Below are 114,244 nucleotides of genomic sequence, written 5' to 3' on the forward strand. Positions count from 1 at the left end.
GGAGAACCCCGTGAGCAGAATTTTGTCTTTTTTTCCACAGTCATGAACAGTCTCCAAGGGAATCGGTGGCATTATAGCCAGGGAACCTGAACAAAAGACCTCAGGATGCAATCAAAAGGGAGGATGAGGAATTTGAGTGAGGTCATGGTTGAGCTGAGCAGTTTTGATGCTGTTCAGACCCAGCTCACCTGCCCTGACACCAAATATTCCTGTGGCTTTGAGACAGGTGGGTGAAACTCTCTTACATAATTTATTCCATCAGATTTCCCCCTCACATCTCCAAAGAACCTCTCCAGTTTTCCAGGAACAGCTGTGTCCCAGCATGGAACAGCTCCAGACTAAAATCCTGAACCCAGATCCCTCCCCAGAGCAGAGCCTGCTGCTCACACCTGGTTTTGCTACTCAGCAGCCCCAAAAAACCCGAGCTCTAAGGAAAGGTCTCTCAATCTGAGTTCAGAAAGAGAAGAGAGAACCTCAAAAAAGCTCTTGACCAATCAATAAGTCAATGGAATCAGTCAGCTCCATAAGGAATTCCTGACTCAAGCCTGAAGCCACAGTGGGAGGCTGGGACACCAGCCCTGAACTGAACTGGGCACAGATGGGGGAAAAATGGGAGATCCCAAAGATTTTTAGCTGGATGTGGTTTAGGTTTGGTCCAGCTTCACAACAAAGGATGAACTTGCTGAGGTTGTCTGCATAATTTAGCAGGATTTCACTGAGTTAGGAAGTCCTCCCTCCACAGAAGCTGTGGGCAGATCCCATTTCATTTTTAATGCTGAACCCTCCTCAGGAACTAACAGCCAACTCTGCCTATGGGATCCATATGGGATGGGGGGACAATCCCAAGGGAGAAGCCAAGAAAGCCCCCAGTTTCCATGGAGAAGGGGAGAATAGAGATGAGGGTAAATTCCAGCCGAGTCTTGGAGCACGGAGTCTCCCTTTTCCAGAGGAGCTGGTCACTTCCCCGACAGCTGTGCTCAGAAATCTGCTCTTGCCAATGGCTGAATGTGCTCAGGGCAGCATTTAAATGCCTCACATCGGTGTCCCTGTCCCCTGCAGCATGTCACCAGGTCACCTCCTGCACATGTTAATGACCCCCAGGGTGAGGGGCTGCTTTCTGCTGCCTCACCCACACTCCTCTTTATTCAGTCCCTGTGCTTGCCCCAGGTTTGCGCCCTTGTCACTTATTTTATTCTGAATCCAAACACTGCCACACAATGCACTTGACCTTTGCCCTGGAGGGAACACTCTTGGGACGGAGGAAGAATTCACTCTTTATTCCTTTCTAATTCCAGTTGTTCCTCCACCATCCTGGACAAATCCCCACCTACACAATAGGAATCCAGGCGTCTGTTCTCCCCAGGCTTTGGACAGGGTTCCTCCTCCAGCCACGGACGCTCCTGCCTTTGCCCACGCCCGGTTTTCGTGTGCTGCATCTGCCCTGGGTAATCCCTGTCCTGACAGGCTCCAGGAGGGGTGGCTGGGATGGGCTTGGTGCCCCTGCCAGACTGGCTGGGCACGACAAGGATCCGCCACGGGTGGGGGAATCCCAGAGCCATGGAATGGTTTGGGTTGGAAGGACCTTAAATCCCATCCAGGAGTAGGGCAGGGGCAGCTCCCACTGTCCCAGGCTGCTCCAAACCCCATCCAGCCTGGCCTGGAACATTCCAGGGATCCAGGGGCAGCCCCAGCTGCTCTGGGCACCTGTGCCAGGGCCTGCCCACCCTGCCAGGGAACAATTCCTGCCCCATATCCCATCCATCCCTGCCCTCTGGCACTGGGAGCCATTCCCTGGCTCCTGTCCCTCCATCCTTGTACAAAATCCCTCTCCATCCTTCTTGGAGCCCCTTCAGGTCCTGGAAGGCCACGATAAGGTCACCCCAAAGCTTTCTGTCTGCCAGGGGTCAAGCACCGAGGTGCTGCTGAGGATGTTCACGGGATGAACACAGGATGTTCTCATGTGCTGGGACTGCCCTGGCTCCACACCAGGTGGGTGGGAATGTCCCAAACACACCTTGGGCCATTCTGCTGAAGAGCTTCATCTTCCCTGACTCCTGACTGCCCATCCTCTGCGTGGGACACCCCGTGGGAGACTCACCCAGAGCCAAAACACTTAACCCCTGAAAGACCAGGCCCCTTTTCCCAGAGAACCCAGGAGCAGCCTTCAGCTCCGAGCATTTATTCATCCCCTTTCCTTTTTTTTCCCTCCTTCCTGTTGTGTTAACAGAGCATCTAATGTGACTAAATAGGACAACCTGCTCTCCCATCGCCATGAAAAATAAATTATGTGCTTTCCCTCCACTCCCTTCCCCCTCCTCCCGGTGCTTTTCCCACCAGGCAGCTCTGGGATCCCTTGGGCAGAGCTCATGGAGGGGCCGGGGAAGCTCCCCCAGCCAGGGTGGGAGCCACCAGCTGGAGCCAGGGAAGTGGTGGAGGCAGAGTTTGGGGGAGCTGGAGGAGGGTGAGGAGGAGGAGGAGGAGGAAGGTGTGTGTGTGCATGTGGGGGTGGAATCTGTGTGCAGAAAGCAGCCAAGTGGCAGCTTACCCTGTGAAATATTAATCATCTCTGCTTCTGCAATTTCGGCAATGCGTTCAGGCCCACCACTGCTGAATATTTCATTAACACCACTCACTTCCCACTGCACTTCTCCCACTTTTCTCTCTCCCATAGACCCCTCTCCACCGCTGCCCCCAGTCTGGCTCCACCAGCAGCAGCCATGGCCAGGAGCTCCACGCTCCATCCCCATCCTGGACATCCCAGAGGTGTCACCAGCCCTGGCCACAGTCCCCCAGCGCTGGGGAGACAGCAGAGAGGCCCTTCTGAGGAAGGAAGATCATCAACCCCACTGGGAGCAGAATATAAGTGCGCATCAACAAGTCCCATGCTGAATAATCCATGAGGCAGGGCAGGGCAGAAATGCTGACTCTGGGCTGGGAGCCTTTTAAACCACGGAGTCTCTGTTTCTTCATCCCTGACTGGCTCAGCGGGAGCACTTTGGGACTGCAATCAAACGTGCCAGGGTGAGCTTTGTTGGGGCTGAGCGATTTCCACCTGGGGTTCCCAACTGCAGCTTTCCCTGCCTGCTTCCAGCCAGGATCCACCAGGAGTGGGGTGGGAGCAGCCAGTCCTCTGCTCCTTCCAGGTGCTGAACCAAATCCAACTGGATTTGCAGGGTTCAGCTCTTCCCAAGACCCTCACCCACTGTTGGTAGTGCTGGGAGTGCTGGTTCATGGCTCTGGGAAAGCAAACAGGAATTAGAATATCTTCCATGGTTTCCATATGCTTTGTGCCAAATTATTCACACCTTGTTCTTCCTTTTTACAACACCAGGAAAAAAAAAAAAATCCAATAAATTAGCTCTAAATTCTCCTTTTCTTCCAGGGCTGGGGAGAAGAGAGAATTCCTCTGCACAACACCTGAGAGGATACAGAGACGTTTTTCCTGTGGTTGAGTCCTAGGGCCAAACACATAAAGTCACTTTTACAGACTGTCATTTTCTAGCAATTATAATTTCACACACATTTACTCCAGGACAGGAGCTGCAGGAACACCGTGGAGGACGTGAGGATCTGCCAGGAGAGCAAAGCAAGGCGTGGTGTTGGTGCTCTGACCCACACCTGGGCAGGTTTAACCCTCAGCAGATGTTGCTGCCTCTGTTAACCCCGCTGTGAATCTCCACCTCTCCATCCCAAACCCTCCTTTTCCAGCCATTCCTTCTGCTCCACTCCTCCTCTCTCCTCCATCCCCAGCCTCGCTCTTCCTCCCATCCACACAAACCAAACCAATCACTAAGCTCAGGCTGCATTTTAGATCCACGAGTTGGGAGTTGATAAAATCACATTTCCACCGCTCCTTGGTCACTGTTTGTCACATGGAGATGAGATTTTTAAGGGACTTCTGGCAAAACAGGAGAAGGGCAATGCTTGATCCCCCTCATGGCATTTCCAGGAGGGCCTGGGACGTTCCATGGGATTTGGTTTGGGTTGGGAGGGACCTTAAAGCCTATCAGAGTCTTCAGAATATTTCACTTCCCAAAAATATCCCAAATGTCTGTGTGATCCCAATGGACTGCGAGGAGCTGGAGGAACCAAACCTGCTCTGGGATCAGCTCCTCTCTCCTCATGGTGCATTATTCCTTGTGCTGGTGGGGACACCTGAGGAGGGCTCACAGCCGCTTTATCCAAGAGGAGATGGACGTGGTGGGAAAGAATCCTGTGGGAAAGGTGGAGCCTGTGAGGCCAAACATCATCTCTGGTTCTCTGGAGAAAGACACCCAGGCTCCCAAAGTGAAAAATCCCAGCCAGGCTTCGGTGCCGTTATCCCAGAAGGAAAAATTGGGATTTGCATCAGTAACAGAGGGAACGCCTCCAGCCAAGGGCCCCTTTGGAGCAAGGCAGGGTTTGCTCTGCAAATCTCACTGGAGGACCAAGACCTTCCTTTTGAGCAAGATATGAAATAAAACACGGGCTGGAGAAGCCACTTGAAAATATTGAATGAGATAACTTGGTCTGATTAATGTAGCGTGCTTCCTTCCCCCTTTTTTATTAAAAATTCACAAGGCTTCCCAGCCCTTCTCTCAATTAAGCAACTTGTTTGTCAGGATTATTTGTTACGCATTTTCATAAACATTTGATGAATTATATGCAAACATCTCACTAATGTATTAACAAGGCTGAGGTTTTAATTACACAACACTCAAGGAAAGTGGGCTTAAGGCTCCTCCAGTGGAGTTAATTGTGCTTTCTGCTCTGTCTGGGCATTGCAGGGGGAATTTTCCTCTGGGGGAAATCCCATTAGAATGGCAACACCCCAGCCCAGGCTCCCTGCGAGCCCCAGCCCTGTGGAACTCAGAGCTGCCCTTCCCTCTGCTGAAAGGCTGTGGCTTCACCCAGCCTTTGCTGATGAGGAGTTGGGAGTTGATAAAATCACTTTTCCACCACTCCTTGGGCGCTGTTTGTCACATGGAGATGAGATTTCTAAGGGACTCCTGGAAAAACAGGAGAAGGGCAGTGCTTGATCCCCCTCATGGCATTTCCAGGAGGGCCTGGGACATTCCATGGGATTTGATTTGGGTTGGGAGGGACCTTAAAGCCTATCAGAGTCTTTAGAATATTTCACCTCCCAAAAATAAGTTAGAAATCCCTGGAAGTCCACCTTGTTGTTAATTAAATACAAGCTGTGGTCTAATATTCGTGATGGAATCATTTATTTGATAGAATTTCTTTCTGTTTTGCTCAGAGCTGTACACACTGCCTGTGACCCCTGATGAAACGTCCTGACACATCCTGATATGACAGAACCGACAACTACATGAAATATTCTTCTTTTCTAACTTTATTTTCAATCATCTGATTTCACTTTCTGTTCTTTTCATTCCCAAATTGGGAGATTTGCAGCCTCTGATACCCTCATTTTAGCCAAGCAATAATTTAAGATGTTCCCTCTAAAATCAGCTTCTCCTCTAATTAGTCCTGAGCCCTTTTCTTTATTTCCCTTTTTTCAGAAATATTAAAACATCAAACTCTTTCATTAGGCCAGTGAATGGCACGGCCTTTGATTAATAAAATAGAGTGAATTGCTAATTAGCCATTCATCACTGGGCCATTTCCTTTGTGACACAGGAGCAATAATGGCTCTTGCAGGACTCGTAGATGTCACTTGTCCCTCGCCCAGATTTATCCCCAGTGCACAGGTGCTCTGTTCAGTGGCAACTGGAGGAGCTCTTTAGATGAAATTAAAAAGAAATTAAATGTTTCCAAAATAAATTAATTCCTTTCCCATGGAAAAGGAATTCAGGGGATTGTGGAATCATGGAATGGTTTGGCTTGGAAGTGATGTTGAATCCCACCCAGTGCCACCCCTGCCATGGCAGGGACACCTTCCCCTGTCCCCAGCTCCAGTGTCCAGCCTGGCCTGGGACATTCCAGGGATCCCACCCTGCCAGAGAGCAATTCCTGCCCAAAATCCCATCTAACCCCCTCTTAAACTCCTAACTACCCCCTAATCCAACCCTGGCCTCCAGCTCCCCTTGAATGAACCCAAAATGCTGTTTCGAAATGCCTGAATTTCCCTGGGAAAGGACACTGCTGGTGGTGGCAGCAGCAGTGTCACCAGCCTGGGGACAGCTCTGGAGGTGCCCATCCCAAACCATCCCACCCTGAGAGGGGCAGCAGCAGCAGTGTCACCAACACGGGGACAGCTCTGGAGGTGTCCATCGGGGCAGCAGCAGTGTCACCAACATGGGGACAGTTCTGGAGGTGCCCATTGGGGCAGCAGCAGTGTCACCAGCACAGGGACAGCTCTGGAGGTGCCCATCGGGGCAGCAGCAGTGTCACCAACATGGGGACAGCTCTGGAGGTGTCCATCCCAAACCATCCCACCCTGAGAGGGGCAGCAGCAGCAGTGTCACCAACACGGGGACAGCTCTGGAGGTGTCCATCCCACCCTGAGAGGGGCAGCAGCAGCAGTGTCACCAGCCTGGGGACAGCTCTGGAGGTGTCCATCCCAAACCATCCCACCCTGAGAGGGGCAGCAGCAGCAGTGTCACCAACACGGGGACAGCTCTGGAGGTGCCCATTGGGGCAGCAGCAGTGTCACCAACACAGGGACAGCTCTGGAGGTGCCCATCCCACCCTGAGAGGGGCAGCAGCAGCAGTGTCACCAACACAGGGACAGCTCTGGAGGTGCCCATCGGGGCAGCAGCAGTGTCACCAGCATGGGGACAGCTCTGGAGGTGCCCATCCCACCCTGAGAGGGGCAGGGCTGGTCCCCCCATCTCCCACCTCCCTGCCCAGGGCAGCAGCTCCAGCCAGGAGCGAGCTGTGCCTCCCTTCCCCACTCCCCAGCCTGCCTGGGCTGGCCAGTGAATACAAATCAAGGCAGCAGCGTTAATATTCTCATTACATTGAAAATCCAACCGCCTTTTTTAATATTCAGAATCAAAGACACTTCACCACCAGTAGGATTCTTTTATATATATTTTTTAATGGACCCCTGCATCTCATTCCCCACTTCCTCCTCCTCCTCTAATATATATATATATATATTTAATTTTATTTTATTGGGTTTTTTTTATTATTTTAAGCCAGGCTAAACCACCAGGGAAGGGCCATGGCTATAAACAGATGCCACTCACAGAGGGGCTGGGAGGCCTCCCCATCATTAGATGATGCTGAACTTTGAACTTGTGATTTGGAGGCTGCTTTTTCCAGAGAGGAGGAGGAGGAGGAGGAGGAGGAGGAGGCAGCCGGGATGAGGCCGGGGTGGAGGGAGCTTGACGGGGCCTCTCTGGTGAATTGCTGCTCTGCCCAGCCCAGGAACGCTCAGCACTTCAAATCCTCTCCAGTCACTTTGAAGCTCCTCTCTCTTAATCTCTCTCTCTCTCTCTCTCTTTCTCTCCCTCTCTCCGCCTTTTCCCCCCTCACATCGATGAATCATTCATGCCTTTTTTTTTCCCCCCTCTCCCCCCCTGCTCCCACCTCAGAGGTTCCTTGAGGAAAAAAAAAAGGGAAAAGAAGGGGAAAAAAATCGAAAAAAAAAAAAAGGAGGGAAAAAAAAACTTCTCCACACAAAGCCCTGCCTGTGTTTATGTTCTTATTTCTTATTATCACCAATGTAGAACAAATTACTGACATGAGGCTCCTGATGGAGCTTCCCGGCTCGTCTGGAATGGAAATGCTCCGTGGGGCTCTGCATTCCATGGAAATGTGCTGGGAAGAGTTTGCAGGAGTGGGGAAGGAGCCCGGGCTCGATGCTGGAGCTGTGGGATCTGCAGGCGTGGCTGGAGGAGCCAGGGTGACCAGGGACGGGTGGGAAATGGCATTATTGACCTCCAAAACCATCCAAGAACGGTCCAGCTGTTCTGCCAACGCTGCCAAAGCCACCACTGACCATGTCCCACCACGTCCCACCACGTCCCACCACGATGTCCCACCACATCCCACCACATCCCATCACATCCCACCACGTCCCACCACGATGTCCCACCACGTCCCACCACATCTCACCACGTCCCACATCCCACCACATCCCACCACGTCCCACCACGTCCCACCACGTCCCACCAGGTCCCACCAGGTCCCCATGCCACATCCCCAGGTCCTGTGTTCCCCAGGGATGGGGAATCCGCTCTGCCCGGGTCAGCTGTGCCATGGCTGGTTGTGAAAACCTTTCCATGCTCTCCACAGCTCTTCCCATGAAAATCTCATCCCTAAATCTCATCCCTAAATCTCATCCCTAAACGCAACCTAAACCTCCTCTGGCCCAACTTGAGGCTGTTTTGTCTCACGGGGAGGGCTGGACAGGCTTTAGGAAAGCTCTTGAGTTTCTCCAACGATGCAATGCCTCGTCCTGAAAATGGGATATTTGGCCTTTAGGAACACATTTCTGCTCCCAAACCGAGCCAGGAACGGGCTGATCCCATCCTTGATCCCACATTCACTCCTGGTCTTTGCTCCAGAGGATGTCCTGACCTGCTGTCCCTGGCCTGGGCCACCCCAGGTGCTCCTTGGAGCCCTCCCGGGCAGGAATTCCTTCCCAACCTGGGGAAGGGCAGAGGCTGGAGCTGGATCCCACACCCAGCCCAGGGATTGAGGGCTACGTTGCACTTGGAAGGAAATTCCATGGGGATTCCCAGCTTTCCCCAGCTCCTGGGAGGCCTGGGGGGTTGATGTGGGGTTAATGCCATGGGAAGGGGGTTGGAATGATGGGGGGTGGTGCAACACTCGTTTCCCCCCCCGACACCTGGACTTGGCAGCAATTAAGTCCTGATGCACTTAAGCATCCAGCAAACTTCAGGAATTCAGGCTCTGGAGCTCGGGAAGCTGCGTAGATATTTGCTTAATGATGTCTCAGAAGGGGGGAAGAGCTTTTGCTGTCACCATGTTCCTCCCAGTCACTCCGAGGATCCCAAGGGGCTGCTCGGCACAATCCCATTTCCAGAGCCCGGCCCAGTCTGGGCTTTAATGCTTTATCCATCCTGACACTGGGAATCCCTGGATGGGCTGAGGCTGGACCTGCATCCCCAGCCCTGGCTCCCATTTCTGGAGCACGTCCTGGGAGATTCCAGAAGCATCCGTGCACCTGCCCAGGACTGAAGGGATCTCCCAGCCCTCCTGAAAATCCAAAGGCTGCAACTCTGGATATGATCCCAGCTCGCCCAGCCCAAGCAGGAACTCCTGCATTCCCTCTTCCTGCTCGCACCACAGCAGCAAAATCTTCCTCCTGGCAGGCAGAGCCAGCCCTGAGGTTTTATTAGATGAGATATGACCTATTTAATATGTAAAAAATAAACAGCTTTGCTATTAATAATAAATATTTAGGGCTCATTCCAGCTGTTCTGGTGGAGCTCTGTGATAGAGTGTTTACCATGGATTTGGGTTCCCAGGAAAATGTTTTTACTGATGCAATGCTCTGTAAACCCCCTGGGTCTCTATTATTATTAATAATATTATTAATATCGTTGTTATTACGATTGATGCTGCTGTTGTTATTGCAGTTATTTTTTTTTACATATAACCTAATCTTTTTCCCAATAAATTTGGGGCAAAAAGGGTTATCAGGAGGGACATGAAGGGCACCCACCTCCCCTTCCAAGTGTGCTGGGTCCTTTCTCTCCATCCCTGGCTGGTTTTAACCCCAAATTCCAAGTACAAGCTCCAAGTTCACCACCCAGGGAAGCCAATATGGGATGGAAGGGGAAGTTTAATTAAACCTGCCTTAATTAGACACACCACAAAGGTGCTGTCTGGGGGACGTGAGGGTCACAGGGGAAGGACCCACACTTGGAGCAGAGATCCGGAATTCCCAGTGCTGGAGCTGTAAAAACCATGGAAGCATTTTCTCCAAGCACTTTTCTTTCACTCCTCTCTCCATGGCTGAGAGAAGGTGGGATCCCAGCGGGAAGGGGATTCCTCTGTGTCCATCAGGGACATCCACCAAGGAAAAAGGGAAAAGGGGAGAGCCCCGAGGGAGAGAGGGATGTGTTGGAGTCTGAGACCCAGACTGTGTGCCCTTGTTTCTAATACTTAGTTCTAGGATTCAAAGAAACACTGAATTTCATATAAAATGAAATTCATGAGCGTGTTTTCATGGTGATACATGAGAACAAATGCTAAAGTTAGATAGGAAAAGTGTAAGTGTGTAGATTAGAAAGTTTTTTAAATCACTGGGTGAAAAAGTAGTTTAGAGAACAGGAGACAAGATGGAGGATTTAGGGTGTTGTCTCTTGTCCTTCTTTCTTCTTCATGTTCTTCTCCTGGGGGTTTTTGGGTGGTAGTAAGAGATTGGATAGAAAATCCCATAGTGCAGGACACAGGTGTTGGGTCATTGGGTCACTAAGAAAAATAATTTAGTTGGCATCTGTTAATTGGGTAAATGGACATATAAAAGACCTTGAAGAGGATCTTTGTGAGCCATTTTACCCTTTTCTATCATAGTGCACACAGCTCCTTGTACCTTGTAATGCTGATAAGGAAAGAATAAACAACTGAGTCCGAACAAGAGAAAACTGCCTCCCTCTGGTCAATCTTCAGTTCAAAGGGAAAAAAACCCAAATCCAAAAGTCCTTAATGAGACAGGATGGAGAGGCAGGAATGGCCAGACACCTCGAGGCCACCAGCCACTCCCAGAGCCACGTGGGGCTGAGGACAACAAAGTGCTGTTTGTCCTCACCCCAAAATCAGTAGGAGAGAGTTTTTCCCTGGAGTTTGCAAGGAAAAGTTTGGATATCAGGTCTGAACACCAGCACTGCCAGCATTAGGGAATTTTCACCTCTCCCAGCCCTTTGCCCTCCCAGACTCTTTAGCCTAGAAGTGAATTTTGGGACAATGGGATTAAGGAAAACTCATTTTTTTTAGAGTCCCCTCTCAACAAGAGAGCCAGGCACACACCTCCACCTCTTTTTTGGGGGGAAAATGTGGTGCTCTGGGAGGATGGTGCTGTGGGAATCCCACCCTGGGAGAGAAAACTGGGCTGGAGGGGGAAACACACAAGGGTTAAACAGCAGACTTTAGGGGAGGCTCTTAAAACTTCCCTGCTCTCTGCACAGAGCTGGGAAATACATGAAGGGCTCGTGGAAAAGCATCAGATCTTCCCAGGCTATTGATTCCTGACCTTCACGGCCTGGCTCGTTAGCCCCAGAGCAGGCAGCCTGATCTGAGCTGATTCTGTGATCTTCACTGACCAGGCCAAAGGAAAATTCCCCTTCCCAGCCCTAAAACCGAGCCTAAGGTGCCACCTGTCCCCCTTTGGGAGCTGCTGGGACCATTGGGAGCTCCTTAGGGCCAGGGAAGGACATCAGCACCCGAGGGCTCCCCAGCCTGGGGAGCAGCTTCCCCCGAGAATCTGCAGCCAGGAACGAGTTTGGGTCAAGCTTAAAGCTGGGCTTTGGAGCTTAAACCAAGCTCAGGTGCAGAAGGGGCTCTGGGAGGGTGCTCTGCCTTCCAGACCCCACAGATCACCCCTGGTGACCCCAGGCTCTGCCATCAGCTGGAAGGGGAGCAGCAGCCACAGCCCTGCAGTGGACAGGTGCATTTATTGCCAGGTAGAACCAGGCCAGACTGGTGGATTTTTTGGCAATTTGGTCAAAAAACAAATAAATAAAATAAAAAGGAGAAAAGCAATTAGGCCAGAAGGAGCTTTGGTGTGTGAAAGTGGAACAACATTGCTTTAGGTCACGTTTGAGCTCCCCATCCCAGCCTGAACTTCCAGGTGAATAACACGACCCCCCTGCCCTTTTCCCAGGAATTCCGTTTCCACCCTTCCTGCCTCAGTTTCCCCACCCACCCCACGGAGTTTCCCTGGGGTTTTCACGTGCTCTGAGGCCGTGACAGACACCGTGAGGCTCTCGCTGTGGGTTTGCAGCCGGTGGCTTTGGGCTCCGTCCTGCTCAGCTGAGGGGCATCACTGTGAGCTCCAGCCTTCCTCATCCTCACTGCCCGCTGATGGCCAGGCTGGAAAATCGCTTTTATTGCCTGGAGTGTGCCAGGGGCAGGGAGTGGGGAGGAGGAGGAGGAAGGAGGGGAGGGGAGCAGGTGGTCCACCAGGACATCGAGGGCAGAGGGTCCCCCCTGTTATAGATACATTTTATATTGTTGGCTTTTCACAAATATTAAAATGAATGTTATGTGTATCAGAATGAGAAATTTTGTTGTATTAATATAGTTTTCTTTATTTCTGTTATTGATGAAATTTAGACATAGTGGTATAGTACATAGATGTTAGGCTATGGCATAGTATTAAAATAAAAGCTGCTTTTGTTTGTATCACTCAAAGACTGAGAAAACAAAAAAAATAGCTGGAGGACTCCTGCATTTGTAAACTCTCTTATCCAGATGAAGACAGCAGTGACCAGAACTCTGGGGCAGGAATTTATTGCATTTCTGGTATCAGGGAATGTAAATCTCAATGGCGCCAAGAGGATTGATCTATTGGGAAGGGGGCAAGAGAAAACTGAACAGAAGAACACCAAAGATCCACAGAAGAATGTATGAGTATGTGTGAGAATTTATGGATATCTAGCAGGGTTCTGTTTTTAAGGGACAATCCTTTGTTAGTGAGGTGAATGCAGAGACACCCAGCTGTATTTGTACACTTTATTTTATTTTTTCTCCTAATTGTTTTTTTTTATTAAACTTTTAAATTCTATAAGAATTATGTGAACCTCGTTTTTCACACCCCTGTCCCACTCGGGTCCTTCGGCCAGCTGTGCCATCCCTGGAAAATCCCTGGGGTATCCCTCAATCCCTGGGCATCCCTCATTCCCTGGGGTATCCCTCAATCCCTGGAGCATCCCTCAATCCCTGGGGTATCCCTCAATCCCTGGGGCACCCCTCAATCCCTGGAGCATCCCTTCATCCCTGGGGCATCCCTCACTCCCTGGGGCATCCCTCACTCTCTGGGGTATCCCTCAATCCCTGGGGTATCCCTCAATCCCTGGGGTATCCCCTCAATCCCTGGGGCACCCCTCAATCCCTGGGGCATCCCTCAATCCCTGGGGTATCCCCTCAATCCCTGGGGCACCCCTCAATCCCTGGAGCATCCCTCAATCCCTGGGGTATCCCTTCATCCCTGGGGTATCCCTCAATCCCTGGGGCACCCCTCAATCCCTGGATCACGTTCTGACCCTGCAGGGACAAGAGGAATTTCCCCCTCAATCCTTTTAAACCTGAACCCACGCGAACCAAAACACTTCTGGATCGGGAAAAACTCTGGTCCTCTCCCTCCACCCAGGCCTCTCTCCTTCCCTTCCCCACAGCTTTCAATTATTTAATTTCCCCTCCCCCTGGCAGCATCTGAAAGCCGAGCGCCTTAAATACAAATCACCTCCGAATCATTACGAGCAGGACCTTTCAGCCCCGCTCAGAGCGCCGGGCCCGGAGTAATGAGCTCTGCTGAGAGTTTGCTGCATTTCACATCCTACAGATGGAGAGGATGGGCTTGGGGAAGGGGGAGGGAGGAGGGAAGGAGGCCAGATCCGGCTGGGGAGGTGAAATATTGGCCACTGACCTTTTCCTCCCTCTGCAGGGGCTGGAGGAAGTTCAGGTCCTGCTGAACCCCGGGCTCCTGGGATGGGATCAGCTGGACAAACAGGGAGGTTGCAGCTGGAAATTGAAGCCCTGAGGTGCTCAGACATCCTTCCAAGGCTGGGGTCCCACCAGAACCTGAGCAATCCCTCATTCCCAGGAGCTGTCCTCCCCTTCCTCAGCCAGTTCCACCCCAGGAAAGGAACCATCACTGACCCCAGGACCATCCTCAATCCCTCTGGTGCAGGTACCACTCAGCACATCCCATCCTGCCTTCCCCCTGTGCCCACCTTGGGATGCTCTCTGTGTCCCTCCCTGCAGGATCCCAGGACCTCGCACCCACATTCGGGATGCTCCAGGCTCAGGTCCTGCAGGTATCAAATGATTCCTGGAGTGCCCGGAAAGAGCAGCACAAGAAAACCAGCCAGGACCTCCCTGCCGTGAAAATGCTGCCCTCAGCCCCTGGGGGCTCCCAGGACACCAACAGGACCAGGTGAAGGCCTTCACCGCCCCTTCTCCTTCATCATCCACGTCCAGGCAGCTGCTGAGCTCTTCCCAAAGTCCCTCCTGGCCCCTGGAATCAGCACTCAGAGCTTTCCTCCTGCTCCAGCTGTGCCACCCAGCTCAGATCCCATCCCCTGGGACAGCCAGAGCCAGCCAGGGCTCCCCTGGCCTCCCTCCCTGCCTGGGAAAAGGTGTGGAAGCAGGGGATGGAGCAGGGAGGAAGCGAGAGCAAAGCCTTGCGCCGCAGACTTCAAAGTCCTCATCAGCAGGAGCCTTCGGAACAGTTTAAGTACAAAACGAATTGTTTTAATATTTAATCAGCCTATAATAGGCCCGGGGATCCCAGTGGAGATGGTTTGCAGCTGAAAGGATGTCCAGAGCCAGTAGCCCCCCTCCAGAGGGGACAGTGGTCCCTGAGACCCTGGGACACAGGGAGGGACAATCCCTGGATGTCACACAACAGCCAGGACCTGCTCACCTGCCGCTGCTGAGGGCTTGGAGAGCCACAGCCATCAATCCTCACCCTGCAGGAGGATGATTTCATGCTCTGACGAGCTCAGAATAAATTCCAGCCTGCTCAGACCCTCTCTGTATCCTCACTCATGCCAAGGGTCAGCGCCCCTCAGCCTCTGCTCTCCCCCTTCCCAGTGGGAGCGTGGGGGCAGCCAGCCATGGAAAGGGCACAGCCCCAAACTCTGGCACTGCCCAGGCTGGGGAGAAGCCCTTGGGAATTGGGGTTCTTGGATAAGCAGGGACACAGAGCAGATTTGGCTCAGCCCTTCCCCTCCAGCATCACTGCCTGGCTCCACAGCTGGGAGCTGGAGGCTCAGAGCCCAAATCCTCTTCCCCATGACCCTGGGGCACACCCCAGCCCCACTCACACCCCGGGGGTGGGGGATGATTTTAAACTGAAAGAGGGTCAGATCTAAACATGAGGAAAAAATATTTTTATATTGAGGGTGGGCAGGCCCTGGCACAGGTGCCCAGAGCAGCTGGGGCTGCCCCTGGATCCCTGGAATGTCCAAGGCCAGGCTGGATGGGGTTGGGAGCACCTGGGACAGTGGGAGGCCATGGAATGAGATCTTTAATTTAATTAATTAATCATTCCCAAACCATTCCACGGGTCTCTGCTGCCAGGCTCCTGCCAAGCCCAGAGCTGGGAGGAGGGAAGGAGCCTGCCCTGGGATGGTTGATGGCTTTGGTGATTTTTTCCTTGGCACAGGGGCAGGTTTTTCCCCTCCACTGGGATCCCTGTGGGATTGCCAGACACTGAGGGCAGGGGAATCAGGGAGCAGCCGAGGGCAGCAGCTCCAGAGGCACCAGAGATGCCTCTGGGGCTCCAGTGGGGATTCACCCCCAGAAGGACAGATGGTCCTGTAAAAGGGGGGAGTGGAGAAGGATTCTTTTGGAGCCATTTCTCGAACAGAAACAAAACACAAACACGACAATATTATATCTGAGAACTGTTTATTGATAAAAAAGGGTGAGCACTCCTACTGAAGAGGGAAAAAACGAGCAGAGAGGGGGGAAAAAGAGATAAGGAGGAAGAAACAGAAGGCAGGGACAGCGTTCCCACAAGGAGCCCGGCTGTCAGGCTGGCCTGGCAGATGGAACAGGCTGTGGAACCCAGGCTGGGATGGGCAATTTCCAAACAGCAGCAGGCTGTGTGCTCCTAAACACCAGAGGTTCATGTCCAAAAGGGACACAGGGATGTCCAAAAGGGAGAAAGGGATGTCCAAAAGGGAGACAGAGGAGTCCTTCAATTTTATTCAAATAAAGGGAGAGAGTCCATCAGGGCACAGCCTGCGGGGTTTTCTCTCTCTTGGGGTTTTGGAGGGTGCAGCCTCCTTTAATCCCAAACTCCCGGCTGCATGGTGCCCCCTTCCCTCCCTCACTGGCTGCGGTACCAGGAGGGTGCAGCCTTCCCAAACCCCCCTGAACCTGCTGTTTTAGGCACAGTTCAGCAGATGAGGCTTGTGCAGAGCCTTGGCTCTCTCAGACCGCCCGGGCCCTGCAGCAAACCTGCTGCCCCGCCTCAGCAGAGCCATCCAGACCCATTCCCAAGGCCTTCACACCCATCCCTTGGAATTCCCTGTGGAATTGTTTGTGAAGGCATCAGCGGGCAGGGAAGCAGGGCCGGGGGAGGAAAGAGCGGGGGCAGAGCGGGGGTGAGCCCGCAGCCCCTCCAAGGTAGCCAAGGATAAATTGGGGACACACTCCCGTTGTGTCCAGGCTGTTTTTGTGTGAGGCTGCTCCCACAGGCCGCCTTCGCAGGCTTTTTTGGCGGGCTTTTGTTTTGGCGGGCTTTTGTTTTGGCGGGAATTTTTGGCGGGAATTTTTGGTGGCCATCCGGGTGTTTTCATCACTAGCCCGTGTTCACAGCTCGATTTTCTCTGCCCTGCTTGGCTGCCAGGTGAAGCCTTCCCGGGGACAGGGCAGCCAGCACATCCACAGTCCCTGTAAGAGCATCACGTATGTCGAGGCGTAAATAAAAATAAGATTGGTCCATCCCAGAGCCCCAAACTGCAGCAGGATAAACCAACCCCTACATTTCACAGCCTTGGCCAGCAGGGCAAGCCCTTAAAAACCCCCAAAAAGCCCTTCCCCAGGGCGAGGTGTCCCCCTGTGCTGCTTCTGGGGGGAAATCCCCAGAGCTGTCCCGCTGTGGGGCAGCCTGGCTCGGCCCAGCCTGGCAGGAGGATGTTCTGAGAAGGATCCTGGGGAAAAATAAATCAGCTTAAAACCACCATCCATCAGGGTTGTGCTTCCATTAGAGAACCCTCTGGCCAGAAGCTGCCGGAGCCTCCCAGCTCTCGGGTTACTGCACTGAGCTCTCAGGACCCCGCTGGATGCAATAAATAACCCGGTGGGTGCTGCGGGCTCCCATTAAACGTGCCCGGTTGTTTTCACTGGGATCCTTCGAGGAGGAAGAAAAGGAAAGATCTGAGCTCTCCTCTGCTGGCAGGAGCAGAGTGGAGAGAGGATTTCATCACCTTCCTACCAGCACCATCTTCTGGCCAACACCAGCCCCTCGGCCACAGGCTGCAGGGTATTTTAGGCTGGGAAGGAACTTTAGGATCACTGAGTCCAACCATTCCCCCAGCACTGCCAAAGCCACCACTGATCCCTGTCCCCAAGTGCCACATCCATGCAGCTTTGAAATCCCACCAGGGGATGCCTCAGTTTACCCGTGGCAAGGGGCAGGGTTGGGATTGACTCTTCCCTTTGGAGCTCCTGGCCCTGCTCTGGGTTTGGGGCAGCACCTGCAGCATTTCTGTCTCTGCAGCCCTGGTCGTGCCTGGTTTGGGGAGCCTGAGGAGCTGTGGGGTCCCAGTCCAGCAGGAATGAGGGGAGGGATGTGATCCATCCCACCTGAGACAGGCTGGGAATGAGCTGCAGGTGGGATTGGATGTCTGACCCTGGCAAAAGGATAAAGAAAGGAAAGAATTCCTCCCTGTGAGGCTGGGGAGGCCCTGGCGCTGCCCCTCGAATCCTGGAAGTGTCCAAGGCCGGGTTGGACGAGGCTTGGAGCAGCCTGGGATGGTGGAATGGGGATGAGCTTGAAGGTCCCGTCCAATCCAAACCATTCCAAAAATCCCCAGTGCCTAAAGAAAGGAAATAAATGCACACAAACCCAAAAGGACACAAAATGATGGACAAACCCCTGCTGGTTTGGCAGTTTGGGATGGACCCTACACCCACCCCCAAAAGGCCACCCCAGATGTTTGTTAGAGCATCCTGCAGCCTCACTCCAGCCTGTGGCCACCACCCCAAGCAGTCAGCCCCATTTTCTCCTTGCCCACCACACCAATCCCAAAGTTCCCGAGGAGTGGGGAGAGGAGGAAGGCAGGAGGAGCTGGAGTTGCTGTCCCAGCTCCCCAGAGAGCCCGTGTGGGCTCAGTCCAGCACACACAGCGGCGCTGGGAGGGTCAGGCCGTGCCGATGGCCCCGTGGCTCTCCCAGGACGGCGCCTGGGACACGAGTTAAACGTCCTGGAGAGTGAATTCCACACGGGTCTTTCCTCTGCTCAGTTCAGTGACACATCAAAGCCCAGATAAGCCTTGCAGACCATTGCACTCTGCAGGGGGACTTGGGGCGCTGATTTATCTCACTCCAGCTCCGGCCTCTGCATTTCTGGCCCATGGAGACGCTCCTGCTCCTGCTCCTTTTCCTTCTGCTGCCCATCCTTTGCTCCAGGTCTTCTGTGGGTGCCCAGCTGCTCCTAGAAGAGAAGGAAGATGTTCAGCATTCCCACTGGACGCTGTGGCCACGCCATCCGTGCTCCTCATCCACTCTTGGCACTCACGGACTTGTTCCAGGCGGTGACGCCAAGAAATAAACTGCAATTCCTGCAATAAATTCCAGACCTGCACCAGCTGCTCTGGTGTTGGTGGCTCAGCTCTCGCAGGTGACAGAACTGTCCCCTCTCAGAGGCTGGGCCAGGTCCCACCAGGCAATGGCAGCTCCCACCGGCTCTGTTGGGAGTGAGGGTCATGGAATCATGGAAGGGTTTGGGTTGGAAGAGACCTCAAAGCCCATCCTGTGCCACCTCTGCCATGGGAGGGACACCTCCAACTGTCCCAGGTACTCCAAGCCCCATCCAGCCTGGCCTTGGGCATTCCAGGGATCCAGGGGCAGCCCCAGCTGCTCTGGGCACCTGTGCCAGGGCCTGCCCACCCTGCCAGGGAACAATTCCTGCCCCATATCCCATCCAGCCCTGTTCCCATTCAGCTTAAGGTATTCCCTGTGTCCTATCACTCCCTGCCCTCAGGGGAAATCCCCCTGGTGAAGTCAAAGGGCCAGTCCTTGATTTCACCTGGACCCGTGTTTGAGGTGAGAGGAGGAGCAGGAGCTGATCCAGCAAAGAGAACATGGAACAGTTTGTCCCCCACTGCCTGGGATAGATCCCTGCTCCACACAGGACAATCCCAAACATCTGGAGTGATATTCCAGATGCTGGCTCTGCTTGAGCAGGGGAGTTGGACCAGAGGATCCTCTGTGGTCCCTCCCAACCTGGCCCATTCCTTGATCCTGTAGTAGCTGCCAGGAGGGCACAGGGGCAGCTGTCCACCCCCCTGACCTCACAAACCCTGCAGCATCCTTTCCATGACCAGCTGGACTCTCCCCTGTCCCACTGGGTGCCAGCTCTGTCCCTGGGAGCCCCCCTGCTCCCATCCCATTGGGGTGATGGACAAACAGACTCCTGATGTCTGGGAGCTGGGATCCCAGTGCTGCTGTGTCCCAGGGATTAGCTGGGATCCAGGCAGGATTTGAGCCTGGCATTGCTGAAGATGTCTCCTTCAGCCCTGGGGGCTGCTGGCAGAGGGGGCTCCTGGGCAGGGAGCTCTTTCTCAGCCTCTCTGTGCTTCAGGGCAGGAGGTTAATTAGGTAGCAGGGTAATGAGGAGTCATTAAATCTGCCTGCACCGGGCTGTCAGCATAACAAGGGCAGCCCAGGAAGGTTAAAGCCAGGATTCTCCTTTTCCCTTTGCCTTCAATTAACCTCTCCATGTTTTTGCAACACTCTGGGCCCCAGAGATGGGGTCTGGGCGTTCTGGTAATTAGCAGAACACAGAAACAAACTTTTCTTTGAAGTCACCGCTGGAGCCTCTTGGCTTCCAGCTTTAAATAAACAGGAGGGCCCAGCTTTCCCTTTGAGCACTGCCACTGTCCCACCCGAGTTTGGCTGGAGGGGGGAACGGGATTTATCCAGAATTGTTATTCCACTTCTGCTCTCCCCTCCTGCAGAGGGAAGCGCGGGGGGCTCATCTCAGCCCCCCACCCCTGAGACATCTCCTCTCCCTTCCCTGGGGCTCCTTCCTTCCCTCCCTCCTGTGGAGCCTCTGGCAGATGGGTGGTGACTCTCCCAGGACATCCCAGCTCTCTGAAGGAGGTTCTTCCTTCCTTCCAGGGCTGTCCCAGGGGAGCTTCCAGGGTGCTTCCACTGCTGGAGAGACACCTCAGCCTGGAGGAGTCTCCCACATCTGCTGGGTGCTGTCCCATGGTGGGGGATGGATCGGGGTGACCCTCAAGGGCTCCTCCACCCCAAACCCTTCTGTGATGTGGTCAGCAGGTGACAGAGGCTCCTGTCCACGTGCTGCTTTCCCTTCCTGAATCCCAGAGATCCCTGGGTGACAGATTTGGAGTCTCCACAAGGATCTGCTTGTCTTCATCCTCTGGTATGCAGGAGCCCACAGAGCTCCCCAGAAACCAACATTTAATAAAATGGGACATTGGGAGCGTTTTTGTAATGAAACCCAAACCCAAACAACAAAACAACAAACCCATTTCCATTCCCTCTCCTGCTTAATTAACAGAGCCAGGAGGAGCTTCCCAAAATCCTGTCCTTAGCTCCCCATGCTGCTGGCCTGGCCATGCTGGGGTGGCAGTGTCCAGTCACATGTGGTGCTTGTGACCCAGCGGCTCTGTGGGGACGTGCAGCCCTCACAGAGGGCCCAGTGTCCCCTCACAGAGCCCCATTGAGGCTCCTCACATGGCCCAGTCAGCCCTGACACGCGTGACTGCTTCTGTCCCCAGGCCATCCTTCAGTTACGGGCAACTCCTCTTTTCCGTGTGTTTTCCTTCTCTCCGTCACTCCAGCAGGATGAAAATCCTCCCTGAGCCCCTCTGCCACCTGCCCCACCCTGGGGTGAGCTCCACACATCCCCTCCTGCAGAGAATCCTGGAATGTGCTGAGCTGGGAGAGACCCCAGGGATCATCCAGCCCAGCTCCTGCACATCCCAACAATCCCACCCAGGGCAGCCCTGTCCAAACACTCCTGGAGCTCTGGCAGTGTCACCGTTCCCTGGGGAGCCTGGGCAGTGCCAGCACCTCTGGGGAAGGACCTTTCCTGCTGTCCCACCTGACCCTGCCAGGCACAGCTGGAACCATCCCCAGTTCCTGTCCCTGCTCATGGGGAGCAGAGAGCGGAGCTGCCCCTCAGGAGGAGGTTCCTGACCCTGAGGAGGTCTGACCTCAGTCTCCTCCTCTCCAATCACCTCAGCCACCGCTCCCAGGCTTCCCCTCCATCCTTCACCACCTCTCCGGCCTCCTTTGGATGCTCTCCAACAGCTTTATGAAGGGAGGTTTTCCCACTCTGGTAGGAATCCCCCTCCCCAACAGGAGGCAGGATGGATTGGGAATCTGAGAGGTTCATGGCATTAAATCCTGCACTGGAACTGCTGAGGGCATGAAGATCTCCCTGGGGCACCGAGAAGGGACAATTCCTTTGCACAGATGGGTTTTCAGCTGATGGTTCCCTGCTAAAGCCAGCTCTGCACACCTGCACTGCGTGCTCTTCCCACCTCTCCTTTCAGGATTCCCTTGGAGCACCCTGGGAATTAAAGATGGGACAATCCTGGTCTTCCTCAGACGTTTCTGGGGACACCAATCTCAACAGGCAGTGCCTGAGCCAGAGGCAGCTCTCCCAGGCTGTGCTGGGGCTGCCAAACTTCAGGGCTGTCACCATCAGCCAGAGACATCCCCTGGCAGGATCCCAGTGCTCCTAAAGCCATTTCCATCCTTCCTGTCATTGTCTCTCCGGGGTGGCTCCAGTGGGCAGAGCTCTAAAACTCTGCTGGTCCATTCCAAGCCTCCTCCACATCCCTGCCACTGCAAAACTCATCAAAGAAAGCTCAGAACCTCTGCAGGCAGTGGGGACTCCCAGGGACAGGGATTCCTCAGTTTTCTTGGATGGAATCCGTGGTTTTCTCTTCCCTCAGGGTCCAGGCTCGGGGGTGAGTTTGAACTCAGCACAGCTCAGTTGTGATTCTGCCACCACCTGTATCAAGTTCTGGTTTTTCCTGGCTCATCCTGGCCACCAAGTCATGGAAAATGGCAAATGCCAGAGTGAGGGTGGCCCGGAATTCCTTTGACTTTCACCCTCCTTTCCTGGGATAACCAAAGCCCAGGCCATGGAAGGACAGGTCCCAGGTGCCAGGGATTTGATCCCCACTGCTCTTTTCCTCTGCTTTCTCTCATTCCCAAGACATTTTTTTCCGCTGCCAACGAGGCATTTTTCCCTTGCCTGTTCCCAGCTATCTCTGGTGGGCAGTGGGGGGGTTCCATGGGGTGAAAATGGGGAATCTCAGCCCTCCCCAGAACTCTGAAGACTCAAATTCCACACTGTTGATCCAAGCCTTCTCCCGCTGTCTTTCCTCATTCCCGTTTCCTGGAAAGGTCAGTGGTACTTGGAGCCGTCGCTGGCTCCTCCAGAAGAGGCCATTAATCTCTCTATAATTATCTGCAATCGTTTCAGGAGCAATAACCCGTTTGTCCAAGCTTTTCTCAGAAGCTGGTTAGGCAGAAGGAGGGGATGGAAGGTGGGAGACGCTGGGAAATAATCCAGGGAATGTCCCACGGAGCTTCTGGGCCCCGTGGCTGCGCGAGCTCTGGAGCTGGTGTGGTCCTGCCAAAGCCACCAGGGATCTGCCCCAGCCCATCAGGCACTGGGAAGGTCTGGAGATGTCCCCAGATCTCCGTGGCTTTCATGTGAAATGTCTGCATCCACTCCAATACTGACACTGCTTGGATTTACTCCAATCAATTTACTTCAATTCCAATTTTTATTTTTTTTTTAGGAAGTCTGGCCCGTTTTTAGGAGTACTCACAGTTCTGTGGCTGAACTACTTAAATGATTCATCAAATAAATAAAAACATTTAAATACAATAAATACATAAATTTAAATAAACACATAAACAAATATTTAAATAAAGAAACAAATAATAGAATTTACCAAAATGAATGAAGATAATAAACATTTAAGCATTCAGAAATTAAAAAGCCCCAATCCACTTCCATTTTCTATAAATAATTAACAATATTTTTTTACACACATAGGTGTGTAAAGGATTAATTAAAAGTTAGAACAATTACACAGGGCAGGGGGGTTTGCTCAGGTTTAAAGCCCACAATATTTAGGATTTAGTCAAAGATGTGCTAAAGATAAATTAATGTAACAATCACATCCCAGCTCTGCTGTGGGAACCCACCTTTAATTAAGCTCAATAGCAAATGGTGCTGGTGATTCCAGTGGAGGAAAGTTTGTGGAGAGCTTCCCAAAATAGCTCAGGGAGATGACACAGAAAGCTCTGGGCAGAAATCCCATTTCTGTGCTCACCCCCATGTCCAGCCTGGCACCAGATCAGCTCTGGAGGAACCTGGGGATGCTGAGGAACCCCAGCTCCACGTCCAGGAGAGCAGGGACCTCATGGGAGCGTGGCTGAGCTCTGGGTGAGGAGGGACAATTCCACCTGGGGGGATTCTCTGTCCCCTGAGAGCAGCGATCCCGACCCTGTGGCTGCAAACACCACCAGGGGCTTCCTCTCTGCCTCTGGAGAACCCCAAGGACCTGGGGGGTTCCTGCAGGAACCGAGGAGGGAGCAGCCAGTGGGGATGGGAGCAAGGGACAGGATGAGAGGGAACGGCCTCAGGCTGTGCCAGGGGAGGTTTTGATGGGAAATTGAGGAAAGATTCTTCACAGAAAGGGTTTTCCAGCCCTGGCACAGCTGCCCAGGGCAGCGGTGGAATTGCCCTCCCCGAAGCGATCAGAACCCACGTGGATGTGGCACTTGGGGACGAGGTTTAGCGGTGATCACGGTGGAGGTTGAGGGTTGGACTTGGCCAAAATGGTCTTTTCCACTTTAACAACTCTGTGATTCTGTGATTTTAAGCTCTCTTCCCGCCAAGGCCAGGATCAACATCCTCCCATCGCGCTGGTTTCGACATCTTTGGGACGCAGACGTGTCCTCAGTTCCTGCGGCTTCCTGAAGGCTCCCGCACCCCAAGGGACACGGCGGCCCCAGCCTCTGATGTTTTGCCATCTGAAGACAACAACGGGTTCATCAGAAGCCCAAATTTATCCAGAGTGGGGCAGGAACCCGAGGCACGGCCGCGGCCCGAGCCGTGACGCCGGGAGGGAACGCGCCACCTCCGTGAGCAGCAGCTGGCCCCTGTCCCTCCTGCTGGAGCTCCCTGCACCCAGCCGGGGCTGCAAACGCCCCGTGCCCCTCCAAACCACTCCAAACCACTCCAAACAACTCCAAAGAACTTGACTTGGCTCAGCCCCAGCTGATAAGAAAGTCATGAGCAAAAAAACTTCAAGTGCGGGGTCAGCGCGGGCTCGTGGGAACAGCCGGGATCCGGCTCCGCTTCCCGAGGCATCCCCTCCTCCAGGGAAGGGAAAATCCAATTGTGTGTCTCAGCAATCCCTGCACTCTCCCATCCCGGCTGGAGGCTGCAGACACTGAAACAATCCCGATTCCCCAGCTCTCTGCACAGGAGAATGTTCCTGGTTTGGTGGGATCCAGCCTGGAGCTGCTGGAGGCTCCATGGTGGAAAATCCAAGGAGCTCTGGCTGCAGCTCCTCTTGGGCTGATGCAGGGTGGGAAGGGGAGATGGGAGAAATGGGGATTTGCATCCCACTGCTTCCATGTGCTCCCAAGTTTCTGGGACATTTTTCCTGACTCTCCTGGAGGGCAGCTCTGAGGCTTCAGCTCTCCATAAGAGAGGAGAGGAAAGGAATAGAGGGCAGGAGATGAGCTGGCACCACCTCTCGCTCCCCTCACCCTTCATTGCTGCACTGCTGGGCTGCTCCAGGAGTTAAAACTGGGCAATATCAGCCTGGAGGGGGAAAGGAGAAGGGGAAATTCAGAGATCAGGGCTTGATGTGAATGAAAATACTTGCAGCAGAAAAGCACAGCTGGAAAGATGCCAGAGCTGTTCTCCAGCACTCCAGACCCCTCTGGCATAAGAGGCAGGGCAAAGGGAATGCTGGCAGCAGGATTTGAGGAATATGACCAGAAATGCAGGCACAGCCTTCTATTTATTTATTTAAAGTGCTGCCAGTGGAGGTGTCGGGCTGGGAGGCAGTTTCTGAGCGTTCCACATCAGCATTCCCAGTGCCCCAGAACTACACCCAAGCCTTCCCAGAGGATGCCTGAGCAGAAATACACCCAGCATTTCAGTCAGATGACACCAGGCCTCCCAAAAGCAGCAGGATTTGCCAGCTGAGAACCCTGGAGAAACATCTTCCCAAAGGATTTGTCCCTGCAAAGTTTTACCTGTTTGAATTCCTGAGGGATTGCCTCCGAGTTTTCCTGCTCAGGTCCCAGAGGAGAGGCTCTGCAGGAATATTCCCTCTTCCCAGGCATTCCCACATCCCCCTCCCTGTGTTTGGGACAGCACAGACTCACTCCTGGGCACTGGGACTCCTCCAGCTGAACTGAAATGGGGTCTGGGGCCTGGCTGGGGGTTAAAGAGCCATTAGTGCCATAATCAATGCCGTAATTAATGAGTGGGGGGTCTGGGAGGCAGCTCCACCCCGTCTTGGGGCACATCCTGGGGCACACAGCTGCATTCCTCTGCCATGGGCAGATGTTGGCAGGGGTCAGCAGAACCTCCCCAGTGCCTGTCCCAGGCATTTCTCTGCTCCACGGCCACCCCTGTGAATGGGATCCCTCTCAATCTCCACACCCCAAAGCAGGGCCCAGCTGAGCCTCTGTGGGGCAGCCCCACATTTCTCCACCTGCAGGTTAAACCCCTCATTCTGGCTGGAAGCAGCAGCGATTTTCCTTCCCCAACCCTTGTCTGGCAAAGCTGCTGCAGTGCCTTAGACTCGAGAGCCGTGGAGATGTTCCCACAGCTGGCAGAGCCCGAGGGAAGTGTGCCCTGAGCTGTGGCTCTCCAGGATCCCTGGATTTCCTGGGAAGCTGCTTTCCTGCTGGGACACAAAGCACAGCTCTCAGCGGCACTTTGGGGTTTTGTTCTCCTCACTGAAGGGACTCCACGGCAGCTGGGACCCCAGTGTGGGTCAGGAGCTCCCTGGCTGGGCAAGGATGGGTTTTCCTGGGGGTCTCTGAGGGGTTGGAGCCATCCTTTGTCTCCAGCAGAACAGAGAGGGCCATTGATGCCCCGTCCCGTGCAGGAACGTGACCGGCCCAGAATAGGCTGCAGGACCTCCCCAGGGCTCAGGGAGGGGGGCCCTGCTCGCCCCAAGCTCCTCTGTTTTGGGAAGAGAGCCCAGGAAAAGCTGCAGCCCCTCATAGAGGCCAAAGGGTTAAAAGGGTGGTTAAATCCAAGGTTATAAAGGGTGGTTAAATCCATGGATTCTGCCCTGGGCAGAGGAGCCCTTGGAGGGGCTCTTCCTGGGGATGGAGTGAGCGGAGGGACAGGGCCAGCTCACCCCAGCTGCCCTTCAAAGCCTCCAGCTGGCAATGGATGTGTTTGCTCCAAATCCAGCCCCAGGGTCCCAGGAATGCACCAAGGTGCAGGGATGAGCTCCAGAGTCAACTCTGGGACACAAATTTCAAAGTGGAAACATCTCTGGGTATCACTGGCCAAAAAGGGGCAGCAGCTGAGTGCTCCAGGCAAGGCCAGGGGTGGGTGGGCTGTGTCCACCAAACCTGGCTTTACCTCTGTGTCCTTCCCACCAAACCTGGCTTTTCTCTGTGTCCTTCCCACCAAACCTGGCTTTTCTCTGTGTCCTTCCCACCAAACCTGGCTGTTCTCTGTGTCCTTCCCACCAAACCTGGCTGTTCCCTGTGTCCTTCCCACCACACCTGGCTTTATCTCCATGTCCTTCCCACCAAACCTGGCTTTATCTCCATGTCCTTCCCACCAAACCTGGCTTTTCTCTGTGTCCTTCCCACCAAACCTGGCTTTTCTCCGTGTCCTTCCCACCAAACCTGGCTTTTCTCCGTGTCCTTCCCACCAAACCTGGCTGTTCTCTGTGTCCTTCCCACCAAACCTGGCTTTTCCTGCTGTCCTTCCCACCAAACCTGGCTTTTCTCTGTGTCCTTCCCACCAAACCTGGCTTTTCTCTGTGTCCTTCCCACCAAACCTGGCTTTTCTCTGTGTCCTTCCCACCAAACCTGGCTTTTCTCTGTGTCCTTCCCACCAAACCTGGCTTTTCTCCGTGTCCTTCCCACCAAACCTGGCTTTTCTCCGTGTCCTTCCCACCAAACCTGGCTTTTCTCTGTGTCCTTCCCACCAAACCTGGCTTTTCCCTGTATCCTTCCCACCAAACCTGGTTTTTCTCTGTGTCCTTCCCACCAAACCTGGCTTTTCTCTGTGTCCTTCCCACCAAACCTGGCTTTTCTCCGTGTCCTTCCCACCAAACCAGGCTTTCCCTGCACATACAGATGATTTCTGCCCTATTTACAAACCCTGACCACTGAGCAAAGCCGGGCTGGTCCAGTTCTCATCATCATCTTTGAACAAATCTCGAGAAGAGGATCCCGCCGCTCCTGGAGCAGACGGTGCCGCCCCTCGCCCGCCTTTATTTGTTTTTTATTTCACTCCTTCCCAGAGCTATCCCGTGCTTCTCCCGCTTTTCCCTCCTCCATCCCCATCCCACGCTCAGCCATTGGTGGCGGGGGCTGTGCTGGGGGAGCCCGGGGATGTTCTATAAAACCATCCCCCAGCACCAGCCCCTCCTGCACCCAGAGCGCTGCAGCTCTCCAGGACATGCCCAGCATCCCGGGAAAGGAGCCGTGACGGGGAAGAAACAGCTCCCAAATTCCCAAGGAGCACCCAAATTCCCAAGGAGCACCCAAATCCCACGGTCAGCAGGAAGGTAACGACTCCGGGGGAAAGGGAACTTTTTTTTGTTTTTCTTCTGCAAACAAAGCGCTTCCTTGTGCCGGGGTGGAATTTTGCAGGGTTTACAGGGAAGTCCCTCTTGAGCTGGTGAAGGGACCACGGCACCTGGAGAAGTCAGGGAGAGGAGAAATCCAGCAGATCTCTGGTGGAAGCTCCTGCTCCTGGAGCGGGCTGGGTTCAGGGTGGGGAGCCCCGGGATGTGCCTCTCCTCCATCCACAGAGCTTATACTGCAATATTTATTTATCCACAGAGCTTTTACTGCAATATTTATCCACAGAAAAGCTGTGCTTGGTGTCTGGAGAGATGGGTCTGGTGAGGTGGGGCTGCTCTGGGAGGGAGGGAGAGGAGGAGGAGGCTGCTGGAGGTGAGGAGGATGCTGCCCGGGATGTGCCGGGCTCTCCTGGGAAGAGGAATTCCAGTCCCACACACGGCACCTTTCGGGCAGAACCAGCCTCTGTAGGGTTCAGGTGACAGTTTTCCATTCAGGTGACAGTTTTCAGTTCAAGTGACAGTTTTTGGTTCAGGTGACAGTTTTCAGTTCAGGTGACAGTTTTCCATTCAGGTGACAGTTTTCAGTTCAGGTGAGTTTTCAGTTCAGGTGACAGTTTTTGGTTCAGGTGACAGTTTTTGGTTCAGGTGACAGTTTCCAGTTCAGGTGACAGTTTTCAGTTCAGGTGACAGTTTTCCGTTCAGGTGACAGTTTTCAGTCCGGTTTTCTCTCTGGGAATCTCTCCCTGGTGTCCACTTCAGGATTCCAGTGGGTTCAGCTGCCATTTGGGCTTGGCACAATTAAAATTCCCACTGGATGGGTGAAAGTTCTGGATCTGGGGTTTAACCATGCTGGTGTTGCTTTCCCATCTGAAGAAGCTTCTTGGTGCTCCTGTGCCTCAGTTTCCCTCAGCTGAGGAAGAGCTGCGTTTCCAGGCACCCTGAGATGGGAAGTACAAGGAGTAAAGGGGCAGCTGGACAGGAGAAAACAGTTTCTCTTTGCCCAGAATTTGGATTTAGTAACAGATTTGATTCAGTGGAAGGTGAGATGGGGAGAAAGCGCTTTTCTCCTGCAGCGCTTTGCAGCTGTGCCCTGGAGCCGTGTCCTGTGATCCTCCCTCACATGAGCTCCTCTGCCAGGGTTTTTATGCTCTTACATTTCTCTTGACCAGAGCTCTGAGGCCGGGCTGGGCACATTGAACAGCCCAGGGCTGTGGGGGGCTCTGGGCACCACTTCCAGAGGTGCTGTGGCCTCCTCTGCCAGTGCCACGAGTCCCTGTGAGCCCTGGGGACCTGAGGCAGGAATTCTGAGCTGGCTCTGCCCTCTCCTGAGAGCTGCAGTCCTGTGGGCACGGTGGGACAGGAGGAGAGGTTTGGACATCCCTCCTGCCCTGGCATGGCCCAGAGGGGAACAAGAGCTGGGGAGTTCAGCAAGGCTGAAATCCCTGAACAGCTCAGAGCAGGGATTTGTGTCCAGGCTTGTGATCCTTTGGGGTGTTTGTGCATTCTGTCCCTTCCTTTCTTCCCCCTTCCCAGCCCAGCCCAGGTCCTGTGCTCCATCCTGGGGGCTCCTGCCTGTCCTGGCCGCCTCTGCCTGGGCTGGGAGCAGTGCTGGGCCTGGCATTCCCCTTGCCAAGGGCAGGGACAGCCCTGCCACAGCCTGGGAGTGCCTTGGCTCTCCCAGGGGAGCAATGCTGGGGTACAGCGGGTTTGGGGTGAGACCCCAGCTCTGCCTGGGGGAGTCAGAGCAGAGCTGGAGTCCCCACTGTGATCCCAGCCAGGCTCCCTGAGCCTTGTCCCGCTTGTTTCCTGGAGCAGGGAAATCCCAGGGATTCTCAGAAAGGCTCCAGTTCCCAGCCACAGCAATTCCCTCTTCCTTCAGAGCCGGGGAGTTTCTCAGTTTGACAATTATTCACTCCAAGCAGGAGCCCCCATATTTCTCCCTGTTTGAGGAGCAGACCGGAGTTTGCTGCTCTCTCCCACTCCTTCTCTGGGCTCATTTCCGAGCCTGGGTCCCCCAGAAGCCCCTTCCTCACACCCACACCCCCAGGATGGTGCCACCACCACGCTCAGCTCTCTCCTGGGCTTGTGGAGCGGCCGCTTGGCTCTTCCAGCCTGGAAGATTTTGCAAAGCAGAATCCTCTCTGGGAATATTTCCTGGTGTTCCCACAGCGTCAGCAGCCAGGGCTGGAGAGAGCCCGGGGGGATTTGTACCCCTGAGCTGGGGGGTTTGGGGAGGAGGAGGAGGAGGAGGTTCAGCTGGTGGTGGTGAGGATGGGGAAGGAGGGGCTGTGCTCTGAGCACAAGCCGGGAGGAGATGGCAGCTGGAAAGAGCAGCAGGGCTGTGCTGGATTCTCCCTTGGCAGGGCCAGCCCGAGGTATTGGAGTGTAAAAAACTCTCGCTCGCGGTGAGAGACTTCTCCAGGGTCAAGCTGTTCAAATATAAGCAATTTATTGTAAGGGTAAAAGGAGGGGAGACCCGTGTCCACCACCAGCCTCGGAGAACACGGGGTCCAGGGGAGGGGAGAGAGAACAGGTAGAGCAGGGGAGGAGAGGTTGGATGGGGGAGGGAGGGAGTAAGAGAGCAGAGGGAAAGAGGGAAAAAGCAGAGGGAGAGAGCAGGGAAGATGAGACGGGTAGGAGCAGGGAGAGGGGGCTGAGAGTTAAGAGTGGGGGAGAGGGGTAAAGGGGTAAGAGGTAAAGGAGAGGGGTTCAGAAGTAAGAGGGAAAAACTAAGAGTGCTAAGAGCTAAGAGAGCGAAGTTCTGGTTACAATCCATTATATGCTTTCCTATAGTGAATATTCTAATTCTTAGTAACCAATCACCACGAGACACACCCACTAAACAATTTACATCCAGCCTATGTGCTTCCCTATATTAACATATAGTGTTGCTTTTTAGATTCTACAAAACCTTACAAGTTCTTCCCTTGCTTCTTTACCTTTGGACTTTTCGATCAGCAGAAGGGCATTGTTTTATCAACAGGGATTCTCCTCTAGCTGGCTGGGCTATTGTTCTTTGGTTAAGCAGTACTCAGTATCCTAGGACTCAGAGCAGGATTTCATTGCTACTTCGTTTCCAGCCTTCATATTTTCAGAATCTTCTGCCAAACAATCGCATTCATAAGGTTTCCCTGTTTCACCCTCCCCAGCCCCAGGGATCAGCTGGGGAGGGGGTGTTGGTGAGGCTCCAGCTCATGGAATGAACGGGAGCAGTTCTGCTGGCTCTGTGCACCCTGAGCTGCAGAACTGCCCAGGTGTGCAGCCATTGACAGAGCTGCCCCAAAACTGCAGCCTCAACCTGCCAGGGACAAAATGACCCAAAAACAAACCCTGCAGCTCCCTGACAGGAGGGACAGCCGGGGAGGCTGGGATTTCTCCAGGAACAGGGACAGGAGGAGAGGGAACAGCCTCAGGCTGGGCCAGGGGAGGCTCAGGGGGGACAGCAGCAGGAATTTCCCCATGGGAAGGGTGGCCAGGGCTTGGAAAGGGCTGCTCAGGGAGGTTTGGAGTGCCCATCCCTGGAGGTGTCCCAGGAACAACTGGACTCAGAGCTCTGGGCTGGTGACGAGTTGGGGACTGGGCACAGCTTGGAGTCGATGACACTGGAGGGATTTTCCATGTTGATGATCCTGGGATTCAGAGTGAGGAGTGGGATGGGCACAGAGGGAAATTGGGACGGGCGATGCCGAGTGCAGGAGGTGCAGCCACCCTTACTGAGCTCAGGCAGGTGTCCCCAGCCCAGCAGGGCTGTGCCAGAGGCACAAGGGATGGTTTGTTCTCCCTCCAGTTTGTTCCACTGAGCTGTTGGAATTCAGCAGCACAAACCCCACCCTCAGGGCCAGCAGCTCCGGCCTGCTGGGATCCGATCTGGCGTCTTTTCTCTTTGCTGGGATGGTGGAGCTCTCCAGCAACTCATAAACAGAATTGAATCATGAAACAGAATGTCCTGAGCTGGAAGGGACCCACAGGATCATCCAGCCCAGCTCCTGGCACTGCACAGACCCCAAAACCCCACCCTGGGCATCCCTGGAGCACTGTCCAAACCCTCCTGGAGCTCTGGCAGCCTCGGGACCATTCCCTGGGCAGTGCCAGCACCGTCTGGGGAAGAACCTTTCCTGATGTCCCACCTAACCCTGCCCTGGCCCAGCTCCAGCCCTGCCCTGGGTGCTGTCACTGTCACTGGGAGCAGAGGTCAGAGCTGCCTCTTGTGAGGAGCTCTCAGTGAGGTCTGACCTCAGCCTCCTCCTCTCCAGTACCTGGAGAAATCCCCTGTCCCTTTCTCCACTGGCAGATCCCAGCAAGACCCCGAGGACATTCTAGAAGCATCATGAGGCCTCCTGCCCTGGGCTTTGCTGCCCGCTCCTCAGCAGGATCCATCCCAGCTCCCACCGCTCTGGCCATGCTCCTGAGCTGCCTCTTCTCGGGGACACACAGCCAGACCCCAGTGCCCTTCCAGGAGAGCTCTGTGCCCCTGGAGGGGCTCAGCCAGGACCAGCACAGCCTGCTCCAGCCCGGGCTGCTCCGGGCAGCGCCCTCCAACCTCTCTGCGGGCCCCTCGGAGCCGCCGCTGCTGCCCGTGTGCGCCAGGCCCGCCGACATCCGCCACGTCTTCAAGTACATCAACACCATCGTGTCCTGCAGCATCTTCGTGGTGGGCATCATCGGCAACTCCACCCTGCTGCGCATCATCTACAAGAACAAGTGCATGAGGAACGGGCCCAACGTGCTCATCGCCAGCCTGGCCCTGGGGGACCTGCTCTACATCCTCATCGCGCTGCCCGTCAACGTCTACAAGGTGGGATCCAGGGGATGGGATGGGATGGGATGGGATGGGATGGGATGGGATGGGATGGGATGGGATGGGATGGGATGGGATGGGATGGGATGGGATGGGATGGGATGGGGCTGGGATGGGGCTGGGGTGGGATGGGATGGGGCTGGGATGGGGCTGGGATGGGGCTGGGCTGGGGCTGCTCCCACCTCAGGATGAGCTGGGGCTGCCCCTGGATCCCTGGAAGACTCCAAGGCCAGCTTGGATGGGTCTTGGAGCAGCCTGGGGTAGTGGAAGGTGGCCCTGCCCGTGCTGGGGGGTGGGACTGGATGGGCTTTGGGGTCTCTCTGAAGCCCTCCTGGGGTTCTGTGTCGCTGCTGAGGCCAAAGGGAAGAGCTGGAATGGGAGGTTGGTTCTGGGGTAGCCTCAGGAAGGGCTCCAGGGCTCAGGGGGACAGAGGGGATTCATTCTCCTCCTTGTGAATGAGTGGCCTGGATCTCTCCAGCCTTCAGGACACATTTTCCCCACCTCTGTTCCAGCTGAGCAGGGGTTCTGCCAGGAAAGGGAGTGTGCTCAGGGGCCAGAGTCTGGAAAAGGCTGAGGACACACGGCTTTGAAGCTGTCCAGGCTGGATTTTGGCCGTGTCAGAGCAGGACTTTCATTCTCCCTTTGAAAACAACACAAAGCAGCCTAGTGTGGAGTTTAAGACTCAGATCCTAAAACCCCCCAGGGTCTGGAGTCAGGACCTGGTGTCTGGACCATCCTTTATCTCTGTCAGGGGAATGAAAGTTCCCAGTGCCAGCAGGCCACGGGGAAGCGCCCACGGCACATTCCCAGTGGTGGGAAGCTCAGAGAGCTCTCCCTGCTCTCTGTGGGCTCCCCACAGCTCTGGGTGAGGTGGATCCTCATTCCCAAAGCAGCCTGCTGACCTGTGGATCCTCCCCAGCTCCTGGCCAAGGACTGGCCCTTCGGAGTGCAGGTCTGCAAGCTGGTGCCCTTCATCCAGAAAGCCTCGGTGGGCATCACGGTGCTCAGCCTCTGCGCCCTCAGCATCGACAGGTGAGACACAGCAGCCCTGCCCAGCCCGGCCCTGTCCCTTTGCTGGGACCAGGGGCAGAACCAGGAGCTCCTTCCCAAGCCAAGGTGGGGACAGGGGATGTGGGGCTGGAATCCAGCAGGAGCTCCCTGGTGACAGAGCTGAAATCCTGCTGGCAAAGGCTGAGGGGAGGATGATGGTGTGGGTGGGGTGTGAGGAAGGGTGGCCAAGCCCCCATCCATCCATCCATAATCCATCCATCCATCATCCATCCATCCATCATCCATCCATCCATCATCCATCCATCCATCATCCATCCATCCATCCATCATCCATCATCCATCCATCATCCATCCATCATCCATCCATCATCCATCCATCCATCACCCATCCATCCATCCATCATCCATCCATCCATCATCCATCCATCATCCATCATCCATCCATCATCCATCCATCACCCATCCATCATCCATCCATCCATCCATCCATCCATCCATCATCCATCCATCCATCCATCCATCCATCCATCCATCCATCATCCATCCATCCATCATCCATCATCCATCCATCCATCATCCATCATCCATCATCCATCCATCATCCATCCATCCATCATCCATCATCCATCCATCCATCATCCATCCATCATCCATCCATCCATCATCCATCATCCATCATCCATCATCCATCCATCCATCCATCCATCCATCCATCCATCATCCATCCATCCATCCATCATCCATCCATCCATCCATCCATTCATCCATCCATCCATCATCCATCCATCATCCATCATCCATCCATCCATCCATCATCCATCCATCATCCATCATCCATCCATCCATCCATCCATCATCCATCCATCCATCCATCCATCCATCCATCATCCATCCATCCATCATCCATCATCCATCCATCATCCATCCATCATCCATCCATCCATCCATCATCCATCCATCCATCATCCATCCATCCATCCATCATCCATCCATCCATCATCCATCCATCATCCATCCATCCATCCATCCATCCATCCATCCATCCATCCATCCATCATCCATCCATCCATCCATCATCCATCATCCATCCATCATCCATCCATCATCCATCCATCCATCCATCCATCCATCCATCCATCCATCCATCCATCATCCATCCATCCATCCATCCATCCATCATCCATCCATCCATCATCCATCATCCATCCATCCATCCATCATCCATCCATCCATCCATCCATCATCCATCATCCATCCATCATCCATCCATCCATCCATCCATCCATCCATCATCCATCACCCATCCATCCATCCATCCATCCATCCATCCATCCATCCATCCATCATCCAGCATCCATCCATCCATCCATCCATCCATCATCCATCCATCCATCCATCCATCCATCCATCCATCATCCATCCATCCATCCAGGAAGGTGTGAGGGAAAGGAACTTTGGGGAGCACCTTCTCCTCCCGTCCCTGGCTGCTTTTCTCACTCCCTTCTGCTCCTGTCACATTCCCACGGCCGGGCAGGTACCGAGCAGTGGCGTCCTGGAGCCGGATCCAGGGCATTGGGATTCCCATGTGGAAGGCCGTGGAGGTGCTGCTGATCTGGGCTGTGGCCATCGTGCTGGCAGTGCCCGAGGCCATCGCCTTCGACATGGTGGAGCTGAGCTACTGGGAGCAGCACCTGTGGGTGTGCATGCTGGCCTCGGAGCAGAAATCCCGCTTCATGAGGGTGTGTGTGCATCCCCATCCCAATCCCCATCCCAATCCCAATCCCCATCCCAATCCCAATCCCCATCCCAATCCCAATCCCCATCCCCATCCCAATCCCCATCCCAATCCCCATCCCAATCCCCATCCCAATCCCAATCCCAATCCCCATCCCAATCCCAATCCCAATCCCCATCCCAATCCCAATCCTAATCCCAATCCTGCTTCATGAGGGCGTGTATGCATCCCCATCCCCATCCCCATCCCAATCCCCATCCCAATCCTGCTTCATGAGGGCGTGTGTGCATCCCCATCCCAATCCCCATCCCAATCCCCATCCCAATCCTGCTTCATGAGGGTGTGTGTGCATCCCCATCCCAATCCCCATCCCAATCCCCATCCCAATCCCCATCCCAATCCTGCTTCATGAGGGTGTGTGTGCATCCCAAATTCCTCCTCCCATTTCCAATCTCCCCATTTCCAGCTGCTCCCTCTCCCTTTCCCCCGCAGTTCTACCGGGATGTGAAGGACTGGTGGCTTTTTGGCTTCTATTTCTGCCTGCCCTTGGTGTGCACGGGCATCTTCTACACCCTCATGTCCTGCGAGATGCTGAGCAAGAGGAACGGGATGAGGATCGCTCTGAATGACCACATGAAACGGGTGAGAGATCCAGGGAGTGATCCTGGGATTCCCAGGGAGGAGGGAGTGATCCTGGAGGGGGGACCATCCTGTCCTGTGTCCTGTGAAGGACAGGATGAGCTGGCCAAGCCTCACAGCAGACCTTGGCACGTTGGTACAGGGATTACACCAGGGAAAAGGGCCTCCAGCTCATAATCTGCAGCCTCAGGGATGACCCCAAACCTTTCTGGCCACAGCCCAGCTTCACTAAAGCTCTCCTGGTCCTTTATCCACTCCGGACCAAAGGCTGGATGTGCCAAATCCCTGACAAGGGTTCACTGTCCCCTCCCACGCTTTGGGAATGATTCCCTGAGGAGCTCCAGCTGCCTGTCACCCTAACAGTGTGAGGGCTGGATGGAGGAGGCCCCAAGTCCCCGGGAACACCATCCCAGCAGAGCCAGCAGGAGCAGGGCTGGGGAGGGGCTGCTGCTGCCCTGCCCCTTTCTGCAGCCTGGACCTGCAGGGTTCCAGGAGCAGCCTGTGTGGAAGATGTCCCTGCCCATGGCGGGATGAATGAGCCTTAAAGTCCCTTCCAATCCAAACCATTCCACGATTCCACACCTTGGGCCCTGCTCCCCAGTGCTCACCCTCCTCCTGCCCCTGTCTGGCAGCGCCGGGAGGTGGCCAAGACCGTCTTCTGCCTGGTGGTGATCTTCGCGCTCTGCTGGCTGCCCCTGCACCTCAGCCGCATCCTCAAGAAGACCATCTACGACCAGACGGACCCCAACCGCTGTGAGCTGCTCAGGTAGAGCCCCCAGCAGGTGACACCGGCCTGGGAGCCCCGGTGGGACCAGCACGAGCCCTCTGGGGCTTGGACCACACTGGGGGAGTTGCTTTCCACCTCCTGATCTCAGTAATTCCTTGTCCAGACGGCACCGCCCTCCTGATGGGCACAGAGAGGGCTGGGGGGACATGAGAAGGGTTAAATTAAATTTGGGGATGTCTCGGTGAAGCTGAGGTCTCCTGGGCATGAGAACATTCCCAGCAGGGCCCAGGGCTCCTCACTTTCTGCCAGGTGTGAGCTGCCTGTCTCCCTCCCCTTCCATCCATCAGCCAAAATCCAGGCCCTGCTGTGCTGGGGTTTGGGAACATCAGGAGCACCAGGAGAAATCAGAGCTCGTGTTCTTGACTTCCTCAGGGAATGCTCCTCACAAGAAAAGTGGTTCTTCTTTGGGAAGGATGGATTTGTGCCCAGCTCTGTTACCAGTCACTGCTCCTCCATGGAAGCAGGATCCCAGGCCAGGCAGTTTGGAAATTGCCACTGTTCTCCACCAGCTTCTGACACATCTGTTCTCTCCCTTCCCACCTCAGTTTCCTCCTGGTGATGGATTATTTCGGGATCAACATGGCCTCCCTCAACTCCTGCATCAACCCCGTGGCTCTGTACTTTGTCAGCCGGAAATTCAAGAACTGCTTCCAGGTAGGAACGAGCCCTCCAGAGCTCCTGCCCACCAGCCACAGGAGCACAAACTGATCTCATTCCTCATCCCAAATTCCCCCTGTTTGGTACCTCTCTTCTCCAAATACACCAGAGCTCAGTGCCCTGCTGGGGGGAGGCTTTTGCCAGAGCAGGATTTAGGACAAGCCAAAAATTCTCTGTTGTTCTGGGGCTGGAACATCCCCATGAGCAATCAGGGGCTGGGGCTGCTCCAGACTCTGAACCCAAGATGCTCGGAGAGAATTTTCAGGAGCAGTGAAGCTCTGAGGAAGAAAGAGGAGATGGGATGAGATGGGCTGGGATGGGAAGGGAGTTGAGCCCAGCTAAACATCACCTGTATTTTCTGTCCCCTAATGATGAGAACGCAGAATTACAAACAATGCCCCGAATTTCAGTATCCTCATTTCCCACCCTCACCAGCCCTATCCTGGAAAACCTGTTCCCAGCAGAGCTGCAGGACAGCAAGGCTCAGCAATTCCCAGCCTGGTGCTGTGCAGGGATGCCTGCTGGCACAAATATGGGAATATTTCCTCCTCTTTTCCCATATCCCACACGTGTGACCTCCCCACCTTGTGTCTCCCCAGTCCTGCCTGTGCTGCTGGTGCCAGAGGCCGGCCCTGAGCATCACCCCCACGGATGAGAAGGGATCTGTTGGCAAGTGGAAAGCCACGGGCCAGGAGCTGGGGCTGGACCGGAGCAGCTCCCGCCTGAGCAACAAGTACAGCTCTTCCTAAATCCCTGCCACCATCAAGGACAAGGCACAAGGACAGCGGGGCCCCTCCCATCCTCTCCCAGGCTCTTCCTGGCTGGGCCTGAATCAGCTTTGCCTCCGTGTCCTACCCCAGCTGGAAGGAGCTGGAGCAGCTCCAAAGCCAGCCCCTGACCCCAGCGCTGCAGGACAGGGAAGGGAATTCACATCCTCACGGGATCTTTCACTTCCTCGCAGGAAAAACAAGGGAATTCTGGCCATTTCGGAAGGTGGGGCGGGGGGAAGCGTGGGGAAGGGAAGGAAGGTTGGGGTGGCCACTCTGAGATGGATGTGGGGTGAGGAGGAGAGGGAGAGCGACAATTCCCAGCTGGAAAAGCCAACCAAAGCTTGGATAAATCCCTGTGAGGGACAGAGATGTCCTGGTGGTCACCTGGAGGTGGGAAAGGCACTGGAGAAGGTCCAATCTCAGCTGGAAGAGCCACCAGAACCAACTCAAATATGGGAAAGGGCTCTCTCCAATTTATTATTGGCAATAATCCATCCCCACACTACATGCCAATAATTCATCCCTAAAAAAAAAGTGATTTTCCAGCAATTTTCAAGGCCAGGTTGGACAGGGCTTGGAGCACCCTGGGACAGTGGAAGGAGACCCTGCCCATGGCAGGGGTGGGAGGAGAGGGAGTGAAGGTCCCTCCCAACCCAAACCAGTCTGTGATTGCAATCCATGTGATTCCATGTGACTGTGAATCCATGTGATTCCATCTTAACGTTCTTGCCAAATTTTTCAGGAAAACCACATGAAAAAGTTGTATTTACCAGGTTTGTGATGATTTTTTTGTTGCTTTTCCCACATCTCTCCTTTCCCTTTCTCTCCTTTCCCTCCTTCCCCCTTCTTCCTTGTCATGGAAAAAAATGGAGAGAGGAAAAGGAGAGATGAGACCTGTAATTAAAATGTTTTCCAGGTGTTGGGGTGGATTTTTAGCTTAACTTTCACTGAAATGTAAATATTTTACAAATAAATCATAAAGACAAATGTGTTTCAAGGAAAACAGAGACTGAGGAGTATCAAGACCAGCCCATTTTCCATAAATTTCCCAATCTGTGGAGCAATCTGTGTCCACATTCTTTGACCTTCCACCCCTGTGCTGAGCGGGACACAGCATCCTCTGCAGCAACTAAATTAATAAACTTTATTATTAAAAAAAATACATTTATTAATAAAGAAAATACTCGTTTGGACACAGGGAGTTCAACACACAGAGGTTGCACATCCATGCCATTCCCAAAGGCTACTGCATCTCCTCCTCCTTCTGTGCTCTGAACTCCTTCATGCTCCTCTGGAACAAGAGCAAAGCACAGATGTCACCAGAATGTCCCTGGGGTAGCACAGAGCCACCACCCTGCTGTGCTGGACTCCTCTGCCTGGAGCCTGGAAAGGCTGGGAAGCTCTGCCACAGCTCCAGGTGCTTCTGGAAGTGACTGAAGCTTTACAATCACTCCAAGGGAAAGGGAGCCAGGCCATGCCATGGGTCAGGCAGAGCCTGTCCAAAAAAACTCCCAGGTTTTCCTGCCAAAGGTGTCTCCAACCTCAGCCTCCTGCACTGGGACCAGGGGCCAGAACTGACCCTGAGTTCCCCAGGAATGGCCCAAGGGCCAGAACTGACCCTGAGCCCCCCAGGAATGACCCTGAGCCCCCCAGGAATGGCCCAAGGGCCAGAAGTGACCCTGAGCCCCCCAGGAATGTCTCACCTCAAAGGTGTTGAGCACATGCTGGCAAACACCCATCAGGTCATTCAGCCCTTTCCGGAACGGTTCCACAGCAGGAAGGGCCCCTTTGGGAAAAGATGGGAGAAGATGGATTAGGGAGATGGGAGGTGGCCTCCCAAGGGCTGTCCTCAGATCCCCAGGGGTGTGCCCCCTTCCCAGCCCCACAGCTCGGGCTGCCAGGGCTGCTCCCAGCCAGCCCAGGTGCCTGGAGCCAGGGATGCTGCTTCCCGCTGCAGAGAGCAGGCAAAAAGGGCTTTTCCTTATTTAACAGACTCCTGGTGGGAAGCTGGTACGAGCAGGGGGAATCCCACAAGGACAGGGACACAGCCCCAGCCTCACCTCTGGTCTGGATCCTGAAGTTGATCTTGCTTTCTGAGGGGTGTGTGATGCAGTAGCCACAGAACTCCACGTCAGGGCTGCAGGAGGGCAGAGAGGAGAGGGAGCAGTGAAACCCAGCCCAATCCACGGCAAATCCCAGGGGAGTCAGAGGCTCAGGGCACCCCAGGCCTGCTGGGGCTCTGGATGTTTCTAGAATGACTTAGGGGAGGGATGTGCTGAGGGCAAACTCCCTGTGTGACCTTGTTCCCTCACACCCATCTCTCTGTGAGCTGAGCTGGAGCTCTGCACGGCAAGGACAGGGCTGGCACCACAGCCAGAGCAGTGCCAGCTCTGCAGATCCAAACATGGGATCCTGCATGCCTGGAACTCTCCCTGTAACCAAACCTGCTGCTGCTCTGCTGGGTGGAACAGGCTGAGTGCTCCAGGGAACTGAAGAGTTCCCAAAATGTTGCAGGGCCTCTTCCTGCAGCTGAGGAACTCCACTGAGCTGAGTGCTGGAGCTTTGCCCCCAGCTTTGACTGGCAGTTTCTTTTGTGTCATCACAGTGATTTATCAGAGGGGCTTTAAAGCCCATCCAGTCCCACCCCTGCCATGGCAGGGACACCTCCCTCTGTCCCCAGGCTGCTCCAAGCCCCATCCAACCTGGCCTGGGACACTTCTAGGGATGGGAAATCCACAGCCTCTCTGGGCAGCCAATGGAGTCCAGGACTCAGCTACTCCTCCAGCAGCTCAGGAGGGACTGAAAGCCCTGGGCTGAGCTTAACTTGAGCTCCTGGAGAGGGGAAAGTGTGGGTGGAGGATCAGGAGAGGCTGGTCAGGCCCCTCAAGGGCTGTTGGTGCTCTCAGGGTCCTGCCACAGCACAAGGAAAAGGAGGAGCAGCAGGTGGGAGCTGACACAAAGCCTGGACACAGAGGGGATTTGGGACTATCCCAGTGAAAGCTGAGGTGTGGGTCAGGAAGGAGAAGTCCAGAGCAGGGCATGGATGTCACTCGGAGGCCCCACTCACTTCTTCATGACCATGTAGCGCAGGGAGTTGCCCAGGGTGTGATCCTCGTCGTGCAGCACAAATGTGACGCAGTTCCCGTCCGTCCCATCCGCCTGGATCTGCCAGCAGCAGGAAGAGAGGAGAAAATGTGAGCTCCCTCCAGCAGCAGGAACAGAGGAGATGCTGTGAGCTCCCTCCAGTAGTGGGAACACAGGAGATGCTGTGAGCTCCCCCCAGCAGTGGGAACACAGGAGATGCTGTGAGCTCCCCCCAGCAGTGGGAACACAGGAGATGCTGTGAGCTCCCCCCAGCAGTGGGAACACAGGAGATGCTGTGAGCTCCCCCCAGCAGTGGGAACACAGGAGATGCTGTGAGCTCCCCCCAGCAGTGGGAACACAGGAGATGCTGTGAGCTCCCTCCAGCAGTGGGAACACAGGAGATGCTGTGAGCTCCCTCCAGCAGCAGGAACACAGGAGATGCTGTGAGCTCCCTGAGGTCAGGGACACCTGAAGGGTGAGGATCAGCTCCTGCACTCAGCTCCCCACAGTAACTGGGAGGGTTGTAGATCTCGCTGGGCCACCTCTGGTGCTGCTGGGGGAGCAAAACACCTTCCGAGAGGAGGGAAAGCTCCAAAATTCCACCAGGTGTTAAAGCAGGTTTAAAACCTGCTGTTGTGTTCCCCACAGGATGATGGCAGGGTGTCCCTTGGAGCCATCCTGACAGGATTTGTCCTGGTCTCGATGCCACCCCACCACACATGAGGCTGCCCTACCCCTTAGCCAGCCTTGGGTGAAATAAACTGGGCAGGACTGGAGGTCCTTTTTAATGGGGATGACATTCATGGAAGCACGGGATGGTTTAGGATGGAAGAACCCTCCAAGAGCACCGAGCAGAGCCTGCCCAGCCCATGTCCCCGGGTGCCACATCCACACACGGCCTTTAAACCCCTCCACTGCCCAGGGCCAGGGCTGGACAGCCCTTCCCACCAAACCTTCTCCCCTAACATCCCCCCTAACCGTCCCCGGCACAATATCTGTGCTAGTTTAGGGTAAACTGGGGAGAAAACTTCCGAATGGAAGCAACCGAATGGTGGAAGAACCCGCTCCACCTCCCGTGAGGGAGCGAGCGCGGCCCCGCCGACCCCAGCCCCGAGCCCGGCCCCGGCCCCGACCCCGGTGCCGCTGCCCCACGTCCCCGTGCCCCTCACGGTTTCCAGCGCGGTGCCGGTGCCGGTGCCGGCCATGGCTGTTCCGGGCCCTCAGCCCCGGGCTCCCGGCGGCCCCGCGGCCGGAAACGCGTCGGGGCCGGGCCGGGCCGGGCGGGGCCGAGCGGGGCCGGCGGGGCCCGGAGCGCCGGTGAGCGCGGGGGGCTCGGGGCCGGGCCGGGGCTTTGTCTGCGGGGTTTGGTGCGGGGTTTGCGGGGTTTGGTGCGGGGTTTGGAGCGGGGTCCGGCCGGGCACAGCCCCAGCCCCAGCCCCGCGGGCGGCGGGCGCTGCCGGCGGCAGGAGGCCGCGCTCGGCAGCGGGGACAGCGCGGTTACTGCGCTGGTACCGGCGGGTCATGGGAGCGCTGCTGGGCTGGTACTGGGGTGATACTGGGGTGATACTGGGGTGTCATGGGAGCGCTGCTGGGCCATGGGAGCGCTGCTGGGCTGCTGCTGGGGTGATACTGGGGTGATACTGGGGTGTCATGGGAGCGCTGCTGGGCCATGGGACTGCTGCTGGGCTGGTACTGGGGTGATACTGGAGTGATACTGGGGTGATACTGGGGTGTCATGGGAGCGCTGCTGGGCCATGGGACTGCTGCTGGGCTGGTACTGGGGTGATACTGGAGTGATACTGGGGTGTCATGTGACTGCTGCTGGGCTGGTATTGGGGTGATACTGGAGTGATACTGGAGTGATACTGGGGTGATACTGGGGTGTCATGTGACTGCTGCTGGGCTGGTACTGGGCTGTTACATCGCGGTGTTACTGGGGCATTAGTGCCCTGTTACTGGGGTGTTACTGGGGTGTTACATCGCAGTGTTACTGGGGTGATGCTGGCCTCTTACTGGGGTGTTACATTGCGGTGTTACTGGGGTGTTACTGGCCTCTTACTGGGGTGTTACTGGCCTCTTACTGGGGTGTTATATCATGGTGTTACTGGGGTGATGCTGGCCTCTTACTGGGCTGTTATATCGTGGTGTTTCTGGGGCATTAGTGCCCTGTTACTGGAGTATTATTTCCGTGTTACTGGGGTGATACTGGAGTGTTATATTGCAGTGTTACTGGGGCATTGGTGCCCTGTTACTGGGGTGATACTGGGGTGTTATACCGTGGTGTTACTGGGGTATTACGGGCCTGTTACTGGGGTGTTATTTCCGTGTTACTGGGCTGTTACTGGGGTGTTACTGGTGGGTCATACAGTGCTGTTACTGCCGTGTTATCAGGATGTTATTGCCCTGTTACTGGTGTGTTACTGGGCTGTTACTGGTGTGTTACTGGCCTGTTACTGGTGTGTCATTGCCGTGTTACTGGGCTGTTATTAGTGTGTTACTGGTGTGTTACTGGTGTGTTACTGGGATGTTGTTTGTGTGTTACTGGGGTGTTACCCATGTATTACCAGCATGTTATTGAGGCGTTACTGGTGTGTTACTGGCCTGTTACTGGTGTGCCTGGGAGGGGACAGTGTCACGGATTTAGCACTGCGTGGCTTAATTAGTTAGTTAATTAATTAGTGAATCACTGGTGGGGTGCGGGGAGGCTGGAGGGGGTCGGGCTCTGCTCCCAGGGAAGAGTGACAGGATGGAGCTGTGCCAGGGAGGTTTAGCTGGGATATTGGGAACATTCCCACCTGGAAAGGGCTGCCCAGGGCAGTGGTGGAGTGCCCATCCCTGGAGGGATCTGAAAGCCACATGGATGTGGCACTTGGGGACGTGGGTTAGGGAATGGTTGGACTCGATGGTCCTGGAGGGCTTTTCCAGCCTAAACAATTCCCTGATCCGGTGCTGTGGGCTGCGTGTGTTCCCTTTTTAGAGAGCTGCTTACTCAATCACTGTTGTGTTGTGTGTCCTTACCCCTCTCCAAACCCTGCAATGCTGCTTCCAGGAACGGTGATGGGGCTGGAAGAGAGCGTGGAGTCATTTCCTTGGTGATTTGTTTCCGCAGGGATGCAGTGGGGGAACCTGAACTAAACTCTGTGTGCAGAAAGGAAGCCGAACCTGGGATAAGTTGGAGCACAAATGTGGCAATTCCCAGGCTCAAAATGAACAGGAGAGCGCCAGGGCTTCACGCTGGAGTATTCTGTAATGAAATAATGATTTTTCCAGCTGGCCAGCAGAGGTTAAAGGGAAGCCTGGGCTGCTTTCTGCTGAGCTCACCCTGCTCAAACGATCTCTTTATTGCAGCAGTTTGCAACTCGCTGGATTGCAACACCTCCCCTTGTTCCGTGCTTAAACAGCAGCGTGGTGCCCTTTGCTTTCTGTAAGAGGATTTCTGGAAGTGCAGGCAGGGACCTTCCATGGCTCACTGGCACTGAGCTGGGAATCTTCTGGGCCAGAAGAGTCGCTGGAAAACAGCAAATCATCCTTACAGGAGTTTAAAACATCGTGCTGGGGACTTGAGCCTGTGTGTCTGATGTTCCTTAAAAGGCTTTTCTTTGCCTTTTTTCCGTGTCCTTGTATTGGGCAGGAATTGTTCCTTGTGAGGGAGGTGAGGCCCTGGCACAGGTGCCCAGAGCAGCTGGGGCTGCCCCTGGATCCCTGGAAGTGCCCAGGGCAAGGCTGGACAGGGCTTGGAAAACCCTGGGATGGTGGGAGGGTGGCAGGGGTAGCACTGGGTGGGCTTTGAGGTCCCTCTTACCCAAACCCTTCTGTGTTTCTGGGATCCTTCAGTTAAATCCCAGAGGGGCCTCTGACAGCAGCTCGTGCATCTTGCAGTGTTTTTTGGAAGGTTTGGTCTTGGCTGCTTCCAGCTGTGTAAGATTGTAAGTTTAGATAGAAAAAAGCTCCTCAGAGGGGTTGATTGGAAGGGATTTCGTGGCTGTAGCTGCTGAGGAAGGATGTTCTGTAGCAGTTTAACAGATTTGTGTTGCTAGCAGGAGTAGCACATGGCTGGCACGGGGCTGCTCAGGGAGAAAAATGCTCCTTGTTAATCTCTTTTACTCCATTGAACCCATTCTGCCCAGAGCTGGGGCTGCTGTTACTGCAGAGCACGGGGCTCTGTGTCCTCAGTACAGGACCAGGAATTTGGGGAGTTGAGGAGTGAATTTGGGGAGGTGAGGGCTGTGGACTCAGGGAATTGGGGACTGTGAGATCCTACAATGCCAGCGAGTGTCACCTCAGGGCTGTGAGTTCCACCAATATCTGATAATAAAAGAACAGAGATTTGCCTCATCCACTTCCCAATCCTCAGTTTGGGGCTGCATTTGTTCTGCCAGGGGGCTGAGGTGTCAGTGTGGGCTCTGCACCCCGAGTTTCAGCTGGTCCTGGCAGGGCAGGGGATGGGTTTGGGGATGTGTTTTCTGGTACAGCTGCTCCTTTCTGTGGCTCCTGGGTGACTGCAGGGGCAGACAGTGGTTTCCTGGTGCTGGACACTCAGCTGATTGCTCAAGAGGTGTTTGTGATTCCAGGCTGTGCCCTGGTGTTGCTCCACGGGCCTGGGGCAGCCCTGGGCTGACCAAAGTGTCCAGTGGCTCTGGAGGGACAGGAGGGTGCAGTGAATTCCCTGGGCTTAATTAGCTCACAGGATTACTTAAGACAGGAGCATTTTGACCTTAAAATGAGCCAAAGTGGAGCTGAAACATAAAGGAATAAGCAATTCCTTGGAATCCAGGAGCCAGCACCTCCACCTGACGAGCAGCCAAGGCAGAAACCAGACCCAACAAGTTTATGAGGATGGAAGAAAACTAAACCTTGGATAAGTCCCATTAAATGCTGCCCACAGCAGAGGGAAGGGCAACCCCAACAGCCAGGGAAGCTGGGGCTGCCCCTGAATCCCTGGAAGTGTCCAAGGCCAGGTTGGATGGGGTTTGGAGCAGCCTGGGATGGTGGAAGGTGTCCCTGCCATGGGGATGGTCCCGAGGTCCCCTTCCAATCCCAGCCATTCCATGGTTCTGTTCCCCTTGGCAGTGCTCCCAGGTGGTTGTGTGGAGTTTGTCCTGTGAATAAATCCCTGACTTTCTCCTTTTCCCCTCCAATGCTGGGCTCAGGCCTGTGGGGGGTTTGGAGATGCCCTGGTTGCTGCTGGCCAAGCCTGGATCTGGGGAGCTCAGCCTGCCCTGATGAGCCCTGCTGGGTGGTGCTTGGATCTCCCTTCAGCACCTCCTTAATCCAGAAGAGATCCCTAATTGTCAGCAGGCAGGGGGAGTGAAAGTCTGTGTGCAGGAGCTCACAGCATTCCTGCTCTGGCTGTTCCAGAGAGGTCTCCCGGGGGTTTGAGATAGATCCTGCCACATCTCTCGAGGCACAGAACACAGCAGGGAATAAGAAGGGCCTAAGTGCAAAGTGAAAAATGAGATTTTTTGGGTTTTGCAGCGTTCTAAGTCCTTCCTAAGCAGAAAAGAGGCTTATGGATGTGCAGGATGAGCGGGGCAGCTGTGCCAGCTGGGCTCTGCCATGTGCTCCATGTGTCAGATCTGGCTCTGGCCCTACATTAATGTGCTGATGCCTGAGCTGATTAAGAGTGTCCCTTTCTGTGGCAGCAGGGGTGATTTTCCAGCTCTGGAGACTTAGGGAATCCCACAACGGTTTGGGTTGGAAGGGAGCTTAAAGCTCATCCAGTTCCAGCTCCCGACACCTTCTGCTACCCCAGGTGGCTCCGAGCTTCATCCAGCCTGGCCTTGGGCACTTCCAGGGATCCAGGGGCAGCCACAGCTTCCCTGGGCAGCCTCAGCTTTGCCACCCTCACAGGGCAGAGGTGATAAAATCCCATTTTTCTGGAGGGTTTTGTGTCGTCGTGAGCAGAACCTAAAAGGGGAAGTGAGAGAACTTTGTGGTGTCCTGGCTGAGTGCTGCTCCCTGTGCCAGGGGACACTGTGCAGGCTCCTGTGCCACCCTGCAGGTGCCTGTGGCCAGCTCCTGATGTCACCTGCTTTGTCCCCAAGCAGGAGAGCAGCCATGGCCATCCTGTTCGCTGTCGTGGCGAGGGGCACCACCATCCTGGCCAAACACGCCTGGTGTGGAGGGAACTTCCTGGAGGTGACCGAGCAGATCCTGGCCAAAATCCCATCTGAGAACAACAAACTGACCTATTCCCATGGCAAGTGAGTAACCCCTCTCCTTGGCTCTGGGGGGACTTGTGGGGCTGCATGAAGGCTGGGACAAACTAGCTGTGTTTGGGGGTATTTCTGTGATTCTGCAGTTTTTTTCCATCCAAATTCCCGTTTGGTGGAATGTGCCATCAGCTCAGTGGCTGCTTCTGTCCCCCACAACTCTGCAGCATAACCAGGATTTGAGTTCAGCTCCAGCAGCAGCACAAGGCAGTTGGTACAGAATCAAGTTTTTCACTTTTATACAATTCCAAAGTGAGCTGGAGGGTGCCCAGCTATGGAATCTTTGGAGTTTGGCTTCTGGAAGCTTCCCCTGGATTTTCTGAGCCTTGAAAGTGGCTTTAGGTAAAACTGTCACCCTTCTTGGGGTGCCTGTGGCTCCTGGGGGCTCTGAGATAAGCTGTGCTCACAGATGACGTGGAGTCATCCAGAGCTGCCCCAGATCCACCCTGCAGGACAGAGGGGCTTTCCCAGGATTTTTCCAGCTCTCTGACCCCTTGGTCAGTGTTGGAAGGACAGGGAGGAGATTCTCCATCACCCTGCACGTGGGAAGTGGGTGAGTCAATGGGAACAAACTAAAATTACCGTGGAAATCCCAAATTTAGAGGTGTTGGGGCCCATTCCAGCTCTTTTTTTTGGAATTGGCAGCGTGGCTGGATCCTCTCTGGTGCCCAAGCTGTTGTGTCAGAGCTGTTCTGGGGATGCAGGAGATGAGAGCTGGGCTGGGCTGCCCACACCCTGTGGGAGCTGTTTGGGAGGCACTGCCTGCTCTGGAGCCTGACACACCTTGGATGCTGCAGCTCCTGCTGGAATTCCAAGGATAAATTTCAATATTTTAAGTTACTCCTATAAAGTGAAAGGAAATAACTTTGCCTTGAGTGCTGTTCAGCCAAAAGTTGACTTTGAGGAGTGCTGCAGTGCATTTTTAGAGGTACCTGGGCAGAATGTGGGAGCTGTGAAGTTCGATGAGCACTTGGAGTTCCTCCTGTCTGGAGCCTCCCAGGGATCCTCTGCCTTGCCAGGGTCCCAGCCTATAGGCTGAAAAACTCCCTGGATTCTGTCCAAGATAGTTTCTCCTGTTCTGAAACAGGAAAAACTTGAGTTTCTTTGAACTTCTTAAATTCATTAAATGAGTTCTTCTTGTTTTTAAGAAGATCTACTGTGTCTTTTGTATAAATCCCCAAGGAAAAGCAGCCCTCTGGCATCAGGAATTCTTGGGTTACTCTCTCTCTGCTGTTGGGATCCTTCTTGGACTCTCTGAGGAGTCTACAGGGTGGAACCAGACAAGTTTCATCTCACTCCTTCCGGGGGAGTTGTGGATGTAGAAGGATTTTTGAACTCTATTGTGGGAGCAGACCCTCATGGCAGAGACCTCTGGCCCAGCCTCACTTCCCTGGACATGTTTATCTGTGCTGGGGTTTCCTCTTGCCAGCCCCCAAAGGCCCCACAGGCAGCAGTGGCTTGTGGAAAATTGAAATTCTGGAAATGTGGCAGCTTCCAATGATTCTTTGTTTCTTCCTTTCAATTCCCTGCAGTTACCTGTTCCATTACATCTGCCAGGACAGGATCATTTACCTGTGCATCACTGATGATGTGAGTACTGAGGACACAGCAGCAGCCCAGGCAGGCCCTGGGGGGTTTGGGAATTTTGGTTTCCATATGGCATTATTATTATTATTATTCAGGGCTGCTCTGAGGTGCCTTTTCTCCCACTGGAGCTACGGTGACCTCAGATACAGCTCTGAACTCAGCCTGCAGCTCAGAGCTGTGGAGTGGTTTGGGTTGGGAGTCACCTTCAAAATCATCCCATTCCCACCCCTGCCATGGGAGGCACCCTCCAGTGCTGTGCACTGTGAGTTTGGGGGTGCAGGTGTTGGCTTTGCCCCGTTTCTGGCTCGGTGCAGGGGCTGGTGCTGCTCCAGTTGCCGGTGGCGTTTTCCTGGTGCTCCTGAAGGAGCTCCTGGAGCTGGCCCAGCCCCGGTGTCACACCCAGCCAGGCCCTTCCAGCCCTGCCAGCTTGTTCCTGACCTTCTCTTCTCTCTGCTCACAGGACTTTGAGCGCTCCAGAGCCTTCACGTTCCTGAATGAGATCAAGAAGCGCTTCCAGACCACGTACGGCTCCCGGGCACAGACTGCCCTGCCCTATGCCATGAACAGCGAGTTCTCCTCTGTGCTGGCTGCACAGCTGGTGAGACCCCCAGCCCTTCCCTGCCCTGCCCAGCTCTGCCCAGCCCTGCCCAGCTCTGCCCAGCCCTGCCCAGCTCTGCCCAGCTCTGCCCAGCCCTGCCCAGCTCTGCCCAGCTCTGCCCAGCCCTGCCCAGCTCTGCCCAGCCCTGCCCAGCCCTTTCCTGCCCTGCCCAGCTCTGCCCAGCTCTGCCCAGCCCAGCCCTGCCCAGCTCTGCCCAGCTCTGCCCAGCCCTTTCCTGCCCTGCCCAGCTCTGCCCAGCTCTGCCCAGCCCAGCCCTGCCCAGCTCTGCCCAGCTCTGCCCTGCCCAGCTCTGCCCAGCCCAGCCCAGCCCTGCCAGCCCAGCCCATCCCTGCCCTGCCCTTCCCTGCCCTGCCCAGCCCAGCTCTGCCCAGCTCTGCCCAGCCCAGCCCTTCCCTGCCCAGCCCATCCCAGCCCTGCCCATCCCTGCCCAGCCCATCCCAGCCCTGCCCAGCCCATCCCAGCCCTGCCCAGCCCATCCCAGCCCTGCCCATCCCTGCCCAGCCCAGCCCTGCCCAGCCCAGCTCTGCCCAGCCCAGCCCAGCTCTGCCCAGCCCAGCCCAGCCCAGCCCAGCTCTGCCCAGCTCTGTGCAGCCCAGCCCAGCCCAGCTCTGCCCAGCCCTGCCCTGCCCTGCCCTTCCCAGCCCATCCCAGCCCTGCCCAGCCCAGCCCAGCCCTGCCCATGCCTGCCCAGCCCTGCCAGCTCAGCTCCCCCTGGAATCCTCCTCAGCTTTGGGGTGTCCCTTGGGTTAGACAAGGTGTCCTGGGAATGGTGGCTTTAGGGCTGTCCCCATGGTGCCTGAAGAGGCTCCTGGGGCAGAGGCTGGACAGAGTTAAAGGAATAAAATGGGGATTTATTAAAATCCCTTCAAAGGATGCACCTTGGGCAGTGCAAGAGCCTGGTCATGGTTCCACCCAAGATGGACTCTGAGTCAGGAGTTTTCACACATTTATAAGTTTTGGTCTATTTCCACATTGGGGTTAATTGTGCAATTCCAGCTCCAGGTGATGCAGTCCCATCCTCCCAGTTTGCTCTCCTCAATTCCCTGCTGTTCACACATTTTGGGGCTGAAGCTGCAGCAGTGTTCTGGGGCTGGAAAAGGATTGTTGTGTCTGCCTGGGCTGTGAGGAGAACTGGCTGATGCTTTATCTGAGGTTCAGAGTTATGAACCAATGCAGAACCTGGAAAATATGAAAGCCAAGACTTAAGGCATCCCTCTGCTGGGGCTGTTCTGCAGGGAGGGCTTGGCTCTTTGGAAGGGGCCAGGTCTGGGGGTGTCACAGCTGCAGGAGGAGGGGCCCTTTGTGGGACAGCAAAACTCTCCCCAGTGTGGGAATTGTGTGGGAATTGTGGAGCAGTCCCAGCTGTACCAGCTGTGTGCTGGGTGCAGGGTGAGGCCAGGGCTGAAGTTTGCTCTGGAGTTTGGGGCTGTGCAGGTGGTTTGGAGCAGGGAGTCAGGGGAGTTCACTCCAGGAGCTGCTCCTTGGCTTGCACAGCAGGGGGAGAGCCAGGAATAACAGTGCAGTGGGTAATGAATGGGATTAACTCCTGGTGTGTGAGGAGGGAGCCTTTCCTCTCCAGGCTTTGAAATGTGGGGACTGAAACTCCCCAAAGTGCTGACTCATCACTTGATAAGCTCTTCAGGGCTGGAATAAGCTGGAATTGCCTTATCAGAAAAGCCAGGCTGTCTTTGGAGCCTTGGGGCTGATATTCCTCTGAAATCCCAGCCTTTCCATCTCCCTCAGCACAGGAAGAGCTGCCTGTCTGAGCTTTCCCACATTGCTGGGATCCAGGGCTCAGCTGAGGGGAGTTCAGAGCTGACAGAGCCCTTCCCTCCCCTGATCCTGGGATGTGAGGGCTGACATTCCCTGGAGGGTTCTCCAGGAGGTTCCTGTGTGAGGCAGAGACCCAGCCCCAGCTCCAGTGCAGCACTTGTATAACCCTGGAGAGGGAGGCTGTGCTTCCAGTAAAACCAGTGAAAACCAGTGTCCAGCATGGACAGTGGCCAGTCTGAAACCTCCTGGGGATCTGTGTGATCCCAGAGCAGAGCAGTGAGTTAAAATCCATGCAGGAGTGGCAGAGCTCAGTTCCCTGGTGCTGGCTGGGCCTTGGGCTCTGCAGACAGTCAGGATCCTGTGAGCTGTGCTGGCTCGTGCTGCTCTCAGCCACCCTGAGCTCCTGAGCTGCAGCTCCTCTGCAGTCACCAGAGGATCCCTGGGATCCCAAACTGGGGGGAACAGGCTGAGACAAATCCCTGGCATTTGGGAAGGGAAGGGAGCGGGAGGGATGACAGGAATGGTGCTCAGGGTGACACACCAGAGGGGCTGGCAGCAGCAAAGCTGTCAGGGCACAGCTGCACCCAGGAGGTGACAGGGGACATCCTCTGGGATGGCTCCAGCCTGCTCCATTCCTTTGGGGAAAGCAGTCAGGCCCCTCAAACTGGCCACCTTCAACATCTGCTGTGGCATTCCCAAACTGGTGGCTTCTTGAGGCTCCTGTTTTCCCTGGATCCTGGTGGATCCTGGTTTTTGAGGCTCCTGTTTTTGCTGGATCCTGGTTTTTGAGGCTCCTGCTTTCCCTGGATCCTGGTTTTTGAGGCTCCTGTTTTTGCTGGATCCTGGTTTTTGAGGCTGCTGCTTTCCCTGGATCCTGGTTTTTGAGGCTCCTGTTTTTGCTGGATCCTGGTTTTTGAGGCTCCTGTTTCCTCTGTTGCAGAAATACCACTCGGAGAGCAAGGGCCCAGACCAGGTGGCAGAGACACAAGCCCAGATTGATGAACTCAAAGGGATCATGGTCCGGAACATAGGTACTGTTTCTCTTGGGAAATGCTCTCTGCAGCTGCTTTTCTTTTGGGTTTGGGTGCTGCCAGGTCTGACCATTCCAGGTAGAGGGTGAGATCTGGAATTGATCAGAATTCAGTCCCAGAATGCAGCCTGGGTGATGTGAGGCTGTTCCCTAAGTCCCTGCTCCTCCCAGGAGGGCTGGAAGCTGCAGCCAGGAGCTCCTGGTTTGGGGTTGGGTGTTGGGAGCAGCTTTTTGCCCTGGGATTTCACCTTCAGAGCTGGATTTTTGTCTCTTTCTCCAGACCTTGTGGCACAAAGAGGAGAGAAGCTGGAGCTGCTGATTGATAAAACAGAGAATCTCGTGGATTCGGTGAGTCTGGGGAAATCCCTGGGTTACTGCACCAGGGAGCAGCGACCTGGGAGCAGCACCTGGAGACACCTAAAGGGACACAGAAACACTGAGACCTGCAGGGAATCCTTCCCCCTCCTTCAGGCTCTTTCCCAGCTGCATCCCAGGCTGGGAAAGGTCCAGCTTCCCCCTGCTCCCTGTGCCAAACCAGCCAGAGGTGACACATCCCTGACCTCATCCCTTGTGCCCAAGGTGGGGAAAACCCTCTTGTTATCTGCAGTGATGGGAGAGACAAAAATCACAATTTACACTTCCCTGGCAGCCTGGGCTGAGGGCAGCTGGATGCAAACAAACTGGAAAATGTGCATCTGTGGAGTTGTTCTGATACCAGCAGGGAAAGTGCGGCTGATTTAAAATTAAAAAAAAGCTGAGTTGTTGCATCTAAATAATCCTTGAAGACTCTGGAGCTTCTTGGAGTGTTTCTGAGGAAGTGAAGACTTAAAAAAAACCCCAAATAATGTAATTATAAAGCACAGTTATCTAGCAAAGTGCTGTGCACTCTGGAAGCTTTTTGTCTTTCCTTTGGGAATCCCTGGCCCTGGCTCAGCATCCTCCTCTGCAGCATCCTGGCTTGGTGCCCAGCTCCTGTGGCATCCAATCCTCGGGCTGGGGCAGTGCCAGGAGCTCCTGTGGGGCAATCCAAACATCCCTGAGCTGGCCCAAAGCCCTCCTGCTTTGCAGGGGCAGCAGAGATGCCTGGAGCTGATCCAGCAGGGATGGAGTTTGGCCTGGAGCTCCCAGGTGTTCAAACCTGTCCTCAGGTGGTGAAAGCTCAGGTAAAGCTTTAGGGAAAGGGACTGGAATTCCTTTAGCAGCTCATGCAGGACCTGTCCCAGGGAGTGCTGGCTTTTGGAAAGCACGAGGAGATGAAGGGATGGAAAATCCTTCAGAGGGAATGTCCCATGAGGGAGCATCCCTGGAGATCCAGGGCTGGTGTTCCCCACTTTGGGATGGGCTCTGAGCAGAGCTGCAGCTCCAGGGATGTGGCTCCTGCCTGCTGCAGCCTCCTGGAGGGTGATTTGTAGGAAAAGCTGGCACAGCTGGGATGAGCTGTTGGAATGGCTGATTCCAGGGGCAGGGGCATCCTGCCTGAGCTGTGTGGGCCATGGCAGTGGGAATGGCTGTGCTGACCCAGCCTGGGGGTGTCTGGGGGCATTTGGTGCCCAACCCTGTTTTGAATGTGTGGAATTGCAGGGTAAGAGGGATAGGACAAGCACAAGCTTTCCATAACAGCTGTGGCTGTCCCTGGGTCCCTGGCAGTGCCCAAGGCCAGGCTGGAGCATCCTGGGACAGTGGAAGGTGTCCCTGCCATGGCAGGGGTGGCACTGGATGAGCTTTGGGTCCCTTCCAACCCAACCCATCCTGGGATTTTCCTTGTTCTCTCTTGCAGTCAGTCACTTTCAAAACCACCAGCAGGAACCTTGCCCGAGCCATGTGTATGAAGAACCTCAAGCTCACCATCGTCATCATCATCGTGTCCATTGTAAGTGTGGAGCCTGGAGCTGCTGGAAACCCCTGGAAACCCCAAACCCCTGTGGCTGTCCTGGGATCTGTGTGTGCCCAGCTCTGCCTGGAGGGCACTGGGTCTCCTGGTGGGCTGGTGTGAGGAGAGGGTGAAGGGTCTGGAAAATCAGAGCTGCAGGGAGCAGCTCAGCCTGGAGGAGGCTCAGGGGGGACCTCGTGGCTCTACAGGAGGTTGTGATGAGATGGGGAAATGGGCTCAGGTTGGGTATTTTAGGAAAAGTTCCTTCCCTGACAGAGAGATGAAGCCCAGGGCAGTGCTGGGGTCACCGTGGAGGTGTTCAGAAGAGGGGTGGATGTGGCACTTTGTGGATGGTTTAGTGGACATGGGGAGATTTGATGGACTCAATGCTCGTGCAGGTCTTTTCCAACCTTTGTGACCCTCTGAGAGGAGGTGGGAGCACCATGTCCAGGAGCTGCCCCTGCTGGAGCTGGGGTGGCTTTTTAGTCCCGGTGGGATCTCGTTCTGAGACTCTGAAATTGCTTTTTTTGGTTTTGATCTGTCAGGACTGCGGATGGAGCAGCTGCAGGGTCAGGGTGGGAAGCACTTTGTCACCTCCATGGGGACAGGTTTCAGCTGCAGGGGTGTGGAGGGACAGGAGGGTGTTAGGCAGGTTCTTCAAGGCTTTGACCATCTGGGGTTTCCAGGGAATCCCTAATTCCCTGTGGCATTCCCGTTTTCCCTCCCCAGGTGATCCTGTACATCATCCTGTCGGCCATCTGTGGCGGGCTGGCCTGGCCCAGCTGCGTGTAGAAGTAACTGGAGCTGGAGCTGCTCACCAGGAGATGAGGCAGAGTGTGGAGAAGGAACCTCCAGAGTGACTCCTGCCCGTCACCACTGCCACCTTCCACCTCCCATCCCTCCAGGACTTCAGACTGTTTGCCTTATCACCCAGACAGACCCAGCTGGTCCCGCAGCTGCGACCCCAAGAGTGGGCTGGGTTAATTACTTGAAAGGATTTTTGTGTTCCTTTTGCTGTCCCAATGCCACCCCTCTGGAGGGTTCTGAGCACGCTGGCCCCGTGTGGCCTCCCCTGGGTGGGGACAGGAGTGGCTGCAGCTGTCCCACCTGGGATGGAGCTGCCCCACAGAGGAGGTTCAGGGTGGGCTGAGCCAAACTAACGGGGACAGGTGAGTTTGGGGTCCCACAGAGCTTCTCCTGCACATCTGGCCACATCTGGTGGCTCCCAGTGCTGCAGCACGGGGAGGTCACGGTGTCACCCAGGTAGGAACGAGTGGGGCTGGGCTTTGTGCACTCACAGGTGGAGGTGCTGCTGCTGGGGACATCTCCCTGTCCCTGCAGTGACCCTGCAGGCAGGAGGGGGTGTGGGGTCACCTCTGTGTGCAATGGTTGCCTCTTCATCCTCACTTCTCCCTCATCTCCCCCTGGGCTGAACAGACACAGCACAGGGGATGGTCGCACACGGTTCAGAATCTGCTTTCTCACAGATGATTTCTCCTGCTCTTCTTTGGAGGGTGGACTGCAATGAATAGAATTCTGGCACTGGCTACGGTGAATTTGGGGCCAGTCTGGCTTGCTGAGGTGTCAGGGAGCTGCTGCTTGTGCTTCTCCTGGAAGGTGTGCACTGGAACTGGAGGGCAGAGGAGGGCTGGAGTTGGTGGCCAGTGACTTTCTCCAAGGTCTGAAGGAGAAAGGCTCTGCCAGAGGATAAACCTTCTCCTCTGGGAGGATTTCAGACCAAACCCGAGGCTGGTAACCAAATGCAGGCTCAGTTTCTGTGCCAGCTGCACATCTCCATCCCAGGCCAGGCCTGGGGACACTTCTGTCCTGGAGCTGATGGGCTCCTTTCCCAGGGAAAAAATGGAAACACCCTTCAGGGGGGAATGAATCTGCTTTTGGCTCAGGGGAGGAAGGGGAGGCTTCTTTTGGTGCCTGAGCTGGAGCACGAAATTGGTGCCAGGAGGTGACACTGGCGGGGTGGGGACGTGGCTCTGCTGCTCCTTCCTGTGTGGCACTGGCCATGGAGCTCCCCAGCAGGGCCAGGTAAAGAGTTCTCCTGCAAACAGTGACTCCTTTGGATTTGTCTTCTGCTGGGCTGAAGTTTCACCGAGGGTGATTGGATTTGATCTCCACCAAGTGCCAGTGGCCACTGGCAGCTGCTTCTTTCTGTTCTGAATGTAAAGCTTGGAGCCCCCTCCCTGCAGCTCCTGCAGCCCCAGGTCCAGCTGTGCATGTTTTAGGGATCCTGCTGTTACCATGTTCATTTGGATGATTTCTTGTCTTATGTACAAATAATTTTTAAAGAAAATCCTTCCTTTCCTTCTCGAGGATGCACTGAGGCATTAGGATAAAAAACCATTACCTTGATTTCAATAAAATTCCTGTACAGAAAAGCAGAGTTCTGTAGTTTTGTGGAAAACCTACCTTGGGAATGCTGTGTGCAGAGGGAGGTTTTGGAAACAGGCTTATGCTTCAGGATGAGGGAGATGGATTTCCTCTTGGACTTGCAGGAACTGTTGGAGTTGGTATCTCAGTTTGAGGCAAAGCTGCAGTTTAATAGCATCAGCCAGGGTTTGGGATGATGGAGAACATTGGGAGCTGAAGGGAGATCACTTGGTGTGAGAACAGCTCAGAAAAATGAAAGGATAAAATTAAATTAACAGCTGCTGAGTGTGATGGTTCTGACAGAGCTGTGCTGTGCTCCCTCCTGAGGGGGAACAGCCTCTCCCAAGTGCCTGCCAGCATCAGGTTTGTACTGGAAACGCCTGGGAATCCCAGCAGAATCCAACCTCAGCACCTTCCTGCTGCTCTGCTCAGCCTGGAAAACCACAGAAACAACCCCAGCTGCCCCAGAGGCTTTAACTGGGATGTTGCCTCCAACTCGCTCACATCTGACTCTTTCAGGCAGTTTGTGTTCTTTACCTACTGTTAAATATCCATGAAAGAGCAGCAGCTCTTGACTCAGGTGGGCAGAAAAAGGCAGAGCCTGGAAAATCCCCTTTGGAATACAGGAAAAGACAAGTGGAGAAGCCTCCAGTAACACAGAAATCAGATGTTGCTGCTCTTTCACCTTTCAGTGTCCTGGGAAGAGCAGGGTGAGGGTCCAGCTGTGCCTGCAGGGAGAGGGCTCAGAAAAGCAAGTTCTGCACCAGGGGAGAGCCTCAGCAGGGCAGTGCTGGGACCTCACTGAGCTCTGTCAGGGTGGGAGAAGCTTCTGAAGTCAATCGTGTCCCTCTGGGGAGGGGGTGACAGCCAGGGACGGAGTAGCAGCTCCAGCTGAGCCCCCTGGGCCCCTTCCCTGCCCTGTGGGTGCTGCTGGTGCCAGCCCTGGCCCAGGACACTCCTGGGCCCCTCACTGCAGGGCCAACTCTCTTCCTCTGTCCCTGGCTCACAAGAGATCTCTGCAGAGCAGGAACTGCCCCCGTGCTGCTTCCTGGCTTTGGCCACGGGTGGATGTTTCACACACACTGACTGCTGGGGATTTCTGACTTCCTAACACCCACCTTGTCCTTCTGACCTCCGAGGAATTAAAGGTGAATCTCACTCCTTGCTTCCTACCAGACTTTACTGGAGCCCTGCTTATCCTTGCAGAGCTTTTTTCTGTCAGGAGAGGCCCCCAAAACTCACTGTTGGAATAAAGCAGATATATTTCAGCACCATAACATTTTATTAAACTACACTATCAAAGTCACATTGATGGCAGGGAGAACATTGCTATCAGTGCATATTTCCTGGACTAAGACTGTATTTGTAGCATCCAGCACTTGCTGAGGAAAAGGACACTCGAACAGAATCCTTAAGAGACGGTAGAAAACTTCTACAAAAGTCAGGGCAGTTGGGAACCAGCTGAGAGCTCCAACACTTCAAGACAAAGTGTGAGGGAAGGTGATTTTTAAAAAGTTTACTCGTAAGTGTGTTGAACTCACTCAGCTGAGGTTAAGAAGGTGCTGGTGCCCAGCAGTTTTTAACTGGCATCCCTGTCCCTGCCTGTTCACACCCCACACAAATATTGTGTACTGCTCCTCGTGACCTGTGCTGACACCTGGATAAAACAGCTCAGAGTGTTCTACAGTTATAAAAACCTGCTGCAGCTCTAGACCAAACAATAAAAAGTAGCAGAAATACATTCTATACAGAATTAAAAAAAAACAAAAAAAACAAAAAAAAAAAACAAACCAAACCCGGTTGAATTCCAGACAAATATTAGAGTACATCAGGTTGGGTTTAGAAAGTCTCACCTCTAACACCTATGTCACTATTTCTACTCTCCACGAGCTCTGCCACAGCTCAGAGCTGCTTCTGGCACAGAGAGGACACCCCCAGCTCTGCAGCACCCCTGGGAGGGGATGGTGACACACCTTCCCCAGGGCTGCAGCTGGGCTGGGGATGAAATAAGGCTTTTCCAGTCTTCCTGGGAAGACTCAGGGTAGAGTGAAGGCCGGGAACTGTGTGTCCCAGCCCTGGCAGAGCAGAGCAGAGGGAGGTGGGTGGTGTGGAGAGCACGGAGTGAGGGATATGTACAGCAGTCTGCAGGGACAGGGGCACAGGGCCTTTCCCAGGGAGGTCATGCCCAGCCAGCTGGGATCTGCTCCACAAAGCTCTTCTGGGGAGTCAGTAGCACCCATCCTTCCAGGAGTCGTCCTCGGGGGTCTGTGCTGCCTGGAGGAACCTGGGGGGACAGAACAGCACCTCAGGGACAGCTCCAGCCAAAGCCCTGCAGTGCACACAGGTTCGGGTTAGCAACATCTCCCTGCCATGGCTGAAGAGCTGCTGTCACACCAGCAACACTGATTTGAGGCACTTTAAGGAAATTCAGTGGCTGTTACTGAATGCTTAAACAATGATATCTGCCAAAGTAACACTGTTGGGACTTCAGCCCATGACTGGGTTTAAGAGAAATATTTTTCCACGCAAACATAACTGAAGACATGAAAAATAATCACTGATATAAATTAGGAGATCAGAAATTCCCTTTTTCATGTTTTTAAAGTAAGTAGATGCATTTCAACGTATGGCTCCAATGGGAGATTAAAGATCATCATGCACTGGTTGCTTATTAGTCTGGTATCAGTCATATCATAATAACAAATGTGAATCAATTTCATCTCCCTCAATCAGGAAAGTCTGAACTGTAGCTGTTAAAAAACCATCAACAAGAATATAAACTGTGAGTGTTGTGACAGCAGTCCCTGTGCTCTGCTCTCACCCTGCTGCTGCATGCAGCTCCTGCAGTGGCCAGGTTTGAAGCCCCACTCACCTCCTGGATGGGGCCGTTGCCTTTCCCTTGGGCACGGCCACCCCTGCCACGGCCGGCCGCGCCTTCAGGGCAGAGCCTTTGCCCACGGTCACCATGCTGCTGCTTCTGGAAGTGCAACTGCTGCTGGGAGAGCCCGTGTGCAGCTGGGGCTTGCGGGCCGGGGCCACGGGAGCCGTGTAGCCGCAGGGCTTCCCCACCTGCCTGCCGGCCAGCAGGGAGCCGGCTCCCGAGGCCGCCTTGCCGGGCTGGCGCGCCGTGAGCGGGGACTGAGCCGGCCCCGAGGAATACCTGAGCTTGCTGGGAGTCAGACCTGCAGGGACAGCAGAGCACCTCTGAGGGCTGGCTAAAGAGAGAAGGGGATGGAGGCATGTGGGAGGTGTGGTACTGACCTGCTGACCGCTGCTGAGTCCTGGGAATGCGGCTGCTGGGCACCTGCAGGTCGGACTCCAGGCTGCGGCTGCTGCGCACGGCCTCGAGCGTGCGGAGGCTGCTGCGGGCCAGGTTGGGCATGCTGTGCCTCAGCTCCTCTGAAAGCAAACACAGCCTCAGCCCCCTGCTGCTGCCTTAAGGCTCTCTGCAAAAAGCCCTGCACTTAAAAGCAGCCTGCAGCTGGTTCTTAGCTTCCAGTGAACAGTGGTGATCCCGAAATCACGGGACAACGAGGTTGGAAGAGACCCCCGAGATCGTCCCATCACCCCAGCGGCACCACGATCACCCCTGAGCCACAGCCCCAAGAGCCACAGCCAGAGAGGGTGACCCCATCACCTCCCCACTGCACTCGTGTAGGGAAACAATTGTTTCTAACACATAACCTGCACCTCCCCTGGTGCAGCTTGAGGCATCTCCTCTTTCACTCGGGACATGGCAGAGCAGACTGGGACATGGCCGCAGCCTCCTGCCAGGAGCTGTGGGGAGCAGCCAGGGTCCCTCTGAGCCTGCTCTTCTCCAGACTGAACTGCAGCTCCCTCAGCCACTCCTGCTGCTCCAGCCCCATTCCCCCCTCTGGCCACACTCCAGCCCCTCAAATCATCCTTCCTGTAGGGAGGACTCAGAACTGCACAGCACTCAAGGTGTGCCCAGCACAGGGGACAATCCCTGCCCTGCTCCTGTGGCCACCCTGCTCCATCCAGCACCCTGCTCCATCCATCCAGCACCCTGCTCTCCATCCATCCAGCACCCTGCTCTCCCCATCCAGCACCCTGCTCTCCATCCATCCAGCACCCTGCTCTCTCCATCCAGCACCCTGCTCTCCATCCATCCAGCACCACCAGTTTGGGAATTCCAAGCACAGAAAGCTCTCAAAATCTTGTAAATGCGAGCTTAGACACAAAGTTTCACCTGAGCCCTTAGAGAAAGCTTCCACATTTAGAAGCATAAGCAAGAACGTAAGTTTAAATAGAAAAACATTAGGTTATAAAAAGTTTAAAAGTCAAAACATAGGAGTTCTAAAAATAATAAAAAGTTTAAAGTATAACAAGTAATTTTGTGTCATTAGATAATTAGTTAAAAATGTCTAAACTGCAACGTAATACATATAATATAACACATACATTATATATGCATATATAACAAATATATAATAACACATATATAATGTATATTATATACATTATATATGATATATAAGGTCATATACACAGGATAATATATTTAATATATAATATTAGATAATTATATATAATAAATATAATTGTATAATATATAAATTACATAATAGATAATTATATATAGTTACATAATATAGAATATGCATTATTAATGTATTATATGTATTATTATTGTTATTATTATTACATAAGTTTTGGCTAAATAATATTTTATATTTATTATAGTTTGTTGCCAAACTATCACATCATTATAGAAAATATATAATAATATATATATAATAATATATAATATTAATATAATAATAATATTAATATAGCCATAATATTAATATGGTTGTAATATTAATATAATTATAATATTATTATATGGTAATATATAATAATATAAAATATATAATAAACATAAGAATAAATATATAAATAATATATAATAAAAATTATATTATATATATATATAATAAATATATAACGAACTGTTAGCGTAAAAGTAAAACCATCCTTTTACAGCATTCATTTATTAACTAGTGAACCTTTAAAAACCCCTTGTCACCTACAGTCCTGTAACCACTAACACCTAGTAAACAGCGCAAAAACGCTCTCACTCCTCCATAAAGGTGTAAAAAACCCACAATAAGGGTCGCTTTCCAAGAAGCTTTCCCCACAAAGCCCAGCAGCCCTGTCGCGGTGTCCGGAGCTGCCTTACCTTCGCTGTTGGCGTACTTGAGGCGCTGCTGCCCGGGGCTCTGCAGCGCCCGGCGCGGGGCTCGCAGCCGCGCCCGGCCCAGCTCGGCTCCGGACGGGGACTGGCAGCGCGGAGAGCCCCGCGGGGAGGGCGAGTAGCGCTGGGCGCTGCGCAGCGACACGGAGCACTCGCAGTCATCCTCATCCTCCAGGCTGTAGGTGTCGAACTCCTGGTCGCTGTAGGTGCCGCGGCGCAGGGAGTGCAGCGAGGCGCTGGAGCTGCGCCGGGACACGGAGGCCGAGCTGGAGGCGCAGTCCTGCCGCAGGCCTGGGGACACGCGGGGGACACGGGCAGCGAGGCGACACCCCAGCACAAAGGGAGACGAGTGTGCACACCGGAGGGAGGGGCAGGGTAATGCCTGTCCCCTCCGAAATCCGGCAGCTGGGACAGCGTCACCTGCTCAGCGCTGGTTAATTACGGCACTGCTTAATTAACGCGTGCAGGGGACGCTCCCTAATCCCACTGAGACTGTGGACATTGCCATCAAGCTCCAGCGGGTTAAGCAGGTATAGCAGTCTAACTTACAGGTATGGGGGTCTCATTTGCAGGTTAAATCTTTTAGTTTAATTCCTTCTGCACCCAGCAGCATTTCAAAGTTGGAAACAAATATTTCAAGCCTGCCTTCCCTTGAAAGCACACCTGCCTGGGTGGCACCTGGGTTATCTACAGCTGCTCACCAGCCTATGCCTTTATTGAAGTTTTCCTGCTTGACAATATATAAACAACTTAAAAAACTGAATCAAATAAAGCCCCAACCCCCCTAAACAAACACACACAAAACTTACTCTCTTCCTGCAGCCGTGCCATGACCTGGACATCGGTGAGGTCCTGCAGTTTGTAGCCCATGGAGATGGAGTCATCCGAGGTGCTCAGCTCGCTGTCCACCGAGGACTGGGAGCTCAGGGCCGAGTGCATGCTCAGGTACCCTGGGGAGAGGGACACAAACCCCGTCAGACACTCACAAACCCACCAGGAACAGCAGGGATCTCTCCCAGGAGCTCTGCAGTGCAGCTGGCAGCTTCAGGTCCAGCTGTGAGAAGTGAGGATTTGGAAATTCCAACGCTCAGTTTTTAACCTGTGGTTCTCAGGTGCTTTGCAAACAAGGAATGTGAGGCTGACTGGCAAGAAGCAGCTTGGTCAGTGCCCATGTAACAAATACATTTTTCACCTGAACTTCACACCTGTGTTTTCCATGTCAACAGTTACTTCTCTCTTCCAAGCATTTCAATGAAGAAAGAATGTTGGGAACCTGCTGCTTTTCCCTGCCTGGCTGGGTTTGATCGCAGTTTGAAAGGGCTGCTCAATTTTGCTGGGAAATGGTTTATTTTAACATCACTGTTGAGTATTCAGGAGGTGCCCTGCCTTCAAATCTTCTCAGAACATGGCAGGAAAACTGCAGTGAGCTTCAGGATGCTTAAAAAATACAGTGAGAGAAGTGTGGCTGTACCTTAAAGGTGCATCTGGGTGTATGCTCCACAAATACACACTCCAAGTCAAGATATTCCACAATAAAATCCCATTTCTTTCCTCCTGGTGTCAGGAAAAGAGTGTAAGAGTTGAAATAAATCCGTCCTGAGCAGGGCTTGCACCTGTAGGATGTGGTGTCATGAACAAGCACAGGTTTCCTGCTCTAATTAACAGCACCCTCAACACTGATTAAAAATCCAGCTGGAGACCAGCTTTCTAAAAGGCAAAACTTTGTTTAGTTTGGCTGTTGCATTTCAAACTGCAGGTCTAGTTAAAAATAGCCAAGGAGGGGGAAAAACTGCTCCTTCTTCCATCAGTGAAGCTGAGCTGGTGATTGTTTTCAAACAGAAACCACACCTGGGTTTTGTCAGAGGGGTTGGTTTGGATTTCAAGGGAAGTCCCCGTTAAACATTTTCCATTTGAAGGGTAGGAAAGCTGTTTTTTCTTGAAAATAAAATAAGATTTGAGTCAGTCAGGTTGACAGGAAACTTTAAACTCAAGTTAGCACTTGCACAAGGCACAGGGGAGAGGCACCTGAGGTGAACTCGAACTCTTCATGCTCTGAAAGGACAGAGCCTGTCCTGGCCCTGACATTTCACCTTTTTAACATTTGCAGAGTGAACCTTCCAGAAGCCAGAGACACTTTGGCTTTACTCATCAGGAGCTGTTTCTGAGTGAAAAGGTGCTCAGACACCTGGATTGTCCCCCAGTCTCCTATGAAAAACAAGAAATTGCCTCAGAGATGTTTCCTTGCAGAGCTCAGCTGGCAAAAACCCTCAGTCCTAGGTGCATCCTTTTGTTTGCAAAACAGAGATAAGTGTTAATTTCTATTTATAGCAGAAAACCAGACCTCAAGAACAAACCTGCACCTGTGAAAACAGCCACAGGCAACACTTCTTCTTTTAGAGGGGGGAAAAAAGTTCATTTACCATCAAGTTTGGAGGCAGAGACTGTTAAACATGCTTTGTGTTTTGAAACATGCAAAGTAGGCTTTAGCAATTTCCACGCAGAACAAACAAATAAGGAAGAGTCCTTTGATAAGAGAGCCAAGAGGCAAAGCCTTTGTGCTGGGAACAGCAGGAGCTGCACCAAGGATAACAAATGCAGCTCCTGGAAGGCTGTTCCTGGCTCCTCAGGCACAGGGAGGCTCCAGGCCAAAGCATTTTGGAGCAGCTTCATTATCAGGCTGGAACAAGAGTTGTGGCTGAGCTGCCTCTAAGGTAGGAATCTTCCTCCACACACAATCAAGGCTGAAGGAAAACTTCTGGTATTTTGTTTTAGCTGCCCACTCAGGCAATTGAAGGCTTTATCCTGGAGACTTTGGCAGCTTTCTGTTCTCTGTGTTAATCAATATCCCCAAGAGAAACCTTCCCCAGAAAACCAAATCCATGTCACTCTGTAAAGACCACATCTACAGTTTACAACATTATTCAAGGGTAATATATTTTTGCCCCAACAGCTGTTTTCTATTTTCAGCCACTTAAAATGAGTACAATTCATAAATATATATATATATATATATATATATATAGAGAGAGAGAGAGAGAGAGAGAGAGAGAGAGAGAGAGAGAGAGAGAGAGAGAAAGTAGAGAAACCCAAACCAAGAAATAACTACAGGACATTTAGAATGCAAGGAGGCTTTCCCCCACACAAATGAAACCTGGGTGAGGAAGGGAGCAAACAAAAAGGGGAAAACACCACGAGTGGCCATGAGAACTTTTCCCTGTGCCAATTCCTAACCCTCCTTGCATTTTAAAGAGCCCAGTGCTGCAGTGCCATGCCATACCTGAGCTGCCACAGGTTAGTAGTGCTTTGTTAGTCGATTTGAGGTGCCCAGGAGAGTTTAGTGCATTGCTACAGGAGCCTGCCTCGGAATTCAGGTTATGTGCGCTGGGAGATGCCAGGGGGCTGCAATACAGGTTTTTCCATCTACTGGCTAGAAGGAAAAATACAAAAAAGCCACAAAGGTTAGCAAATTATTTTGGAAACAGAGAGCAAGATCAAGATACAGAGGTATCAAACAGGGTTAAATTCTGCAGCAGAGGTACTTGGTGGTACCAGTGCCCAGTCCCCCACTCGTGTCCTTTAACTGGCTTTGTCCCTTCTGGAGAATTCTAAGAGTAACTCCTGACAAGCCTGAGAAATCATACATTTCACAAAGTTCCAGTGCTGGCTTCCCAGGTGATTATTTCCATCAGTATCTGCCACTTCTACACCCCTTCATTTTAGAGAACTCACTGAACTTTGTTACGTGTGTGTTGTTCTGAGTTTTTATGATGGAACCAAGACAGTATTAAACCACAGAAATGATGCCAATCCAATATAAAAAACAACTCTTTCAATTAAATTTGTTCAGCTCACACACACTCACATGTTCATAAATGAACCAAAATAAGGCAGGTGGCAAAACCAAGTGCCCCATCCTCACTGGAGTGGAAATGAGACGCTACAACACTGAGGAAATTACTCACCATGATCTGGAAATTAATTACCATGATCTGGAGGTACTCGAGGGGCTGCTGAACTGCCCACAGAACTCAGTTCCCCCTACTGTGAGAAGATCAGCTAAGAAAATAATGAAGATTCACCGTATTCATGTTTTTTTTTTATTTCTCCCACAAATATTACCAGGTCAGACTAAGTACAACTGAAGCCCGACACATTTCAGAGAGAAGAGAGGTAATCAAAGAGATTTCATTCACATTTCTAAGCACAGATGGTTTATGAAAGCAAATGAAGTTTGTTCTCAAAGTCTATTCAGTTATCTCTAATCAGCAATGCCAAGGTTAAACTCAAGAGAAGCCTGAGATCTCAAGCAGTGCCAAACACTGTCAGAATGACAACCAAAACCACCCCAAAGCAGTGACCTCAGACTCCAAAGCACAGGGCTCAAACTGCTGGTTAAACTGAAATCAGAATTCTTGCATTCCCATGGAGACAAACCCAGGCACCACAAACCCTCAGACACCAGCGTGGGGACCCAGCTGGGGTTGGATTCCAGCAGCTCAGGGATATCCCTGAGCTTCCAAACATTGATTTTCTCAGAAATGGCACTTTTTCAAACACAGCTTTTGTGTCTGGAGCTTCCCAAATCCAGCTGGACAGAGGAGACTGCAGCACATCTCCAGGATCTAGGGAACACCCAGCACCAGGAGCTCTTCTCCACAAAGAAGCTGCAAGAACAGTTTTCCATGGTTCTCTCCCTGCTCCCCAGCAATCAAATTTTTTTCCTCTACACCTTTCTTACATTTAAAAATGTTTAAATATTAACAAAACTTAAAAATTCAAGAGCCTGACAACACTGAGCTGGCTTTTGCTGCTCAGAATGAGATTTGCCAGGGACCCCAGAGCAGCAGAGGCTGCAGCTGCCCTACCTTGGTCCAGCCTGTTGATGAGGGTTCTGCAGGCAGCCTCAATCTCAGGGCTGGGATTGTCCAGCACCTGCCGGCACCACTTCAGAGGAGAGGCTGTTTTCTCATCCACGGATTTCCTTGGAGACACATACAGCCTTTGCAAGGATTCAAAGGAGACAGGAAGAAATGCTTGTTAATTCAAAGCATACAGCTACCAAAGTGGAATTTGCTAGAGTGTAGCCATCAGGAACCGACAGTTACCCAAATTTAAAAATTCAAGTTTAAATTGTGTATTATGACTCAGGAAGAAAATTTACTGCCACAACAGGAAAATTCAGTGGATTCACAGAGAAACCCACAGCTCTGCAAGGCAAGGTGCCAGCCTGAGCTGGAAATGAAGTTGTTGGAATACTCACCTGTCTCTCTCCACTCCCCTCTTCCAAAAAAAGCCCCCTCAGAGGCAGTGAGGGTGTGAGGTGCCCCTAACTCGAGCTGCAGGGTGATCTCCTTCCAGGAGTTGTCACTTTTGTTTCAAACCCTCTGGATGTTCCACCTGTTCAGCACTGCTGTGTCCTCACAGCAGCTCTGAGACACCCAAAGGTGCACTCCCAGATTCCAGGGAATCTGTCCCATCACTGGAGGATTCAGACATTCCCAGACAGGCAGGAAGTCTGGCTGTGCCTTATCTTCCCTGTGATGTCAGAAAAATTCTCCTCCAGCCTAAGTGTCTGCCACATCTCTGACACCTCCATTGCTTTGCATGGACACCCAGGATTAGCCTTATGGATAGACAGATTTAATCATCTTAAACTCCTGGATTATTTACAAGGGATTGGGTGTAAAGCAGCATCTCCACCAGATTTCCAAAGCAGAACATTCCTCTGAGGAGAGGTCAAAGCTGGAAGAGCCTTTGATCTAAAAGCAACTTCAGAATTTTATTTACACATCCCACATTTGTATTTTTTAAAAGCTAAAAGCAGTTCCCTGTTTTTTTAATGTTTTTGCTGTTCAGCAACACATTCAAAACTTGTAAGGGGAAAGAAGAATCTGAACCTTGCACATCCAAACGTGAAACTGTTTTTAATTCTGGCACATCACTTGGAGAACACCCTGGTGCAGAAGGCAGTGAGACCTTGACCTAGATCTGGAACCTGATGGTCTTTAGGGTCCCTCCCAGCCCAAATCCTCCTGGGATTCTGTGATTTGTGGCCATCAGGTTTGGCTCTCAGGTTCCCCCTCCCCTGAGGCTCTGCTGAGCTGCTGGCCCAGCCTTCAGCTGCTCCCTCTGCACCAGAGAACCCCAGCAGGAGCTGTCCCATGCACACACTCACACAAGTGCTGCTTTCCCACCAGCACCTCCCTCTCCTGCTGCTCCTTCACCTCAGGAACTGCTCACAGGTGACAAAGAACCCTCCTGGCCACCACCAAACCACCTACAGCCACATCTGAGCATTTATGGCGCTCCCAAAGCTGATGTATCCAGAGGATTCCACCTTCACCAGGCCAAAATCCAACATTTAAGCATCAAGTGGTCATGAGGGTGGAGTTAAGATTTCAAGGGATGTCTGCCTCAGTTGCCTCCTCCTCTCTCCCAACTTTTGCCACTCCTGCAGCAAGGAACACTGAGCCTTTCTGCTCAGATCCAACCCAGAAAATAGTGATTTCCACAACAAATCAGCAGGAATGTCAGTCATTATCCCACTCATTCCTGAAAATAGGTTTAAAATACATAGAAACACTGTGGGACTCTCACTGTGTTACTCTGGCTGTAACACCAACACCTGACCAAGACACAACATAAACAAGAGCTGGGATATTTAAAATATTGTACAGGTCTGCCTGACCTACTGCCCTGGCTCCCGTCCTGGATCCTGGCAGGGATAACATGGAATGCAGAAAGCAGAATCTCTGCATGCTGCAGCTCTCAAAACACTCTTTGTTACCTGGAGAAGGACATTATTCCCAATTTTCTGCCTCCTGACTTCCCAGCCCTGCCTCTGGCCAGAGCCATCTTTTTCAGGGAACAGACTCAGCCTCTTTAGTCACAACTCACACATCTTCTCCCCACCAAGCTTTGCACAAATCCACATGCAAATAAAAAAAATCCAAATTTGTTTTTGACAAAATAAATGCTGAGGAATGAATGCAAATATTCCTGACTCTCCAAAGGTACCTCTCAGGGCAGACCCCCCAGCAAATCCTGCTGCGTTTCTGCACGGATAAATGAGCATTACAAGCACTCAAATCCAATCAAACCCAGGAAGCACACTGCTCCCTCTCCCTGGATTTATTGTACACTTCAGACCACAAAAGGAGCAGTAAAACCATCACACAAAAAAGAGGCCAACAGCCTCCTCAGGGCAGGTCAGGATATTCTGCACATATTCCAGGTTAAGGCAGAGAATCCTGCCTGCTCCAGCAGTTGTTCTGCCCAGCTCCTGCCGTGCTCCTCACCCTGATTTTTCCCCCCAGGACCATCCCAGCTGAGGATGGCAACCCTTGTTTGCTTGGCAGAGCCATTCCCACATGGAGCAGAGCTGTGGAGTCCTCTGGATCAGAGGACTCTCATTTTTTTCTGCTGACAAATCCTTTGGCAAGAGAAGCTCTCACAATTTCCCCAAACCCAATTAAGTGAACACAGCTCAATCCTTCAGAGCACTGACAAGCCTAAAAAAAAATAACAAAAAAAAGGAATTCTGGTTTGATTTCACAGCACCAGGGTTCCCATTTTCCTTCTGCAGGAGCTTTGGGGAGGGCTCAGCACCCTGACTTCTCCCAAGGTGCTGGCACAGCACTAACCTAAAAGCATCAGCCCCTCAAATATGTAAATGTGATTATTTCTCTGGACATATTGAGCCAGAAATCCCCTTTTCCTAGGCTCAGGAAAGTCCAGTGACCAGTATCACCCATCAGAGGCTGAGTTAACCCAGCCTCACATCCAGGGAGCTAAAACAGCCTTACCTTGGAAAAAGGGAAGTGTGAAAAGCTAAAAACTCTTGGCTTTGTTTAAAAACAATTTTTCTTTCTGGTACTTTCAGCCTCTGAGGCTGTTGGATTTGCCAGGTTAACTGAATCCCAGAAGCACTGGGAAAGCAGGAGCCAGCCCAGAGTCAGAGCTGAACAAAGCCCTGCTCAGGAGCAAGCCTTACCCTGCGGTTCCTTCCTCTCCCTAAATGTCTCTGAATGTTTTCCTTTTGTCAAATTGCAAATAAAAATAGTTTATTTAGATACTTACAAGGCCTCATACAAAATGCACAGAGTAAACATTTGGGCAAATATTCCCAGTTTGATGTGTTTGGGGTTTGTTGTATAAATTATTAAATACAAATGAGATTTTCTTCAGTTTCAGAGAGGAAACCCTTCGACAATGAAGTATCTTTAGTTTCTGCTTATTAATGTTTGTGTTTACCCTGTAAAACAGAGTATTTTTGTGACAAACATCTCTGGGAAGGACCCAGTGCCACAAGGATTTTTCTTCCATTAAGGTGTAGCCATTCACAAATAAATTTGTGATACTCTCTGCACTTTATTCTGACATAATCCAGAGCACTAAAACCAAGGAATATTCCAGAGATATTATTTCCCTTATGGAATCAATGTCACAGAAGGATTTACAGGAGTTAATGGCAAGTATTGTTGGATTTTGAAATGCCTGCTTAAAAAAAAAACCCCAAACCCCAAGAATGCAGGAAACACAGCAACTTTTCTCAACTTGCACAATGCACTGAGAAAAAGCATCCTCACCACTGAATAACAGATCACAGTGGTTCTGAGTGTGCAAGCCTGAGAATTTTAGATCCTGCTCATACAGAATATTTGCAGCAGAAATCTATAAATCATGAGAGCTGAATTCAGGCTGCAGAAGGCTCTAGAACCAGTGTGTTAGGAAATGAAACTGAGCGTAAAGCAAAGCCCATTTCGGAAGACACAGCCTGGGTTTATTATCCATCTTCCAAAGCACTTGGCACCAGTGTCTGCAGCAGCTCCAAAAATGGCAAACACTGATTTTCAGTCCTTTGAGTTATATACAACAGAGCAAGGAGAAGGAGACCTCAAGTAGCTGTAAGTGTTTAGAACAATTCAGGTTTATGAGATACACCTCCTTCAAGTGCTAAAAGGCAGCTGAATTCCTCTCCAAAGCATGGATTTCAAACAGGTAATACATTCATTTTCCTTTCCTTTACATATCAGACTTCAGAGAGCTGATTTTCAGATTTAGTACTCTGCTTGTGCTGTGCTAATCTCAAATCTAAACACTCCTGCCGAACAGAAATCCTAACACAGACGAGACTGGGGTAGAAAGCCACCGTGAAACAATATTATTCAGGTTCTGAAATGACAGAAACATAAAAGGAAAAAATGGGAAAAATCCTGTGGAGAACACTCCACACAAAAACACTCTGCTGTTAGCCCAAGGAGAGGTCAGAGCTTTATTCCTAAGAAATTGCAAAGAGAGGAAAAAATGACACTGCAAAGACACTTTCTTGTGTCTGTTTAGGGACTAATCCTGCTGAACAAAACACCAAAAATCAGTCCCCAAGTGAGAGCAGCTCTAAAGCTCAGATGAAATGAATCCCCTGACCCAGCCAGCAGCCCGTGCAGTGCTCACAGGGCACTGGGGTGCAGCTGCAGAGGGGTGCTGGGTGTCCACAGCTCCTGCAGCAGCAGCAGCAGGCTGCTCCCCACCTCTCTGGCACTGCCACCGAGCCATTTCCCTCATTTTACAGAAATGTAAAGAGCAGCAGCCACAGCCTGGAGCACTTCCCAAGGCCTCTGAAGCAATTCTCCCTCCCAGGCTGAGCTCTGCACGCGATGTCACCACCTGGCAGGTTCTGCTTCTCAGCTCAGCCATGGAGGGAAGTGCTGGGGATGCTCCCACAGAGCTGCACTGGGGTTCTGGAGCAGCTCCTGGACCCAGAGATTGTCACCCAGCCCATGGCCACCTGCAGCCAGCACAAACCAGTCAGTCAGGAAAGCTTTGGAGAAGTCACTTGTGCATCATTTAATGCAACAGTGGTAAAAATGCCTCACAAAATGACCAGTCTGAGAAAACAAGACCTTGCAAATTGATGTTTCTGAGCCGTGCAGATCTTGTCAGCAGCACCCTGTCACAAGGAGAGATCACAGGGGAACTACAACCCAGCCTGAGAAGGGTTTAAATGCATTACACAGACACAGCCTGTAAGTGAAGCTCTCCCCCAGGTCAGAGGCACAAGGTGCTGCACTGGTAGAACTCCTGGATTTTGTGCAGCATCACATCCTCACCTGCTGGAATGTCTCCAGAATTTCTCTCCCTGTCTCTGGTGGTACAAGCAGCAATGATTTCCTCCAGTACACTGAATTAAAAGTCTTAAACATGAATACAGGAGAAGGTCACTGGTCACAGAGCTAAGGCTGAAAACTCACATTCCCAGAAACTCCCACACTGTCATCTCTGAGAGCAAACCACGCTCCTGCTCCCTACAAACACCAGTTCAATGGCACCCCACTTGCTGTGCTGAGCACGGATTCAGGCAGGAGAGCTCTGAGGTGAACACAGCATGACCCAGTTTCAGTCGAGAGAGAGACTTTTGGGAATGAGAGCAGCAACTCAGGGATTCACCTGAGTGCCAGGGATTCCTTCTTCTCCTCACCCCATGGAAAAACCCCAGACTGACAAACACTGGGGAACATAAGCAATGTAATGCCATCAGTGGCTGGTCTGTTCCCTGGGTAAGGGGGAATTTGGATAAAAGCCTTCCCAAAACAGCTGCCCTGTGCTGGAGTCCAAGGTGAGCACCACTGAGCTCCTCAGTGCCCAGTTCCATGGGATTGGTGTCCAGGATATTTACAATTTTGAGCAGCTATTTGAGAAAGGGAGCGGAGGGAGCAGTCAGAGGCCAGGCAGCCCAGGGCAGAGTTACAGCAGCTGGGAGTGGGGTTTCACACAGCTCAGTCACTGCAAACACAGCTCCAAAACACCACTCAGAGCTGCTGAACCAGGGGAGCTGCACAGAAACTTCTGCAAGTTCCAGCTCAATGAAGAGGGGAATTCCAAAATAGAGCAGGGATTGAGACTCCACCTGCACCTGCAGAGAACAGCAAGAAACCCTCTGACCACTCCATCCTTCTTCCAGGGAAGAAGGATGCACAGTATTTTAAAAAGGATTGCAAATACACAATACACTCAGCTATTCCCTTTGGATTTGCTCACTCCAGGCAGCCCTCAATTCCCCCCCATCAGCAAAGCCACCTTGTTAGAGCTGATCCTAAACTCACAGAGAATTAAGGAGCGTTTGTTGGGTTTCTTTGTTTGTTTTAAGAAAACCCTCCCTCCCCTCCAAGCAGTTTTCTGGTTCTTGCTGGGGGAAAGCACAAACACACGTGGGATGTGTTTATGGAGACAGTTTGGGATATTTGGCAATAAGCAGAGGCACTATTGATTGTACACAGGATTCATTCCCCGCTTTCAGAACAAGAAGCCACCACTAAAAGCAGCTTCCTGTCTCAGCAGGTTTGTTTGACAAGAGGAAAAGGGAACAGATGGAAGTGATGCAGCACAATCAAAGATAATTTATAGGAACAGCACTTGCACAAGGGCTCAGGATCACCACCCTTACCCAGCTCCTCAGGGAGCACAGGTTACCCTGTTCCAACCAAATCTGGCAAGGAAACAGAGGAAACAAACCCACAAGGATCCTGCAAGGTGCAGACTGAAGGGTACCTGGGAAAGAAGGGCGTTACCAGCCACCAGCTGAAGGGAAGGTCAAAGAACTGAACTCCCAGGCACAGAATCTCTCCTGATTCCACTGGGCAGCATCCCCTGCCTGAGTGAATCTCAGCCTCTGAGACTCAACAGAATTTGAAGACTCTCCCCTGTCACAGGCTCTATAAATGTGAATATAAACCTGGCTGCTTCCATTAACACAGAAATAATAAAGCCAGTCTTCCATATGCAATTCGTTAGATACATTCCCTTATTTATTTATAAGAAATCTGCTCAAAATGCTGGCTAGGAATATTGAAGAGTTCCAGTGATCAAGTTAGAACCAGTATTTGGATTTTAAAAGTGCACTTGCAAAGAAGAAAATATCATGTTTTAAATATAACCTCAAATTCAGGCTGGAGCTGATGCCATGACCTCATTGAGCTCCACTCCATTAAGAAAAACTTAACCTTCCCTTCTAACAGCTAATGAATGTTTGGAGCTGAAGGTTTGGTTTGTGCTCAGCAGCCCTGTCCTTGCTGCCAGATTAATCTGGCTACACAAATTTGAAACCCAATTTGCAGAGCCCTGAGGCTTTTCCTCCCAGGTCTTACAAATTAACAACTCCGGGTAAAATCCCAAGTCCCAGCTATTGCAGGAGCTGGAATCAGACTCTAGCTTTACATTTCTCTTGCCCTTCCAAAGGCTGTTAATCTGCTGATTTACAAAACAAGCTCCAAACAAGGCTGCTGGTGGAGGGGAGAGTCCCAGAGAGTCGGGTCAGTTAAGGATTACATCATTGATCTGGTTCAGTTCATGTCTCTGAACAAAAGAGGTGCTTAACTGGAAAGAAACAGCCTTCAGGAGCTGGGAATGGCTTGTCTCCTCAGGTCCTAGCAAAAGCCACGAATTCCAGATGATCTAGGCATTCTTATTGGCGAAATTCTTATTTTAAATATGGTATTTGACAGTTGTGTACAAGGTTTAAAAGCTCCATTATTCATTCATCTGCATGTGCTATATATAACTAAACTTAGAGGGAAAGGAAGCTGCAGCAGTGGCTGGAAGGAAGGGGGGAAAAACAGCACCTACAGGTAAACTTATTTTTTAAAAAATAATGGTCTGGCACAATGGATATAAAAATAAGAACAGTCACTAATGAGGACTGCATTCTTGCTGCTAAAAATCCAAGTCCTGTACAGAAATCAGTTTGTAGCTTTAAAGGAATTGCTCACTTAACCACAGCACGTCCCTCTCCCCCAGGCCTGGGGATACCTACCAGCAATCCTCCTCCTCGGGGCAATTTTCCAGTTCTAACACTTTGACTTCATCCAGATCCGCCTGACTCGGAAGCCCCTCTAGATCTGCGCCCTTTTCACCGGGGATCTGTCCATGGATTGCAGCGGGGGCGCGGATCCCTGCCATGAGCAGGCTGCCCAGGAGCTCAGAGCTGTCACTCGTACCCACAGGTGAGGGACACCGGCCATTGCTGTGGCTCTGCTCCCCGTGGGGAGACACCTCCTCGGGGACACTCTTGCAGCTGTACTGCACCGGGGCATCCAGGGCTCTTCTGAAGTTGTTCTCTCCTTCCTCCTGCCTCATTTTGCTCAGCTGGCTGTGCAGATCTGCCATCAGCTGCAACTCCTGCTGCTCCGCCAGGGCCTTGATGCTGCTGTTGATCTCCATCCCGTTGAGGCCGGGCTCGTGGTTGTCCACCCCGGCACGGATGTCCCCCGGCACGTTTGTCCCCAGCAGGGTCCTGCTGCTCCTGCTCCTGGCGTGCTGATTGTCCAGCTCCAGCCTCCTGACCAGCTCCCGCAGCTTCCTCACCTCCGGCCCCACGTCCTCGGGGGGCTCCGGGCCCATGGCCGAGTGCTCGGGGGCGTCTCTGCCCAGGGCCGGCTCCAGAGCGGGGTCCTGCTGGATCAGCGGCGCGTTCCCGGGAACCACCATCCTCCAGGGCTCCCACTGCAAGGCACAGCAAAGACACACAAAGGTTTTCAGGCAAATGGAGCTAAGACACGGGAAATCCTGGTTTTTATAAGCATCAGCTAATCGAGTTAAGAAGCAGTATTTGGATTTTAAAAGTGCACTTGCAAAGAAGAAAATATCATGTTTTAAATATAACCTCAAATTCAGGCTGGAGCTGATGCCATGACCTCATTGAGCTCCACTCCATTAAGAAAAACTTAACCTTCCCTTCTAACAGCTAATGAATGTTTGGAGCTGAAGGTTTGGTTTGTGCTCAGCAGCTGCGGTGGAAGGTGTCTGAATTTCATCCAAATCCAAAAAGAACGACTGAAATTAGGGTTGAACATTGCAAAGCCCCAAAAATTCCTTGTTTTCTGAGCTGCAAGGATGTGCACCTGTTCTGCTGTCAATGAGTTTAGTAAAAGGAAGCTGATTTAATCCCCCACAATAGTTTAGTTTCCATCTGTTTACCAACAAAACACTTGAGAAAAGCACTGATGGAGCAAAGTCAGGAAACATCATTAACAAGGTGCTGACGTCAGACAACAACAGCGTCAAGAAAATGGTGAAAACATCCTTTGGTCATTACCAGGTTTATCCTGGAAAAGCAGAAAAAAACTTGGAAAAATTTCTGTATCAGCTTATACCAAAGCAACAACAGGAACTGCAGTTACTGTGCTATGTGAAAATAAGCTTAAAATCATGTTTTTATTGGTGTCTTATCCTGTCACATGTGAAAAGCGAGGGGTGCAAACAGCAAAAAAAAAAAAAATCAAAAAATATATCCCAACTTATGACTACATATTCCACTAGGTCAAAAAAACCATGAAGTGCATTTCACACTAGTTTTACAACATGAGCAAACACTGCTTTTTCCCTCCAACTGATTTACGTGAGTTTTCAGTTTCATTGAGCACATTCGTTTCCAAACTGACTCTTCACTGAAAACCCCTAATACTGAAAATCCCTTAATTAACGGTCCACGGAGCAGTAAAATAGGTTAAAAGTCAGAAATCCTCTCTGCTTTGTAAAAGGAGGGCAAACAGACTGACAGAAGAGGGAGTGAGTCAACACAGCCAATTCAAAGTTTAAAAATTGATGCACTTGTTACAACTGCGATCAAACCCTGGCTTTTTGTGGCTGTGGATGTTCTTCCCCCTCCCGTTGCTGCCTGAAAATGTTGTCTGTTTTTAAGTGCCAGTGGGCAAAGGAAACCACAAAAACTCAGTGTCACACAAAGCAAGGTTACAAACAGACACCCCCATAGGTACCTCAGCATCTCGCTGTTATTTAGGCACTTGTCACAGCAATAGCTGGGCACGTTTCTTTAAAAATACATTTTGTTTTGCTGGGGTTTTGTTACCTGATTTTTTATTATTATTATTATTTTGGTCCTCTATCTGCAAGATGTAAATTTTTCAACTTCCACTTGAGTTAATAAAAAATACAAACAGCCCTTAGGAAGAGCTGTGAGCAACAGAGCGCACTTTCCATATTCCAAACCCGTGCCTGTGAGCAGCACTGCTGAAAGAGCTCTGCCTTGGGGAAAAGAAAATTTACTGTGGAGTTACCAAGCAATCCCAGTCCCACCCATGTGCCAGGTTCAAAAAGCTCCTTGCGTGGATTCCCACTCCTACAAACCCACACGGTGTGATTTCCAAAGGGATCTCCGAGGAAGGGGAGTGTGATTTCCAGAGATATCCCAAAGCTCAGCAACTCTGAGGATGCACCAGAGGGGACTTCTAGGAGTGCCACTGTCCAAGCAAAACAGTGGCACAAGGAGGGGAATTAAGGGTCACCCAAAAAATCGGTTCCCTTCCAAGGCTGAAGAGCTGGGAAAAACCTCACGTGAGCAAAAAACACACCTAGAGGAGGAAGAGCAGCGGAAAAGCCTTCACTCTTTCCCCAAAACCACTGAGCCTAAAAACCACCCCCCCCCAAAAAAAATCCCCAGCAAGGACATGCGGGGGAAGAGAGACAAACCTGCGAAAGTTAATTTCATTGTGTAACGGGGGGGTGGGAAGGAAAGAGATAAAACACGTTTAGAAGAAGGCAAAAAGGCGGCAGCCGTGAGCGGGTCGGAGACAATAATTCGGAGTTTGCCGAGCAGACATCCGGGTGTCTCACCGAGGGTAACGGTCCCCTCAGGCCGGGGTCTGCCGGGGCCACGGGGGCCCGGAGAGCCGGGGGGCTGCGAGGGCTCCCACCGCTGGAGGGGCTGGCCAGGGTGGGGAAAGGGGCTGGCAAGGGGCTGCGATGGGGCTGGGGGGTCTTAGGGGTGATAATGGCCATGGGGCTGGTGGGGTTGCAGGCTCTGGGGGAGGCTCTGAGAACCGGGGGGAGGCTTTGAGGGGGCTGTGTTGGGGATCTGATGGCCCGGGGGGCGGCGGTTCTGTGGGGCAGTGATGGCCATGGGGCTGTGAGAGCTACAGGGGACGCTGCGGGGGCTCTGATGGCCATGAGCGCTGCGAGAGGGCTCTGAGAGGCCGGGGGGCTGTGGTGGCCGGGGGATCTGAGCAGCTCCGAGAGCCGTGGGGGTGAGGTAAAGGACGGGCTGAAGGTGTGTGGAGCGCTCCGAGCGGGCTCCGATGGCCGTGATGGGGGCGAGCGCTGTGCGGCACCGGCGGACGCGACCCCCGCGGGGGGCACGGGCGCGGCCGGTCCGCACCGAGCGCGGCAGAGCCGAGCGCGGCGGGCACCCCCTTCCCCATCGGACGGTACCTGGATGGATGGATGGACAGACGGCCGCACAGGCGGATGGAGGTCGGTCGGTGCCGGTGCCGCCTTTCTCCGGCGGCTCAGCCCGGCCCGCGAACGGCGGGAGGCGCCGCCCCCGCCCCTGTGTGGGGAACGGGGGATGGGGGCGCTGCGCCTGCGCGGGGCCGCCTCAGGCGGCGGCGGGCGGGGAGGGAGCGCGGTCAGCCCCGGTGAGGGGAAAAGGGGCGAGTGAAGGGAAAAGGGGCGAGTGAAAGGAAAAGGGGCGAGTGAAAGGAAAGGGGCGAGCGAGGGGAAAAGGGGCGAGTGAAGGGAAAAGGGGCGAGTGAAAGGAAAAGGGGCGAGTGAAAGGAAAGGGGCGAGCGAGGGGAAAAGGGGCGAGTGAAGGGAAAAGGGGCGAGTGAGGGGAAAAGGGGGGAGTGAGGGGAAAAGGGGCGAGTGAAGGAAAAAGGGGCGAGTGAGGGGAAAAGGGGCGAGGGAAGGGAAAAGGGACGAGTGAAGGGAAAAGGGGCGAGGGAAGGGAAAAGGGACGAGTGAAGGGAAAAGGGGCGAGTGAGGGGAAAAGGGGCGAGGGAAGGGGAAAGGGGCGAGGGAAGGGAAAAGGGGCGAGTGAAGGAAAAAGGGGCGAGTGAAGGGAAAAGGGGCGAGTGAGGGGAAAAGGGGCGAGTGAGGGATAAAGGGGCGAGTGAGGGGAAAAGGAAGCGAGGTGGAATGGCGGTGAGAACGGGGGAAAGGGGATGGATGAAGGGGAGTGATGGTGGGAAGGAGGCGAGTGAGGGGGTCTGGACGTGAGGGAGGAGAGGGATGGATGAGGGAAATGGGGATCAGTGAGGGGAAAAGGGGGGGAATTGGTGGGAAAAGGTTTAAAAAGGGGAATAGGGGAAAGGTGAATGGGGAAAAGGGAGAGGGGAAGGGGTAAGTGATGGCGGAAAGGGGGTAAGTGAGGGTGAAAGGGGGGAATTAAGAGGGATGGAATGGGTCAGGGACCAAAGAGGGAATTAGAGGGAAATTGAGCAGCTGAGGGAGGAAAGGGGTGAGAGGAGGAAAAAGGGGATTAATGAGGGGAAAATGAAGGAGTGATGACGGGAAGGAGGTGAGGAGGAAAAGGGATGAATGAGGGGAGTAGGGATCAGTGAGGGAAAGGGAGGAGTGGCAGGAAAAGGCTTAAAAGGGGCAAAAAGTAAATGGGGAAAAGGGGGAAAGGGTGAGTGAGGGGGAGGAAAGGGAAGGAGGGAGAAAGGTGAGGAAGTGAAGGAAAAGGTGAAGGAAAAGGGGAAAATTAGGGGAAGAGGGCTGAGTAGGGAAGGGGTGTGAGATCTCCCTGTGTGTGTGAGATCCAGAAAAATGCACAAAGTACAGCTTAGCTGGGATCTCCCAAAGCTTCGGTGAGTGTAACATTTCTTCAGGACAGCTTTATCAGGTAACAATAAAACTAGCACCATTCTTTGACATCCTCCTCCCAAATGTGCGTGTTGGACACACACACAGCCTCTGGCACCTCCTGATAAGAAGTGTTGGATGTTTGGCAGTCACCAAGGCCACGTGCTCTGAACAGAATCTCATTTTTGTACCGGTTGGCCTGAACACAACGTCCAGCACTGGCACTGCCCAAGGTCTGTCCTGGTGTCACCTGGGCTGGTGTTAATTTTGTCACTCTGCTGGAAATTTTCAGGTGCTCTGGGAAGGTTTGGTCTTTGCAGAAGATGGGATTTCCAAAAGCAGAGTTCCCTGTGCCAGGATGGGTTTGCCTCCACTTCTGCTCAGTCACCACCAGCACATTTCATACCTTTTATATCTTTATTTATTTATTTGATTTCATGTGAAATAACCTGGTCAAGATTTGTCCCCACAAGCAGCAGGAGCCCAAGAGAAATAAGATCTTTTTTTTGTGAAGGAAAATGCATGACCTCATCCATCACGTAGGAAAAATCTGTGTGCAGGTGACCCTTCTCCACAAATACCAGGAACATTCACCTCTTTGAATAATTCATTTGTTTTTTATTCATGGAGGGTAAGTCAGCAATTCTTCAAAGCTCAGGCCAATACAATTTATAAAGCATAACATTTTTATAATAGCTGCAGGTTCCTTTTGGGGGATACATATCTTTAAGGGGGAAAACCCCCTCCTGTCAGGGAGTTGTGCAGAGCCAGAAGGTCACCCCTGAGCCTCCTTTTCCCCAGGCTGAGCCCCTTTCCCAGCTCCCTCAGCTGCTCTCAAACACAAAAACATCACGGGGGGGATCAGGGTTCCTTTTTCCCTAGGTAATCACAGGATTTTGGGAGAAGCTTGGTTTCCATCAATTCTTGGCTGTGAAGATGGGGAAGCCCTGGTTGCCCAGGGAAGCTGTGGCTGCCCCTGCATCCCTGGAAGTGTCCAAGGCCAGGCTGGACGGAGCTTGGAGCAACCTGGGATAGGGGAAGGTGTCCCTGCCCATGAACTTCAGAGCAGATGAAACCTAACTCCTTCCAACCCAAAATCATTCTGGCATTCTATGGTTCCTAATGCTTCCCATCATAAATCTGGACTCTTGGAAAACACCTGACTTCCAGGTTTCAGTATTCAGCATTCCCAACCTCTCAGCTCTGAGTTAAGGGCTAAAATTCTGATTTTATTTGGCACAGCAGCCGCTGGAAGTTCAGCGTTAGTGAGAATTTGGGCTGTGAATAGTTTACAGCATTGAGAGGTGTGGCGAGGGGAGAAATTGGGATTTCAGCTGAGCAGAGCTCTTTGTCAGGAGAGGGGATTGAGATGGCAGTGCTCTGGCACCAGACACCTGCCCCCAGAACCCGAGTTTAACACCGGGGGAAGGACACTTATCTCCCCAAACACACAGCAGCCACAAGTGCTGCTGCAGCATCCTCAGGGAAGAGGCAGGAAGGGGAATTAAAGCTGACACACAATTAGAACAGAGTTTGCAAGTGCTCCTGGAATCCTGGGGAAAGCAAATGGAAATCAGGCAGAAGCTATTTCTAGGCTGAATTTAGGGCTGAAAGAAGCAGAAATAGGCTTTTGCTGAGGACTAAACTCAAACCCTCCTAAGAATCCAAATTTAGTGTTTAAGGCTCCCAGTGCCTGTGTGCCAGCCTGGCTGCACGAGGGAAAGAAATACAGATATCATCAGGAGAGAGTGGCGGCGATTAGCCGGGGTAAAGCTGAGGAGCTGTGCCCGACTCCCAGCTCCGGGAATACCGGGAATCTTCCTGCAGCTGAGGGCAGGCTGAGGGGCTTGGGAAATGTTATCTCTGAGGAGGAGCCTGCCTTATCTCCTTCCCATCGCACTGGTGCAGGTGACAGCATCAGCCAGCAGGTGCTGAACTCATCCACGGCCGGGGGGCGGCGAGAGGGAAAAGGACCGCAGGGAAGCGGGAGCAGGAATTCTGCAGTCTCGGGCAGGCAGCAGTGGCGGTGATCCCAGGCCAGCATTCCCAGCCCCGCGGGGCCCTGCAGGCACACAAAGAGCGGCTGATCCCACCGGGAATGCGGCGGAGCCGGGAGCGTGCGGGGATGGGCTGCACCAGCCACATCCCAGTAGCAGGAACGGGGAGCAGCGAGGCCGGAGCCTCCTTCCCTGCTCCTCCTCTTCCTCCTCCTCCTCCTCCTCCTCGGGAGCACTCGAGGTCTCCCAGCCCCAGCACTGCCACGGCACCTCCCGCTCCTTCCAGATAATCAGACAAAACCAAACCGTGTCTGTTTTGGAATGCACAGCTCTACTCTCCTCCCAAAGGTTTTCAGCTCAAAGGATCTTTAGGTAAAGGAGTGGCTGCCCCATGTCCCTGTCAGGGGAATGTCACAGCTCCGAACGCCGTCCCTGCACGGGGTCAGCCCAGGACACGGCGAGGAACCTTCAACTGCCTTCCAAGAGGACTCTCCACCTCTGAGGGACATTTCTGTCATCACTCAAGCCTGTCACCCCCGGGAAGCCACCACAGCCTGTTTGTCACCGAGGTTCTGGTTCCAACCACCGCCCCCGGGACAGAGCCAGTGAGTTTCCAGCTAACGCTGCAACAAGGTCACTGCTTCCCAGCCAGCAGCCCAGGAAGATCCCTGCCTGCTCACCCTGGAAATGTGGGGGTTTAAATGCCCTTCACAGTGAACTCTGAGCTCTCACCCAGCCGTCCCCCTGGGAATGGCTTTGGAAAGGGGCTCTGGAAACCCACCTAGAAGAGCTTCTCGTAGCACTTGTCACAGTGGACAATGTCCCGGTGGATGAATATTTTATCCAGGAGCTCTCCCATCGCTTTGTGGCAAATTCCACACTGCCAAAGGGAAAACAAGGAGGTTGGGCAATGACCAAAACCCCACGTAGGAGCAGCAGAAGGGAGGGGACAGAGGTCTCTGCATAATTTTATTAAGGCGTGAGGATGCAACCTTTGAGGCTGCACTTTCCTGCAACAGCCAAATGTCCCTGCAGGCCTCTTCCTCCCACACTCCCCATCCCTCCTCCTCCCACTCTGCCCACATCCCCGCACACTTTCCTTGGAAACCCTGCAGGGTTTGAGGATTCAGCCACCTCCACTAGAGCACAAAGACCACAAAGCAGCAACTCTGCCCCAAGGACAGTGGGGCAAGGACATGAGGCTGTTCTGAGGGTGCTGCCAATAACAAAGAATTCTCCTTGTTCTAACATTTATTCAAGGACCTGAAAAACCTTCTGGGGACACCTGTGGCTGCCTGACTCTTTTTGTCCCAGTGTGAGGTAAGGATTTGGCACACCCCACGTATATCCCTCTGAAAGCCTGGGGATGGAATTTGCAGGAAGATCCCTGCTCCCAGCCCCACCATTCCCAGCAGCACAGGCACTGGAGCTCACCCTGAAGCAGTACTCGTGGCAGTGGATGTTCAGGTGCTCGATGATGATCTTGGGGCAGTCTCGGATCTCCCGGCTGCAGTAACTGCACAGGGGCTCACTGGACCTGGGAAGAACAGGGCACTGGGTTCCTCTGTGATGCTCTGCTTCCAGTCCCAGCCCTGCTGCCAGGGCTTTATCCCAGCCATCAGCACTGCTGTCCATGAGCAGCCTGCTCCCACACGTGGGACCGTGTGAGTGACAGAACAGGGGACTGTGCTGTCCCAGGGGTGCAGAGACCACAGCAGTGGGGCAGGACAGATCTCAGAATCCTAGAGTTGTGGAATCATGGAATGGTGTGGGTCGGAAGGGACTGTAAAGCTCATCCAGTCCCACCCTCTGCCACAACAGGGACACCTCCCACTGCCCCAGGCTGCTCCAAGCCCCGTCCAGCCTGGCCTTGGGCACTGCCAGGGATCCAGGGACAGCCCCAGCTGCTCTGGGCACCTGTGCCAGGGCCTGCCCACCCTGCCAGGGAATAATTCCTGCCCCATATCCCATCCATCCCTGCCCTCAGTTGGTAAGAAGACATTCCCTTTTGTCCTGTCACTCCAGGCCCTTGGAAATAATCCCTTTCCATTCTTCTTGCAGGCTCCCTTCAGGCACTGGACAGCCACAATTAGGTTACCACAAAGCTTCTCAGCTCCAGGCTGAACAATCCCAATTCTCTCAGCCTTTCCTCACAGGAGAGGTGTTCCATCCCCTCTGATCACCTTGTTGGCCTGCTCTGGTGTCTGACTTGGAGCCCACCTGGCTGTATTTCCATTTATTGTGCTGCTGTTCCACCAAACACACCCCAGTGTCCTCAAAAAGCAAACCCTTAAAATCATTTCTGATTGGGAATTGGATGAACCCCACCAGGCAGCCCTGCCCTGTCCTACCTGTGCAGGGGAGCACTGGACAGGTAACTGTGGTGGCTGTAGCTGCTTCTCTCCAGGTCACTCAAATCCACAAGGCTGCGGAACGAAGGAGGGAAATATCAGCTCTTGGCAGTGCTTTGTGGGAAGAGAACCTCGGATGGAATCATAACCCAATGATTTGGAATATCCTGGCTACCTGTTCCTTGGGGAGAAGGTCCTCGAAGTGCCTTCCCAGGACACAAAGAGGAACCTCTCAGTACCCCCAGAGGGGACTCTCCAGGCAAAACTCTGGCCTCACCAAATGTTTACATAATAAAAATAAAACCAATAAATAATCAATGTTTACATTTGGCCCCTACAAATAGCATTTCTCACTGCTACAGCTCCAAATCCTGCACTGTTATGCAGGGAAAGGCACAGAGCACATCCTGGGTCTCATCCCTCATCCAGCTGAGTGTTCCCTCTCTGCCTGAGGTTCCTGGATATTTGGTTTATCTTTGGCTGCTGACAGCAGCTTTGCTGAGCTCTGGGACCGGCTGGAGATTTACAGAGTGTCATCAGCTCCTGCAGGGATGTCAGCCCAGCGCTGAGGGAGGAAAATGCCCGCAGGGAGCACCAAACTGGTGTGAACTGGTGCCACATCACCGTGAGGATGATGTGCATGGGGCTCTTGTCACACTGGGGCTGGTCTGGAGCAGCTTCACCAGAGCAGAACACAAAGGACTGAAGATTTAAGCTTGAAAATGGTGCCACTTCATTTTTTTAAACTCATACAATGAAGTTTTTCCAGTGAGAGCCCTCAGCCTCCACATTCTCCTCTCGCACTCCAATCATTTGGTTCCAGGTGTCTCCCAGTGCCAAACCTGCAGCGTGGTGCTCCCATCCACCCCAGAGACACCAAGCCACTCCAGGAGGAGCTTCCCTGTCCCCTGGGAGCAGCGGGACACGGTTCTGCTGTCACCAGCACAGCGGGAGGAGAGCACAGAGCCCTCCCAACACCCGCCCGGGCCCGATCAGCTCCGGCTGCCCCATCCTGCTGGGTGACCGAGCACCTCTCCCTGCGCCGGGCTGACACACGGCGGGGACACCCGGCGGGGACACGGGAGGGGACACGGGGGGGGACACGGGGGGGGACACGGGAGGTGACACGGGAGGTGACACGGGAGGTGACACGGGAGGTGACACGGGAGGTGACACGGCTGTCCCACCCGGAGGTGACACGGGAGGTGACACGGCTGTCCCACCCGGAGGTGACACGGGAGGTGACACGGCTGTCCCACCCGGAGGTGACACGGGAGGGAACACGGGAGGGAACACGGCTGTCCCACCCGGAGGTGACACGGGAGGTGACTCGGCTGTCCCCATCGCTCCGTACCTGCCGTGGCGCGGCGAGGCTGCAAAGCCGCCCGTGTTCACATACTCCTTGACAAAGAGGATCCCTCTCCTGGGAAAACGGGAATCGTTTGCATGAGAAAAGAGCGGCTGGGGCTCGGCAGAGCCGGGCAGGGCCCGGGAGTGCCCCTGGACACGGAACACGTGCGGGAGAGGCTCGGAGCAGGATGCTGTTGTTCCCCAATAAATCTGCGTATTGTTGCTAAATAACAACTCCTCTAATTACCCCAGCAAAACAAATCGAGTTAATTGGAAAGAATGGGATGGATAATGTAACCCTTTCATCCAGTCAGGGGTTTGAGGGATAATTCTTTCCCAGCTCCCGTCAGGATTAGGCGCACAATGGGCACGGGGAGAGCTCCCAGCTCCCCCGCTCCACCGAGTCCTGTGGCACAGCGCTGCTCCCAGGGGCTGTTCCACCTCTGGACTATCTCCAGTGATTTCAGACAGTGTGTAAACTGCTGCTGGCTGCTTGGGGGATGGTTTTATACCCCCCTTGCATATTCCTGCCTCTTTCCAATCCCAGCTGCAGAATTTCATGCCCCATCCCTGCTCCAAGGGGAGCCCTGTGTCCCCCACCCTCTGCCTGCAGCTCTGACAGGAATTAATCAGCCTTTTCCATTTCCATGGTGCATTTCCACTGCTGCCTAAAAGCTGGGATTAATCCTCCCTTCTTACACTAAGCCCTGTCATGGCTAAGGAAAGAAACCTCTTTTTTTTTTTTTACTTAAACTGAGCCTGGGCTCATTCTACATCATGGAATCATTAATCTTGAAAAAGACCTTTAACATCATCATGGTGCCACCACCATGGTCACCACCACACCACATACCCAAGTGTCACATCCACACAGTTTCTGAACACTTCCACCACCAACCTCAATTCCCCTGGCCCATCCTGAGGCCGTTCCCTCTCCTCCTGTCCCTGTTCCCTGGGAGCAGAGCCCGACCCCACGGCTGTCCCCTCCTGGCAGGGACTTGTGCAGAGCCAGAAATTCCCCCTGAGCCTCCTTTCCTCCAGGCTGAGCCCCTTTCCCAGCTCCCTCAGGAATTCTCCACCCTCTTCCCAGCTCTGTTCCCTTCCCTGGACAGGCTCCAGCCCCTCAGGGTCTGCCTTGTCCAGAAGTGACCCCTGGATTCCAGGTGGGACCACCTCAGCAGTGCCCAGCACAGGGGGACAATCACTGCCCTGACCCTGCTGGCCACAGTGGGTGACACCAGGCAGGTGCCAAAGCTGGAATTCCTCACCAGGCAGGATGTCCCCATCCTGCAGTGAGGGCATTGTGCCCCCCTTGGTTGTTTACCCAGCAGTGCTGGAGTCAGGCTGGTACCCAGAGCTGTGGTGGGAGCTGCAGAGCCTCTCACTGGAGCTGGAGAGGAGCCTGTGGAGAGAGGGAAAATTCTGTGAGCCATGGCAGGATCCAAGCTGGCAGCCAGGAGAGGAGCGGCTGCCACTGCTGGGAGGGCAGATGGACAGCACAGCCCTTTGCCAGACCTTATCATGGACCAAACCAAATCCTTTCTCCTTCTACGTCTGCCACAGGACAGGATTGTTTCCCTGGAGAAGGGATTTGGGGAAATCTCACTTGTGGGGCCATGAGACAGAAGATTCAATGAGATCTTCCAGTGAGGATGGGCTGAGTGAGTGGGAGCCTGACTGGGAGCAGCCACGGGGAGAAATGGCACAGGAGGAATTGCAGGAGGTGGGAACATTCCCAAAGCCAGTGGAACTGTCCCCATGGAAAACAGCTCTGTCCATCTGCCCAGCAATGAGACCTGGAGTGAGGCTGACCTTTCCTGGAGCCAATCCAAGGATCTTGTGCCTCCCCTTCACCCCCAGAACTACTGTCTGTTACAGATCCAGCCCTCAGCCTTGCTCTGGTGGCTGCAAGGAGCATCAGACAGCACATGGGAGGGCTGGCACTGCCAGGAGGGACTGCAGGATAATGGAATTCCACACTGGACACCTCCTGCCCCTTCCACCAGCCTTGTCCTGGGAGCAGTTCTGTCATTTAACCGTTGACATTCTCAGGACAGGGACCCTCCCTCTGTTTTCCTGTAGCAAAGGCCATTCCTGGCCAACAACCAGCTCCCCATTCTCCTGTTTCTCTCTTCTGGCCTCCCACACAGTGAAAAATCTACAGGGATTTTTCTGGATGTATCCCAGATCCTCTGCTAGGCAGCTTCAGCTAGGAATGGTTTAAGAGCTGGTCTGTGCCTCTGGATCATGAATCCACTCCCTGGAAACCAATCCTCCCTCTCTCAGCTCTTTGGCTTTGCCTGCTGGCTCCTATTCCATAAATTTCTGGGAAGTTTCCCTCGGAGCCCTGGTGACTCCCCGTTTACCTGGTGCTGTTACAGTTTAAGCTGTCCATGTAGAACGGCACCCTGTGGCTTCTCTGGGACATGGACATGGTGGGATCCCTGGGAAGGGACTCGTGGCTGGGGAGAGGAAGTGGAACAGTCTCAAGCTCTGAGTTTGGGCAGCTGAGGGATCCTCACACGGGGTGGGAATCTGGGCTGGAATCTCCCTGCTGGGCACTGACCCCTCCCAGCCAACACCTGCTCACACCCAGGGAATCAGCACGTGGATCAGGACACCTGGATGGAAACGTGGCACTGGGAAGTTCCTTGGTTTGGGAATCTGGGATCCCAGCCCTGCACTCACCGTCCTGCAGGGGGGCTGAAGTCCCCGTGCCCCCTGGCACTGTCATACCAGCTGCTCCTGGGGCTGCTGCTCCCGGGAAAAGCGCTCCCTTTGGGATCAGGGCTGGGCCTGCTGAGGAGACACAAACCCTGAGCAGCAGGAATCTCTGCAGTCCCCACGCTGGGCTCACAGTCACTGCCAGGGCTCTGGCACCCAGGAAATGTGTGGATGTGAGGCTGTGGCTTGGTGGTGAGCATGTGACAGCACTGGATTGACAGCTGATGATCACAGAGGCCTTTCCCAGCCACGAGAACTCCATGATTCCATGAATCCATCATTTCCCCATGCTCTGCTCTCCCTGTGCCGGTTCTGTGCTCCACAGGGAGAGCAGGCTCCAAACCCAGCACCTGAGCAAACCCAAAGCATTCCCGAACGGATTGCCTGGAGAAGCTGTGGCTGCCCCATTCTTGGAAATGTCCAAGGCCAGGCTGGATGGGGCTTGGAGCAGCCTGGGATAGTGGAAGGTGTCCCATGCCAGCAGCTTTCCCTGTCTCTGCATCCCAAACCCTTCACCCCCAAACCCTCACCTCCTGGTGCTGAACATCTGGCTGTCCACGTAGCCTGGAATCCTGTGGCTGGGCACGGAGCCTCCGAAGGACTGGCGGTCCTGGAACAGGGACACGGGGGGCTGGGACTCCTGGGCACCAGGAACGCTCTCCTGGGAGCTGAACTCAGACCTGCTGAGGAATGAAAACCAGTGTGACCATAAATCCAAGGGGGGTCTTTGCTCTGAGCAGCTCACACGAGTGTCCAGGGTCTGCTGAGGGTGGATCCTGCCCCTGGGAGAACTGGGACACCACAGGTTAACAGAATCACAGGATGAGGGAATTCCAGAATCCCAGAGTGGTTTGGGTTGGGAGGGACCTCCAAGTTCATCCCAATTCCACCCCAGCCATGGGCAGGGACACCTCCCACTGTCCCAGGCTGCTCCAGCCCCAATGTCCAGCCTGGCCTTGGGCATTCCAGGGATCTGCTCTGGGCACCTGTGCCAGGGCCTGCCCACCCTCAGGGGAACAATTCCCTCCCAGTACTCCTGTGGTCAGTGCTGTTGGATTGGGCAAATTCCCTGGCTCCCTGCTTCAGCCAGGAGTGTTCCAAGGAGCGAAGGATGAGGCTGAGAGCCACTGGTGGCACCACCACAGGGATGTCCCCAGCGTACCTGGCTGGCCCCGGGGTGGGCTCGCTGTGCCTCCAGTCCCCCAGGCTCTCACGGGGGCTGTCTGTGCTGGCACTGGTTTGTCCCTCATAGTCCAGAGTGATCCTGGTGGGGAGGAAAGAGCTGTCAGGAGTTCCAGCACCTGCATGTGACCCTGCCCCACTGTGCAGGATCACTGTGACTGTCACAGCACCAGTGTCACGGTGCTTTAGCTTGGGAGAGATCTTAAAACTCATCTGGTGCCACCCCAGCCATGGCAGGGACACCTCCCACTGTCCCAGGCTGCTCCAAACCCCATCCAGCCTGGCCTTGGGCATTCCAGGGATCCAGGGGCTGCTCTGGGCACCTGTGCCAGGGCCTGCCCACCCTGCCAGGGAACAATTCCTGCCCAAAATCCCATCCATCCCTGCCCTCTGGCACTGGGAGCCATTCCCTGTGTCCTGTCCCTCCATCCCTTGTCCCCAGTCCCTCTCCAGCTCTCCTGGAGCCCCTTCAGGCCCTGGAAGGGGCTCTGAGCTCTCCCTGGATCCTTCTCCTCTCCAGGTGAGCCCCCCCAGCTCTCCCAGCCCAGCTCCAGAGGGGCTCCAGGCCTTGGAGCAGCTCTGTGGCTCCTCTGGGCTCTCTCCAGCAGCTCCACATCCTCTGCAACAATTCCTGTGCGAGATCCCTGCAGTGCTCTGCTCTTTCCAGGGTGAAAGGTGGCACTGGCAGAGTCTGTACTGGCTCCTGAATTCCCTAAGCCATGAAATGAGCATTTGGATGCCTTGGGACAGGCCAGGAAGGAGAGCTGGGGGTGTGTGAGGGGTGTCCTGGTGGCCCAGCTCCGTACCTGTCCCTGCATGGCTCAGACTCATTGCCATGTGGAATCTCTGGAGCTGGGACGCTGCTTCCTGCAGGAACAGAGCTCAACCTGCCAAGACAGGAGACCTTTATGTTCTGTGGAAGCACCCTGAGCACAGAATTCCTGTGGGATGGAGATGCAGCCCCTGGAGAATCTCCTGCCTCAAGGGGAAAAAATAAAAAAGTGCAATATCCCTTCATGGAAATGTTCCAGACAGAATCGTGGAATCACGGAATTGCTTAGGTTGGAAAAGCCCTTTAAGATCATCAAATGCAACCACCCAGCACTAACCCAAGTCCTCAAATAACCCAAAGGGATGTGAAAAAACCCAGATGGAAAATCCAGGCCTCTTAAGAAACAGGGCTGAAAGGAAGAATCCCAACCATGGCACCTTTAGTGCCTCCCCCAGAGCTCCCTGCACCAAATTCCCCACCAGGAAAAGCAGCCCCATTATTTCTCTTGCCTTCTTGCTGCGGTTTCCTCCCTCTGCAGGCAGGATGACATTCCCACATCCCTGTCCCTGCTGCCAGCAGTGTCCTGGGAGCACAGCTCAGACCTGGGGAGAGGAACGCTCTGGTCACCCCCTGACTCCAAGGTGCTCTCACTGACACACCTGGGAGGGAGCCCAGTTTCACCAAGAGCCTCAGCTCTTCCAATTTAGCTGGAAAATATGGACAAAAGAAAGGAAATCAGTCCATAAAGTCCTTCCATGTGTACACCCAGCCCTGAGTGGGGAAGTTCAAAACCAGACCATGAAGTCTAATGCCAAATTTTATTGCTCTCCCTTAATTTATCTCTTCCTAGAGACCCAAATTTAAAGTCTAGGAAGCAGCTCCAGCTGGACAGGGTTTGATGGCTCCAGCCAAGGAGGATATTTCCTCCCAGGTTTTCCTGTAAAAGCATGGTAAAAGGTTCATCCAGCAGAAGCAGCACTAGAATCAGGCACAAAAAGATCCCAGGTTGCACTAGGGGAGATTTAGGTTGGATATTGGGAAAATATTCTGCATGGAAAGGATTGTCAAGGCCTGGAAACGTTCAGGAAATGTGTGGATGTGGCACTTGGGGACATGAATTGGTGCTGAACATGGTGATGGTGCTGGCTGACGCTTGGATTTGATCCCAAAGGTCTTTTCCAGCTTCAACAATTCCTTGTTCTATGGAAAGGAGAACCTGGGGGGATATTTATCAGCAGGGGATGAGATGCCCAAGGAATGACCCTCATCCCACAGGAGAAGCTGGGGGAATATCCCAATCCTTACCTGGCCCTGCTGGGCTCAGGGGGATCCTTCAGCCTGGGGGGCTCAGGGGGGGTGTCATGGCCAGGAGCTCCTTGGCCCCTCTCACTGAGGCTGGGTGAGTCCAGGAACCTAAACCAGAGAGCCAGGAGTGGGAAAATCCATGCTGGGATGGGCAGACACCCATTCCCTGGAGAGGAGCAGGAGCCAGTTTGGCCAGAGCCGTTCCAAACATCCCAAATCACCAGTCCCAAACCTCCCAGTCCCCCCAGTGCTCACCTTGTCTCATCCCAGTAGGGCTGGTGGTGGGATGGGCCCTCAGGATTGGTGGAGCTGCTCCTCTCCTCATAGCCCAGGACAGACCTGGAAAGCAACACCCACCACATCCCTAAAAAGGGGATCCTGGCACTGCTCTGCTTTTCTCCAGGACTCTCCATGTCCCTGGATCCAGCTGCTTCCAGCCCCGTGCTGCTGCTGCAGCATCCCTGGATTATCAGGGAATGAAAAGGGACTGACTGAACCCCACGGAGAACACAAGAGGAGGAAAAACCTGTCTGGTCTCAAAGGAGATGGAGAGGGATACAACACAAAGCTCTTGGTTTATTTCAGTTTCAGTTGTCTCCATCCTTGGGATAAAAGCAGGGTGAGGAGCCTCTTTCTGTGCCTGCCCATTCAGGTTTCCCTTAATCCTCAGGATTCTTCCTGCACCCATTAAATTCACCCTACTCTTACCTTTTAAAGGAATATTCTGTGTCCTCGATGTGCACAGGGGTTCTCTCAGTGGGATGAAAAGGGACATCAGACTGCAAGGGTGACCTGGCAAAAAAAACCCAGGGAATTTAGAGCTTCCAAAAGTTTCCAGGGGATCTGTATGGAACAGCAACGCTGCACTTTGTATCAGCCCAGGAAACAGGAAAGAATTGTCTAAGAGAACTGATTTTCCCTCAGAAAAACCCATTTTCCATCCTAACCAAGAGAGGAGAGGCTGGTGGGGGAACTGGGGAAGTTACTGGGATTCAATTCCCACACATCTCCATACAGGAATTTCCTGTCCTGGCCCAGGATGGAGCACCTGGACAAAGCACAACATTGGAGAAGACATTCCCACATCCCCAGCAGCAGCTCCAGGCTGTGGCACCCTCCTCACCTCAGCTCAGGGGGCTGAATTCATTTCCTAGGATCGAGGAATCATGGAATGGTTTGGGTTGGAAGGACCTTAAAGCCCATCCAGTGCCACCCCTGCCATGGGCAGGGACACCTTCCACTGTCCCAGGCTGCTCTGAGTCCCAGTGTCCAACCTGGCCCTGAAATCTGCTCACCTCAAGGCCTTTGTTGTGCCAAGACATGGAAATGAATCCCAGAATAATGGACAAGGGAGGGAAGCAGCTCCAGGGAGCTCAGTGCTGCCAACAGCAGCAATTCCCCCCTGACCCCGCACCTCTGGCAATGTCAGGGGACCAAAGGCTCAAACCGTGTGGGATGGAGGCACTAAAGGCAGGGCTGAAGCTGCTGGATCTGCTCCCAGAGCTCCTGAGGCTGGAAAACTCCTCTGGGATCATCAAATCCAAGCTGTGCCCGATGCCCACCTTGTCCCCAGCCCAGAGCTCTGGGTGCCACCTCCAGCCCCTCCTTGGACACCTCCAGGGATGAACTCCAACCCTCCCTGGGCAGCCCCTGCCAAGGCCTGGGAACCCTTTCCATGGGGAAATTCCTCCTGAATTCTGCTCCGCTGGGATGAAGTTGTGTAAGAGTGAACGGAAAGATGCCATTCCTGCTGTTTACCCACGCAGGATTTTCCTTTCCCAGCTGCTTTGTTGCCCAGTTTGGATCCTAATCCCAGCTCTACTCTGGACAAGTTGTTTATTCCCAGCCCCAGCCCCCGTGCAGGGTCACACCTGGTGTCACCCAGGGAGGGCTCGGATGGACGGAGCAGCTTCTCCGGAGCATCCCCAGCTCTGTCCCAGCAACCAGAGCTGCACCTGTGAGAGAAGGGGGTTGGTCCCACAGGAAGCTCAGCAAGAGGAGAACACCAAGGAGGAAGAACATCCACCACGAGGTTTTCCTGGCTCTGGTGGAACGGCTTCTCCTCCCTCCTGCTTAGCTCTGGGAATTTCCTGAAGGGCTGAGCCCCAAATCCAACCCGCTCGTCCTCGTGTGAGGAAAGCAGCTGGAAGATCCCAGGCCTTTGGAGTGGCTGGGTCAGACCCACAGGGCAGTCCCAGGTCAGGAGAAAAACCCCCAGCCCTAAAATGAAGGAGAAAAGGGGAATTTTCTACTTACTCTGGCGGGTAAAACCCATTATTGGCTTCTGTGTGCTCAGGAAATCTGGAAAAGAGAGACACAACTTGAGCCACGTCCTGCAGTCACTTTCCCTATGCACTTCACAGGGGAGAGAGCAGTTGTACAAAGCCCAGATGGAATCTGCTTTTCCACCAGTAAATATCCATTCCAAGATTCCAGCCAGCTCCAGAACAGGGTTTTGTGGATTGTGCAGTGCCCAGGAATCCCACAGTGGCTCTACCTTCCATTCGTGGCTCTGGGGGTTCCTTCATCCCATGGGAACCTCTCAGGCTTTTCCTTCAGAGCTTTGTCACTAGGAAAAGGAAAATTCCAGTGAAAATGGGACCTGTCAGCATTTGTAAGGTATCACCCTGGAGAAATGTGCAGATATTTATTTGGGGAACACAATGGGGTTCAATGTCTCCATCAGGATGGGCAGGGCTGCATTCCCCAGCCCGCTGGGCCAGGCTGCAGGTCACAGATCACGGAACCATGGACCAGCACCAGCAGCCAGCGGCCACCAAGGAGTTTTTCCCTTAGTCCAGAGGCCCCAAGCCCATTTTGGATCAGAGCCATGCTCTGGGACACGAGAAGCTGGGCAGGAAATGCCCACAGTGCTGCTCTGCCACGGCATCCCCCTTTCTCCAGGCTTCAGGAATGCTCCAAACCTGCAGAATTCCAGGCTGCACCCTCCACTCCTCCACCCTTGGAGGTGGGACAGTGCTGGGGAAGGGCAGGGGAGGCAAAGGGAGCAGCAAAATCCAAAACGCAGGGAGGAGAATCCCAGAGGAGAGAGGGAAGAGAGGAGATCTCTGGCAGGCTGCAGCTTTGCCAGCAGATGCTGCTCTTGGAGTGCAGCCCAGGGCTGGCAGGGAGCTGCTGTTCCCCAGAAAATCCTTGGTCCAGCAGCATCCCCTGCCCATTCCTTACCCATCCCCACGCTGGGACACCGTTCCCAAGGAGAATTTCCCATCCAGGGCCTGTCTGTGCTCACCATTCCTGCAGGGAAAACAGCAGGAGCGTGAGGGAGGGAGATGAGGAGCCACAGGAGCTGCACAGAGCGGTGCTGCAAGGGAGCTGTGAACGGGGCAGGAAGAGGGGAGGAAAAATCAAAGGGAAAACCATCAGCTGAGCCGATGGAAAGGGCTGCAGGTTTGGATTCACATTCCCAGCACAGAGCTGGGAAATGCTCAAACTGTGGGAAGCCCTTGGCTTCCATCTGAGAACATTTCCTCCTGGATGGTTTTGCCCCTTGCCCGGAATTCCCTGTGTGGAGTTTGCTGTTGTGTGCTGCTCCTGGAGGATTTTGTGTCTCCAGGGGATGTCCCCAGGCAGGGCTGGATTCCCCATCCTGCCCTCAGGGATCCTGAGGCTGCTGCAGGGCTCCACACCCACCTGGTTTCAGCAGAAGTGGAGATTTTCCCCGAGGTGTCACTCAGGGATGGGGATGTTTGGCTCCTGCTGCCTGGTTTGGGGCTGCAAGGGAGGAAAAAGGACAAAATTGTCATTCCTGGTCAAAGCAGCTCCAACTGCAGCAAATCTGCCCTGCACCGGCGTGTTCCTGATGGGAATGAAGAAAATGGGAATGAATCATCCCCCCTCTCAATCCACTCCCTGGCAAAGTCATCTTCTCAGGAGCGAGTTTTAAATTCAAAGCACTGATTTTGCCAGGAATTTCCAGTTTCTGCAGTGACACACCAGTAAAAGCAGCAGGACAAGGGCAGCTGTCCTTTTTGAGCTGTTTTTTGCGCTGTTTGCAGCGAGAACTATTCCACCTTTTCCATACTCCAGGCATGGATTCAGTCAAAAACACCAGAAGACAACTGGAAATTATTCCCTGACTCCTGTTTGGCAAGAGAGGGTTCAGCTGGAAGGGCTTGGAGCACCCTGGGGTAGTGGAAGGTGGGACTGGATGGGCTTTAAGGTCCTTCCAACCCAAACCATCCCAGGATTCTGCCTTTGGCATTTTTTCCTTTTGGGTTTCGAGCCCTTGTGTCGGGATATTGTCAGACACAGATTTCAGCCATAAAATCTTTATGGAGAGATCTGCATCCAGGAAAGGTTCCCATGGAAAGGTGGATTTGGTTCCTCCCCTTTCCCAGAGCGGTGCCCACAGAGGTCTCTGACCTTCAGCCCAAGCTGTCCCACCCACCCTGGCTCTGCTGGAATTCTCACCTGGAGGGAGACGCTGCTGCTGCCGCCTTTGGCTCATCCCAGGAAGATCCAGGGCTGCTTTTTCTCAGCCCATTAGCACTGACAAAAAAAAACCCCACAAAAACAATTATAAATTAATATAAACAAATATAATATTTTTAAATTATCTATATTTCAGTAAATATTTAAATTTTTATCTTCTGTTATTTATTAATTTATATAATAATAAATAATATAATATATACAACATATAACAATATGTAATAATTTATTGTTGCTATAATTCATATTTTATTACTTTAATTATTACTATTATTAATAGTGTATTTGTATTATTGATGTAATAATATTATTGTATTTATGTTTATTATTTTATTATTTATATATCGAATATATATAAACATAGACCAATAAACATAAATAAAATAACTAAAAATAAAGTAATTTAAAATAAATAATTAAAACAAAATAATTAGAAATAAATAACAAAAATAAAATTATTAAAAATCAAATAATTAGAAATGAAATAATCAGAAATAATTAGAAATAAAATAATCAAAAATAAATAACAAAAATAAATAACAAAAATAAAACTAAAATAAAATAAAACTAAAGTAAAATAAAATAAATTAAAATAAAATAAATTAAAATAAAATAAATTAAAATAAAATAAATTAAAATAAAATAAATTAAAATAAAATAAATTAAAATAAAATAAATTAAAATAAAATAAATTAAAATAAAATAAATTAAAATAAAATAAATTAAAATAAAATAAATTAAAATAAAATAAATTAAAATAAAATAAATTAAAATAAATTTAAATACAATAATAAATTTAAATAATAAAACATTAACCCAGGTGTCTTTTAGGAGCTTCTCCCACGAGAGCACAAATGCTGTTTTGTGCCCAGAGCTCCTGTGTTGCTGCCTGAGCAGTGTCCCTGTGCTCTGTGGCTCTGCTGTCACTCACATCTGCCTTTCTGCTGGAATACTCGGATTTAGTGACCGATTTTATCCCGTTTATCCCAGCGGGAGCTGTTTCCATCCCCAGGGTTTCCCCTGCTCTGCAAACCCTGCAGGCCTGGCTGTGTTTGTGCAGCTGATAAATGCATTTATCCCAGGCTGGAATATCCCACCTGCTGCTGTCCAGAGCAAAGCTGGATGGAGCCGGCACCGTCGGGCTCCTCCTCTGCTGTCCTTCCTCCTCTTCTATCTCGATCCTTTCCACAGGGAGAGAGAGACACGTGCCACATCATCTCCTCTGTTCCTGCAGCTCTCCAGGCAGTTTATCCCTGTTTTCCCTGTTTCCTGAGCAGGCTGTTCCTGCTGTTCCTGCTGAGCATCCCAAGGGGCAGAATGCAGCCAGGTCAGCGGGACTTTTCCAAGCAGCATCAGCCGAGTTTTTGGATTCCAGAGGGAGCCCTGGGCACCTTTCCCTGTGTCCTGTCTGTGGAGAATTCTCCTGGAGCCCTGGGCACCTTTCCCTGTGCCCTGTCTGTGGAGAATTCTCCTGGAGCCCTGGGCACCTTTCCCTGTGCCCTGTCTGTGGAGAATTCTCCTGGAGCCCTGGGCACCTTTCCCTGTGCCCTGTCTGTGGAGAATTCTCCTGGCTGGCTGGAGCAGCTTCCCAGCAAACAGGAGAGCTGGGACTCAATCTCCCCAGTTTCAGTTTGCCCAGAACCCAAAGCACCCTCAGGATTGCATTCCCAGCATTTCCAACACCGCTTCTCCCCAAAAACAGCCAGCGGGATCCAACCCCCAGCATTCCTTTTCCAAGGAATTGTTCCTGCTCTGCTGTGAAACTCCCGGGATCTGCTGTCCCAGCCTGGCACTCGCAGCCAGCCCCAGCAGGGCTCCCCAGCACCCACCTCTTGGCAAACAGGGCTGGGAACTCCTGAGTTGGGCTCCTGCGGAGGGAGGATTAAGGGGCAGTTAAAGGACTGGAGGGAAAGGCACTCCCTGGGCAGGGGCAGAGCCCCCAGGACCCCACCCCAGGTCCTGTCACCCCTCTGGGCAGAGCTGGCCCCGACCAGGGCGGGCACAGCTGGGCAAGCTCCCAGTGAAATAATCCAACAAAACCTCGGAGAGCAGCGGGAGGACTGAGGCTGAAAATGGGACTCTTGATCCCCTTAGGGAATTAGGGACTCCCATGGTTTTCTGGAAATTTCATCCCTCTCGAGAGGGAATACTTGGAGGATCTCCCAGTTCTGCAGAAACCTGCAGATCCCATGGAATGATTTGGGCTGGAATGGATCTTAAAGATTTTCCAGCCTCACCCCCTGCCATGGCAGGGACACCTCCCACTGTCCCAGGTGCTCCAGCCCCAATGTCCAACCTGGCCTTGGACATTCCAGGGATCCAGGGGCAGCCCCAGCTGCTCTGTGCACCTGTGCCAGGGCCTGCCCACCCTGCCAGGGAACAATTCCTGCCCAATCTCCCATCCATCCCTGCCCTCTGGCAGTGGGAGCCATTCCCTGTGTCCTGTCCCTCCATCCCTTATCCCCAGTCCCTCTCCAGCTCTTCTGGAGCCCCTTTAGGCTCTGGGAGGGGCTCTGAGCTCTCCCTGGATCCTTCTCCTCTCCAGGTGAGCCCCCCCAGCTCTCTCCTCGCAGGGAAGGAGCTCCAGCCCTCGCAGCACCTTTGTGGCCTGTCCTTGGCTGCTGTGTAGGGGAGGTTCCCTTCACCTCCAGCCCCCCTGCCCTGGCTGCTGCCCCATTCCCACCTCTGGAACTCACCCGTTGCTCTTCTTGGCGGCGGACAGGACGTAGGCGCGCTCCCGGCCGGCCGAGCGCCGCAGGACGCTGTTGGCAGCCTCTGTCCTGGAGGGGAGGGAGGCAGGAAGGGAAGGGGTCACATCCTGCTCCTCCTGGCACTCCTGACTGGCTGGAGCCTTGGATGAGTGAGGAATAACCCACTGGAGACTGGGGCTAACCCTGGCAGGGCTCCTGCTCTCTGGGGAGCTGATTTCATGGAATCATGGAATGGCTCAGGTTGGAAAACACCTTTAAAACCATCCGGGCCGAGCATCAACCAGCACGACCACCCTGGTCACCACCGAGCCACGTCCTCAAGTGCCACAGGGTTTCCAGACACTTCCAGGGATGGGAGGGATGGGGACTCCACCACTGGAGCAGCTGTGCCAGGGCTGGACAATCCCTCTCAGAGCTGAACTGCTGCACTATTGGATTCCATGGACAGAAGAATGGGATGTGGCTCTGTGGCTGACACCTCCACGGAGCATCCCACGGGAGAAGGGATCACTCCCAGGGATCCAGGACCTGCCCACCCTGCCAGGGAACAATTCCTGCCCAGTATCCCATCCAGCCCTGCCCTCTGGCCATTCCACCCCTCATCCAAAGCCCCTCTCCAGCTCTTGAGTAGTTGGATCCCAGGGGACAGTGACCAAGTTTCCCTTTGTCCAGCTCTTGTGGTTGAGGAAAAGAGTCCTCAAACTCCATCAAAGGCTGCAGCCAGAGAGACCAGACCTGTTCCCATCCCTGTCCTGTGCCCCTGGATCCCTGGAAGTGTCCCAGGCCAGGCTGGGCAGGGCTTGGAGCAGCCTGTGACAGCGGGGGGTGTCCCTGCCCATGGGACATGAGGAGCTTTGAGGTCTCTTCCACCCAAACCATTCCGGGATGATTCTCTGAGCCTATTCCTGCCCGGAGAAGGACAGCCCTGCTGGGAGAGCAGGGGGAGCTGGGTTCCCTGCTGGCTGTGTGTGCACATTCCCGTTTCCCGGGGCATTCCGCGGGTTCCCTGCCCGCTGCCGGGTTAATTGGGCTGCGCTGTCAGGCCGCATCTCGTCAGGCGCTGAATCCCGCTCTGTCGGGAGCGCGGTGGCCCGTGCTTCCTGGAGAAACCCTGGCTCCCCTCGGATCTCACCCAGCCCTGCTCCATGTCCACATCCAGCACCCCTCCAGGATGGAGCAGAGCTCGTCACTGTCCCTGCAGCCACCTCCAGGCCTCACCTCTTCTTGTGCTCGTCCGGGGAGAAAGGCGCGTCCTCCTCGTCCGCATCCATGGATTTCTGCCTGACGTTGTACGGAGCTCTGGGATGGGGAGGGAAGGGAGAGCCAGGTCAGGGAATCGCTGCTGTGCCTGGGGCAGGGGCAGCAGCAGCCAGAGGTGAATCCAAGGGATCGGTTCAGACCCTGGAAGACGCCTGTATTTCCCACAGGGGTGCACGTTTCCCTGTAGGAGTTTTCCCTTAGTCCAGAGGCCCCAAGCCCATTTTGGATCAGAGTCACGAGAAGCTGGGCAGGAAATGCCCACAGTGCTGCTCTGCCACGGGCATCCCCCTTTCTCCAGGCTCCAGGAATGCTCCAAACCTGCAGAATTCCAGGCTGCTCCCTCCACTCCTTCCTGCTGCTAAAATCCCCTCACACCAAGGTCAGTGCCAGCTCAAGGGGCTCCTCCTGGCCCACCGAGACCTGGGAACTATCACCTGAAACTGGAGCCTTCTGACTGTTGAGAACATTGTTTATTTTCTTTGTTATTTTCCTTTTTGATTGTTTAAAATATTGTTCATTTTCCCTGTTCATTTTTCTTTTTTTAAAGAAGAAAGGGTGAGATGTCACCCTGAAAACCAAACCTTCTGATAATGTTTTCATAGTTTTAGTTCCTTTCCCATGAAAGTCCTATAAACATAAGTTGTTAATCACATTCCTTCTAAGAAACATCTTTTGATGGATGCTCCACATGAGCAGTGTGATTGGGAAGGTGGTAACTTAATTATCCAACCCCTGGTCATTGTTGAGAATCTATAAATACTGGAGTCAAAAAAATAAAGTTACTTCTTTTCGTGTCACACCACTGAGACTTGTTGGGGTGAATCATTCCGTGTCCTTTAGCGACAGGGAACCCCTGGAATTCCCAGTGGAAGCTCCCAGGGTGTTCCCAGGGCTCGCCCTGAGCAGGGACAGCAGGAGCTGCGCCCTTTGCACACTCACAGTTTCTTGTAGTCCTCCGTGGTCATCCTGTAGCCCGAGGGGGAGCGGCTCTGGCCCTTCAGGGCAGTGCTGGGGGGACACAAACCACACCTGGGAATGTGACCTTCCCTTCCCTTCCCTTCCCTTCCCTTCCCTTCCCTTCCCTTCCCTTCCCTTCCCTTCCCTTCCCTTCCCTTCCCTTCCCTTCCCTTCCCTTCCCTTCCCTTCCCTTCCCTTCGCAGCTCTGCAGGAAGGGGGAAACCAGCATCACCCCAGATCTGACCTGCGAGAATCAAACGTGAGCGCCTCGCACAAGACAGGTTAAAAAACCCTCCAAAAATCCCATCAAAACCAAACATTCCAGCCTTCATCTTCCCCCCTGCTCCAAACCAGTTCCCAAATGAGCCCCAAGCCCGTGAACTCTCCGAACTCTCCCAGAGCCAGCTGTGCTGAGGAAAATGGGGAGTTTGTCACCCGCTCTTTTCCCGTGTCTGTGAAATGCACAGCCAGATTTTCCAGCGTTTTGCAGGGATTTGGGAGAGCTCTGGAAACCCACGAGCACCAGCAGAGCAAGGGGATGGCTGGAAATGAGAGTTGAAAATCTCCTTTTCATGAAGGGGGAGAAGGCAGGGGGACACTCTCGTACTTTTTCTGTGCTTGGCTGGAAGGTGAAGAACCCGGCACGGACGAGCTCTTGTCGATGGTCCTGGTGAAAACCCCCCTGGGGAGGGAAGGGACACCTTGAGTTTTTGGCTGGAAAATGTTTGGAGCCAAGCTCAAAGCAGCAGGACTGGCTGGAATATTGGTTAAATATCGGCTGGGATGGTCCCAGCTCGCAGAACCCAGGAGGGAACATTTTCATTGAACATTTTCATTGAACATTTCCATTCCCTCATTTTGTGTTTTTGCTCCAGTTCTCCTCCCCCTGCAGCCCAGGTTGTTCCCATTCCAAACCCACCTGATGAGGTATCCAGGCTGGGCCTTGGGGACAGAGCACCTGTGCAAAGGACAGACAGCAGGGAGTTAAAAACACGGGGAAACAACAGCAGCAGCACCAAAACCTTCGGGATTGAAGGGAAAATCCTCGTGGATGTCAAAGCAAAACTCCAGCTAAGCAGGACTGAGGGATCCCACAGCTGGAGTGAGCCTGGAGGGATGTTTTAAAATTAATTATCATCAGAACAAGCTCTAGAAAGGATTTTTTTAATAGGGAAAGTGAAATTTAGAGTGAGCCAATTAATATTAGCAATAATAATAATAATAATAATAATAATAATAATAATAGCAATAACAATAATAATAAAATCAGTAAAATATTTTAATTATTTAAATATTAAATTAAATTATATACTTATTTGTATATAATATATAAATATTATAAAAAGTTAACTTCTATAAATATATGTGATACATAGCTATACTAAATATGAATGATTTAATTTATTTTCATTTTATATGTAATATATATTATATAAATACATTTTTATATATATTTATTTATTTTAATAAAAATATATTTTTATTTATTTTAGATTTTTAAATTTTAATTTAATTAATTTAAAATATTTTTAATTTATATTTTATAGAAAAATATATTTATCAATCAATTGATTTAATTAATATTAAAGCACAGTCCGGCTCCTCCTCTGCTGTCCTTCCTCCTATCTCAATCTTTCCTATAAATATATATTTATCAATAAATTTCCTATAAATATGTATTCATCAATCAATTTATTTAATGTTTTAAATTTAAGATATAGAAGTACATAAAGGTAATTAGGAGTTTAAGGTATAAGAAGCAGCTTTGTGTGTCATTGGTTCAGAATGCACTGCGGGGGAGATGTGTAAAGCAAAATAATTAGTTATTGGTGTGAAAGTTGAAACATTCTTTTGTAGCATTAGTTTATTGGTTTAATAACCTTTAAAGAACCTTGTGACCCAGAGTCTTGTGAGACTGACTAAGAACATCTGGTGAATGAGGTGAGGATGAACTCATTCTTTCACCAGACCACAAAAGAAGAATAAATCACATTTTGAAACTTCTCCCAGCGGTCCCATCTCTCATAAAACCCCGATTCCCTGGGGCTCTGAAGCCCTGGGGAACTGAGGGGCTGCTCCAGCACAGCGCTGATGTCCCCCCCCAGCCCCAGGGCCTCGGAGGATCCGTTCCTGCAAAGGAAAACCATCCCTCCGTCCCTCTGCACCTCTGGGGAACCAACCCAGCCCCTCCCCAAGGCGAGGGGGGCACAGGGAGAGCCTCCCCACCCCAGGAACAGCAGGGAAGGAGAGGGATGGGCCCCGGGAATTACCTGTCCTGCTGGGGAGCAGCAGATTTGGGGGCTGTGGATCCACCACCAGCCTGTCCAGACCTGAGGGAACAGGAAACACAAAAAAGGGCTCAGCTGGTTGCTGGACATGGCCATGACAGGTTTGGAGAGAGCAGGAAGAGAAGAGGGATTTGGGATTGGGTTTGTTCCCCAGGAAAGAGGAGCTGGAGCAGGCTGGTGTTCCCTGGCACTGTGAGACATCCAGGGAAATGTTTGGTCTCCTGCCCCTTCCATCCTAAACTCCCTCCATCCAGTGCCTAAACCCCCTCCATCCAGTGCCTAAACCCCCTCCATCCAGTGCCTAAACCCCCTCCATCCAGTGCCTAAACTCCCTCCATCCAGTGCCTAAACCCCCTCCATCCAGTGCCTAAACTCCCTCCATCCAGTGCCTAAACTCCCTCCATCCTGCCCTGAGTTTGTCACTCTGAGATGCTGAAGCTCAGTCTGGCTTCACAAAACTCCAGAGCTGTCCTGAGGCTCCCAATCCATCCATGCTGCAGAATTCCAGCTCCAGCTGGAATTGTCTGAGCTTCTCCCCACCCTGCCCTCATCAGGAACAAAGAGGAGCAGCAATTCCTTTGGCAGTGCCACTGCCTGGCACCACGGGGACCCCAGAACTTGTCCCAGCACATCCTGTGCAGCTGGAGGTGTCCGGAGAACCCAGAGCTCCGGGAGCACAGGGTGGGATCAGTGATCCCGATGGGATCCTCCTCCAGCTCAGGGAGTGCTGGTGAGGGAAGGGGAAGGGGAAGGAAATGTTCTTACAGGGGGCTGCTCTTCTCCTCGTCCGAGTCGGAGTTGTGGTGCTGGATCCAGCTCTTGTCCCCCCGCAGGGTGGTGCGAACCTTCATCTGCCGGATGATCCTGCGGCGATCCTCGTCCGAGGGCGGGATCAGCCCTCCTGGGGGAACAGGAGAGGGAGGGAAGGACTCCCAGCATCCCGGGAAGATGGGATCCATCCCTCTCTGTCAGATCCCAGTGGCTCCGATGGAAGCTGGAGACCATCCAGAGCTCGGGATCTGCATCCTGCTGGATCACAGGGTCATGCAGAGCTCCCACTCCTGTCCCAGCAGAGACACCCCAGCAGCTCCAGCTGGCCAGAGGAGACTGAGGAAAACCGGGAGAGGAAGGAATTACCTTTGGCAACACCCAGGGACATCATGGTCACGGCAGCACCTTCCCCTTCAGCCAAAAACCCCTGGAAGAAATGGAAAAGGGAATAAGCAAAACAGCAATTGTGCCATGAAAGCAATTCCAGGCTATTTAACATGGAAAAGGGAGCTGGAACCTTGTTTGGATGTCAATGTCCTGGAGCTCTGGGGCAGAGCCCAGCCCAGCACACTCCGTGGGGTCCCTGCCTCGGCTCTTTCCGTGCCCTGGAGTTTGAAAGCGGCTCCAGCACCACAAACTCCTCTCCCATCCCTGTCAGGGAGTGATCCCATGGATCACAGCTGATCCCATGGATCACAGTTGATCCCATGGATCACAGCTGATCCCATGGATCACAGCTGATCCCATGGATCACAGCTGGACGAGGGAGCACCTCCAGCTGTGCCCAAGGCTGTGGCCCTGAGGGGGTGACCTGTCCCTGTCCACCCATCCCTTCCCCGGGGGGTGCAGGCACAGCCACACCAACTCCTCCCCCAGAAATTCTTCCGGTGCCTGAAATCAGCAGCCCCTCAGTCGGGAAGGATCCTGCTTTCCATGGAAAGCACTCACCCAGCTCTGATTACCCCACAGGAGGTGAAACACTTGCTGTTCTTCCCAAGCCCATGGGAGCTCCCTGCCCTGCCAGCCACCCTCCTCTCTGAAGGCCCAGCAGGGATTTGGAGGTGTTAATAACAAGTTTCCAGCCTTTGTAGGACACTCGGGGTAAAGCCCCTTCGTGCCTCGCTCTCCTTGTGCTTCGGGATGAGCTGGATCCCAGCCCTGAGGACTGAAGGAATGCCCTGGAAGGAGGCAGAGCTGCTCAGATCCCATAAATCCATCTTTCCTGGGAGCACCACGGGTGCCTTTAGACTCCTGAGCTGTCCATGCAGCCACTGAGAACAGGTCCCAGGTCCTGCTCCCCATGTTTTTCCTCCTGGCCCTGGGGTGGGATGCCCCAAGCTCCACACTCACTTTTCCACACTGATCCCTGTCTCAGCTGGACCCTTTTGGGATGGGAACCCCCAGGTCCCGCTGCTGCCTTCCCTGCCCGTGCACGGCCTTGGTGGCACTGGATGACCTCAACGGCTCTGGGATTCCTGGATGAGGAATTCCTCACACAAAGGGCACCCACAGATGCCAACCTGGGCCCTCACCAGGGTCACTTCCCTCAGCCCAAAGCCCAGGTGGCATCGCTTGTGTGCCCAGCTCCAATGTGATCCGGGTCCTGTGGTGATCCAGGTCCCACCCAAGGTGATCCAGGTCCCACCCGAGGGGATCCAGGTCCCACCCGAGGGGATCCAGGTCCCACCCGAGGGGATCCAGCAGCGGCTCCAGGCTCTGCTCCCCCAGCTGAGCCCATCCTGGAGCCCCCAAGGATCTGTGCCGTGCTCCCCTGCCCCAGGCACCAGCACAGAGCTCCTCTCCCCCAGGAGCTGGGCACCAAGGGAGGCTCTGCCCGTGACCCGAAGGCCCTCGGCTGCAAACAGCACCCAGGGCAGTCATGCGGAAAAATCTCCTGCTTTCAGGATAATTGATGCCTGCTCTGACCTTCACCAGCCTCCAATTAAAATGTATTTAAAGCTTGCAAGAGGTTTGAAGCTCCTTCCTGTGAGCCTCCTCAGCCTGCTGGGATTTTGGCCTCCAGGCCCCTCTTCCGCTTGTGGAAGGTGGGAATTGGATGCTCAGCAGGTCCAGCCTGGCTTTTGGAAACCCACGGGCAGGAGAGCAGGGGGAGAAGGCTTCTCCTTCTTCCTTCAGCAGATCCTGACCTGGCACTGCCTCCTGGGAGGGCACAGCCTCGAGTTTCTCTGCACCAGCCACGGCACACAATGCAAACCTTGTCCTGCTGTGCCCTGATGGCACCTGACACCTGATCTGCTGGGAAGGGACAGCACCGAGCTGGAGGGAACCATGCCAGATCCACGTTAACCCTGCCAGATCCACGTTAACCCCGCCAGATCCACGTTAACCCTGCCAGATCCACGTTAACCCCGCCAGATCCACGTTAAATCCTGCCAGATCCACATTAAATCCTGCCAGATCCACGTTAACCCTGCCAGATCCACATTAACCCTGCCAGATCCACATTAAACCCTGCCAGATCCACATTAAACCCTGCCAGATCCACGTTAACCCTGCCAGATCCACGTTAACCCTGCCAGATCCACGTTAACCCCGCCAGATCCACGTTAAATCCTGCCAGATCCACATTAAACCCTGCCAGATCCACGTTAACCCTGCCAGATCCACGTTAAACCCTGCCAGATCCACGTTAAACCCTGCCAGATCCACGTTAAACCCTGCCAGATCCACGTTAACCCCGCCAGATCCACGTTAACCCCGCCAGATCCACGTTAACCCCGCCAGATCCACGTTAACCCCGCCAGATCCACGTTAACCCCGCCAGATCCACGTTAACCCCGCCAGATCCACGTTAACCCCGCCAGATCCACGTTAACCCTGCCAGATCCACGTTAAATCCTGCCAGATCCACATGAACCCTGCCAGATCCACATGAACCCTGCCAGATCCACGTTAACCCTGCCAGATCCACGTTAACCCTGCCAGATCCACGTTAACCCTGCCAGATCCACGTTAACCCTGCCAGATCCACGTTAACCCTGCCAGATCCACGTTAACCCTGCCAGATCCACGTTAACCCTGCCAGATCCACGTTAACCCTGCCAGATCCACGTTAACCCTGCCAGATCCACGTTAACCCCGCCAGATCCAGGTTAACCCTGCCAGATCCACGTTAACCCTGCCAGATCCACGTTAAACCCCGCCAGATCCACGTTAAACCCCGCCAGATCCACGTTAAACCCTGCCAGATCCACGTTAAACCCTGCCAGATCCACGTTAAATCCTGCCAGATCCACGTTAAACCCCGCCAGATCCACGTTAAACCCCGCCAGATCCACATTAACCCTGCCAGATCCACGTTAACCCCGCCAGATCCAGGTTAAACCCTGCCAGATCCACGTTAACCCCGCCAGATCCACATTAACCCCACCAGATCCATGTTAAATCCTGCCAGATCCACGTTAAATCCTGCCAGATCCACATCAAACCCTGCCAGATCCACATTAAATCCTGCCAGATTGATGTTCCAGGATGGGAACTCCTCTCCCTGCACTTGGGGGAAAGCTGGAATTCCACCTCAGGCTCCAGGCTGGGAACTCACAAACTGCAGCTGAGGATCTGATCCCACCTCCTGCACCCAGGGGCTCCGTGTTTGGAGGGGAAGGTTCTGAGGGAACCTCTCAAAGTCCAGACCCAGCCCTGGCACAGATTCCCAGAGCAGCTGGGGCTGTCCCTGGATCCCTGGAATGTCCCAGGCCAGGTTGGATGGGGCTGGAGCAGCCTGGGACAGTGGGAGGTGTCCCTGCCGTGGCAGGGGTGGCTCTGGATGGACTTTAAGGCTCTCCCAACCCAAACCAGTCTGGGATTCCATCATTTTAGACAATCTCAGCTGCTCTGAGGTACCAGTTTTTTATTCCTGCCTTTCCCTTTTTCCATGCAGGGACTGTTTAACACCAATGCTGTTCCATAAACACTGGGGATGTTTAAGAAGCACCAGGAGATTTCTAAAGTCAAGCTATGAACAATCAGGAATTCAATAACTGAAACAGTCCAGGCAACCTTAAATCAAACCTTAAATCAAACCTTAAATCAAACCTTAAATCAAACCTTAAATCAAACCTTAAATCTTCTGGGCTTGTGCAACACAACAGCTCCTGCCTGCCTGGTCCGTGAGCCAGAATCACAATCCCAGAATCCCTGAGGCTGGAAAAGTGCTCTGGGATCATCCAACTCCAGCAGGGTCCAATGCCCACCTTGTCCCCAGCCCGGAGCCCTGAGTGCCACCTCCAGGGATGGGGACTGCCACCCTCCCTGGGCAGCCCCTGCCATGGGGAAATTCCTGTCCATGCTGAAGCTCTGTCCTGACCCCACTGGAGGCAGCAGCAGGAGCTCTGAGGAGCCTCATCCCAGCACCACATTCCCTTGGGATGTCCCCTCCATCACCTCAGGACAGTGGAGATCTCTTTTTCCCTGAACAAAGGGGAAAAGGGATGAAAACCTGGAGTGGGGAATCCTGCCCAGACCTCACCAACGGGAGCAACACAGACACATTCCAAACAAAGCGTGGACAGCTGAAAATGCACAATCAGAATTTCCTTTCCTTCACTCACAGCCACACATCCCACCAAAAAACAAATAAAAAATTGAAAGAATGAAATTTAAAGAAGCCAGGAAAGTGTGGCACAAACTCGCTGAGAGCATCAGCCAGCCCTGCCCATCCCCAGGGATCATCCCAGAGCTCCCAGCAGGATCACCCCCAGCACAAAACCTCACCCCTGCTACTGCCAACAATTCCCTGCTCATTTTCGCCATCCTGGGCGTGCAGTTCCATTGCTCTAATTACATGGAATTAATTCCTAATTGCTCAGCTAATTTCTGGGTTTGAAAGGAAGGATGTGCAGGACGTTCACCACACCCACACACCGCTGACCTTGAGCCTTGATGTCCAAAGATGAAAGGAAAAAGGAAGGAAAAATGGGTTTTGTGTCTAAGGTGGAGCTTTGTGTTTGTGCCACTGACCCACAGACAGAGCAGGACAAAAGCTCCTTGAAGCCTCATCACGCCACAGACACACCACAAGGTTTTGCCAAGAAAATACATTTTTTTGGTAAAAAAAAAGCCAAAATCTGCCACTCGTGGAAACTGGGGCTTCCACTTAAGTCCTGGTAACTTTCTTTGGGAAGAAATACACTGGATGGCTGGCTGGATGAATAAAATAAGCCGAGTTTCTAATAAAACAAATAAAACATCCCAGACAAAAGCTCCTGGTGCGGCTGGGGGGGAAGGACATCCCTGCTCCCCAAGCTGCCCGGGTGAGCCCAGCTCATCCTCCGGGCTCTGTCCTGGAGCAGGGGCTGGGACAGGGAATGACATTCCCAGGATGGAGCAAGGACACAGGGAGGTGCTCTCTCCTCTGTGCCAGCTCTGCCACTCCTTCGCAGGGTGCTGATTTCACAGCGATTCAGGGAGAAACAAAACAAGGCAGAGCAGCAGAGAGGGAGAAATCTCCGCGTCCCACAGGAGGGAGGGAGGGGCTGGAGAGGCAGAAAGAGCTGGAGCTGCCCCAAACCTCTCTCCAGAGGCTGTCAGGGGGCACAGGCTGGGATTTTCCCTGCTCTCTGCCCACACCCACCCCTGTCCCAGGCAGGTCACACCGCCGTGCCCCCCGAACCCGGCGGGGAAAGGCTTTTGGGAGGATGCAGAGAGGGGAGCTGAGCCCAGACAGGTGCGACAGAGCCCCAGAGCCGAAGCTCAGCCGAGTTCCTGCGGGGAGCCCATCCCTGCAGAGCTCACAGCCCCGCCTGGAGCCCCCAGCAACGGGGGGATTCACGGCGTGTCCCCCACAGGACAGCACAGCCCTCCTCTTCCTCACCCTCCTCTTCCTCACCCTCCTCTTCCTCAGCCTTCCTCCTCCTCACCCTCCTCTTCTTCAGCCGTCCTCTTCCTCACCCTCCCCTTCCTCAGCCTTCCTCCTCCTCACCCTCCTCTTCTTCAGCCCTCCTCTTCCTCACCCTCCCGGCAGGTGAAACAAGAGCATTCATGCCGTGTCCCCCACAGGACAGCGCAGCCCTCCTCCTCTTCCTCAGCCCTCTTCCTCCCCCTCCTCCTCAGCCTCCCGGCAGGTGAAGAAGGATTTTTGGCGTGTCCCCTACAGGGGAGCACAGCTCTCCTCCTCTTCCTCCCTCCTTCTCCTCATCCTCCCGGCAGGTGAAACAAGAAGATTTACAGCGTGTCACTCACAGGACAGCACAGCCCTCCTCTTCCTCACCCTCCTCCTCCTCACCCTCCTGCTCCTCACCCTCCCGGCAGGTGAAGAAGGAGGATTTTTGGCGTGTCCCGCACATGACAGCGCAGCCCTCCTCCTCTTCCTCACCCTCCTCTTCCTCCCCCTCCTCCTCCCCCTCCTCCTCCTCGCCCTCCCGGCAGGTGAAGGGAGGGTCCCGGCCGTACCTGCGCGTTTCCCCAGGTGCGGCTCCGACGAGGATGTGTCCGGCCAGCGGCTGTGGCACCCCTGAGCCCGCACCCCTGAGCTCACACACCTGAGCCCGCACCCCTGAGCCCTTCCCTGCCGAGAGGGCCGGCCCCGGGAGGCCAAGCCTTGTTTTGAGGAGGAGACTTTGGGTGTGTTTTGCCCTTCAGGGGAATCAAACAGGTTTCTCCATTCGGCGGCACGGGCTCCCCTCCCTGTAGGCTTCTCCTCTGCATTCCTGGCATTCTCCAGCGGCTGCCGCTGGCACAGCCCGGAGCAGCCCCCAGCGCTCACCCCGAATTCCTCCCGGTGCTGCTCGGGTACCGCTTCAGGGCGGTGGAACCCCGGGAGCATCCGGGAGCGGGGCTGTAATTAGCCCTGGACACTGATTGTGTGCTCGGAGCTCATTAACGGGGCGCACGGGTGCGATAATCACACGGGAAATTGCCGCTCGTCCTCACTTTATTTCCCTTTCTAATTATTCTGCTCACCGCTCGGGCCCGACGGGCAGCTGTGGGGACAGTGTGGCACAGCCAGGGCTGGGGACACGCTCTGTGCCCGTCCCTAAAGCCTGGCCCAGAGTTTAGAGCTGTCCTGGAGCCAGGGCTTCAGCCTGGCACTGCCCTGGGCTGGGAAGAGCCGGAGAATCCCAGGTTGGGTTGGCTTGGGAGGGAGCTTGAAGCCCATCCAGAGCCACCCCTGCCATGGCAGGGGCACCTTCCACTGTCCCAGGTGCTCCAAGCCCTGTCCAGCCTGGCCTGGGACATTCCAGGGATCCAGGGGCAGCCCCAGCTGCTCTGGGCACCCTCCCAGGGAACAATTCCTGCCCAAAATCCCATCTAACACTGGGGAAGCCATTCCCTGTGTCCTGTCCCTCCATCCCTTGTCCCCAGTCCCTCTCCAGCTCTCCTGGAGCCCCTTCAGGCCCTGCAAGGGGCTCTGAGCTCTCCCTGGATCCTTCTCCTCTCCAGGTGAACATTCCCAGCTCTCCCAGCCTGGCTCCAGAGGGGCTCCAGGGCCTCCTCCAGCCCTGGGGGTGATGAAGCCCCCACTGAGCACCCAGCAGGGTCCCCTGTCCCTGCTCCACAATTCCAGCAGATTCCAGAATGCCGAACCTGCAGCAGCTGGAAAGGAAAGCTCCTGCTGTGTCCCTTGGGATCTGCTGTGGGATGATGGGCAAATATCCCAGTCCATGATATCCCATCCCATCATATCCCATCCCATCCCACCCCAACCCCTCCCATCCCACTGGGATGTGCTGGAACAGGGCCGATAACCCAGCCCTGGCTCCCAGCAGCACAGCCAGGATGACATCAGGGATTTTTACTCCAGCCCCAGATCTTCCTCTCCCATCTCCTGAGCCGGGCTCAGCTGAGCTTGGCTTTGTGGCTGCCACTGATCCCGGCTCGATAAACCGGGCTCTTCCCAGAGCCGCGCCCTGAGCTCTGGAGTGCCCAGCTCAGGGAAATGGGAGCTGTTTGAAGCCAGCTGGAAAAGCACAGCCCAGACCCTTCCCGGGAGAGCATCGTCTGCTCCGGGGCTCCAGCTGACAGGGCAGCTTTATTTTCAGCAAGCCCTGAGTCATGCCAGGGTTTGCTGAAGGTTTGTCCGGGTTCTTCCCTGAAATAACAGTGAGTAAGAACCCGGCCTGGCCAGCCCTGCAGGAACAGGAGGTCCCAAAGCACGACAGGGACACGCAGGGCTCTGGCTTTTCCCGCTGGGAACACGCAGTTCCATGCTGAATGCTCAAAAACTGGGCAAAAAAACCCCAAAGAAATAAAAAATGGTGTTTGTTCTGAACAGCTCGATACCAAAGACTGAGAGGGATGGATGAGGAGCCCCCAAAGCAGCACCCCAGGAGGGCACTGATGGTTGAGGAGATGCATTCCCACAGTGAGGACAGTGGGAAAGGGATTGGGATTCTGCCCCAGCACGGGAAGGACCTGGAGCTGCTGGAGAGAGCCCAGAGGGTGAGCAGAGGGATGGAGCAGCTCTGCTGGGAGAGCTGGGAATGCTCAGCTGGAGAGGAGAAGCTTTGGGGTGACCTCAGGGTGGCCTTGGGGGGCCTGAAGGAGCTGAGAGCTTTACCAGAGGCTCAGGATAGACTCTGGTCTCTGGCAGGGAGCTGTTCACAGGGGCAGGGTGCTCTGGGACACCAATCCTGGTCCCACCTGAGCAGCACAGGTGCCCTGCCCACCTCTGGAGGAAACCTGAGTGTGCTGAAGTCACCAAAAGCTCTTCATACTCGTCTGACCTGAGCAGAATCCTAGAGGGGAATTTTTCCTTTTTCCCACTGAATCTGGTTAAAACTGAGAAGATCTGGCTGGAATCCCCACCCTGCAGGCCTGGCCCCCTCCTCAGCCACAAGCCAAGGCTCAGGTAAAGCTGTGCCTGAGCCCAGCCCAGAGCGGGAGCAAGGTCCTGTCCATCCCAACTCACAGCTTCTCCAGAACACACACAGCACATGGGAGAGCAGGAAAAAAGAGCCTTTCCCCCCAGCTCCAGTTAAATTATTATTGTTATATAAAGTAAATTTCAGCCTGGAATAGCTGACTTCAGCAGGAAATGGGTTTTCATGGGATGTCCTCTCCAAGGAGAGCACAAAGAACCCTTTCTCATGAAGATGTCCCACAGCTGGCACGGGTTGATCCTTGCTCTGCCACCTCCAGAGCAGCTGGGTGCTGACAGCTGTAAGCCCAGAGCTCAGGAACAGGAACCTGCTGCACCCTGAACATCCAGGCAGCCGATTTTTTGGGAAGGGGATTCTACCAAACCATTCCTGTGGCAATGGTGCCTCCTGCCCAGGGACAGCCTCACAGCCCAGCCTGTGTCCGAGCAACCACTGCACCATTTTTTGGGATTTTCTGGTTGTGAGGAAGCCACGGAGCCCCCTGAAGAGCCCAGAGCTGCCCTGGAACCTTTGCTGCTTCCCCGAAACCACTTTCTCCAGCCTCTCCCTGCTGCTGGAGGGGGAGGGCAGGTGAGTAACCCTGCAGTGCTGTGGGCTTGGCACAGGTGCCACCGAGCCCAGCGGAGCCCCAGCAGAGCCGGGATGAGTCGCAGGCTGTAAAACCACTACACCCTTTTGTTGCAGGGGAATCAAACTGGTTTTTCACGAGGCGTCATTGCAGCGCTCTGCCAGAACGCCAGGCCTCACCTTCCTCATGGCGTTGTGTATCCCAAAGTATTCCCTGCTGGAATGCAGCAATCTCCCCGCGCTCAGGGACACGCCTGCACGCTGCTGGGGCTCAGCACTGGCACAAAGTGCTGCTGGCAGCAGAGCCAGGTGTGAAAAACGAGGTTCACATCATTTTTATAGAATTTAAAAGTTTAATAAAAAAAACAATTAGGAGAAAAAATAAGGTAAAGTATACAAATACAGCTGGGTGTCTCTGCATTCACCTCACTAACAAAGGATTGTCCCTTAAAAACAGAACCCTACCACATATCCATAAATTCTCACACATATTCAGACATTCTTCTGAGGATCTTTGGGGTTCTTCTGTTCAGTTTTCTCTTGCCCCCTTCCCAATAGATCAATCCTCTTGGCGCCATTGAGATTTACATTCCCTGATACCAGAAATGTAATAAATTCCTCCCCCCAGAGTTCTGGTCACTGCTGTCTTCATCTGGATAAGAGAGTTTACAAAAGGAAAAAGAAAGTGTCTCCAGCTCTTTTTCAGTCTTTGGGTTATACAGATAAAAGTAGTTTTTGTTTTAATGCTATGTCATAGCTTAACATCTATGTATTATACCACTATTTCTAAGTTTCATCAATAACAGAAATAAAGAAAACTATATTAATACAACAAAAATTTCCATTCTTATACACATAACATTCATTTTAATATTTGTGAAAAGCCAACAATATAAAATGTATCTATAACACAGGGCACAGGCAGAGCTGTGGCAGTGCCACCACAACGCCCCAAACGCGCTCTGATTTATCCTGAGTGGCTCAGCCAGCTCCCTGCAGGCTCTGGGGCAAACAAGCTGCTCTTCCCCCTGCCCTGACAGGGCCTGGCTTGCACCACTCTCCCCCTGTGGGCCTGGCACCAGCCTGGGGCTTGCACAAGCGGCGAAACTCGGAGAGAATCCTCGGGAGGCAGCGGCCGGCCCATCCTGCTGGGAGCTGTGGGAGCGCCCTGCTGCTCCCTGCCTCCTGCACACAGGCCTTCACTCTGAGCTCCATGTTTTCCACATTCTGCCCTGCCCAGGTGTGCAGTTTGGAGTTTCATATTCAGTGTCAGGGAGCTCTCTGCACAGAACAGAAAACAAGTTATTCTCTAGATTGATACCAAGGACAATCGTTACAAGTTCCAGGT

At 53.3% G+C, this 114,244-nt stretch overlaps 5 protein-coding genes across 7 annotated transcripts; 2 read left to right on the forward strand and 3 right to left on the reverse strand.

Moving 5' to 3' along the window:
* The first annotated feature begins 27,416 nt into the window (after positions 1 to 27,416).
* Positions 27,417 to 39,137, forward strand: LOC131583483 (endothelin receptor type B-like). The gene is made up of 8 exons (XM_058847630.1): positions 27,417 to 27,602; positions 31,912 to 32,415; positions 33,338 to 33,450; positions 34,964 to 35,168; positions 35,657 to 35,806; positions 36,436 to 36,569; positions 37,136 to 37,244; positions 37,847 to 39,137. The coding sequence occupies exons 2-8, from the start codon at positions 31,948 to 31,950 to the stop codon at positions 37,994 to 37,996; spliced, it is 1,329 nt and encodes a 442-aa protein (XP_058703613.1). The 5' UTR covers positions 27,417 to 27,602; positions 31,912 to 31,947; the 3' UTR covers positions 37,997 to 39,137.
* A 10-nt stretch (positions 39,138 to 39,147) lies between these two features.
* LOC131583481 (DNA-directed RNA polymerases I and III subunit RPAC2-like) lies at positions 39,148 to 42,376 on the reverse strand. Of its 2 annotated transcripts, none has more exons than XM_058847624.1 (5): positions 42,271 to 42,376; positions 41,085 to 41,182; positions 40,078 to 40,154; positions 39,721 to 39,803; positions 39,148 to 39,308 (listed from the first exon to the last, which is right to left on the reverse strand). In XM_058847624.1, exons 1-5 carry the CDS (start codon positions 42,304 to 42,306, stop codon positions 39,261 to 39,263), a joined length of 342 nt encoding a protein of 113 aa, XP_058703607.1. In that variant the 5' UTR covers positions 42,307 to 42,376; the 3' UTR covers positions 39,148 to 39,260. The 2 variants fall into 2 exon arrangements, with proteins under 2 accessions (XP_058703607.1, XP_058703608.1); XM_058847625.1 differs by lacking the exon at positions 39,148 to 39,308 and adding an exon at positions 39,345 to 39,467.
* On the forward strand, positions 42,356 to 56,585 carry VAMP7 (vesicle associated membrane protein 7). 2 transcript variants are annotated; one of them, XM_058847616.1, is made up of 8 exons: positions 42,356 to 42,418; positions 47,149 to 47,304; positions 48,846 to 48,903; positions 49,361 to 49,498; positions 52,233 to 52,323; positions 52,603 to 52,670; positions 54,100 to 54,192; positions 54,922 to 56,585. In XM_058847616.1, the coding sequence occupies exons 2-8, from the start codon at positions 47,159 to 47,161 to the stop codon at positions 54,982 to 54,984; spliced, it is 657 nt and encodes a 218-aa protein (XP_058703599.1). In that variant the 5' UTR covers positions 42,356 to 42,418; positions 47,149 to 47,158; the 3' UTR covers positions 54,985 to 56,585. The 2 variants fall into 2 exon arrangements, with proteins under 2 accessions (XP_058703599.1, XP_058703600.1); XM_058847617.1 differs by having other exon boundaries at positions 42,369 to 42,418; positions 47,146 to 47,304.
* A 1,255-nt stretch (positions 56,586 to 57,840) lies between these two features.
* LOC131583454 (SLAIN motif-containing protein-like) lies at positions 57,841 to 78,072 on the reverse strand. Its single transcript, XM_058847574.1, has 9 exons — positions 77,996 to 78,072; positions 74,583 to 75,271; positions 66,640 to 66,773; positions 65,052 to 65,201; positions 62,584 to 62,724; positions 61,760 to 62,065; positions 59,839 to 59,976; positions 59,450 to 59,759; positions 57,841 to 58,861 (listed from the first exon to the last, which is right to left on the reverse strand). Exons 2-9 carry the CDS (start codon positions 75,254 to 75,256, stop codon positions 58,804 to 58,806), a joined length of 1,911 nt encoding a protein of 636 aa, XP_058703557.1. The 5' UTR covers positions 75,257 to 75,271; positions 77,996 to 78,072; the 3' UTR covers positions 57,841 to 58,803.
* A 1,709-nt stretch (positions 78,073 to 79,781) lies between these two features.
* ZNF185 (zinc finger protein 185 with LIM domain) lies at positions 79,782 to 110,011 on the reverse strand. Its single transcript, XM_058848090.1, has 32 exons — positions 109,901 to 110,011; positions 103,856 to 103,916; positions 103,484 to 103,619; positions 102,701 to 102,760; positions 101,350 to 101,388; positions 101,038 to 101,112; positions 100,413 to 100,481; positions 99,432 to 99,512; positions 98,199 to 98,282; positions 97,332 to 97,370; positions 96,600 to 96,683; positions 95,482 to 95,559; positions 94,702 to 94,782; positions 94,237 to 94,305; positions 93,548 to 93,619; positions 93,307 to 93,351; positions 92,922 to 93,005; positions 91,759 to 91,842; positions 91,306 to 91,389; positions 91,051 to 91,158; positions 90,255 to 90,347; positions 89,780 to 89,860; positions 88,954 to 89,055; positions 88,322 to 88,474; positions 87,756 to 87,863; positions 87,434 to 87,529; positions 86,392 to 86,469; positions 85,072 to 85,140; positions 83,718 to 83,792; positions 82,801 to 82,903; positions 82,148 to 82,246; positions 79,782 to 81,431 (listed from the first exon to the last, which is right to left on the reverse strand). Exons 2-31 carry the CDS (start codon positions 103,878 to 103,880, stop codon positions 82,148 to 82,150), a joined length of 2,454 nt encoding a protein of 817 aa, XP_058704073.1. The 5' UTR covers positions 103,881 to 103,916; positions 109,901 to 110,011; the 3' UTR covers positions 79,782 to 81,431.
* Between the last annotated feature and the right edge of the window lie 4,233 nt (positions 110,012 to 114,244).

Source organism: Poecile atricapillus, chromosome 12 (genome assembly GCF_030490865.1).
Source record: "Poecile atricapillus isolate bPoeAtr1 chromosome 12, bPoeAtr1.hap1, whole genome shotgun sequence".
Taxonomy (NCBI): domain Eukaryota; kingdom Metazoa; phylum Chordata; class Aves; order Passeriformes; family Paridae; genus Poecile; species Poecile atricapillus.

Bases quoted from the DNA above. Each gene is read 5' to 3' on its own strand.
- VAMP7 (XM_058847616.1), top strand. From the start codon at position 47,159: ATGGCCATCCTGTTCGCTGTCGTGGCGAGGGGCACCACCATCCTGGCC. The intron at 47,305-48,845 runs GTGAGTAACCCC...AATTCCCTGCAG, and splicing joins CTGACCTATTCCCATGGCAA to TTACCTGTTCCATTACATCT. The intron at 52,671-54,099 runs GTGAGTCTGGGG...TCTCTCTTGCAG, and splicing joins CAGAGAATCTCGTGGATTCG to TCAGTCACTTTCAAAACCAC.
- LOC131583454 (XM_058847574.1), bottom strand. From the start codon at position 75,256: ATGGTGGTTCCCGGGAACGCGCCGCTGATCCAGCAGGACCCCGCTCTG. The intron at 62,066-62,583 runs GTAAGTTTTGTG...GCGTGTCCCCAG, and splicing joins GGCACGGCTGCAGGAAGAGA to GCCTGCGGCAGGACTGCGCC. The intron at 59,977-61,759 runs GTAAGGCAGCTC...GTTTGCTTTCAG, and splicing joins CAAGTACGCCAACAGCGAAG to AGGAGCTGAGGCACAGCATG.
- LOC131583483 (XM_058847630.1), top strand. From the start codon at position 31,948: ATGAGGCCTCCTGCCCTGGGCTTTGCTGCCCGCTCCTCAGCAGGATCC. The intron at 33,451-34,963 runs GTGAGACACAGC...ACGGCCGGGCAG, and splicing joins TGCGCCCTCAGCATCGACAG to GTACCGAGCAGTGGCGTCCT. The intron at 35,807-36,435 runs GTGAGAGATCCA...CCTGTCTGGCAG, and splicing joins TGAATGACCACATGAAACGG to CGCCGGGAGGTGGCCAAGAC.
- ZNF185 (XM_058848090.1), bottom strand. From the start codon at position 103,880: ATGATGTCCCTGGGTGTTGCCAAAG. The intron at 86,470-87,433 runs GTAAACGGGGAG...CTCTCTCCACAG, and splicing joins TTAAACTGTAACAGCACCAG to GCTCCTCTCCAGCTCCAGTG. The intron at 83,793-85,071 runs GTACGGAGCGAT...TTCGTTCCGCAG, and splicing joins GCCTCGCCGCGCCACGGCAG to CCTTGTGGATTTGAGTGACC.
- LOC131583481 (XM_058847624.1), bottom strand. From the start codon at position 42,306: ATGGCCGGCACCGGCACCGGCACCGCGCTGGAAACC. The intron at 39,804-40,077 runs GTGAGGCTGGGG...CTTTTCCCAAAG, and splicing joins CTTCAGGATCCAGACCAGAG to GGGCCCTTCCTGCTGTGGAA. The intron at 39,309-39,720 runs GTGAGACATTCC...CTCTTGTTCCAG, and splicing joins ATGTGCTCAACACCTTTGAG to AGGAGCATGAAGGAGTTCAG.